Raw genomic sequence first — 144,179 nt, 5'->3', positions numbered from 1 at the left:
TTAATTTAAGATAGTTTTAATGTAAGTTTAAAATGTTATAAATGTAAAATTGAAATTTAATAGTAAATAAAGACTAAATACATAATCATATACAGAAGGAAAAGAGGATTGGTAGAGCACAAAAGGGGAAATACTAGATAAAAAAGAGAGAACAAAAACTTATCTAGAAATCTTTGTATTTTTTACTCAATTGAATGCTCTAGTTAAGATTTCATTTTTCTTTTTAGAACATACCCCATTACGGTTGATAATAAATTTTTAAGAAAATAAAAAATATTTAAACTAAAAAAAACTCACTTTGTGTGAAAATATGATTGGATAACAATGATAATTGATATAGAGTATGATGAAATTACATAAAAAAGATGAGGTAACGGAGGAATAAAATTAGAAAGAAATAAAAATAAATAAAAAATAAAAAAGAGGAAAGAGGGTGAGAGAAAGAGGGGTTTGGGAAAGTTACATAATTATGTAACAAAAATGTATTTAATATATATATATATATATATTTAATAATTATAATTAAAAAATATTTTAATAATAAATAAAATTAAAGATAATAATAATAATAATAATAATAAATTTTTTATTTTTATTTTTTTAATTAAAATTTCACTTTTTTTAAGTCTCTCCTAAAATCAAAGTGTATGAGAAGTAGATTCATTTTGTTATTAGTGGGGAGGGCCCTAAAGGCCCGAAGAGAAGTTGTTTAAATGATTCAACAAACCCTCCAACGCTTAACACAAGATGGTCCTGCCCCTATATACTAGACCTACTCCCCCCTTAGAGTCTAGGACTAGGATAGCATATACGATAGTAACACCACTGTCATCAACAATGCATGTCGTAATCATCACAATGTTTCATAAATGTCTAAATTAAATTAACCAAATTCAAATTCAAATCATTTTATTTTACTTTATTTCTCCCACCACACTTTCGTTAATTTATACATATGCTTAGAAACTAATATACTATAATATCATGACTTATAAATGTTGTCCTTTTCCCTTTTTTAGCTGTCACAATGTACAAAATACTCATTGCAAGGCTTGAGTTAAGGAGACTAAATTCCATATTATTCAGACAATCAATTTACTACTTTTTATTAATTCAATTTTATTAATTCAATTTTTACATATGACTCGGTAAGTTGGGATTTTCTCTATTATATGCTAGAGAGGTTGGGCTTTTGCGCTCAATGGATTCGGTGGATTAAGGGGTGTTTAGAATCTGCTTCAGTCCCGGTGCTTGTGAACGGTAGTCCAACTAGGGAATTTACTCCTGGGAAGGGACTTCGTCAAGGTGATCCGTTAGCACCGTTTCTTTTCCTGATAGTTGTGGAAGGGTTGGCTGGGGTTTCCAGGATGACAGAAGACAAGAGTTTGTTTGACAGTCTGGAGGTTGGAAGGGATAAAGTGAAGATAAATATGTTACAATACGCTAACGACACTTTATTCTTTTGTAAAGCTAATACAAAAAGTGTCTTCAATCTGAAGGCGATCTTACTCTACTTTGAGCTTGCTTCTGGGCTTAAGGTCAATTTTGTGAAGAGTACTATCGGTGGGTTGGGGTTGGATCAGAGCTTGCTTCAGAGTTTTGCGGCTATTCTAAATTGTAAAGTGATGGTAACTCCTTTTGTTTATTTAGGATTGCCGATAGGAGGGTGTCACAAACGGGGTGCGTTTTGGAGCAGGGTGATTGAGAGAGTTCAGGGTAAATTGTCAAGATGGAGAGGCAGGTGTTTGTCGTTGGCTGGGAGGATTTGCTTGTTAAAATCAGTTCTCTCCTCAATCCCGTTATTTTTTATGTCATTGTTTAAGCTACCTTCTGTGGTGGCAGAGAAGTTAGTTCGAATACAAAGGAATTTCCTTTGGGGATGGGGTTCAGATGGTAGGAAGATCGCTTGGGCCTCTTGAAAAAAGGTTTGTGAGCCTCGTGACAATGGGGGTCTAGGTATTATTGACCTAAGGTTGTTTAATTTGGCTCTACTAGGTAAGTGGATCTGGAGGTTGGGTACGGATAAGGGTGGTCTGTGGAAAGAGATCCTCGTTTCTAAGTACGGTGGGTGGAGAAGCTTGAGAGAGGAAGGTAAAGTTGGTAAAGGCTCTCTTTGGTGGAAAGATTTGAAGGAGGTGTGGGCTTCAGAGGGTTGGGGAAGAAGTTTTGAAGATGGGTTTGAGTGGGAAGTTGGTGAGGGGAGGGCTGTCCTTTTTTGGGAGGACAATTGGTTGAGTTGTGGAGCGTTGAAGAGTGTTTTCCCGAGAATTTTCTCTCTTAGTGTGACAAAAGGTGCAAAGGTGGCTGAACTAGGGAATTGGATTGATGGTGTTTGGGTGTGGCACTTTGAATGGCGTAGACCCTTTTTTGAATGGGAGAAACCTCTGGTGGAGCAGTTCTTTCAGTTACTACAAGGGGCGAAGTTGGAATCAGGGAAGGCAGATTGCTGGATTTGGAAGGCAGGGGGGTTTCATACTTTTACGGTTAACTCAGCCTATTTTCAGGTTAGGAAGGATAGAGTTGGGGAGGTTTTTCCAGTTTACAGTAAGTTGTGGAGGTGCAAAGTTTTGCCTTCCGCTTTGGTCACTACTTGGAGGGTGATGGAGAATAAGATTGTTACTAGGGTAAATTTGGAAAGGCGAGGGGTGGTGGTAGAGAATCTGGTGTGTGGTTTGTGTGGGAAGGTGGAAGAGTCGTCCTGTCATCTGTTTTCCGTCTGCGAGTTTACCTGGCGGGTGTGGTGTCTTTGTTTTGAGTGGCTTGGAGTGTCGTTTGTTATTCATAAGGACCCTTTGGTAAACTTTCAACAATTCAGGTTGTGTTTGGCTTCTGATGTGGTTAATGACGTTTGTGGTGCGATTTGGGTTGGTGTTGTGAGTGGAATTTGGAGACATAGGAACTCGGTGACCTTCGACAGGGGCGTGGTAGATTCGCTCGAGGTATTTGCACTGGTACAGGTAAATGTTTGCAAAGTCCTATCGTAATTCTTTTACGTACCCCAACTGGGTTTTGAACCCAGTGGATTGTATGAGGCTGGTTGTTTAATGCTTTCTTGAGTAGCTTTGGTTGTTCCTTATTTAAGTAGGAAGGTGTTCCTTGGTTGGAGGTTGGTAAGGTGCTAGCTATTTATGTATAAGGGTTGGACCACCCCTGAAGTGGTTCCCATTTATTTATTTTTTATTGCTGATAAAAAAAATATGAATTAAATCAATATTTTTTGAGTTATTTTTTTATTTTCTTATTATCCCAATACCTGTATTTTTAAAACACTTTAATTTTTTTCATATTTATTACATGTATTATTTTAGTAGAAAGATAAAGTAAGAAAATAACTTAATAAAATACGTCTCAAGTTTTAATTTATTTTTCGATATTTTAAAATAATTTTTAAATTAAATAAGAATAAATCAGATTTTTTTTTTCAGACCTACTTGATTACTGTACTTTTTTATGGAGTAAAAATGACGAGTTACAAGAAAAAGGTAAACGAAAAGATGGAGAAGAGAAATATGTATATTATTAAAAACTCAATATATAATAAACAAGTTTTTAATGCGAGGAATAATTTTAGTTTGATTATCCAGTGGTTTTTTAAATTAAATTTATAATAAGTAAAAGTTTTTCAGTTGAGCTAGTATTGCCTTTGCCCATTAATATCACAATTCGAGCATACGGATACTACACTCACTGTAAAAGAAAATTTCTCAAAGTCACACATATCAAAACCTATATATATATATATATATATATATATATATATATATATATATATATATTATCTTATATACCTTTGCCTATCATCTTTTAGTACACAAAACAAACAATCATATATCTTCATCTTTTATAAAATCATATCTCATTACTCTTTATATTCTTCAATCCAACCAGTTTTTCTCAATTTTCAAGGCATACACACACATAATCTTCCGAGACAAATTTTTCCCACCTTCAGGAATCAATAATTCAGTAGGAGAAGAAGTGCTAGACCTTAACTCAATGGCAATAGAAGAGGAGTTATTTCTTCCCTTAATGACGAAAGAAGAACAGTTACATCTCATCCCAATAACGATAGAAGAAGAGTTATATCTCACTCCATTGACGATAGAAGAAGAGCAACATCTCACTCTAGTGTCAATAAGAAGAGTTAGATCTTATCATTTTGCTCCGGTGTGGTGGTTCAAAGGAAATTCTTTCCCTTCCCCCACTTAGGCTTTGTTTGGATTGGAGAGTGGAAAGTTGAGGGTGTGGGAGAGTGAGAGTGTGAGAAGAAAGTGTGAAAAAAGTGAGTGCGTTTGGAATAGGGTATGTCAGAATGAATGTGTGAAAAAAGTTTATTCACATACGTGAGTGATGTGATGGTTCTAAGAAAATTATAAATATTTTTTCTTAACCTTAACCTACTTATAGAAAATTGTTGAATAGTGACCAAAAGATGTGGTCACTATAAGTGAGAAAAGTAATGACAAAAAGTTATTTTTTATGATTTAATGATTGAAATAGTGACTAAAATTTTAGTCACAAAAAATTGGTCACTAAATCAATCACAAAATCAATCACAACAAATGAATCACAAAAGTGGTCACCAAATCCATCACAAAAGTGATCATAGAAAATTAGTCACAAAATCGATGATTATACTAAGTTTTTATTCCAAAAAAATTATGTATATTAATATAAAAGTATTAATAATAATAATCATAATATTTAATAATGATATGTTAAAAATATAATAGTAGTAAATAAAAATAATAAATAATTTTAAAAATTTATAATAATAATAAAACCATTTTTTTGTAATGACTAAATTTTTTGTTATTATGGTTTTTCTTGTAGTGACTTTAACCTTAACGTTAAACTTAATCCTTCCTTGGCGTCATTTTTCAACAACAACACCACCAACACCAGTCTTCCAGCCACAACACCCAATGACACTTTAACCTCTTCCTTGGAAAATTCCTCCAACAATTTTTTATTTTCGAGTTGTGTGATAGACTTAAGTTGTATATTCCCTAATTTAATGCCACACGCCACTTTTTCTTTAAATTTGTCCTTAAAATACACCTTCACCCTCTCTTTGATCACCCTCGGATCTTCACATTGTGTATCATGTATTTTCATTCTATTGAGCTCACCTTTCCCTTTTCTCCATTTTTTTTATTAGGTGGAAGCACCTCGTATTCATGTCTCTAGCTACTAACCACTTTATTTTTATATTTTTGTCTTAGTAGTGATTCTTGTCTCATATCTATTTTTTTTAGTTACACAAAAAGTTGAATCCTCTCCCTCCTCTCATATCTCCCATTTCTTTTACCTATCAATCTTATCTATGTCACTTATAATTACTATCATATGCTTTCTTTGTTTATTTATTTCTTCATCTACCTCCATATTTCACATCTGGAGGTCATGTTTCATTCTCTTTAGTTTCTCTTTTACCAAAACTAACGACATTCCTAACATTGTAACTTTCCCACTTTTCCTTAACAAAAACCTCATAATCTAAATGAGACTTCCAAATATCTAAAGTCCTAAAAGTTATATATTTCCATTCTATGGCTTTTGGTTTCAAAATTAACACACAGTGGTATGATATGAATGTATCCAACACCAATAACTTGTTTGTAGGCCAAATATCTAACCATTCTCTAGTTGTTAAGATTTTGTCTAACATGCTCTTTGCTAGACCGTTTGTCCTATACCATTTTTAATTTTTTCCTACCCTTAGAATATATGATTACCTTCATTCACTCTATCTATGAAGTCATTAAAGTCATCAATTTCCTTCCTCCTCCTAGTGTTATATGTATTCATTTCATCCTTTTACTGATCGCATTAAAGTCTCACATTAAACATTAAACACTTATTCCCTCCTATTTTCTACATTTTATTATTTCTTTCCACGTGTTACTTCTTTCACTGAACTCACACGATGAATATACATTAGCAATGTTAACATGAATGCCCTCATGTCGTTAAACCCCTTAACTATTATGAAACCCTTTTTAATTATTAATTTTTAACATTTGAAATAATTTTCTCTCCAACTAGTTAATATATCCCCTACATTGTTTTGTGTTTCACTTGTTATCCATTCTACATCACTATCACCCCAAATTGCATAAATATTCTCCTTATTAATCATTTATTCCTTTCCTTCCTATAGACACACCATGACAGACCTTTATTTTCGAATAATCTCTCTTAAATACCCTCATTTGGTTGGATCCCCCAATCCCCTTATGTTCATACTCATAATATTCATTATTGACCTTTTTCATCCCCTCCTTTCCTACCCTGGTTAGCCTCACAATCCCTTTCCTCCAATTCTTGTATATGGTTTAAAATAGCTCTTTCACTATTGTAAATGTTACACCTATTTGTTTTTCCAAGTCCCACAATTTACTAGCCTTATACTATTTTGAATCCAAAACAATCTATTACAATTTATAATATTAATGTTAGATACAAAATCACACAGATGATGTAGAGCCAACCTTATTTGATGATGTTGTTGAGTTGTTGAAATGCGGATTGCTTCTCTGCCATATTTGGTCATTTGTGTACGGAACCTTCTCGTGCTTCTTAATTGGAAGTATTGAGAAATGTGATAATGACCATGAGTTTCTTATGTTTGGTTTCTTTAATAGAAAAAGGATTGTTCATCAAATTAGTTGTGTGGAAAAACCTCAACAAAAAAGTGTTGTTGAATGTAAACATCAACATATTTTGAATGTCACTTGTGCACTGATTTCCAGTGCCAATTACCTCTTTGTTTTTGGTCATATGCTATCAAGCATCTCGTTCATTTAATCAATAAAACTCCTACTCCTCTTTTACATGATAAATCACCATATCAAACGGTTTATAATGTAATATCATATTTGTTTCATATACAAATGTTTGGCTATCTATCTTTCACTACTACTAATGGTGTTCAAAGAACAAAGCTTAGTTCTAGAACTAGAAAAATTGTTTTTCTCAGTCACAAAGATGGGTTAAAAGGTTTTACTCTTTTTGACATGAATCGCAAGAATATTTTTGTGACACAAGGTATTACTTTTATGAAATTATTGTTTTCTATAAAAATAAAACCAATATCAATTTGGACACATGATCCATTTAAGTTTATGCATTTGTTTCTTTCTATTTTTGATAATGATATTGTTATGCGTACATCTGATATTGATATTTTATAACAACATTCGTATTCACAATTTCCATCTATTTGAGTTTGTACTTGTCTCAAATAGATACAATTATAACCGAAAAACTAAAATATAAAATCAAATTTCTCATAGTTACCAAATTTATTTCTAATAGTTATCATTAGTAGTATTATTGGAGTAGCGTTGAAAAGCTGGCATTTGAAGAGAAAAAGTGTGGACCATTTCGAACTAATGGTTAGTGGAAGAAGTGATCGATTACTGGTATGAGAAGTGTGGGTAAGCAGAATAGGTTTCCAGGTTTCGTACAATACAATAAACGTCTACATATGAAGTGAATGCAGCAAATCTTTTGTTACGCAGACAACGTGCATTCTGAGGCACATTCTGTGATTCAGAATCTCACAAGTGTGTGCATGTCCTTTCACTCAACAACACAACTATGCCCTACCAAGATTTCCTTCCTAGTTTGTAATCTACGCCATAAACATGTTCAAACGTAAGGACAGAATTGAATATTCTCACATGATGTTCATTCTCATTTTATTTCATGCCCTAGACTCTTCAATTATTACCCTTATTTACTCACGTAATTAACTTTTCCTTTGCATGGAATGTTAATGGAACCCATACAAAAATTTAATACTCTGACAAATAAATATATGAACACGAAATTTGGAATGGAGCTAGCTTCACACTCACTCATAGCTTTTCGTCCAATAATAAATGAAGACCAGGCCCCAAAAATATTAGTTGAATGTCTTCATTTTACAGTTGAATTGCTATTCATTAAAAATGCATTAACTTGAAAGCTACATTTTATAAACAATATTACAAAAAGTTTATTTTTTTGTTTTATTTGATATAAAAGCTGAAATAGATTTTTTTTGGGGGGGAGGATTTCGAAGAAGATTTAGTGAAATAAACGTTTACGTTCCCATTGAGTTCTTAAAAAAAATACCATTTACCGTTATCTCATTCATCTTTATTCCAAGTGAATTTAAATTTAACTTAATTTACGGGTAATTTAATAGCAAGTGGTTTGATAAATTCAAAATTTCTTACTATATAAATATTTAAATTAAATAACTAAAAGGTTTTCTATATATACTTACATAATTTCCGTATTCATGGTAATTATGGATAACTTATTGTTTGTACGATGTATAATCATGCAAAACATAAACAATGTTATCATTTTAAACAAATCAGTTACTTAAATTGGATCAAATAGATGAAAAGACTTGTATATGACTTTTTTATAGACCAATTCTAATTGAAAAAAAAAAGTGTTGTTATCAGTAGTGAAAATGATAGTATTAAATTTAAAAATCAAAATAGATGTGCAATCATTTTGTTCAAGAAAGAATTGAAGGAGACAAAATAGTGTATTTATATTATTGTTGATGGTACCATCCTTAATATTAAGATGAAGGCCTTTTTACTGTACACATTCTCCAATTATTTCTTTGTAAGATTTAATTATAAGAAAATCATGAAATAAAAATTAATTTTAAATAAAAATAATAATTAGTTGTTATAATGATTAAATTAGAGACCATTTTAGAGACTAAAAAAAATTTAATTTCTAAATTAGTTTCTATTATTGTTAAATGATTCTAAATTGGTGTCTAATTAGCAACTAAGGTATTTGCTACCAAATTTAGAATCTAAATAATTGGTAACAAAAACCTTAGTTGCTAATTAGACACCAATTTAGAAACCATTTAACAATAATAAAAACTAATTTAAAAACCAAAAAATTTTTAGTCTCTAAAATGGTCTATAATTTAGTCACTATAACAACTAATTATTTTTTGTATCTAAAAATTGGTTTTTATTTCATAATTTTCTTGAAGTGTGTAATGTAAAAAATATTTTATTTATGTGATTTTGTTAGAATTTTTTTATTAAATGATCATAAAATATTTTCATAATATACGATTTAGAAATTAAAAATTTGATTGTTTTAAATTATACAATTTAAAATTATTTATTTTTTTATGTTGTCAAAAAATTAATTTAGATGAAACAATTTAAAATATGTTTTTCGATTATACCATTCAAATTGCATTTTTAAATATAATTATATATAATCTGGACTAAAAAATTTACTTCTAAATTGATTAATGTAAAATTAATTTTTTTTCTCTCTTTTAGAGAATAACCAATCCAAAACTTATATAAAAGTTTTGATCCAAAGTTGATAATCCCGAAGTGAAATGAATGAAATATTGGTTACATCTGGGCAATCCTATATATTATAGTACTCTTTTATGTTACTTCATTTCTTCGACACCTTCTTTTCTTCATTTTATTTTTACAATTTATTTATTTATTTACATATTAAAATTATTAAATGAAAAATAGTAATTAATTTTTAAAAATTAATTATTATTTAATGAATTTTTTTTTAATGATAACCGAAGATGCAGGTTACGATCTCCTTTTTTTTTATGATTGCCTTACTACCTTTCTTTATTAAGTTTGATGGTGAATTTTGCAAGACTATAGTTGTGTATGATTCTCATTTTTTATGTTTGAAACACTGAATTTGTGTTATGACTAAACGGACTCTTTGAAAAAAAACCAGAAGAAAAACTCACACTCTCATTTAAAAAAAAAACTCATTTGATTTATTTGTTTACTTGAAATAGGATGAAGTTGGCTAAACACAATTAACTTAATCTAAAATGTTGAACACACATATCAATATTTAAATATATGCATAACTAAATTTTTTGCAAATACATGAATATATCAATACATAAATAAAAGAGATAACAAATCCGAAATACATGTGAAAAGACATTTCTATATTATACTATGAGACCCTACATTAATAACCCTAGTACATTACAAAGGTAACGATGTCCCTTTTTGCTTTGTCTCATACCAATGAAAATAACCATATTGTTTGATTAAGACAAAATATCCATCCACTAAAGCAAGACCAATGTGTTGCATCAAGTAGTGTACAATTGACAAAGGTGATAGATGAATAAAAATATCATAAAATCATATTTTTCTATAAGTGATTAACTATTATTGACAAAGGTGATAGATGAATAAAAATATCATAAAATCATACTTTTCTCTAAGTGATTAACTATTATAGTAGATAAACATTTAGATCATTTTTGTAAAACGATTACTAGCATTAGCATTAAAAGTATCAACTTATCTAGTATCACAATATCTCAAATTCAAAAGCAAGAACAAATGGGAATAATTAGTATAACTTAAAAGTATAGACAATATTTTCTATCAACTTAAATTTATAATTGAATCTTCTTCTTCAATTGTGTTTTCCTTCTTCTCCTCTATTCGAACTTTTGTTCTCAGTCAAGAGTGCACCAGTAAAAGTTTCTCTGACGTTTAGGTGAGTATTCAATATCTAAGTGTGGTTGATGTAGTAAACAAAATGTAATATTATTTTTTTATAACATGCTTATTTATAGAGTTTGTAATGAACTCTATCATTGATAGATCATATTTAATGTGTATCATAACTTGAATGAAATTACCTTATTTGTCGTGTATCTTCTTAATACAGAGTGTTGTTGGTTTGTCCGACTCTCTGATCAATATAAAACCCATATTAAAGATAAACATGAATTTTAACATCTCAATTAAGTTGGCATTCCAAAACTGGTATGAATCAAATTAAAAAAAAATATAAAAAAAACACGAGTGAATAAAAAAAATACTATGAGCTAAATATGAAATATACGGAGTTGTTAATTATTAAAAAAAAAATATCCAACTAATGTTGTGAGGCAACACAAAATACCATATCAATTTTAATTTATTTTTTACTCAAGATATATAAGTTTTTTATCTAGTTGTTGGATGAAAATTATAAATTTGGAGTGAAAAAAAAATTGTAAACAAGAGAAGCTTAACTGCCCATCTTAAAATGATTGTCTATTTCTACATTAATGACATTTGATAAAAATAAGAGAAAAATATATAAATACTAATAACAACATGCTATTAGTTGAATGTGTACAAAGAATCAAACACTTGATTATATGAGAGGTCTTTGATGAGTTTTTAACTAGATTTTAAAAGATGTTTGAAGGTAAGGGATTTATGTGAAATAAATCAATGGAATGTTATAAAATAAAATTGAGGGGGCAATGTAACTTCAAAACAGGGTGAACACTTTGCAAATTTGTGAAGTGAAAATTCTAATTAATTAAGAAGAAGTAATCTGAATTCAAAAATGGGAAACTATTAAATATTATTTCAGCATTTAAATTTCAACAACGGGATAAACTATTATGTCAATTTAAATATTAGAGTACACTCATAAAACATTTTAATAATTTTTAATTTGAAGATCATTTTTAATAAAGTAATTTCTTCTTTTATGTTAGAATTTTTTTTCCTTACCCAATAGCCTCAATGTTTTTCTTATATAATATATTTTAAATTACATAATTTACTTACACTACAATAAATAATGATGGTAGAAATAGAAACTAATCTTTTGGTGGTTATGCATTAGAGACGGTCTCTAATGGGACACAAATTTATAAGGTAGTGCTAGTTAAGCCTACATAAATAAAAATATATTATTTAACTATTGTTAAATATATTATTTTAAAATGGATATAAAATATAATAGTTATTAAGAAGTGGACTTTAAGCCTAACTCAAATCTCTCTCACGTAGAGGCACTTGTGTGTGGAACTATATATTATAGGTGGTCTGATAACAGACTAATAACAAGTAGCCTGATAAGCCAAATAATCGCTAGGATTGACTCGAAATGACTCTGATATCATATTAAGAAGTGGACTTTGAGTCTAACTCAACCTTATAAATCAGCTTATAAGGTGAGGTTTTGCATCCACCTATATACTATAAAATGTCCAAATCTTTAGTCAATGTAGAATCTCCAAAAATAATTAATCTTAGCGTCGTCGTTGGGAACACTACTTGAGAAATCAAATGTGAGTAAATTGTCGTCATGGGGTACACTACCTGGGAAACAAATATTAGTGTCCCCATTCTCGACAGTATCATTTTGCAATTTAGTTTTTTATTGCATCTACTTTGTGTCCTCATCCTAGATGCTAACTTATTATTAATATTTTAATAATTTTTAACTTACATCCACTTTGTGTCTTCATTCTGGTCTCAATATTATTTTTTCACTTAATTTTTTTTTATTGCATCTACTTTGTGTTCTCATTCTAGACACTAACTTATTATTATTATTTTAATAATTTTTAGTGTGAATTAAAGGTCTCTGTCCTGTCCCGAATCGGGTAGGTATTTGGTCGAGCTCACTAAGGGTCTGACTGAGGGAAGTGACGATGTGAGAACTTGGCATAGGCCACAAACCGAATGAACAGGCCCAAAAACACGGCTTGTTTTGGCCTTGGCCCGGTATCGCGCGACAAGACAGCAAGGAACGAATTCCACTAAAGGAAAGTATAACGTTTTTCCTGCACACACATATTCCCGATAGCGTAATAAATGTAAATGCTCATATACCCGATAACGTAATGAATGTTATCCTCGGTATCCCTGATTATGTTGATTAACTATTCTGATATACATGCTTTATATCCATATTTTATAGAGAGTTACTGAAAAATGACACATTAATTTCTGGAAAGACCCAGGTCTGAAATCCAAGCCCGTAGACGCTTATAAATAAACGACCACCTACAGGGAGTATCTCAACTGGCATCTTTGCAACATATTTTATCATATACCTTATATTTAATGCTCTCACTAACTTGAGCGTCGGAGTGCAATCGTAGGTGGAGCCCTCCTCATCCCTAGGAGATCTGTTTGCTGAAGCCTAGAGGCCATTCACCAAGCACCTCATCCGTTAGGCGACCGAGCAACAAAAGGGAATCCGAAGAGAGCTCATCAATACTCCGATCGACGTCGAGCCTGTCAGAACAATCTTCATTGTGAACACAATATTTGATATTTATTTTTGTGTCCAACTTGAGTAGACTTGATTCTTGTTAGTGACTTTTTTTTTTATAGTCTCTGTTTTTTGTTAATTTTTCTTGTAGTATTACATAATATAAAATATATTTCTAGATGTATAATTCAAAATAAGATTTTGAACTTTATAATTCAGAACATGGTTACATAATCTAGAATATGATTCTAATTAATAATTCTAATACATAATATGAAATATAACTATGTAATTTTAAATTATGTAATTTGAAATATTTTTTTATTAGTTGTAGATTGTTTAATCTATAAAAAAATTAAATTATGTATTTTAAAATATAATTTCAAATTGATTATAAAAATTTATAACAGGGTTGTTGATATTTTTTATATTATGGAGGGTAGGAAAAAAAACCCTCTAACCATTTTTGGCAGTTTCTTCCTGCATCCCTACATTTTTCTTCCTGCATCCCCACAAGGTTGCGTAAAGACAAAACTGTCCCTATATAAACTGTACATTTATTTTTTTTGTATTCCGGATTATGAAATCCAGTAAATTTTTGGATTGATGCTTCTAGTAAATTTTCGGATTGACGCATCTGATAATCTCCTGGATTGATGCTTCCGGTAGTATGAATGATAGTGTTAATCCAAAATAAAAAATGCAAAACATTCCATAATTGAAAAAATCATTCCGGATCCGTCAATCCGTAATTCAAAAAATATGCATTCCGGATTCAAAAATTCATAATTGAAAAAAATCATTCCGAATCCACCAATCCGTAATAGAAATTAGGTTTCTGGATTCAGTAATCCGGAAATCAATAATTTATGCAAACATTGCTTCTGGAACACCCCCTCATCCGGAATGCAACATGATTCACTTCCGGATTGATGAATCCATAGCACACTTCCAGATCCCGAAATAGTGGAGGTCAGTTTCGAAATTTACAAAATTGTGGGGGTGCAGGAAGAAAAATCTAGGGGTGCAGGAAGAAACTGCCACCATTTTTTGCCTTTAAGATTGATAAGCCCATTGTGTTCTTAACAGAAAAATAACAAATGAAAAGGCCCATTTTTCACAAAGTTGGACACGGGATTAGAAATAAGGTCAAAATGATAGTTTTACCTTTAACAATCTATAATATAAATTAATGAATTTAATATATTCTAAATTTTAAAATTCGAAATACAATCCAAAATATATTATATTTCAAATTTTAGAATTCAAAGTACAAATCAGAATTTATATTCTAAATTATAGAATCTGAAATACAATTTTATATTTTAGACTATACACTTAAAGTTATAATTTTTACGTTTTGAATTTTATAATTCAGAATGTAAAATCTTGTATTGTGGATTGTAAAATTTTAAAAATAAAATTTGTATTCTGAATTTTAAAATTTGAAACATACAATTTTGATATTATTAAGAATATGAGATGAGATAAGAAATTATGGATATTTTTTCTTAGAAATGTTTTTCCTGCTCATGTAGGACTATTTGTTTTCTGTTTCTATAAACTATTTTATATTTTTAAAATAGAAAAAAAAATCTCATTATAGAATAAAAATTATTTAGTAAGAATAGATTTTAAAATAAATTTGAAAACTGAAAGTTCATTTACTTTGACTTTTTAAAACCTTAAAATCAAAATGCAAAAAGTTGTTCTGGTTTTCTATTTTCAATTTCCCATCACCCATGATATATCTCATTTTCCCTCACTTCTATTATCTGAAAATCATTTTTTTGAATTTTCATAAAAAACCATTTTAGAATTTTTATGAAAGAGTTTGAAATATCAATAGCAAAAAGTTCCTGAAAAGTATACTGAGCCCATGAAAAGAAATTAAAAATATCTTCAGGGATATTGCATTCTGCATCCACATATTTTCAATATGCACTTACATAAAATTTGAAATTCTAAATTTAGAATTTTCAGTACTATGAGGGTGCAGCTTCAAAATATGGAGATATAAAATGCAACTGACTATTGACAAATTCTCTCCGCACCTCCATGCGATTTCATATTTTTTTTAATTTCAACATTTTTCTTAATTTCAGCAATACTTTTCCGATAATAATGGAAAGTGTGATTTTTTTTGTCATTTTTAAGTGGTAACGATTGTTTGTGATAGTAGACCATGATAAAAGTTGGTGACTTTGGTTTGTTTTTTTTTCATTTTTTAAAGCACAAAACAAAACCTAAAAAATGCAAAAATAGAGTACAAAACTAAAAAAAATACTTTTACATCAGAAAATGCTGAATTTTATTATACCTTTCACATACGCTATGAAATTACTTTGTCAAACGTTATGACGGAAAGAAAAGTAGAAGATCTGAAGTTATTTAAAAAAATTATATATATTTTTTATTTAAAATTATTGAAATTTTTTTTAAAGATTAAAACTGCCTTTTTATTGTACAAGGGAGGTATGGAAAAATATGGATGGGGAGGAGAATTTGCTCACACTATTTAAAGGGATTTAAAAGTGGGCTCATGAGTTGTTGAGCCCATTGGCAATTGGATCCATACTAGTTCAGTGTCCAACTCTAGCGACGAGATATCGTCAAAGAAGTTTAAAGTGCATCTGCTAAATAATTAAAATTAAAATATCTAAAGTGTATTTAATGAAAAATAATAATTCATTGATAACGTGTTTTAGACACTTACTATAATTAGCTTTCACATACTTCTCGGATTCAATTATGTTCAAATCACTCATGAGATTTTGTTCACTAGTTATTTGAGTAGAAAAAACACATGGATGAAAAAATTTATTTATTCTTTACATTTTTTGTATCTTATTTTTTAATTTAAATACTTTCTTTTATTTCTGAATGAGTGAAATTTGTGCTTCTGACATGCAATGTATTTTCTTTTGTTTTTATTATTTTTTTTAGATAAACACTTATTGTACCTCCATATTTTCTGTCAACACCTCCATACATAGCAAGAAATGTCAAACTTACCCCTTATTTGGTTTTATATGATTAAAAATATTTTGGATTATACAATCTCAAAAGTAATAAAATAGTGCAATATAAAAAACATTTTAGATTACCAGAATTATTTTTTTACTTTCAGATTTGTAATTTATAAATACATGTTTAATTTTGAATTCATTTTTTGAATTCCAGAAAATATAATATAATTTTTTTTCTTCCAATTTTATTAATGTTTTTTTTCACTTCCAAATTAAGTTTATTTTCTTCTGGCAATAAAGCAGTGTACAAAAAGAAGTACTTAGACAAAGACATGCAACATGGTGTAATGCATGTGCCATGTTCAAGTATGCATGTTTACAATGGTGCCATAGTCAACGTTGCATCTAAAGAGAAGCACAAAAATGGTAAGAGATATGAATCACAAAGGGTAAAGTAGATACTCAAAAAACAAAATAGGGGTGTAAAAAGAAAATACGGAGACGTAGAAAATAATTCCGTATTTTTAAAGCACAGTTTTTGTATCGGGCTTAGCTAGCCCATTTGAATATTTCTTTTCTTCTCTCTTTGACGTATAAAAACTAAAAACCAATAATTATTAAGAAGATAAAAAGTTGTAAGATCCAATTTACACATAAAGAAAAAGTGTTAGAAAAATGAAATAAAACCCATAATTGTTGAGTCTGTGAAGTTGGTGAAAGTTTGTTGTGATCACGCTCTCAATAATTTATGTTCTATGCATGAATGATGGTGAAAAAGACGTGCTTAGATATCATGAAAAGATTACACTGTAACCCGTGAAGTGCGTGGAGAATGTTTGAGATAATTTAACAAAATTAATTAATGAGTTAATTAATTAATTAATTATGATTTGGTTTTGATTATGTGTCTGTGATGGAATGACAGCGACGGAATCATATTGATCCAGAGAAGAGAGTTTGAGGTTGAAATGTGAACCAACAACTACGAAACCGCGTTGATATTGACTTGTTCATACAACAATTGCAAAGGTTTCACACAAATTATTCCCACTTTCACATTAAAAATCACAAATATCTATCAGTGTTTCCTGTTCTGTAGCAACCCTACAAATCATATTATCTAAACTTATTTTCATCAATTCCAACTAAGTCCTTTACTTCCCCTAACTCTTTATATATATAACATGTTACTGTTAATTCAAGATAACTCTTAATCTCATATATTTATTTTATATTTTATATGCATAATATATATATATAATATCTTAGGTATTGTAGGTAAGTTTTGTCCTTATTAAAATTTCCTCTCTTTATTCCTAATTTTGTAAACATGTTTCATGTTTGTTATTTTGATCCCAAGATTTTTTAGATAATAATGTTAAAGTCAACTATTAGATGCATTGATTGGTTCTAACGTTCTGTTTATAAACTTAAAATTGAAATATTGATATTATAAAAATGAATTTTTATTGATATATTTAATAGTAAATAGTATTACTTTAGTTAAGACTCGAGGTTAAAATGAATACATATTATTTTCTTAACCCACTAAAGTGTTGTTATTAAAAATTACAACTGTGAGAAATTTTCAAAATATAATTCAATACTTTTTCTCCTCAAAATCTACATATTTTCTTACTTTAGTGCAAATTTATTAAAGAATATTAATTATTACATTTATAGACTAAAATACTCTTATTTAATGTAATAGTTTTGTAAAATTTTAATGTAACATCTTAGTAAAATGTGTTAGTATACATAAATGAGTGTATAACTAGAAAAATATTACAACTATTATTTTGTATTTTCTAAATAACTACGTTTTTTAAACAAGTTTATCAAATAATATGACATAATAATTTAATTTTCCTAGACTGAATTATTTTTTATCAGGTGAAAATATTATATAATTTTTATTAAATCAATTAATATGGTAAAGAATTCGAGTGTTCAATAAAATTAACACATTTTTCATTTATAATAAACTCATAAATATTTGATAAATATTTTATATCAATCAATAAACTTCAATTATCCCTATAAATCATAACTGTAAAATAATAAAGATAACATAGATTTTTTTTACACTCTCAACTCAAGGGAAGTTGATATAATTATGCTTCTAAATGATTTCAACATCTAAAGTCTTTATTTTAGAATGAAAGGATTTTTTTATCAACAAGAAATAATAAATAAATATGAGTCACTTAAGGGGTGACCCAACTCTTATCTAGAAAAAAAAAATTAGGACATCACTCTACATTTTATCCCAAACTCTCAACAGAAACTAACAACAAAACCTTACTCTAAAAAACAACCAAAGAGATCTGTCATTGGTGGCAATCAGGGTATATCATGAGAACAAACTCCAAAAACATACAAACAAAAACAGTTCACCAAACATTAGCCTCTAACAGTATGAGACTTTTTTTTTCCTTTTTTTTAATCCCCTATGCAAAAAGCACAACATCTTAACAAACTACGAACACAAAAAAAAAAACATAATATTTGCACGACACAAATACACCTCCAAAGAGTCATATTAATCTAATGTAAGGAGCAAATGCTCTTATTGCAAAAATCCTTTTACTCCATCCAGATAGTTAGACTGCCTACATCCAATTTGCAAAACTCACAACTTCTTCCTTCCAAAAACAAAGGTTTAGCATTACATACCAAAGTAAAGAAAGCAAAATTATTTAACTGATTTCATACATGCCACGGGTTCCAAACACCAGTCAAAATAAGATAACTTTGTATTTTTTTCTTTACTAGTAATCCAAGCCCAAACTTTTCTTTGTGCCACCGCAAACACCTCTATAAGGTCTACTCTCCCTTTTTAAAGATACACCTATTTCCGATGTTTCCAAATTTCACCTACAATTGCAATCCACACTCCTCCCCAAATTTTGGATAATGATCCTTTATCATTTCTAGGTCCAAACATCAAGAAGTGTACCTTAGCATCAAAGTGGTTCACAGAGAAGCATCCCAACCAGGACAAATACAAACCCCAAACTCTCCATGCAACCTTACACTTAAAGAATAAATGGCAAACAATCTTCTCTTCCTCACCACACAATCCACACAAGCTACTTACTAGTAAGACTCCTCGTCTCAGTAGATTATTCTTTGTTGTTATGCTATTAATCAACACCCTCCAAGTTGTAGTTTGTGCAGATGGAAGAACCTTTATCTTCCAGAATTTCTCAAAAAGAGTCATATCCTCACCTTCCTCGTCTTTAAGGAATTATAAGCATATTTCACATAAAAAGACACATGCTTATCATCCCTACAACTCCAATTGTCCACACCACTCTCCCCCTCCTCGACTACCTCCTTATTATCTAATAAGAGAAACAAATGAGGGACCTATTCTCTATCCACACAAATAAATTTCTCCTCCATCCCAACTTCCACTTCCTCCTACCATTGTTCCAACTTCCAACTTGTACCATAGAACAACCACGATCTAGGATGTGTTTATACAAAGAATTAACTTACATTTTCAAACAATAAAATTGTACAAAAGGAGAATGATTGGCAATATTAGAGTGGGGTTACAATATAGAAAATAGCATAGAATGAGGAGAAGAATTGTTGTTGTCACAAAGATAGAAATTAATGGAGACGGAGGAATTGTGACATATTCCTAAAGAAAAGTGAAAAGTGAGAGAAACCACATGTTAGTACTTATTATAAAAGCTTTCTATATTGCTTCAAAGGTTTAAAATAGTATAAAGAGTATATTCTACATCAATTATTTCCACAATCAATATAATATATACTTTTAAACAACATAAAAAATTATTATACTACTTACAAAATTGTTATCCTACTAATTTTTGGATAATCAATATTATGAGTGATGTAGTTTGTTTTTTCCATAGTAATTTCTTGGTATGTATATTAGATATAAATGCTGATAAAATTAATATTACTAGAAGTTACTTACATAGTGAAATACTAACATGACATTAATAAATAAATTAAAATCATACAATTGGAATACCTTATTATTAGAAGTGAAAACAATATTAGAATAATAATAAAATATTTTTTCGTTGGTAAGTTAGAGCATATTCTAAAGAAAATGAACTACCACTACAAGAAATACAAGAAAATCATGAAATAGAAATCAATTTTTGAATTGGTATCTAATTAGCAACCAATGTTTTTGCTACCAAATTTAAAATCTAAATAATTGGTAGTTAAAACCTTGGTAACTAATTACATATCAATTTAAAAATCATTTAACAATAATATAAACTAATTTAGAAACCATTTTTTTAGTTTTTAAAATGTCTCTAATTTAGTTACTATAATAATTAATTATTTTTTGTTTTTAAAATTGGTTTCTATTTCATGTTTTTCTTGTAGTATACGTAATTGGTGACAAACAGAAAATAAGATACAAATAATGATCATAATATCCGGTTGAAAGCAAAATTCAGCAGTAACAAGATACTTAAATGAAAACAACATAAAAAATAATAAATAATTTTTTTACCAAACTTAATTAAAAATATTTAAATTTATAATATAGTTAAAATTTAATTAAAGATATAAGAATTTGAGGAGAAGATGTTTTAGTATAGAAGATGGAGACGTTTGTTATGTGAGGCATAATTTTGATAATAAATTAAGATTAATTTTATTTGACTTGAGTCTAATAAGGAAATTCAAAACACAAGTATGGAATTGATCGTAAATAAACAGTACAGGTTCACTGGTTCATCATTGTACGTACGATGGGTCAGCATGTCCATGCATGACGGCGTAGATCTTCAACTTCAATTTTCAAACCCGCAATCAAATTATGTTGAAAAAAAACATCCATTTACGACCACAGAAGCACACTTCGTGAATCACAAGCTAAATTCAAAACATGCCATTGCTTTTTGCATAAAAAAAAAATCATGTTTAAAATGTCTTATCACATTTCACATATAATTTTTTCTAAATCCTACTATATAAATAAGATATTATGAGTGAGACTATACATTATGGGTGGTCCGAAAATGATCGGATAGCGGAAATTTTAAGCCTAATTCAACTCCATAAAACCAACTCATGAGAATAAGATTTGCACCTACATATATACAATGAAAGGCTCTAATCTGTAGTCGATGTGGGATCTTCAACACTTCATAATCATTTAATTTTTTAAGATTAAGTTAAATTTAAAATTTAATTCTTAAGATAATATAAGAGTCATTTAGAGTTTATTATATTAAGAGATTATTAGTCTTGTCAAGTCATCACTATCGGAACATTCATAAATATTTAGTCTCATACACAATTTTAAGGATCTTGATATGAGGGTGTGTTGAAAATATTTTATAATATATAAGTGGGTGAAGACTCATGATAAAATTGAATTAGGCTTAACTTCTTGATAATTATTTAAAATAATTTTAAATTAAATATAAATGTATAATCGCATTCAAGTATTTAAGAATCTCAAACCTATATTGGAGATATTAGATCGACTATAATTAAAAAAATAATATATAAATAAATCCAACCGTCGATAAGTAAAACTTAAGTTGTTAACAATTATTTAAATTAATCTCAAATTAGAAATACATTATGAATTTATATCAATAATTATGCATAAATCAAGCATGTACTAAATAATAGAGGCATTTAATACAAGTATTTATTTGACGAATATATGAGGTGCAGAGAAAATAAAAAAATTATTTATTTTGACCTGTGAACAGAAAATGGCCGACAGAATTAGGTGTGTGGACAAATAAGAGAGTTAGTGTTGAGGTTTTGTCAAAAGAGGTATTGACAGTGTTGAATAGTGATACTGAAAGTAGGTTAAGTAGGGTTAGAAGGTAGACATAAAACACCAATTCAGCTGTGAATCTTCAATTACTTAACAATTTTTTATTCCCAGCTACAACAACAAAAGATGGTCTCTGTCATTAGTAGCTTCATCAATTAATGTTTTCCTATGTTGGTGTAATAAATAAATCTATTTCAAGCGCCACGTGCATAATAATTTTTGTGTGTGTGCAGATTCTACGTGGTCAAATCTACTCCCAATCATTCAATAAGAAAAATCATAAATACAATCATAAATAAAGTTATAGTTAAGTAACACAAATTTAAATTAATTAGGCATCTTAGATTATATATCCATCTAAAAGAATTAAACTTAATTAATTAAGCTTTAAATTTCTCCTAAGTTTAGGTATTTTTAGGTGGATTTGTATTAAATACTCGAAATTTTGATATCTTTAATTAAATAATTATCATTTAGATTTCTGTTAATTAAATGACATAAATGTTATTTGTTTTATCTTGATTACTTATTTTTTTGTGTTAAAAAATATGAGCAGTTGTAATTAATATAGAACACTATTGTGATTAATATAAAATAATCCAAAAAAAATCAATTTGTAAAAATCAAAATAATTAGTTGCAATAGTAACTAAATTAGAAACTATTTTAGAAACTAAAAAGAAATTTGGTTTCTAAATTAGTTTTTATTATTTTCTATTATTGTTAAATAGTTTTTAAATTGGTATCTAATTAGCAACCAAAGTTTTTGCTACCAAATTTAGAAACCAAATAATTGGTAGTTAAAACCTTAGTTGCTAATTAGATACCAATTTAGAAATTATTTAACAATAATAGAAAATAATATAATTAATTTAGAAACCAATTTTTTTTTTAATTTCTAAAATGGTCTCTATTTTTAGTTCCTATTATAACTAATTATTTTAGTCTCTAAAAATTGGTTTCTATTTCATGTGAATAAATAAATTTAATTTTATTATTTTTATTAAAAATATGTTTAATAAAAAGATTATCATATTTTTCGATAATTTCTAATGTCATCACACTTACAACAAAAACGAGAGACTCTTATCGTCATCACCATTGATGAAGTGATTCCATGATTTCTTATTATTCAACCTATTTTTCATAAAAAATAATAAAATTTATTTATTATTTTATATTAACCATAATATTTATAATGATCACAACATGTCACATTTCTTAACAACATAACAATTACGTTGCTTAATTAGTGAAAATAAATTAAACAACCAACTTGATTAAAAAATTTAAATGATCAATATAAAAAAATCTAATAAAAATCAATTAAAATATCTAAGTTTATAAAAAAAACTTCAAATTTAATTAAACCAAAAACTTATTAAATTGTGATAACAACATTTAAATCAACTTATTTTTATTTTTATAGTATTTTTATTACTTTTTCATTATTCATATTACTTAATATGAAATTTTGATAAATAACATTATAAGAAATTCATTAAATAACAATCAAAATTATATAAAAAAAATAATTAGTCACTATATTAACTAAATTAGATACTATTTTAGAGATTGTTCCTACTGAAAATGAATTCGGAGAGTGCAACTCGACAAGGGCTCTGTGTTCCTCATGGAACGAGCTTTCAGTTGGTCTCCGATGAGGGGAGAAGTCCACCTGCAAAAGACTCTTTGATGCTTAAGTCAGTATGAACACAAAGATGATGATAAATTCTTAATAGAGAGCGAAGAGTAGTATAAAATAAAGTTTAGTGTGCCCCGTTACCGAGAGAGTCATCATCTATTTATAAGTTTTATTGGACTCAGACCATTAAGAAAAACATTGAATGATAGTCATGTGATATAAATGGATTTTATAACAATAACCTATAATCGCCAGTAACTTATAATCAATTTATGGTCTAATTTATGTGTCTTAAATATAATATTAAATGGACAGTTATTGTTTGATTTATGTGCCTTAAATATTATATTAAATGAGTGGTTATTGGCCTGAATGTACCCAGTCGTAATTGGGAATATGTACATAAGTCCCCCAGCTCAGAAACCGAGAAGATGTACAGGTTCAACTTGGACTTGTTTGGATTTGATTTTTAGCTATGCTCGTGGTTGAACATTTTTTGTCGTGCTCTTGGTTCAGTCGATTGACATGCTCTAGGTTGAGTGTTTCTAGTTCTTGATTGAACTTATATTATTTTTACTTTTCTCTTGGTTGAGCGTTTTTAGTTCTTGATTGAACTTGTGCTCTTAGTCAAACATCTTTAGTTCTTGATTGAATTGTAACAAGACTGTGTTGTGAGAAAGAGATTTTATTTTTCCGAGCTTGCCTCATTAAAACCTTGCTTGGTAAAACCTTAGGGAGAAAACCTGAGCTAAAGAAACATAGTACAAGTTCTCAGTTTTCAACTGTAATTTTTAAGTGGGTTATGTTTTGTACCGTCCTGGATTTGATCGGACATATACCAATCTAGTCCAAGTCGGATGTATTCCATTTTGGTCTAAAATCGTGAGAAAGCCCATGATGAAGTAAAATTAACCATGATTTTTTGGACTATTATTATAAACTCCCGCATAATTATGTTAGTGTAATAATATTAATTTAGATAAATATATTATGGAGTCAATCTGATTAATGCAATATTAACGTGAATTTAATGCACAATATCCTGATATCTTTGAATGCTCTAATCTACCTGCACAATGCTCCGATTATATTTCAAAATACTTTATTTACATACATGATATTCAGATTTTATGAAAAGATATTATAACATGTCACATTAAAACCCTGGAGAAACTAGTGTCAAAGATCCAAACCCATGAAAAGTTATAAATAGATTACCACTAATAGGGAGTATATCTCAACTCGAATATTAGCACTATATACACAAGATTTGATTTTGATGCTCTTAAGCGTCGGAGTATTAAATACTGCAGGTGAAGTTTCCCTCATCCCCTGTATGTTGTATCACTAGAACTTGAAGGGAGAATACTCAAAACTAACCCAGATTATAACCAACCTCATCTTGGCAAGAACATTTGGCATCCACCGTGAGACCGGTAAAACTATTTCTACTACCACCACTCACTTAGAATATATTATTTTTATTGATTTTATTTTCAATAAGACATAATTTTATTACAACTTTAACTATAATTTTGGCAAAAAAAATAAAGAATTTATTTTAATTTTCTTAAAAACATTTTCTTATGAATTGATTAGATATGCATCTATGGAAAAAATTGTCAATGAACATTGAATTAAATTTTTATTTAAACCGCATTTTAGTTAAATTTATAATGGATGAAAATAAATTAATGAATTTGTTTTATCCCATCCGTTATAACTTCAAATAAAATTTATTCAATCCATCCTTAGTGGATATTTAGGTTTAAACATATGAACTACTAGGATTTTAATTTTTGTTGTATTAAATTTGAACTTTGGAGCACTTGAATATGTTTGGCAATTATTTAATTGAAAATAAAAACAACTATTTTGTGTTTCGTTGCACTAGCTTTGTCGGCCAATTACAGTTTTACAAAAGGATAAAACCCACTTAAGATGCAAATTTATATCAATGGAAATCGTTTTTTTTAAGCATTAAAAATCTGATTAAAACAATAAAAAAAATTACAAAGAGATGTATGCATTTTTATTATGTCTTAACTTTATTTTATGTATACTATATTCATCCACTACACTCAAATTATTATTTACTTTCGTTTCATTATATATTGTTTTATAAAAATGAAATATTATTTCAATACATGAAAGGGAGAAAATTAGATATTTTGATAAAATAAATCATTACTAATTTTTATGTGGATAAAATAAAAGATACTTCAATTTTATATAATAGTAAAATATAAAGATCATAATGTTTCAGATTCTGTTATAAGATCATAATTGTTAAACACTCATTTTAAAACATTTTATATCTTATACATAAAATTATATGTCATTGTATATTTGATTTCATCTGAAGATGATTAATTTTAGTATGTTCCCAATAAAATGAAAAGAAAAAAAATATGCATATAACAATTACTTCTAACAAGGGCGTTTTCAATAAATTTGCATTTTTCGTTGTGTTTTGTTTTTTTACGAATTTGGTTGTCTCCATTTCAGACCTGAGAACAACTTCGATCGGATCTGGTTGTCTCGGACCCGAGAACAACTCCGATCGGATCTGGTTGTCTCGGACCCGAGAACAACTCCGATCGGATCTGGTTGTCTCGGACCCGAGAACAACTCCGATCGGATCTGGTTGTCTCCATCTCGGACCCGAGAACAACTCAAACGGTATCTGGTTGTCTCCATCTCGGACCCGAGAACAACTCAGACGGTATCTGGTTGTCTCCATCTCGGACCCGAGAACAACTCAGACGATATCTGGTTGTCTTCATCTCGGACCCGAGAACAACTCAGACGGTATCTGGTTGTCTCCATCTCGGACCCGATAACAACTCAGACTATATATGGTTGTCTTCATCTCGGACCCGAGAAGTCCAATAAAAAACAACTCAAACATATTTGATTCTTTCCTCTTGAACCCGAGAAGTCCAATAAAAAAACAACTCAAACGTATTTGGTTGTTTCCTCTCGAACTCGAGAAGTTCAATAAAAACAACTAACACTGTATCTGGTTGTCTACATCTTGGGCCCAAGAAGTCTGATAAAAAAACAACTCTAATTGTATCTGATTGTCTCCATCTTGGACATGATGAGTCTGCGACCAACAACAACTTGTAATAAAAACTAGTTGCCTCTACATCAGACCGATGAATCTGCGATCAACAACAACTTGGAATAAAAATCTAGTTGGCCTTGCATCAGACCAAATTAGTCTATGAACAATAGTAGCTTCAAAGCAACTCAGATTCAGTTCGATTGTCATCCAGAGTTGAGCTGCCCAATTGAACCCACGCCCTTGCCAAAGGTTAGGTCTATTTTCTTGCTTAAAAATATATTATTTTTCAAGGGTAGATCCAACAAGCAGTCGAGCTTAGCCGCAAACAACTTTGATAAATGCTCGCACATGTATCGATCAAAGCTCAGGTTTGATTTTAACTTGACCTTTCTTGCCTAAAAGTTTATATTATTCTTCAAGATAAATGTATTGAATGGTCGGACTTAGCCGCAAATGTTTTTGACAAGTCTTTTCACCTCACTTGCTCGACTCAAGACTAGGGAGTTGTGTACCATCTCTAATTTGATTGAACATATATCCATCAAGTACAAGTACAAGTCGGATGTATTCCATTTTGACCTAAAATCGTGAGAAAGCCCATAACGAAATAAAATTAACTATATTTTATTATTTTTTTTAATTATATGCATTATTTTATGTTTATAATTATATCCTTAACCAAAATTAAATTAATCATGTTTTTTTCTGATAAATAATTGATATTAATATTTTTTTTTAAAACTTAATTATCAGTTAACAAAAGGGGTAAAGAAGATCTTTAAAGTTTTTGTTTTGAATAAATAATAGTAGGTATTGGAATAAGCAAAAAAATCATGTTGGATTGGATTCAGATCTAATACCATGAATCTAGCTTAACTTAAATTTAAATTTTTAAAATTCATATTCTATCATTTGAGGCATTGAATTAATTAGATAAGAATTATTAAAATTGTAAGTTCATAGATTATTCAAATCTGATTCATATTAGATGAAACTATTTTTTAGGAAATTTAATTTAGTTTTATTTTAATTTTTAATAAATAAATTAAATATATTGAATCTTTAGTAAAAAAAAATTGTATGCGATTTCAATAATTATTTTTTTAATGAACTATCATTTTATGCAATTTATGTTAAATACTCTTTTTTATTTTTCTGTTATAATATATTTTTAATTTTATCTTAACTGGTAACATATCATAACATTTAACGGAAAACTTATATTAACTTATTTTTGAAAAAATTAAAATTAAATTAAAAGCATTTAAAATAATAAGATAAAATTGAAAAAAGTATCATAATAAAATAGAAAAAAAAACTTTTTGACCTGCAATTTATCACTAATTTTTACAAAAATTAATCGTATAAAAAATAAAATTAAAACTTTAAACATATCTCAACAAAATTTACTTTGATAATGACATTTCATATGAGTGAATTTCAAAAATAAAATTCAAACATAATTATTTTTACCCTATTTAAGCTAATGGTGGTTTTTACACACTCACAACTATAAAAAGGTGGGCATTAATGTTTTACAAACCTTACTTTTATTCATCAATCCAACATCAAACACCAAAATATGTTACTTTATATAAGATAATATAATTAATTATGATAATTGATTAAATATAACATCTAGCATAATAAATTATGTTATATAATATGCCTTATCTACTATTAAAAAGGAGATATAATTTATTTTAAAAGTTTGTATACATATATCTCTTATTAAAAGGAATATAATTAACTTATATCATCATTTATTTTTAAGTTTTTTTTAGATAAACATTTTCTTCTACCTAATTTGAATCTGAGTATCTCCTATTAAATGAAAATATAATTTATCTAAATAGTTTGTTATACGACCTATTAATATTAACAGATGCTCCAATCAAAGTCTTAAAATCTTAAAAAAAATAAAAGAATTCTTGATTGGTACTTAAAATCAGTTTATAAGAATTTGAAGAACTTGAGATGTAAAAAATAAAAGGTAAGTAATCAGTACTATATTTTGATACTTGAAATCAGTTCAAATTTTGTTAAAAATTTAATAATATTAATTAAAATTTAAAAAATAATTGATAACTAAGCAATAACAAAGTGAACTCAACTTATATGCTTTGAGTGGTGGTTATTTAAACTTTAAATAGAATATAATTAATTATATTATATAAATAATTTTGTTGAGTATATATAATTCATTATATTATATAATAAAAAAGATAATCTATACCTATATACAAAGGGGATTCCCTCTTAACTGCTCTTAATTTTTTTTCCTATTTTATTCTTATATTAATATTTAATTTTATTATTGTATCATGGTCATTGTGTCATTTCTTATTCCCCTCTTAACTACTGGGGCGGTTTTGAATTGAAAGAGAGGTGAAAAAGCGGTTTTAAATTGAAAGAGATGTGAATAAGTGGTTATGAATTGAAAAAGATAATTTATTTTGAAAATTAATTGCATAAGGAGAGGGAGTGTCTGTTTTATGAGAGAGAAATAAATATTAGGAGATGTGAGTAGTGGCCAAACGTGAACAATTTGATTATTACTGAGCGGTTACCACTTTCTTTAATAGTTTCCACCGTCACCATTTACATCCACCTTCCTAGAAAAGAGTAGTTTTTACCAGTTATATTCACTCCCTTATAAGGAGTAGTCGTTGCATAAAAAAAATGCTCATAAATTTTGACACATTTTGGACCCTCTTCCTTCACGCTCCATGTTCTTCTCCTACTCTCACCCATCTTAGTACCTCTTCAATCACCACTGTACAACAACAACCACCAGCGTTCGAAGCAGAGACGTGTCTCATTGTTATAGGATTTGAACATTTTTGCTTCTATTGCTTTCGTAATTTTTTTTTATATTTTTGTATGAATCCTAAACCCAGCGTTGCGGACAAAGTTTTTATGTCTACGGGTGCTTTGATCTATTAGATATTACATAAGTTGTAAGTTTGGTAATTTGTATTTAGTTTATTATTTTATTTTTTTCAACTTCTTTGCCATGGAAGATGTGGATTCAATTGATATGGTGATAGATTCTACAACTTCCAACATACAACCATTTGCATTATGTTTTGACATTGTTTGCTGGTCCATTTTTTTTAAACCTTAATTTTAATCTTGATAACCTTACAAAGTTCAAGATTATACCAAAGTTAAATCAAAATTTAATATTCAAAAACAATAAAATGAAAATATAAAAAAATTAACATAAAATCTTAATAAAACTATTATCAATGGTGCATTTAGATAATTTACATATCTTCACATATAATTTAATATTTATTAAAATTATATAAATATATAAATAGTAAAAATGAAAAATGCGGATACACATGTACGTGAGTGCCTGTGTTCCCACTAGTAATGATAATAATGATAATAAATATTAAAATAATAAAAATAATTTAGTTATATATTAAAATACATTATATTAATTAAATAATCACAATTTATTATATTAATTAAAATATGTATTTGGAAGATTTAAATGTATAAGAAACTTACAAATTGAGACACGATTATATAAAATAATAAATAAAGAAAAACGTTGCAGCGGTGGATTGATAAGAAGGAGAATTTGTAGCCATAAAATGCCAAAAAGGAAAAGTGTAAATTATTATACTCATTAGTGCAGTTGCTCTTCACGTGTTCCCCCTCCAACTTCAACCTCCTTCACGTGACCTTCACGTGCATCCTTAGTCTCAAAGTGGACCTAACTGCACCATATTGCAACACGTGTAACCCAAACGTGAAACGCGTGTGATGTGTAAAAACGTGTTTGTATTCAGACCAAGTCGCATCCATGGAAAGCTACCAAAAACGCGTGACATGACCCGCGCCAATAACAATGTTAACACCTTTCACGCGCCTTTGTTAAGAATGAAAAAAATGTCAAATTATAAATATTAATTTCTAAATATTTTATTTAAGACCCGCATTTTAAATTCACGTCTGACACACTTTCTTGTCTCAGTTTTCATAGAGATATAATTAATTTAAGATTCTATTGGTTATTTTTTAAAGGCTTTAAATTACCACTTACTGAACAAAGTTGATTTCTTAGGATTTAATTTACCCCTTTTGTTACTAATAAAAAACAATGCTGATAAAAATAATATACTCCTTTTGTTCTCAAAATTAATTTTAATCATTTTATTAAAATAATATCAGTGTCATTGGATAGAAAGACTAATTAATTTTGAGTTAAATTAAGAATAAAAAAATATTTTTTTTTCTCAAAAAGTTAAACTATCTTTTACTCTTTTTTTTTAATTCAAATTGTAGTTATTGTGGGACAGGAATCATTTATTTCTTATTTTTATACCTTTTAAAAGTTATTTTATAATTAATGGAAGCTATTGCGATGAATGATACATCATTTAGTAAAAAATAGTGATTTTAACAATATTGTTTTACTGAAAATATATCTTTTGATTTTTTTTATACTAATGTTCATATAAATTCAGTGTAAAGAATTAACTTGTCATATGCAATTAAGGTTGACAGACCAAATGATTTTATAATAAATAATATTTTAATTTTTAGCAAGATATACTTAGTATAAAAGTCTTTTAAAATAGTCAAGTAGTGCTAAATGGACATTGAGGTGAATTAAGTATAATTTATGATGGAAATAAATTTCTCTATATTAAAAAATGTGGTAAAATAACGCGGAATATCATGGATAATTAAAAAAATTAATAAGATAATTTACTAATATCACATGTGTAATTAGTTTTTTTTTTATGATCATCTATCTATTTATATAAGGGAGATGATGTGGTAAATTAATATAATATCTTTAGAGATGTAAGAATTTTATATTTTGAAATTTCAAATAGATTTTCTTTTGAAAATCTAATGTTTTCACTATTAAAAATTCATGTGCTAATAATTCACATTGGAAGCTAAAATTTGGAAGAAGTTGATTGATTAGAGATATTTTCTTCATTGATGATTGAGGAGGAAACTACAAATTGATTTGATAGATGAAGGCTTTCATTCTCCAACCATGACTATGAGTGCAAAATAATAAATGACATTAATACCATTGTTTAAAAAACTTATGATAACTCAATTTTTTATTTAATGCACATAAATGATGATTAGGAAAAGAAGAAGAAAAATATTTTGTAAAACGGAAAATCTTTAATTTTTGTAAACTGGTAGAAATACTCTCTCATCACTAACTTAAAGATAGTCTTAGTTTTTTTTATGGGTATTTTATAAACAAAATTGTGTTGCCAGAACATATATTTATATATCAAGTAAGAAAATTAATTATTATAAATTATAAATTTGAGTTATATAGTTATAAACTATAAATATTAAAAATGGAATTAGTAAAATTGATTTAGGTTATTTGATATTTATTATATGGGTTTATATTTTGAATTTTGTTGTCTTATGTTCCACTCCAAATTAGGTCCACCATAAAGGTGGAAGAGGATAAGGTAGTGGTTTATCTTTAGCAAAGTAATTAAACTTGGAACCTCAAACACAACAAATATGTTTGGTTCCTATGAATCCTTTTCTGGATAGCTTTCAACTTTATGATTCCACAAATTAATTATTAATAATAATGTTTCTTTGCAATTTCTACCCTCTCTTCAACTTTCTTCATCATTATATTAACCTTGTCGTGTTACCGTATCATGATAAAAAAAAAAAGTGAAATAAACATAACCATGCGTGAACCATATATTTTTTTTATGCCATAGTAATTCTCCATCAAATTATATTTAGAAAAATAAATATTTTTTTTCTTAAAATATAAGTTTCACATAAAAAAAATTAGAATAATTCTAAAATTATATAGTATCATATATATTTTGAAAGTAATATCTTTTTTATCAATTTCATATGATATCATTTATTTCCTCTCTCATATCTTATTTTATCTGTATCCCTTTAACGTCTGAACAAATTCAATTAATTTTTTTCAGTGATTTCTATTTTTTTTTTGTCTTCTTATATTTATTTATAACTCTTTCAGAAATTAAATGGAGTTTTTTAATTAAGTGTTTTAAATATTTGTAATAAAAACCTCACTTTTATTTCTGGCACAGTGAAGTCCGTTAACAAAGGTTCACACTGATTACAAGTTAATTTTAATTAGTTGCCAATAAATGACGTTTTCAATGTAACTGGGGTGATTTCTTAGATTTTTTAAATAGTTAAATTTTTAAATATTTATGAAAAAAAAATTAGTAGTGTTTCAAAACACGAATATAGATAAAGAATTAATGTTTAAAACATTTATTTGGAAATTTATTTATTTTAAAATAAAAATTATATATTTCCAAATATTTTTATAACGTGTTTGTGTTTTTAAAAATTGTTTAATTTTATATTTAAAGGAAAATTCACCATTTTAGAATTGAAAAATCATATTTATGAAAAAATAAATAAATTTTGTTGTATTTAATTTTTTTATTGTATAGGTGATTTTTTATTGTGAAGAACTATTTAAATTTTAAAAAGTAGTTATTTAAAGGATAAAATTATAAGAAATTGTTTTTTTTTCTTTTTAAATTCAAATTTCTTTAAAGTTTTTAAAATTCAATTTTTCTGTTTAAAAATATTTGTTAAATTTAGTATAATTTAGTATTATAAAGGATAAAATTTAAAAAACTAAAGAGAGATCTGTTTATATATACTGTTATAGATTATATTATTATTTTTTACTTTTAAGATGAAGAAAATACTAATCCCCTTATCATGTTCATTTGATTTACTTATCACATGAAATTAAATTAAATCAACATTTTTTTTGAGATATTCAAATTTAGTTATGCTCAAATCTATCCTATGAGAGAAAAAAGAAAGTATTCTTTAAGCATTTTAATATTATTCCTTAATTAAAATTTGTAGTTTCTTTGGATCACATGCATGAAAATGTTAATTTTAATAAGATAATAACATACAAATATGAAAAAGATTACATCTAAATTTATACATATTGTTTTATTTTATTTTCCATGGAAGAGAATTATTGATTTTAGAATTTAAATGTTTTTTAGTCTATCAAAACAGGGTAATGCTCACCTTTGGTATCTTATATTTAAAATATATAACTTTTCCAAATTTGAGAAATAAACATTTTAGTCCATGAGACTAACTCAATTGGATAAAAAATTAACATAACCAACATATTTACTTCATATTTCTATTTCATTTATATCACATTCTTACTAAAAGTATTAAATACGTTTATATATATGTTTCTAAAATATCAAATAGATTCTTATTGAATGCAATTTTCCAAAATACTAAAAAATTCAAAATTTCCAAGAAAAACATAAATTAATTAGTTATTAATGATATATTTATTATGCATTGCACATCCAACTTATATTCACACCATACATAATTGTAATTAACAAACTATAGTAATTCACCATAAATAAAGCATTAATAAGGCAGTTATTAATACCTGTATCCACTGCATTATATCTTCTCACAAGTTGTTTTTTATTGATTAGCTCAATGTTTGACAAAGTACACATCAAGTAAATATTCATTTATTTCCCAAAAAATCTGTTTTTTTTTTCTTCATTTTCTTCTATGAACAAGAGATCTAGAGAATAAAGTTTGGCTCTGAATATCCCAAGATTTTAGAAAGACCAATGCAGTGTGAGAGCAGAGAAGGTATTTTCCCTGAATGTGATGACAGATTTGATGAGTTTAGTTTGGAGAGAGTAAATAAAAGACAAAATAATGCAGAAGTGAGATAGAGTGTGGATTTTTGCCAGTATTTAAAAGAGCAGTTGGTAGTGTTTGATGTTTTGATTGAGCAAAAGGAAATAAAGTTGAGCAAAAGGAAATAATGCAGAAGTGAGAAAAGACAGCACCAAACCAACCAATTCCATGTTTTAACATGGACACACAGAAACACGAAATTCAGCCATTCAGATTCATAACTGTGAGTCACATGTGAGAAGCTATTGCTATTGCTTGTCACTGTTGAGCACGAGTATCACGAATTTCATATACTCCCTTAAACTCTAAGGTTAACTTGTCTTTATCTACTTACACACTATTTTGTTTCTTCCATTATCTCTTTCTCTCATTTATTACCACACATGCTAATTTAAATATACATTTTTTATTTATATCAAACATTAATTACTATGAGTTTATTTAATATATTTATTTTAGTGTATTTGCAGGCTTCAGTACAAGACTAGTAGATAGATAGGAGCAAACAACCAAAACCACTACCTCTCAACTTCCAACCAAGTAACCCTGGTTAAACTTTAACCCTGGTTGGTTTGTTTCGCACTTTGCAGTTACAACTTAGGAAGAAAGAAAGAGAGAGTGAGTTCGGAGTTAGAGAACGTAAGCCGCATTGTTATTTGTTCATTGTTCATTCACACACTTCTCTCTTTCTCCCAAACTCTGAAGCCTTTTTTTTTTCCTTGTTCGCTGTTTCGTTTTAGGAATAGTTTCACTGAGAAAACTGAAAAATCCTTTTTATCTCTTCCTTTTTTTTTTATTATTTGGTGAAACTTGGACATAAACATGTTTTTCCTCAGAGACACAGACACCCTTTTGATAACTTAAACACTGGGTGTACTCGTAATGTTGTCCCTTGTTGAGTTGTTACCCCTTTGGGCATTTTTTTAGGTTTTTTTTATTTTCCGGAGCCCCAGGTTGAAATTCTGCGAGATCTGAGGTTTCTGGATTTGGTTTTGAGAAAGTTGAGATTTTGTTGGGTTTCGGGGATGAAGATTGAGGTGGGGTTGGGAGGGGTGTGGAATGAGGAAGAGAAAGCGACGGTGGTGGAGGTTTTGGGTCGCGGTGCGTTTGATTACTTGGTGGCGAATTCGGTTTCTAATGAGAATCTGTTAATGGCGTTTGGGAGCGGCGAGAATCTGCAGAACAAGCTTTCGGATCTCGTGGAGCGTCCTAACGCGTCGAACTTCAGTTGGAACTACGCGATCTTCTGGCAAATTTCGCAGTCCAAGTTTGGGGATTGGGTTTTGGGGTGGGGAGATGGGTGTTGTAGGGAACCTAGGGAGGGAGAAGAGGGTGGAGAAGTGAGAGGGAAAGGTAGAGGGGTTGTTGCTGATGACGAGAAGGTGCAGGGGATGAGGAAGAGGGTGTTGCAGAAGCTGCACATGACTTTTGGGGGTTCTGACGAGGACAATTATGCTTTTGGGTTGGACCGTGTTACTGACACCGAGATGTTCTTTCTTGCTTCCATGTACTTCTCTTTTCCCCGTGGACTAGGGGGTCCAGGTAAGTGCTTTGCTTCTGGGAAGCATTTGTGGCTCTCGGATGTGTTCAAATCTAGTTTTGATTACTGTGTGAGGTCTTTCTTGGCCAAATCTGCTGGAATTCAGACTGTTGTTTTAGTGCCTACTGATATGGGAGTGGTGGAGATGGGGTCTGTGAGGATGGTGGGTGAGAGTTTTGAGCTTTTGCAGGCTTTGAAGTCTGTGTTTTCTTCACAGGCATCATTGGTCCCTCCCAGGGTCAAGCCAATTGCACCATTGGATTTGGTGAGTGAGAAGAGAGAAGAGAATGCAGATGCCCCTTTTTCTAGTGTGCCAATTGGGGATAAGGATAACAATAACAGCAGTAATGGTAATAATAGAGTTGAAGGAATTGGAGTTCCAAAGATTTTTGGGCAGGATTTGAACAGTGTGACTCAATTCAGGGAGAAACTTGCTGTGAGGAAAATGGAGGAGAGGCCCAGGGCGTGGGGAGGTCATCCCAATGGGAATACTATTGGTTTTCCGAATGGTATCCATACTTCTAATTGGGGGACCGGTCAAGTTGTGAGGCAGGTTGCTCCTCCTGAAATGCATGCTCGTAGGTTGGCCAGCTCCGGTACATTGTCTGTGCCTGTGCCTGAGCTGGCCAATGGCACAAGGCATGATTTTGTGCATAACAATTATCAGCAGCAACGGCCGGTTCAGATGCAAATTGATTTCTCAGGAGCCACTTCAAGGGGAGCCACTTCAAGGGCTTCAGGGAGATCAATCATTGCTGAATCTGAGATTTCTGATGTTGAGGCCTCGTGCAAGGAGGAGAGAGTGAGTGTTGCTGATGACAGGAGGCCGAGGAAGCGGGGAAGGAAGCCAGCTAATGGAAGGGAGGAACCCCTCAATCATGTGGAGGCAGAGAGGCAAAGGCGGGAGAAGCTGAACCAGCGGTTCTATGCGCTGCGTGCTGTTGTTCCAAATATCTCCAAGATGGACAAGGCATCACTATTGGGTGATGCTATTGCTTACATCAATGAACTTCAAGCGAAACTCAAGACCATGGAGTCTGAGAGAGAGAGATTTGGAAGCACCTCTATGGATGGATCAGCAGTGGAAGCCAATGCAAGAGCAGAAAATCATAGTAATGGAGCTCCTGATGTGGATGTTCAAGCTGCACAAGATGGGGTGGTAGTAAAGGTGAGCTGCCCTATTGATGTTCATCCAGTTTCAAAAGTCATCCAAACTTTCAAAGAGGCAGAGATTGGTGTTGTTGATTCAAAACTTACTGCTGCAAATGATACTGTTTTCCATACATTTGTAGTTAAATCTCAGGGACCTGATCAGCTGACCAAGGAAAAGTTGATTGCATTGTTTTCCAAAGCATCCAACCCCATACAGACATCGTGATATGGAGAATTGCAATTAACATAGTCCATAGGCATGATACATATAGAAGAGCCAAATATCTACATCGTCTTCAGAAATTTTGTTATACTATAGAGAATCTTAAAGTAAAGCAGTGGGAACTAGGAAAGTAGAATAATAGCTTCTATTAACCCTCTAGGGCAGTCAATTTATGTTTGTCTATAATATACACAGTTTATCATAAGATCTATTATTCCTGCTATGCCAATTATTTTGTTTAGTTTAACAAATCTACCATCTTACTTTGGTCATATCATAGCCTAATATAATTTCTCTCTTTTCTTTTTCTTGGCCTGTTTCTTGTTTTCTACCTAGTTTTCTTTTCTGCATCAAAATATTAGTTAATTGTCTGCTGATTTTGTCATTGTCACATTTCAATGTAGTTTCTTTCATACTCCTAATCCTTTCTCATACAGGATACTTTATTTTTTAATGTCAGCATACTTCATTATTCCTAACTCAATAACTTCTTTGTTTCCTACTATAGAAATGCATGTTTATTGTTAAAATGCATTAGCTGGTGTAAAAGAAGAGTTTCCTTTTATAGGAAGGTGAGTTTATTATTTTTAGCACTCACATGGGCAATTTATTGAAATTGGGCATTCTTTTTTCTTTCTGCTTGCATATGGGAGTGGTCTGTGATTCAGTTCTTTAGCTGGCTTTTCCAGAAGTTAGAAAAAGAGTGAGAAATAAAAGGACCAACAAACTTTTGCACAGTAGATCCATGGTTTTATTTGATCAACCATAGTACTGTAAATGGATTCTACATTCTACACTAGAAGGAAAAGTGACCACTGCCCTTAAATTGTAGTCAGTTCCTTTGTTACTATATCCACCTTTCCATAATAAGTTTGAGTTTGAGGTATCTCATGCAGAAGAAAAGAACCTTCACGGGTTTGAAGGAAAGTAAAAGAAGCTGAAAAAGGAGGCCAAACAAGCATAGTCTAGGTCAGAAACAAAGTAAAAATTAAGGAGATAGAAGCAGCATTTTTGCAAAGTTCACATAAAATAATAATAATAATATAGATTATCTTGCGTGGTCCTGCACAGTGTAGCATCGTGTGACTCGTGTCCCATTTGATATTTTTTTGATGATATTGAATTGTTAAACGTTCACGTGCCAATGAGTTATGCGGTGACAAGGATCATGTGGTGCATGTGTTTGCTTATGGAAGAGAATAAAAGGTGGGACTTTGAGAAAAGCAAAGGAAAGAAAGTGTCGTTGATGGTGAGAGAAACTCCAACGAGGTGGTGTCAATTTTACATGAAACTCTTGCGAATGATTCCTTCCCTATAGATGAATGATAAAGATCGCCCACCAATATTTGTATTTTCCCCTTCCATTCACTGTTACTCTGTGACTTCTAAAATACTGTGAAGCTATAATAATCATGGTAAAACTACCACTAATGCAAGCTCTAACAATGGTATGATTTTTAATGCTCGTTATCCATGTTGAACTTTAATATCAGACAAAATCCAGAAGTTTCTGTACGTGATTTTAACCGACCACATGTTCAAAATGCATTAATATCAGAAGAAATTTAACGAGTTAAACAATATGAAAATATTAGATAATACGTTTTTAATTATGATCCAAATGTTAATTGGCTCTAATAATATTGGATTCATGATTAAAATATAAATAGTTACAACTTTCAAGAGAAAATATGTCATTATCGCACATTAATTGCACTGAGTACCAAATACAAAATATTTACTTTAAACATTAAACATTGAAATATTACTTTTTATATATGTCCTTTTGACCGAGTGAGAATAAAAAAAAAAAGAATGAAACAAGTATAAATCACTAAGTAAAAGTTATCTTAATATCTTTTAAGAGAACAATAATAATCTCCAATTTGGGGACCACAACATTTTTGAAAGGAGATAGAAATAAAAATAAATGAATATGGGTAGGGACATGGTGAAGGGTAAGTGTTTTGCGAGATAATTTTTGTATATAAACTATGATTTGAGATTTTTTTGTAAAGAAAATCCTAGTACACAAAAATCATTGTTTGTACTTTTCTATGTTGGTTTCAGATTCATAACCTGATGAACATCAAAAATGGGAAATGGTTATTTCTTGAACAGGTGCAGCAGATTACAATTTGAAGGTGGTGTTATAGTTGTAGCATTATTGAAGTAATTTGGAAGATTACAGGGGGCAAAAGCCCAAAAAGAAAAAAGAGAAACAGAAATGGTCCAGGGAAGAAGTGAATAGGGACATTCGCCCAAACGTGCTTTTCATTTCAGAGGAACAACGTAAAAACTGACAAAATATGATCCACGATAGGTGACGGAAAAGCAGCACATAGAACATTGTGTTTCAAATAATGTTTTAAAATCTGAATAGTTCATTGCTTTTCTTAAAAATACATGATTAAGCTTATGGGAGAAGAGTACCATCATCGATTTATAAGAAGTTGAAAATTATTTAAGAGAATGCATACTTTCTATATATCTCCTCATTCACATTAATGCTTCACATTGATTTTTCGTTGTAGGTCATGTACTTTTGTTTTAGATGCACAGTGGAAACTGCAAAGGTTGTTCAAAGTGGGAGGACCAAATGATATATTACAGGTGGACGTTGCATTCCCAAATGAGTAATATGTATAATTTTATGTACCTTCATTTTTTATTGGTCAGAAGTTCGTATAAACGAGTTTATGTTTCTCTTACATGTGGATGTGTATTGTACTATTCTTACTTTACATGTGAACAACAATGATATGGAATAATTGTACGTACCTTTCTTAATCATTAACACCCACCACTGACTCATGAAAAAAAAAATTACGGAAGCAATGGGTCTGGCGAAGAGGTTACAACACGTCTTTACAAATTTTCAACCCATAGGCATCCTAATATAAAACATTGGTAGAGCTTCTTGGTCAACAATGACTTTATAAAACTTTATACCTATCATAATGGTGGATATTACCACAAGATCAGTGACAAAGCTTATAAGGAGAAGAGATAACCTTGGCCTTTCCAACCCTGTGTCAAACCTACTACTTTTGAAGGTAAGCAAGGGTCAATGCGATCAATGAACTCTAGTATATTTCATGGACATTATATATATTAAAATTACGTTTAGTTTGAGTATATTATTTATTTTCAAACGAGATTGAAATTAAGTGAACGATAAAACACTATTCGGTTGGTCGGTCTACACCTCATTCTCTATGGTATCTGCAAAAGGTACTTCGACGCTCAAGTCAACTTTGACACTCGACACTCAATATTTAATATTAGATGATTGTGTACATGATCTTTTGGAATTTGTGCTTATTTATATAATTATTGTGAGTCTATTGTCGTTAATGGACCTAATAATAAAAGGAGATTAACAAATGCTGAATCATTAATCAGTCTCGTTGTTAGTCATGTTAGTCGGTCTGAAACGAAATCTAAACCGCGTACTGAATCAGAGTCTTAGTCGTGCGGACCCTATTGGTAAATTATTTGCTCCCTCAAAATTGTTGGTCTAAGATTTACCACTGCACATGATTGTCCTCGTGGAGGGTCATGCCTTCATAATCTTCATTGAATAACTTGATTACACAAAAATTCTTTAGGTGATCCATTGTTATCATAAATGTTTCATAACATTTCCTAAAATTTGTGACAGACACAATCATCTTGCATTGCAATGTGCATTATTGCCTCACATAGTTAACATTTAGGCTCATAAGCTTTTGACATGTTGTATGTGTTCTTGAGTTTCGTCAAAGGAATTCTTTAAAGGAAGGATGAAGTTGTAGGAAATTAGAGTAGTGTGACCTCCTTTGCAGGGTTGAAAGTCTCATGGAGGTTCAACCATGATTTCTCTATCAAATATTTTCATGGTTCTCAGTTCTGAACTAATTTTTTTGTTTTGCCTAACATAACTCAGTTTTGAGCTTGTTGGGCATGCAATTATACCATTACTTCCTCTAAGGTAGGTCTCACCATCTTATGGTTTCGAACACATGAACTAGGCAAGGGTGTTGCTTTTACTACTACTAATGAAAGATGTGTAAATGTTCCTTTTGACCTTTCCTGATTATGCATATATTAAATTTTTTTCTAGGGTTTACTATTGGTTATAAGATTCTTAAATCAATTGGATATATTTAGGTAAAAAATCTTAATTAAAAACATGAATATTGCCCAAACAATATAAAAAATTCACACTTTATATATATATATATATATATATATATAACAAGCTATTTAAAAATAAGAATAATCCAAAGGCTTATAAATAGAAAAAGAAAAGATTATTAGTAAATATGACATCAAGACAATGTTAGTGTGACTTTGACTCTACCTATTCTATTTTGTGATGTAAACATATATACATTCTCATCCTCAATATCCGATCAATATGAACATTTGTGTCTCTTTCTCATCTTCATTGCATAATAAGTATACTTGTACCTAGTAAAAATATTTTTTACAAAAGATAAAAATCATAATAAATAAAATGATATATAATTTAATATTAAAATGGATACTCATTTCTTTAATATAAAAATCTATATATAATTTTTTTATCTGTATACTACTTATAATAATAAAATGAAGTTTCTTAAAACTACCAATGGGGTAAGGTGAGATGAAATGTAAAGGAAGGAGTGAAACCAAAAACTGATTTTGATAGCGACTAAAATAAAATATTTATTTTTAATAACACTCAAAATTATTTAATTAATATAATAAATAAATAAAAGCAATATTTTAAAATACAACAAAATGTGCCATGAAATTCTCCTTTAGTTGTGGTTGGAATCCATAGGACCAACAAGTGTGAATGAGTTTGTAAAACATTGTTTCGAGTTCGTAATCTTTGCATGGTGAGAATCTTTTATTTTCCTTTGTTGAAAATCATGTAGTCACAGTGTAAGAAGAGACCCATATTCTATTCCATGTAGATGATGAAGACACTTAATTTTGATAGATTCCATAAAAAAGGAGAAAATATGAAAGATAGTTGGCCTTGGGAGGTAGTGAAAGTCCATTAGAAAGGTGGATCGTCTGATGCAACAACATAAGGGTCAAGAAAATGAATAATGGGATGTGGTGTGGTGCTGAAGCAAACAACTGTAGATGTGACCCATTTTGTTTTTGGTGTGTGTCTCTATGTGGTTCAAATGCAAATCCACTTTAAGTTTCAATAAATGGCAAATTGTTAGATCCATCACTAAAGCAAACCCATGCTTCAAGGATCACTCATTCTTTTCTTCTTCTTTTTTCAATAAAGAATAAATTAATTAAATTAAAAAGGAACACTTCAAAGGTGTCTCAACCCTTATACAAAAGCTTTCAACCTCTCCGCTTCTCCATCAAACTAACAATCACATAATCACTACAAGCATCCAAAACAAAGAATTGCTCCCTACACTATAATACAACAATCTGTAATGGCCAATAGTGCATAATTATGCATTGTACAACAATGTAAAAACAAGATTAGTTTTCTTCCACCCTTCATTGGTTGCCCGATTGCTTGGTGCTTGTGGACCCTTGTGACATCAACTTTAATACTCCCTGCAAGGTTATGCTTCAATTGCTACATAACTATGCAGTAAATATAATAAGTTTGGTTTGTTAAGCTGCTGCCAAGCTCTTGTAGACCCTTAACAAACCAAATGATTCTGCAACATCAACATAAAACAACCTGGGCATTCCACACCGTCTTAGTCAACATAAGATAAAGCATAATCTAGCGCATAATATTAAAGCAAAACCATAACTATTGACTATAATAGCCGGAAATAAATTCAAAACCACCAATAACAAGTGAATAATCAAACAAATATTGCAGGTGAGGCTTGTATACCAAACAAATTATTTTGTTGCCATGTTAATGCAAATAAGGGGAGATAAAATCCAATCAGAGAAAGAGAATTTAGCTTTCTTTACCTTGTGTTTCATCCATGTCCATGATTAGATTTGTGTCATGATAAGAATTTCCTCTAAATTTATCTTTGCTTGATTGAAAATGACTATGTTTCTATGCTTTCAATACACCATATCACTGAAACACATTGACTTTTCCATAAACTATTACCTTCTTTATTAAAGCAGATGCAAGAAAATTGCTCAAAATGATTAATCAATTCATTGTGATACACCGAGCTAATCCCAAGCCACCTATTGCACATATTCCAAACTGCAAAAATACATTACACGAAATTAGAATGTGTGATGTCAACTCCTCTTCCCTCCCGCATAGGGTGCACAATGTATCCCTCAAGAGAACACCCCTTTTGTACAGGTTTTGTTTAGTTGCTATCCTATTAAAAAAAAACCCTTCATACATAAAACTGAGTTGATGACATAACCTTTAAATTCCAAAGATATATACACTCCTGGTTCCATGATTTGCTAACCTTTTACAAGTGGATGTTACTGAAAATCTATATGATACACTACAAGAAAATTATGAAATAGAAACCAATTTTTAGAGACAAAAAATAATTAGTTACTATAGTGACTAAATTAGAGACCATTTTAGAGACTAAAAAAATTTTGGTTTCTAAATTAGTTTCTATTATTGTTAAATGGTTTCTAAATTGGTGTCTAATTAACAACCAAGGTTTTTGCTATTAATTATTTAGATTCTAAATTTGATAGCAAAAATGATTTAAAATGATTTTTGGGAGTTCAAAAACATTGAATGATGAAATTCGTATATATTCATAGAAAAATATAAGAGTAAGATAGGTGAAGTTCAATTTCAACATCTCCTCTATCTTTAGTTTTTAGTTTTATAGTATTTGCATTTTATTTAACATTATAATTCAATAATAAATTAAAAACATTTCACTTTAACTCTTTTGTAAATCTTTTTTATTGCAAGTTTAATTAGGGTGATAGCATCACTAAAAGAAAATCTAAGAAGTTTTTGGTGTCATTGTCGATTAGGCAAGCAGTTATATAATTGCATTACTGTTTTCTACATGGATATATTTATATATCTCTTTTGTCTTTCTGCACTCACTGCATCTTTATATTCATAAATAATATTTTTTCTATTTTCTTATAATGGCTATGTGTGATTCATGATATGGTATCAAGAGCTATATTTTTTTGTTGTCGATCATGTCTTCTGCCATGTCCACTACGAATGCTTCTTTTGTCACCATGGGAACAACCACCGCTTTCGTACATCAGTTCTCCACTCATATCTTCTTAAAGCTTGCGGAGGACAATTTTCTATTGTGGAAACAACAAGTTCTTGTCACTATTGATGACCTTCTAGTCGAGAATGAGTGAGTAGATCTAGTTGAGGTTTTTACTGTGGTACAAAGGAAGACTTGGTCTTGGGTTACAGTAAAGGAAAGATTGACTGATTTCTCTTATTCAGACTGGTGTTTGGAACCTCAATGTTGTATGAGGTATTTGAGAGACTGATGTTTGGTGTTTCATGTTTAATGTTTTTGTCCAGGTTTGGAAGTTGTGGTGTGTATTGGGCAGGTTTTCTTGGCTTTTTTCTACCTGGCAAGGTCAGGTTGATGATTTTGATCTTGGTTTGGGAAGTTGTTGTGCACTTCGTGCGGGTTTTTTTGGTTTATGTATCCTTCTTGTAAGATCAGTTTGTTGAGTTTGGCACTTGGATATTTGGTGTATTTCTGTGCTGGCAAAGATCTTATTTAGTTGTTGGATTTTGTGTCATGTTTTGAGGGAGTGATCTCTTCGGTGGATTGATGTAATTGTATTTGTTGGACTCTTGTACCTAGATCTCGATTGGATCCTTAGCTGGTTGGGAAATAGGAAACTTGTTTTGAATTTTTTATATAAGGGTTTGGACACCCCTAAAGTATCTCATCTTATTTTGTTTATTCTTTGCTAATAAAAAAATTATTAATAACCTGTCAAAATATCTGGATGATTATTATCAACTTTCTCCACGTTTCCTCCCACCAACTGATCGGAAACTTATATTAAATACTTACTCATTCATTGTCCATAAATTGAAAGATATTTATTTTTTTATTGTCCTTTTTAAAATTTATCTACAATTAATTGTATATGTTTCTATCATTGATATTTAGCTTTTGTGTAGTATATCTAGTTAGTTTCTTATGTGTATGCGAGGTAAAACTCCAACTCCGTATTTTCCTTTTTTGTCCTAAAGTAGAAAGAACAAGTAGGAGAGATAATAGGAGAAAAAGAAAGTAAAAGAAAAGGCATGTGGTGAAGGACCACATAACTCAAATTCACCATCATTCCTCACAAAACTCAAATTTTAAGAAATGCACCTCTTTTGATTGAACACCATTTATAATATATAATATTAACGTTGTTTGTTGTTCTTGAATACGAGACTATAAGGTAAGGAAATGAGAATATATATTTTTTGGTTATTTTGATTGCATGTGTCCTTGTCTTGTTGAGTCCTATGTTCACACTACTTTAGATTATATTATTCAATGTACCTAATAACTTTATTACTTTTCCTCTCAGGATTCTTATTGACCCCACACGTTTACAAATTCTTCTTCAGTACTCTCACTTTCTGTATCTCAAATTTTCAATGAATTTTTTGGAAAAAAAAATACCTTCGACTATATTTATTTATACTTTGAAATGTTAGGATATATTTAGATATTTAGTTATTCGACAGTATAATATTCATATTGATTAAATATGAATACGGGTGATATTCAAATTTATAAATCGTGAATCAAAATCGAAATATTGAAATAAGTATTTTTATATTTATTTTTGTTTTAAATTACCAAGGTATTTTATTTTGATATTTTATTTAAAAATAATTTTTCAAATTAGTAATTTTGAAAACTCTTTTTTTTTTTTTTGCTTTGATGCATCTTTCCACTAAGCCCATGCATAGTGGGATGAAGCTTTTGGCGCCACTGCAGTTGGCGCGTGCTTGCTTTTCCTGAGATGGAAAAAAGTATGTAGCTATTAATAAGTTATAATGTTTCCAAAATTAATCTATTAGTTTAAATTTATAATTATAATCCTATAAACAAAATAATAATAATAATTAATTAATATATAAAATAACAATAAAAATATAACTAAGTTAATACTATTAAAAATAACTCATGTTTAATATTCAAATTATACAAAAAGAAATCGAATCAAATCAAATATATAATAACACTTAAATATAAGTTTTAACTATGTAGAGTTATATTATCTAATAGTGTAAAATTTAAAACTCCAGAATATAAAATGTAACATATTTTAGATTAGTTTTAAAGAAATAATTAAAATAATATCACATTAAAAATATTTTTTCTAAAAGAAATTTCACTGGATGTAGAGATTTTCCGGGTTTTGATTATTCACTTATTTTTATCTTCCGAATTTATATTTATTTTTTAAATATTTGTAATTTGACAAAAAAAAAAATCAATCCTAATTTATAGACACAGACACTATCGATATAGGCTACTTGCCCTTTTTACTTATTTAACAAAACTAATAGTAGAATATTATATATGAAAGCGTTTGTGATTTTAAATTCTAGTGTTAAGTAATATTATATTAGTAAAAAATAAAATTATAATTAATAAAATTACGATAAATTATAAAGATAATAAAAGTAATATTTTATTATATTCAAAATATTCACATTTAAATCTAACCACTTTTGAATGTAATTACTATTTCTCTTTTTAAGAAAAATCAATTGTGGTACCAATTTCACTTTAAGATAACAAATAATTATTTCTATTTTTAAAATTTTATTCATTATTCAGAATAAAAATATTATAATTATTTTGACAGTAATTTTCTAAATTCTAATTTGTTTGTGTCAACTAATTTTATTTTATATGCTTTAAACGTACAATTTTATAAAGTACTTAAAATATGTTTTATTATATATAACGTACAATTTATATATATATATATATATATATATATAAATTATTTGCAAAAAAAATCATATAACACATGAACTATTAGTCAATAAGAAATTTTAAAATAAAAAATGTGTTTCACGTGAATTAGTAACTTAAAATTGAACTATGACAAGTTAGTAAATAATTTTTTATTAAGATTTATACATGACATTCATAGTTTCACCATAAATACACAAATTAAATGTAAATATGATATAATAAAACAAATCAAAACACGTCAATTACAAACAGGTCTTAAAACATCTTATTTGGTATCTATTAAAGTTACTTTCTTTCGATTTAGATCTTTACTTTTTTAATTAGTGTGTAATCTTCTATTAAAAAGAAATAACTTATTTAATAGGTATATATGTTCTATTAATAATTAATAGAGAGATTTAATACAATTATTTAGAATAAAGTTAAAATTACTAAAATATTTATTTGTAGTTCTTAAAATCGGTTGAAAAAAAAATATTAATTAAACTCTAAAAAATAACATAACAACTAACCAGACTTGTAAAATATACCTATCTAAACAAATACACTTTAACTTGATATTTTTGGGAATCATTTCGATAAACTTTTAGCTACAACAAAACCCAATCTAACCTTTCCTTTATTTGTATTATTTTTGTTCAATAAAAAGTAGAAAATTTTCATTCAATGAGAATTCAATAGTCATTTACAAATACATATCACAGATTAAACACTATCATTGATAAGAATCATTGAGAACATTATCAAATACAAATATGTAATTATATATCTGCCAGAGTAACTTTCAAGTTAGTGATAATCGATTCCTATTCTACATCTTCAAAATCTTACAAGCATAAAGAAGATTTAAGGTACTTCGAAAATGTTTGAAGCAAATTTATATAATTCAAGCATCAAGCATGTCATTTTTTCATCACTCACCAATTACTGAAATTGCATTCTCTTAACAAACTTTGAGAGTGCTTCTTCAGCAATGGTAATATTCTCATAAAGAATTCAGAAAATTTATGGTTTTTGGCTTACACAACAAGAAAGTGACTTCACTAAAAAAAACATGATGAGAAAATAAAGGTTTCACTTTAATGAGTAAGTTTTGCATATTGAAAATTTTCTCTTAGGATTCATAAGGGACAAGGATATTAAATTCCAGCATGTGTTCTGCATCATCATCCATATCCTTTTTCTTCACTCCATCATCACTGTAGGAATAACACTTAAATGTTCAAAACATTCACATTGGTACATCTTTTAAGAACAAGAAGATAATCCAATTGGAAGAAGCAAACATGGCCCACTCCATTTACTGCACTCTGCATAAAGAATTGAGTGTTGAAATGAATCAGTTTATTTTAGCTTTTACGTATTATAATGTCTTCATTTCAAAGTTTTGCACAAAGTATTAATAATTACTTGAAATAAACAAATTCACACACACCTTTACAAAGTTCCCCACCACTTTTCAGAAGAACAAGTCAAACTTTCACTAACCAAGCACTAAAACCAAGTTATATACAAGTGATATAATTATTCTTTACAATTTCTCAAACTTTCTTCCTTCTACAGGTAAAAATTATTGATTCCCCACAACAGTGAAATTAACTGAATTTGTAAATGGAATACAAAATGAGAACAGTTCCAAAAAAAATCTTCTTTATATAATTGGCTTCCTTCTCAGAGACTCTTGTCCCATTTTCCTCTCAGGTAACTCTGCAAGAATGAACATGGAAGAGAAAGTAAAGTACCATTTTTTCTCTTCCTTGCTAACCTTCTTCATGTGTTTCTGTGTTTGTGCCGCTTACACTGAACCACTCAAATCCCAAACCCTCATTCTCCGTAACCTCCCCAACCCACCCACACTCTCTTGGCCCGAATCCACCACCTTAGGCTCCGATTCGGAACCCGACCCGGACACCATCTCCGTTAACGTCCACCACATAGACGCGCTCTCTCTCAACAAAACCCCCTCCCAACTCTTCCACTTTAGGCTCCAACGGGACGCCGCTAGAGTCAAAAGCCTCTCCTCCCTCGCCGCATTGAACCAAACCCGACCTACCACTTCCGGGTCGGGTTTCAGCAGCTCTGTCATTTCGGGTCTCGCACAGGGTAGTGGTGAATACTTCACGCGCCTAGGCGTGGGAACTCCTCCGAAGTATGTCTACATGGTCCTTGACACTGGAAGCGACGTCGTTTGGCTCCAATGCAAACCCTGCGCCAAATGCTACTCCCAAACCGACGAAATCTTCGATCCCTCGAAGTCCTCATCTTTCGCCGGAATATCCTGCTCCTCCCCCCTGTGCCGCAGCCTTGACTCGCCGGGATGCAGCAGGAAAAGCAGCAATTGCCAGTATCAGGTTTCCTACGGCGACGGGTCGTTCACGTTCGGCGATTTCTCAATGGAAACCCTCACATTCCGACGAGCCCAAGTCCCGCGTGTTGCCCTCGGCTGCGGCCACGACAACGAGGGCCTCTTTGTGGGCGCCGCAGGTTTGTTGGGCCTAGGTCGCGGTGGGTTGTCGTTCCCAACCCAAGCCGGAACCCGGTTCAACAACAAATTCTCCTACTGTTTAACCGATCGAACCGCTCCCGCCAAACCGTCTTCAATTGTGTTTGGCGACTCGGCCGTTTCGCGAACCGCGCGGTTCACTCCTATAATTAATAACCCTAAACTAGATACCTTTTACTATCTCGAGTTACTCGGTATTAGCGTTGGCGGCGCGCCGGTTCGGGGCATTTCGGCTTCACTCTTTCGGCTTGATTCGACCGGGAATGGTGGAGTGATTATTGACTCGGGGACTTCCGTGACCCGCCTCACGCGACCTGCTTACGTGGCTCTCAGAGACGCGTTTCGGGTTGGAGCTTCTCATTTGAAGCGCGCGCCCGAGTTCTCGCTTTTCGACACGTGTTATGATCTGTCGGGGATATCGGAAGTTAAGGTTCCAACCGTGGTGATGCATTTCCGCGGTGCCGACGTGTCGTTTCCGGCGGCGAATTATCTCATTCCGGTGGATAATAGCGGCAGATTCTGCTTTGCTTTCGCCGGAACGATGAGTGGGCTTTCTATTATTGGGAACATTCAACAGCAAGGGTTTCGGGTCGTGTTCGATTTGGCGGGTTCTCGGGTCGGATTTGCCCCAAGAGGGTGCGCGTGATGGAATGTGATGCGAGTAGGGTTTTGGGAACAACTCTTTCCCTCTACTTTCTTCTGTTTCTCTCTTTTTTTTACTATTTATGGGAAATTAGTAGACCAATGAAGATATTAATTTTCATCGTTTTACCTAATGACATGTTGATTAGTGGTAAAAAAAGAGTGATTAGCTCGTTAAGTGCTTACAAATTACTATGTATTGATGTTGCTTATAGTATTTCTTATATATGCATTATAAAATTAATATGAAGGGAAAAAAATAGGATCCCATTTTACTAAATATTGTTTATTTTCAATTTAAAAAATGACACCAAATTTGTACTAGAAATAGCAACTTCTAGTAATGTAATAATCTAAATTTGATTGTGTAAAAATATTTCACTATAATTATATTTTAATTAAATTGTAATGAAAGTGTTTAATTATGAAAATGTAAAAATATGATATCATCTAAGGAAGGTAGAAAAGAGTGTGTGAGATTGTGAATCGTCAATCACGGAGGTCATCTTCATTATTTTCCGCTGAATCATATGTTGACTATAACGTGAAGAATAATGACAATTATACGTTTTGTTTTTTTTATTAAATTATAATAAAATATATTAATATAAAATGTACATGGCTAATAATTTAGGAGAAATTAAAGGTTATATTATATAACACTTGTATTCACCGATGCATGAGTGATTAAGTCAGCAGAGTTAATCAACAATTAAGGGTTGTTTAACACAATCCTAAACACGAACTAACGTTCTAATCCGGCCCATTAACAAATGTTCATTAATGTAATATAAATAGCACAAACCCCAAGAACCATGTACGTCATTATCTACTATACTCTGACATCCAATGGTCGACACTCTAACTGACTTGAGCGTTGAAGTGTCTATTGTAAGTTCCATTTCCGCCTATGAGACCGTGACTGACCGAAGAGAGTGGAAGAACAACCGTTCTCTAGATCCCACCACCCTTTCGATAACACCACTCATCATCCCTTTAGTTTTAAAATTGATATTTGTCTTTATTATGTTTTAATTAAATCTCCTCTCTTCTCTAATGTTTAAGCATTTATCTTTTCTATAAATTGAATAAATTATATTGATTTTTTTATATTTTTAATAAATTGATATTCCTTTTTATTTTATTTTAGAATATTATATTGATAAAAAATTAAACAAAATTTTAAAATAGAACTTTAAAAGTAAAAAAAAAAAGTATATGAAATATCAATATCATTTTATTTTATTCAAAACAAACATAAAAAATGAATATTTATTTTAAAATTATGAGTGGATTTATTAGCATTTTAAGAAAAAAAAATGTAACTTTTCTATAATTTATTCTTCACAATATTATACCTATGACTATTGTTAATCAAAACTTCTTTTTATTAAATGTTATTTAAGAAGGAAATTTATATATTAAGATGCACTTGATGAACTAGTTATATAATTTACTATGATAGATATCCTATCAGACAAGTTTACTTTAATAATATTAAAATTACTTAAATATAAAATCTAGATAACAATCTAACAAAAAGAATTTAAAAATAGTAAATAAATTATATTAAATCAGGCTTTTTATCTAAATTTTAGTCAAAAACATCTCAGAATTTTTACAGACAAAATTGATCATAAATTAAAGTTTACAACCAAGATTTGCCCTGATGATTTGCATGAAATAGGTTTTCCTTCCTATAGTAAATTTCTAATCAATTTAATTCTTAGATGTTGTACACAGTGATTAAATTCATTCACAGAAACTAAATTAGCACAAAGTGGGAAAAAAATTCATGTTAGAAATATTTTTTATACTAATTAAAAAAATGTTTTGTTATCTTCTTAAACATTTTGTTCTGTAATTATTTGCATGTAATTAGTCTGATGCAAAAAAGTTGAAAAGTAATTGAAACATGGCCTTTCAGAAACTGAGAAAATTAAAATGGCAAATGGTTAATTAGAAGATACGTTAGGAAAGAGCACAGCAATTATTTTTTTCCATGTCTTTTGATTCTAAAACCTGTGAAAGAGACTTTTTATACCGGAGAAAGCACCAAGTCACTGCAGAAGTACAAGTACATTTCATTTTTATTTTTTTTCAAATTCCAACATCAAACACTCACTTCTTCCTTTTCTTTCTTCAATCTCTTGTACAAATTTCTTAAATGTGTTCCCAAAGCAAGTTCAAAAAGGACAAGTTTTCTTAAATAAAGACCAGATTTTGAGTATCTTCTTTCTAATAAAAGTACGGAAATAATTTGAAGTTTAAAGGATTTAAATTGTGTTATTTTTTCTACCGGTTCGGTATCGGACAAAAGATGAAGGTCTCGATGTCTGAAGTGTTAATCGACATGATCAAATTCATTAAGTCTAATTGAAGATTAATATGACCAAACAATGATTAAATATTAGATAATACGTTCTTAATTATGATTCAAAATTTTAATTTGACTCAATGACAAAAAGTTCATGATAATCATAGGTCATGAGTGTCGAGAAAAATGTACGTCATCATCACACATTGATTACACCTAATATCAAGATCTTACTTAATGGTTAGAGTGTCTTTTACAAGTATCATTCGAACTGAGAGTTTTTGAAAAAGAGAAAACAACAAAAAAAAAGAAAGGAAGTCGTTCAATAAAATAAAGACGATCAACCAATCAAGAAAAAATGTTATAGTTCTCTCAGTTCTATTTTCATACTAGAACACTTTTAGAGCTTTATTTAAAAATAAATTATTGAATTTTAGAATTTATAATTTAGAAATGTATCTGTAATAAAGTGCAAAACATGTTGAATAATTGAAGGAGGAAGGATGAACATTCGTAAAAATTCTAAATGTTGTTTGTTTGGAGAAGACGGGCCGACGCAAGTTCATGGTACTTTAATTATAGAGCGTATAAGACAAAAGTGTTGGATTCAATAAAATATTATGCTTTGCATTGAAGAACAGTGCCCAAGACTACCATTATTTCTTTTTGTCCAAAAATATTCTCACTCTTAATTAAATTCTTACGACTCTGAACTAGAGACAAAAAAACAAACAGATAATTTATTCAAAAACAAATCCCTTCTTTGCCGCATTATTAACCTATAGTCACATTTTTTCTATAAACTTATTTTCATACTTGGTGCAAGAATTCAATTTTATTAGGTAGATCAAACTACCTAATAAAGAAAAGGCTACGATTTTAATGGTATTAAAATTTCGTAAGGATTTAATATTATGTTTTATTTGTATTGGAGAATGAATTTGAGAAAGAAAAAAAATTATGAATTGATAAAAAAAAAGTGAAAATTGAGATTATTTAGATTAAAAGGAAGATAGTGAATTTGAATAAAAAATAGTAGATGATTTGATTCACACGGTATAATTATTTTTTTGCATTAATATATTTAAAAAGTAATATGCAAAATAATATTTTAAAAATAACTTAATTGATTTAATGCATTATTTTAATATTTTTACTTTAATTTACTTATTTTATTATAAAAAATATAAATATTAAAATAGTAATCGACTATATAATTTTATATAACCAAATATCTTTTTGTAATGCACAGTGTTTCTCCGCAAATCATTTCGAAGTTTAGGTTATAAAAAATTTGTCATTTTTCCGTATTCTTTTAGCTTTTAAAATTTTGAAATCTGCACTTTCTTTCCATTCCATCCACTCCAACTTTCAACACTTGGAAACAAACAGGCATTTAATAATACAAGAGAAATATTAGTTGTACATGAATTTTTTAAATATTTTTATGCTAAAAGTAGCATATAATAAAGGAAAAATATTATATATGTACTCGGTAGATTGAGAATTCTTCACACACAAAAAGCACACCACTCACTTACATAAAAAAAAAACAATTATTAAAATTAAATGGATAAATATAATTATATGAATAATATATCATTAGAGTTAATGAACATATTAATCCAAACCCATACAAATCAAAATTCATTATCACATTTTACGGATTTAGAAAATATCCCATAACATTAATTATTCATTAATAGAGACACTAACTTAAATATGGAGTGTCTTTATATGTATACTCATTTCACACTAACTCAGTTGAGAACATATTAGTCTTTTTAGATGTAGAATCTTGATTTTTTTTTTTTTTTATATAGAATACTGGAATCCAGAAAGTGAAAAACAAATCATAAATGAGATGACTAAAATAGACAGAAAAGATAAATGAAAAAAATGTGAATACAAAAGAAAAAAAACTTTAAAGATAAGATGAAAGTTGATTAAATGGTCAAATTAGATGAAGAAAAAAGTAACATCACAATCTTAAAAACAAACAGTAAATGACATGAACAAAATGGACCGAAAATATAAAATAAACCTACATGATATAGATGCTAGAAAAATTAAGAAAAACAATAAAAGAGATCTGGAACTCACAGAAGTGATAATAGAAATAGAAAAAAAACGGAGAAAATTGCAGCAAACATCTGAACATAAATAATATAGATGATAAAAAATTAATAAAAATGATAAAAGAGATATGAAAATGAACAGAAGTGATAATAATATTGGAAAAATCCAACAAACAGAGAACATGAAATGTAAAAAAAGGTTGGAGAAAACGTAAAAAAAACAAAAACAAATAATGTATGATATAGAACTAAACAGAAGTGATAATAATATTCGAAAAACCCAACAAACAGAGAATAGAAAATATTAAAAAAACTAGAAAAAAATGCAAAAAAGAGATGCATATTTCACAATAGAAATAGAAAAACTGAGAAAATTGCATCAAACAATCTAAACAGAAATCATATAGATGCTCAAGAAAAGGATAAAAGAGATCTGAAACGGAACAAAGTGATAATAATACTGAAAAAACCCAACAAACAAAGATAGAAAATATTAAAAAAACTAGAGACACCGCTAAAAAAACACAAGCAATATGATATGGATGCTAAAAAAAAGTTAAAAAAAAATGCTAAAAGAGATTTAGAACGGAACAGAAGTGATAATAATACTGGAACAACCCAATAAACAGAGAACATAAAATATAAGAACGCATAAAATATAAGAATACATAAAATAAAATATAAAAACAGGTAAAAAAAAATGACAAAAAATGATAAAAGGATTACCTGTTCTTTGAAAAATGAAAAGGAGAACAAAGAGGATTAGGGTTTCAAAGGTTTAAGGTTTCTGAAATTATTTGCTATAATTGACACGTGTCAAAAAATTTCCTTATTTATAAATTTATAGATAATTATTTGTATTATTTATAGATTTATAGATAGATATACTTAATTGTATACATTTTTCCTAAAATATTTTATCCTGGTAGGCTAACCGATAACTACGTCGAAATAACCGAAAGTTATGCCAATAAATATATAAAAGAATAAAATTAAAATATATATATATATATATTATTATTATAACTAGACTCAAATTAGATAAAAAATCTGCGTTAGTGTTAGGAGTGCGTAAATAATAAAACGGTGTAGAAAAAAGTTCAAAGGTAAAGTGAAAACCTATTAAGAAAACTGTATAAATAGGAGGTCTAAGCAAGAATGATTTTTATCTGATGAATATAAAATCATTTCTGACTTTGGCATCAGAGCGCCTTGTAGGTCCACCCACCCATCTGTGTGGAGGAGAAGCTGAAAACATCCAGCCCCAAGAGAAGCCAAGAGCATCCAATCCCAGGAATAGACGAGAGAGCCCAACCCCAGGAGAAACTGAGAGTATCCAGTCCAAGGAATAGCTGAGAAAATCCAGCTCGAGAAGAAACGAGATAGCCCAACCTGAGGAGTAACTTAGAGAAGCCCAAGATTGAAAGATCCGTGAAAGAAGTTACTATTGTAAACTTATTCGAGTGTTCTCTATTTTGTTGTAAGAACATATTTCAAATAAAAATTTTTGTTTTCAACTTTTTACCTAATATTTTTAAGAATAAAATTTTAACTTTCATAAATATTAGGAACCAAAAGGACTACGTGCCTGCATTTTTTATTCATATAAATTTAATTTTTTTTTAACAGATTTATCTTTTTAAAGTTTATCTTTATGAGACATGAGAAAATCTGTAATACAGAATAGTAAGTAATCTTAGTATGTGATTTTAGAAGTAGTTAAAGGTGGTTTTTAGAGCAATTAAAAGGTAAGATTATTTGATGGAATATGGAGAGAGGAATTTTTTTTTGTACTTACAGATTATTTGCAAAAAATATTATTGAGTTTGATATTCATATTTTAAGAAGTATGTTGATTTAGTTACAGTTAACTTTAAGAAAAAAAATATTGGATTTTTAAAGAAAAAAAAAACTTAATTTACGTTTTTTCAATCAAATTCATCTACATAAAAATATTGGACTAAAACCATATTTTAGAGGTAGTTAATTGTTGATTTAGATTATTAATTAATCTTTAACACTTCATAAATTATGTAATTTATGTGTGACCATTTTAAGATAACAAAAACGACGTAGTGCTTGTTCAGTGCAAGGCGTTATCGTCTTGCTTGGGGTTTATCTGCAATCTCCATACACAGTTAAGCAAAAAGCTTCATTAAACTTAACCATGCTCTCACCATTTCTTTCCTTGTAACCTTGTTTTTCATCCATGGACATTCTCAGAATTTCAAACCCCACCAACTTTTCAGTCCCCTCTTTCTGCCACCCCAAAACCCTAAACCGCAAATTCTCACCAAACTATGACAAACCCACATCCCCATTTCGCAGAACCCCATTCCCACTTTACCTATCACGCTCCACCGCCGTAAAATTTCAAACTTGGGCGCATTCCGGCCGCCCCACCAAGCGCCGCAACTCCCTGAGGAAGAAGATTCTCCGCGATCACAAGGTAATCCCTAATCAGATTCCCAACGACCCTCTTTCTGTTTCTGGTAATGGCGTTGAAGAGAGTGGTGTAGGGGTTCAGGGGGTTTCCGTTGTTGACAGTGTGGTTGAAGCTGAAAAAACAAAGTCCAAGCTTTTGGGTGAATCTGTTTTGTGGAATAAGTTCGAGAGTTGGGTTGACCAGTACAAGAGAGATATTGAGTATTGGGGTGTAGGGTCTGGTCCTGTGTTCACTATTTATGAAGATTCCCTTGGAGGTGTCAAGAGGGTGTTTGTTGACGAAGAAGAAATTTTGAAAAGAAGCAAGGTTAGGAGGGATGTGATTGGGGACTTCCCTGAAGTGAGAAGTAAAATTTTGAATGCTAAGAACATGGCAAGGGAGATGGAGAGTGGGAACAATGTGATTGCAAGGAATAGTTCTGTGGCTAAGTTTGTGGTTCAAGGTAAGGAGGAGGGTGGTTTTGTTAAGGCTGTCCAAGGTTTTGTTGCGAAGCCTCAATTGCTTCCTAGGCTTTCCAGGGTTGGGAGGTATGTGTTATATGGGTTGGTTGTTATGTGGGGGGTGAAGAAGTTATTTGCTTTTGGAGAAGGAGATAAGGAGGTGGAGTATACAGCACGAGAGAAGGAAATGATGAGGAGGAAGATGAAGGCGCGAAAGGAGAAAGAGAAGTTGGTGAAGGGTGCTGTTGAAGTTATTGTTGAACCTTCGGAGACTCTGATGGTGGACATAAAAAGGCCTAAGTTAGATAAGGAACAACTAAGGAGTAATATTTTGAAAGCTAAGGGATCTTCTGATAAACTGGTAGTACGTGATTCGTCTGATAAAATAAAAACTATATCCATGGAGGTAGATTATAAAGTTCAAGAAATAAAAGAAATGGCTAGGCAGGCACGGGAAATTGAGGGAAGAGATAGTGTTGTAGTTAACAAGGATTTGGAAATGGATGACTCGGTGATTAAGAAATCATCTGATGATAATGAATTCATTAAAAAGAAGAGCGAACAAGATGACAGCTTAAGTGATAATCAAAATGAAATTGCAAGGGAAACGATAGATGTCATTATGCAATCAACTTCTGTTGATGTCCCAGAGAACATTGATAATTCAGTCCTGCATGAGGTAGTTCCTGCAGATGAAGGCAATGAATATGCTTCGGATGTCATAGTTTCTGGTGATAAGGAAATCAAGAAAAAGGAAATAGAATTTTCTGAGAATAATGTGCACCTGAAGGATAAAGAAAATGACAATCCCTTAGATACTCTTATTAATGGTTCATCTGTGACAAATGAAAATTCTGTGAAGAAGAAACACAGGATCATACGGTCTGTTAAGGAAGCTAGGGATTATCTTTCGTCAAAACATGACAAGCAAAATCCTGGTGCTGACACAGTATCTAAACTTAAATCTGTGAAAGAGAGTATTGCTGATTTGAAGTCTTCAAGTGTTATTGACTTTACGGACCAGAAAAGCCAGAACTTGAAGATGAACACAACTGGGTCAAGAAGTGGCACATTGAATGGAACATTGGATTCTAAGCCTGTAATAAATGCTCAAGATGATTCTACTCAGAAGGATACGGAACTAATCCCAATAAAGAATGACTGCAAAGATTCTGGGGTTGAACCTGGCACAGGAAACCATCAAAAGTCTGAGACCACTTTAGACTGTGGAGTTAATGGCAATGGTACAAGTGGGACACCCAAAAATTGGCCAGAGAAAAATCTCCTCGAAGTTGAGCATATCATTAGTAATGGTTTAAAGGGATTATCAGATTCTAAGCCTGCCACAAAACCTAGTGAAGATTCTAATCCTAAGGATAAGGAATTTAGCCCAATGAAGGATGACTACTTCAAAGACTCTGGTGTTGAACCTGGTGTAGAAAACCTTCAAAAGTATGACACCACTTTAGACCATGAATTCAACGGCATCAGTACGGACAAGAACCTCCTCAAAGTTGAGCAAATCAGGAGTGATGCTTTAAATGGATTATCAGATTCTAAGCCTGGCATAAATTCTATTGAAGTTTCTGATCAGAAGAATAAGGAATTAGGCAAAACAGAAGTTGCTGGTGTTGAACCTGGAATAAGAAACCATCTTAATTCAGGTACCACTTTAGATGAAGTTAATGACATTAGTACAGAAACAAAGGTGTCTGGAAAGACAGAAAACTGGCTTGAGAAAAACTTCCATGAAGTTGAGCCAATAGTGAAGCAAATTAGAGCGGGATTTAGAAATAACTACATGGCTGCAAAAGATAGAGTCGATCAACCTTTAGATATGCTCACTGAGATGGAGTCACTTAGTGGTGTTGGGGATGGTGGAGAACTTGACTGGATGCAGGATGATCATCTTAGAGATATTGTCTTTCGGGTCCGCGAGAATGAGCTGTCTGAAAGGGATCCATTTCACTTAATGAGTGATGAAGATAAGGACACATTTTTCAGAGGTCTTGAGAAAAAAGTGGAGAAAGAGAATATGAAACTTTCTTACGTACATGAATGGCTACATTCAAATATTGAAAATCTTGATTATGGAGCAGGTAAGTACCTGTTTCTGAAATTATATGATATAGAGTATTTGATCAACTTTTAATTTCTTGAAATGATTTTAACAACTTCTTTTTGTGATTAGTATGTTCCTGGAAATTCCCCAAATATATTAACTAGCATTTTCTTCTGAATAAATTTAAACATGATGCTAATAGCTGTCTTTTAATTCCTCTAGATGGCATTAGCATATATGACCCACCAGAGAAAATCATACCACGCTGGAAAGGGCCTGCAGTAGAGAAAATTCCCGAGTTTCTAAATGAATTCCTTGATGAAAGAAAGATAGGTTCCACCAGAAATATGAATCCAGTGAAGAAGGATGAGAGTGGTTTTGCTATAACATCATCTGATTCCTCTTCACAAGAAAAGTTTGATGGCTCTACAGTGCCTAATAAGAAGTTGAAAAATCCCAAGACTATCATTGAAGGAAGTGATGGTTCTGTTAAAGCTGGCAAAAAATCAGGGAAGGAATATTGGCAGCACACGAAGAAATGGTCCCAAGGTTTTTTGGACTGTTACAATGATGAGACAGACCCAGAAGTAAAGTCCGTAATGAAGGATATGGGGAAGGATTTGGATCGCTGGATCACTGAAAAAGAAATAAAGGAAGCGGCTGATCTAATGGACAAACTCCCTGATAGGAATAAGAGTTTCATGGAAAAGAAACTCAACAAGATTAAAAGAGAGATGGAGTTGTTTGGTCCTCAAGCAGTGGTTAGCAAGTATCGTGAATATGCAGATGACAAAGAGCAAGATTACTTATGGTGGTTAGATCTTTCACACATACTGGTACGTGTATACATTTTGTTCTTGGTTTCCAGTTTCCACTTGTTCACTAGCGCACATCAAATTACAGATGACATATCAGTTGTGTATTTGAATGATAATTCCAGATTTGCTCTATTTTTCTGCCCATTGATGCTGAATTAATTTGATTATTTTCTGTTAGTGCATCGAATTGTACACAGTTGAGGAGGGAGAACAGAAAGTAGGACTTTATTCATTGGAGATGGCTGGAGATCTTGAATTGGAACCTAAGCCATCTCATGTGATTGCTTTCCAAGATCCCAGTGACTGCAAAAATCTTTGTTACATAATTCAGGCTCATATGGAAATGCTGGGAAATGGCAATGCCTTCGTAGTTGCACGACCTCCTAAGGTATTTGTGCGCTCTCACCAATGTTATCTGTATTGTTAAATGGAGGCACCAAATGTGAAATGGCATGGCAGATTCTTGCCAAACGCAGCAGGCAATTTGTGAAGGGAGGTACCATTGGCGTGTTACTGGTTTCATAGATTTTTAGAATGTGATAATGTATTTGTTAGAAAAATTACTGTAGTGGTTTGACAGAGATAGCTTTAGATCTCTTGATGATTTGGGTTAATTGCCCTGTCCCAAGCAGTATTTTATTGTGCAGATAATATGCATTAACACCCTTTAATGTTTTTTCTGGGGAGTGAGGGGGGATTCTGCTAGGAGGTTTTTCTTATTCCAAAAGCTTTGATTTTTAAAAAAATTTAATGTAGTACGATCCATATCATATGGCAGATCTCACCTGGTAGAACAAGGCATTGTTGATGTTGTCTTTAAGGGGGTGTAAATTATATGGATGTTATCTGAACTTCTATTGCATTTTATAGGATGCTTTTCGAGAGGCCAAAGCAAATGGGTTTGGTGTTACCGTCATCAAGAAAGGCGAACTTCACCTTAATATAGACCAACCACTAGAAGAAGTGGAGGAACTGATTACAGAGATTGGCAGCAAAATGTATCACGATATGATGATGAAAGAGCGATCTGTGGACATAAACACATTAATGAAAGGAGTATTTGGTTTTAATGACCGCTCCTTCAAGAGGTAACTATTTGCTTTCTAGTTTCACAATTCTTCAGTGGTATGGAATACACAACATTACAAGTTCAGATCTGTGAAGTTTTTCATCATTGTGTATACAATATTTAGTGGTTTCATTTGTATCTTAAAGGTTAAAGCGGAAGTTGAAGAAATCCAGAAAGGGTGATGGCTCTTAAACTTTCAGCAATGTGACCAGTTCAAGACAGTGAAAAGTCCTCCACCCAAACATTGAACACAGGCACATAAAAACCTTTCACAAAGCAAGGAAATTTTCTTGCTTCCGGAACAAATATTTTTGACCAGATTTTCCTACTCACGAGGAGATGGAGAGAACACATCATCAGTGAGATGTGGTAACCTCCTTCAAACTTCTGGTTTTTGTACTTTGTTTTTCCTACGCAAATCATAGTTGATTTGTATATATTGAGTAAAATGTAGTTATCAACTTAGAGCTCCACGTGTAGAAAAAGCAAGAAGTGGGACTTTTGATTTATTTTGACATGGAAAATAGAAAGCTTCTTTACAATAAAGTTTTATAGCCATGCAAGTGTAGAAAGTTTATTACTCTGTTCACCATTTAAAATCCATAACTTATTATAAAAATCAATAAACCTTTCATATATGTATGTTGGATTTTGATAACATGACCTTATGAATGTCTTTTACATTAATTTTCATGCATGTACTATTTATTGTTTAGAATAAAACTCTTTCAATTTTCAGCTGGCTGCGGATCCTTTTTAAAAGCAAAAATGCTGATTAGCATGAAATAATTTCGTCAAAGTTGAATAACTTTGTCAACTTTGCCAACTATGTTTTCTGTCAAAAGCCAATTTATATTTTTCTAATTGTATGGTTAATATTTAATTTCTAAAATGGTATCTCTTCGTACATTTGTGCAGTTCTGTATTCCTGATATGAAAGCTAGATTGAATGTAGTTTGTGCATATAACTGTGTCCTAATTAATTCAAAATAAATGAAAAAATATTACAAGTTTTTAGACAATTTTACTATAACATTTTAACTATACTTAATATAAGGTTACCTGTTTCCAACCCAAATTTTGATTAAAAACTCTCCATTGTAAGTTTTAAGACAGTTTAATAACTTTGAAGAATTGGTTTCTCCAAAATCTCATCTTTCCTGCGAAGGAAAGTCAATTTTGATGGGAGGACGCAATTTTCTGATATTTTAATCTGTTGCATTGTCACTGCCACGATTCCACCTCCAACGTTATATCACAGCAGCAGTTATCTTCCACTTCAGTACCTTTAAGCACCCCTGCAAAAATTAATGCTTTGAAAAGTATTATTTCTTCACAAAAATGGTATTAATTATTCTGCATGGCTTTTATTTAAGCTTTGTAGAAGCTGGAATACTTGTGCTATGGCTGAAAAACTTCTCTACAAGGAAAATTCGTCAAAAGTTAAAATTAATTTACGAAAGTTCTAATTTTTTAAAATTTTATTTTTGAATTATTCATAAATTAATTTTGGCTTACGAAAAAGTTCAATTTTTTAGTTTTTATTGAAAATTTTGATCGAGCAAATCCTTGTAATGTGCTTTAGAAAGTTAGCATTTCAATGATTTAAGGGTAGAAAATGATTTCATATCTTATGATCCAGACATTAATTTCCACTTATTAATGATAGTTAACACAATGTTAGTATCAGTTTGGATGAGACATTTTTAGAAGATGATTTATGTATATAAAGAATTTGATATACTTTAAAATAATAAATATTGCTCAGATAAAAAATTTGAAATATAAAGAATAAGTGATATTAACTTAATTATTTTTTAAAATTAATTAATTTCTAAATTAACTTAAAAACTAGAATTTTGTCAACATGAATAAGTTTTTTGCTAATACTAAAATATTTTTTTTCTGTTAACAAAAATTATCACTCAACCAACATTTTTCTTAATCTATATGAACTATTTTTCAACAAATATCAATGATGTCCATAAAACTATTTTTCTATTTATCGATTTGTGTAGGTCAGTCCTTTTAGTTGACATTGATATGACAAATCCAACATATTCAAAATTTCTATAAATTATAAAATTGTGTATCCAATCTGAAGCAAGGTGAAGCTATAAAATGAAAAGGAAAAGGATTTATAGAAGTCAAAAGGTAAATATCAATGAAAGAATTTGTGAAATGCTGGAAATACTAAAAGCCAAGATCTAGGAAGGCATACATGAAGTAATGTAAAAACAACCATTTGAGCTATAGATATGTACTGGAAAACAATTATACAAAATATTACTTATATACCAACTTCTATGACAGAATCTCATCAAGGTGTTGGTCCATGATTTCAGAAACAGCATCCAGAAATGTTTCTTCACTTGTGGCAGGAAGAACAGAATCCAGAGCTGCCTTTACAATTCCCTCTATCACAGACTCCTTGTTCAAGGATTCCCTACACATTAGGCTTCCAATGGCAAAGGGTGTCATCCCTCTCTCCACTCCTTTCTTCAGAAGCATGGTTGAGATCTGAAGCGTGCGGGCACATTCAACTGGCAGATTCCATCCATGAAACTTCAAAAGGGCAATATCTTCATCGGCATTCAGTGACCTTATATAGTCAATGATCTCAGGGGAGTATGGTTGGCGAGCTTGGGGCCAATAAAGCCATTCAAAGGTGCAATCTTCAAACTGTTGGAATGGCAAAAACAAAGATTCAGGGGAGAATCCACACAAAATATCACTAAACCCTTTACTCCAACCAAACAAGAAAAAAAAAGAAAAGATAATATAATATAACATTTTTCAAAACTTGTAATTATAAAAACATCAAGGCCTTGGGAGAGGTCAGCTACATGAATCATGCTTCTTTAGAAACAGGAAATTGCACCAAGAGAATAATGTTTCCCACCTCTCAAAATACATGCAGTCTATCCAAAATAACAACTTTTATGAAATGAACATAATAGTGAGAGGAATAGCACCTGAAAAGACATGTCCTTGCTGACATGCAAGGAAAAAGATCTACAGTAGCACAATTCAGTAAAAAAGAAAAGGGAAAAAAACAAATGTATTCTAAAAATAACCCCAGCCAATAAACCTTTTGAAAGTTATATTATAAATAAAACTTGATTGAATATATATTGGGTCAAGAGCAGCAGAATTCTGCAATCGGTAAATAAAACATTTACCACCCAAAACCAGAAAACCAAGTTTAAGCATTTCAGACCAAGAGCACTATAAAGCATATCATAAGATGCACTAAAAGAGAACAATTGATCCATAAAAATAAGAACAACAACTGAACTGAACTGAACAATAAAAATAAGGTGCTTACACTAGTGGGCAAGCAGTATCCATGATCAATTGGAATCAAAACAGCCTGGTCATTTTCATCATCTTTGCCTATCAAAATATTCCCAGCATGTCTATCTGCATTTGCGAGTCTCATGTCCAGAACAGTAATTTTATGCACTTCCTTCACTGGAAATGCCCCAGGACCCATATCCTCGCAACTTCCATTATTCTCCATGAACATTTGCAAGGAGCCAAGCTTAGTAGTCAAGTCCCCAGGATGATTAAATCCTTCATGCAAACACTTAACCAGAACAGTCGGGGGAACCCCAGAAAAGCCCTTCTGATCACCAAATAATGATCGACGACCACTCATTGGATGGTCTAAAATATAAGCTGCAACTTCCCTGAATGCACCCTGACCAACTTTCGTACCCTTCTTTAAGCCTTCACCATCTACTGAGAAAGGTAAACCTCTAGGGTTATTCACAGCCATTGGCTCTTCATCAATGGGCTTAAAAACAGCTACATACTTTTGCCCGGTTGAATCAAGCATAAAGTAAGCTCCCCCTGTACCCTCTGCAGATCTGATTGGATAATTTCCACTGGTTAGTCCTTCATATGTAAAGTTTATCATATTCCAAATCTCTGAAGCTAATTCAATTTTCTTATTAACAATGACAGGCTCCAAAAGAAGATTTCTATCAACAGTCTTCCTTGGGACAATTTGCTCAGCAGCTTCATCCTCTCTTCCCGGATCTTCTTTACTAACATCAAGTTCTCTCCTACAATTATTTTCACTAACATCGTAATCTTTTGTACCATTCAACTCCCTCGCCTTGACGGACAACTCATCTTGTCCTGTACTAACTTCTCCATATTTCTCTCTAACAAAAAGACGAATCACTGCATCATTATATTTACTACAGATATCATCAATAACCCTCTGATCCTCAAGCAGCTCCCCGTTACACACAACCTCCTGCTGTTCAGGATCAGCAAAATGCTTCTCCTTTTTCGCAATTTGCTGCTTAACATACCCAACATCTCTGCATCTCTCCACCTGAAAAGTAAAGTCTTTTCCAGAAGAGGTTCTCACACTGATGGTCTGGAGATCCGACAGCCTAATCACCAAATACAAAACATTTCCTTCAGTCACCCCATAGTCCTTCAGCAGGGAATTGCTCCGCGCTAGCTCCCGCCCATCACAAACCAACTTTTGTTTGTTTGTCAATGAAGGAAGCCCCTTTTGGATTTTGAGTTTCACCGACTCAATGGTATCGTACGGAAGGACTCGCATCGGAGTCAAAGATCCAGAATGGGAGAGATATATGAAAATAAACCCAGGATCCAATGACAAGTGCAGTGGGGACCAATGGTATCCATCTGGGAACAACAATAGTTCCCTTGGAACAGGGCTAAGGATGGTGACACCAGCAGAAGACATTCTTAAGGTTGATTAAGGCGATGAAAAACAAAGAAGCTCGAGGCTTTCACCTAAGCCTGAACCCTAATTTCTACAATTTTTACAATAACACAGCCATGGGATTTATACAATTACAGCTGCCTGGGTTGTGAGATGACACACAAACCACCAACCCATATGACCAAACAAGCTCAAAATGAAACTTTAACAAAGTATGCACACAAGGAACAATTTTCCGTAAGAAATGATGAAAAATTCCAGACCCAAGCCCTAATTTCCCATCATTTCCCCACCCAAACCCAGAATCAAGCCACCCAGCAGAGAAAAGCTCTAGGATTTGGATCCAATCACAAAAGGGCCAGAATCAATTGCTACAAACTCAAGAGAAAGCAGATTCTTACCCTGGGGGAGCAGAAGTAGAAGCAGCAGAGAGTTTGAACCTTTTACCCGAATAATGCGAAATAAAGTAATGGGGTGGTTTTCTTAATGGAGTTGTGGAAGAGTTTTCTATTCAATACTCGGGAAAGTAGGGAAGAGTTGTTATGTTATTGTTGACTCTGACCAAAAACAAGAAACACAAATGGGAGATAGAAAAAGAGAGAGAGAAAAAAATGGATTGCAGAACAAGAAAGACGCGCGTATACGTCTGGTGTACAACTACTAGTATACAGCTTTTGGCGTACAAAAAACATCAAAACATAAGGATTTATACAGCATACCGTACACGTATACCTATACCTAGTAGAGACCTTCTTATTTGTATTTTTCTTTTTTTCTTTTTGTCCATTTCTTTCGCACACGAACAGTGATTATTGGTGGTATTTTCGGAGAAGCCGTTGCATGTAGTTCTCACAGGCACACACTTTAGGAATAAACAATTATTAAAAAAATATTAAAAAAAAGTTCATAACGTTAGCAATGACAGAAGTGATAGTGACAGGGACATTATTCATCATTTTACTACTGTCATGTCACTCACGCCTCTTTCCTTAACGGTCGATAGTACTTGAGTATAGAGTGTTTTTTTTTATAAGTTAATATATTTTTAAAAAATTATGTACAACATTTTTTATAAATTAGTGGTTATTGGAAATGAAATATATGATTTAATTATTGGAATTATTTTTTTTTATTAGTGTGAATTCTTGAATACATAATACACTGTCAGTTTAATTTTTAGCAGAACAAAAATTCAATTTAATTCATGAATATTTAATTTTTTTTAATTATTATAAAATATTGTGATAAAATATCAACTATTGAAAATTATCTATAAAGTACAAGCATTTAACTAATCAGTTTTCTTGAAATTAATTTAGAATGGGTGCATTTTTTTAAAATGGCTATAAATATTACAAAATGAAAAAGAATTACACACTTTTGTAGGTAATATTATAAGTTAAAAGGGAAAAATTGAAGTTAAATACAAAATAAGTATTTTATTATTTAAAAGTTATAAATGTTTTCCTTATGTACAATCTTAAAACAAATGGACAGTGAAAAAACATGATCTATTTTTAAGAAGATTTATCAAGGAGTGTGTAGTGAAAGATCTAGCCTTTAAATGACATTTTATTCCATACATTGAAAAATTTCTAATCAGTTTTAAATGTAATAATTTAATTTGTTAATTTGTTGTTGTTCCATTGTTGAATATTGACTAGTGAAAAAATTCAAAATTATTAAATTATTACATTATTGAATTTTATGGTTATTTTCCATTAAAACTTCTAATATGTACGTATACTTTTTAAATATAATATTTTTATTCAAACAAAATATATCAATATGTAATTTTATGTCCATTTTTGTAGCCAACCAGTATTTGTATTTAAAAAACTATCAATTTTTCTTTAAAGATTTTGCATCAATTATTTTTACCTATTTATTGTTTTATTTAATCGTGTTTTTTAAATTATTATTATTATTATTATTATTATATATTTATGAAATGTATATGAGATTTTATTAAAAATTAAAATGTTTCTTGTGGTGTTAAATGATTATTGTATTTGATGTACATTCAATTTCTCTTGAAGATATCAAGAAATGTGATAAATTGTGGTTCTTTATCATTTTTTTATAGAGTAAGGTAGATTCATAATGGGAATACTCTTTTCTAGATTCTCATATTCTTTTTTCTTTTTTTTTCTTCTATATGCACATTTTTTTTTTCTCTTGAAGGATAAAATGGTTGTTGTTGAAAAGGAGGTTGTCTATTGGATGAACTAGCATTTTTTTTCATTCAAAACCTTGATTCTAATTGTTTCTCCAACCTTGATGCATATTATTTTGATAATTGTTGTTGGAGAAATCACCTTGTCTTCCTTGGTTGCTCATATAATTAATCTTCTCTTGTGATGGATTGTTCTGGTAAGAACAATGACCATTTGGTTGGTCACCTCCATAGAAATCACACCTTATTGGTTGATGTTGACTTTGACAAAACTAAACAACTTGTAATTATTGTGACATTTTAGACACTTTGGCAGTCAATGCTTCAATTTGCTGTGGTAGAAGATTATTTTGAGCCATAATTGCATCTGAAATATTAAAATCATGCATCCCTTTCTTTTGCTAACTTTGTCTATCATTATGGGCTTGATAGTTCGTTGATGCCAATGCATTAATAATCTGTGTTGCTATTCAACATCAACAACCATCATTGTACTACCACCACCAACGTCTAGAAACATTTTTGTATAAGATCTAAGGCCATTATGAAATGTTCAATTGTGCAATATCTTCAAACCCATGATTTGGGCATTTTCTCAGCATCACTTTGAATCTTTTCCATGTTTCACAAAAGACTTCATCAGATCCTTATATGAACATAGAAATATTAGACTTTGCTTTGATGTAGCGGGGTAGTCATCCTCTACATCTTGCCAACCAGTGAGGCTCTGATTTGGATGAGATTTGAGTCATTCCTTTGCTTTTTTTAGCAATGAAAAAGGAAACAAATGTAGATAAACGAACTCTATATCATCTGATTGAAAGCCCATTGTTTCCACCAACTCATAAAATGTAGACAAATGTGTATATGGATCCTCATGGTCCAATGTTGTAAATTGATGGGTACAGATCAAACTGAGGTGCATATTTCTTCTCCAAGGCTTTAATGGTAGCAGGTATTACAATACTAGAAATATGTCTTGGCCCTGTTGCATAGCGTAATCACCAAGTGTTCTTCTGGGGTGTGGTTGTTCTTCAGGCATGTTGTTTTCTTCCTGAAAAATTTCAATGTGAAGGGTAGAAATGGTTGGTGATTCTTCTCTAATTTCTCCTTGCTTTTCTTTTCTCTTTTTAACTATTTTTTTTTAGTTGCCTTTTTAATTTCCAATTCAAATTGCAATTGATCTTTAGAAACATGTCCTCTTAATATTATATAAGATATCTCACTCAAGGATTAACACAAGGAATAACTAGCAATAAAAACAATAAAATTTATAAAATATGAAATTTAAAACAAATCTGAAATAAATACAAAAAAAAAAACAAAAATACAAAAAAAAAAAAAAATTCACAATATTTAGAAATTCGTACTCTAAAATTAAAACGGTTCCCTGACAACGCCATAAAAAACTTGATGGCTTTTAAATTCAACAAGTATGATGAGTCATAAGTAATAAATTATCCTTAAGGACAGATATCGAACTTACAAGAAACAATTATAAAATATCAAGTATAATATTCACTAAATATAAAAAGATATGTCAAAGTTTTTTTGAAAGAAAGGTTGTTGGTATTAGGAATTTATGTAAGAAATTTAAATAAAAACAAAGTAAATGATTTAGATGATACAATTGATAAAATTGAGATTAGGGTTAATCCTTCTTACTCGTTTGTATTTTCAATGAAAAAAAACATATAACATTCCATCTTGATTGAGATTAGGGTTAATCCTTCTTACTCTGTATTTTCAATGAATAAAAACATATAACATTCCATCTTGATTGACATTGATGCACATATAAAAATAATTCATATTGATTCATTGCATACAAAATTATTAAAATTGTCTCCTAAATATTGATTTCTCGCATATTTATAAAATTTTTCTTATTATTACGAACATATGTTATAAAGCAATTAACATTTTCAAATTTATTCCTAGGATTCAAATATGTTAATTAAGCATTATTATTTAGGTAAGATGCTTAATAGTACTTTATAGTCAAATCTAAGGATCAAAATCATGAATAAAGATTCAAACTTTAAGAATAAAATGATAATACCAATCCCAATCAAGAACAAAATATTATAAATAAATATCACCTCAATACATAAGAGTTTGAATAAATTATTCTCAATCCCAAAGGGAAGACTTAGCCACTCATATTAGCCATTACAAGCATGGAAACCAAGAAAAGAAGATTTATGGTGTTTCTTCTTGACCGCTGCCTCCTCTAGGATTTTCTCCTTTGTCATCTAGGGTTCCACCTTACACATTCTATTTAACCTATTTCGATGTAGGTTAAATGACATCTCGCTTAAGTGAGATATTACTTGCTTAAGCAAGTTTTATGAGAAAAAGTTCAACTTCATTGGAGTGAACTCACTTAGTTAGCCTGAGCGAGTCTTGGGTAAGTTTTCTCCTAAGAACAAGTTTGCCTCTAGAATGATCTTGCTTGGGCGAGTTTTCAATACTTCAACTTTGTATTTTCTCGTTGTCTTCAAGTTGTCCATTTTTTATTATTCTTTTTAAATACAAAAAGAGGTGCAACACGATGACTTCCTAGAAGGTCACCGAACCTAGTAAAATTGTATATTTTCCTTTAACCCTTTTATCTCCACGTTCTTTTGAGTTTAGACAAAACAAAAACTAGTAGAATTTTTCAAATGGCGGAATTTAACACACTCGCCAAGAGTCTCTCTTGCACCACCATCAGAAGGAGGCAACGCCCCAACCCTCACAATTCCTCTCTCGATTGATCCTATCCCATCTTCAAATGGGATATTTTTCTTTTTCTTTAATTTGTGGTCACTCTTATGTTGAAAGTGATAGCTCTATTTTTTTTTATCTTTAATATTTAATAAATATATTATTTTCGTGCAGTAATTTTTGTTAATATTCAAAATTCTGTTGTTTTAGTAGTTGTTTAGTTTTATCCATTGAATTAAATAATTTCCTTACTTGCTTTGTCTTTAAAATTAAAAAAAAATGTAATTCAAATCAATTTTGGTTTAAGTTCTAATTTTTAGGCTTTGAAAGAAGTTTGTTTGTTGATCTTAAAATATTTAGTAATTTGTGCAATAAAACAAGATATTTATTTTATATAATATGGGATCTGAATAAACACAATTGAACCAAGTCAGTTTTAATGAGATTTATTTAGTACAAATTATGAGAATGAGAAAAATCTAAAACTTTTTACAAATGATAAAAATAAAAAATGCAGATAATAATATTGTTTATTATAATTTTAATATTAAACATAAATGAAGATTGACATTATTGTTCATGTGCCTATGTGTCCATATTTTTTTTATTTTTATTATTAACATTTCCAAAGTGATAATATAACAATAAGGAAAAAAATATTCAATATTTTATATTTATTAATAATTATCAATTTAATGAAAACAAATAAATAAAAGAAAATGAAAGAATGATCAATCACTCGTATTGGTTAAGTCAATTGACACTTAGGATATAATAATTTTACATAATGATGACGACATTTTTTATTCATAATGTACTATAAATTTATTTATATTGTTAACATAAGGATTGTTAACATAAGTATGCGAACAATAACATTGTTTATTAGAATTTTAATATAAAACATAAATATATACATAAATAAAAAAATGCAGATATAGATGCGATAGCGTCTGTGTTTCCGTTTGTAATAATAATGATAGTAATAATGACTTAATGAAAATATTGAACTTAAACTTGTTAGAAAAAAATATTTATAAAAAATAATAAAATTTAAAAAATAGTTATAATAAATTAATTTTTTGCATGTAACCCTTGGTACCCACCCTCTCGCCCGAGAATTCTACCACGTGATCGTCGTATGACATCATCTCGGACTCGGCTATCCTTATGGCCTTGAAAGTTTCCAGTAAAGGATGTCTACCGAACTTCCCTGGTCCACAAGGGTCTTCCGGATGGGGAATCGGTCTATATTGACCGCTATCACCATCGGGTCGTCTTGCTGGCGATAATCCACGCCCTTAAAGTCGTCATCCGTTAACGTGATGGGTGGAATCCTCGGTCGGAATGCCACCGCGTTTACCTGGTGTACCGTCCGCAGGTGTTTCTTTCGGGCGTTGTTTGTACTTCCTTCCCCGGCGAAGCCGCCGGCTATAGTGTTGATAACCTCTCGGTTACCTTTCCTATCGGCCTCCCTGGGGGGGTTGTTCCTTCGGGGGATCGTCCCTTGTGGGTTGTTGGTCGCCTCTGTTATCTCGGTCATTTCGGTCACGTTGAGGTGACCTCGTCCGCCTAGGTGGGTCCGCCCGGCGGGGTGGGTCTCGGCCACTCCTGACGAATCGGCGGAGATGCCCAGCCTGGATAAGTTCCTCGATCTTATCCTTCAGGGCTTGACACTCCTTGGTCGAGTGTCCGGTGTTTTGGTGGTACCGACACTATTTTCTCTGGTCGGCATTGTTTGGGCTGACCACCTTCCTTGGAGAAGGGATCAGCTCGGCATTGCGGGCCTCGTCCAAAATCCTTCCCCTCTCGGTCGTAAGGGGTGTGTATCTTGAGAACTGGATTGACCGGTCTCGGTTGTCTCAGCGTCAGTCATTTCTTTGGTTCGGCCGCCCTTGGCGGTCCTTCTCCTCTTTGTTTTTCTCCCTGCCGGCCTCAGCGCGGGCCTGGTTGCGGAATTCTCTGAGCTCTTCCAGCTGCATGTACTTAGCGGCCCTCTTCCTCAGCTCGTCCAGGCTGTCGGGCGGTTGCATGCACAGGTTGTCGGCAAAGGGCCCTGGACGTAGGGCTGTCAACATGTGGTGCATGACAACGTCCGGACTCAGATTCCGGATGCTCATTGCCACCTTACTGAACCTATCGACAAAGGTTCTCAGCGACTCTCCCTTCTCTTGGCGGATGCCTACTAGGGCGATGGAGGTTAGGTGGTGCGGCCGGCTAGTCGCAAACTGGGTCTCGAACTTTGCTACGAGCCTGACAAAGTTGTCGATGGAGTTGGGTGAGAGCTTGGTGAACCAACTAAGGGCTGCTCCTTTCAAGGATGTAGGAAACACTCGGCATAAAACGACGTCATCCGAGGTGTAGATACTCATATGGGTGGTAAAGGGACTTCGATGATGGTGTTGATATAGGGATGTCAGCGGGTCGAGTCGGCCGCCAGGGTCGTCTGGGTGGACCTGATTAGGCACGACTTGTCGCCCATCTCGGTCTCTCAGGGAGGGGGTCGGCCTCTCGTCCCCTCGGCCACGTCTGGGTTAGGGGGAGAGGTGTAGGACTTGCCGACAACGTTCGTCGGTATGACAGAAGGTCCTCCCTCTCCCAGCTTCTTTTTCATCTCTTCGTTCTCCCTACAGAGAACTTGCAGCTCCTGCTCATTTTTCTGAGCAGCTTCCTCGGTTTTCCTTCTCATCTCGGCCATCTCTCTCTGAAGAGACAACAACATCATTGTTTGGTCGGCTTTGGTCTTTCTCTCCATGCTTCTGGTTGAGACCATCTACTTTTTTCCTTCAGCTAGTTTCTCTCGGCCCCACGGTGGGCGCCAATTATTCTTACTAGGAAGATGGGACCTAGAGAACTATTGAAGTCTTCTTCTCCTTCCTTCGGTCAGTCAGGTTGTTGGGTGATGAACTGAGATTCTTCTCGTCCTCCTGCTTCTCCTTCGACACTCGATCTTGGGTGAACACTGGATGGTAGGGGTACCTGCGAAGGCACTCCGACGCTCAAGTCAGTAAAGCGGGTGATGGTGTTCTGGTAGGTGAACAATAATAAATGAAGTACCTTACTCCTTGGGATGTGCGCTATTTATATTATTCTAATGAGCCTACTTTGTTGGGCCCGTTTATCGAAGTGGATACCGCTTATGATTGTATTACCTAATTCTTAATGACGAATTAACTTCACTGACCTTGGTTTGAGCATTAACGGTAATATGGGTCGGCTGTCGGCCAGGATTCCATTGGTCTCGATCAGGTAGACCGTCGACCTCGTCCTCTCGGCCAAGTTTCTTAGGTCTCGGCCAAGGTTCCTTGGTCTCGGTCAGATAGATGAGGTCTCGGGCAGCCAGATGGATCTCGGTCAGAGAGATGAGGGGTCGGTCTCGTCCATACCGGTACACCTATCATTTGATATACGTTTAACTAACATTTTATTATTATTATTATTAAAATTTTCTAAAACTATAAAATCAAAATATACAATCATATTTAACCGATAAGAATAAAAAAGTTTAATAGAGTATTTTAATATTGTTAGTATTTCTATTACATTTAAATATTGTTTAAAGTTTTTATTCTTCGATTATTAATAATTTTAAGTCATGAAAAAGAATGAATTTTAATATGTAATTTTTCAGTCAAAGAGTACAAAAGAGTAATTTTCAATTTTTTTCTTATTATTATGGACAGTTTTATGCCAACACTGTATCTTTTTTTATAATTTCAATTCCTACACTTATTTTAATAGCATTGTTTGTTCATTAAACTTGTCTTTTCACAATATAGATTTTTTTTTTTTGCATTTTTTAAATTTAACCTTTTATGACTTTTATATCCTCATTTTTAATAAGAAAATTTATACAATGTAACTTGAGTTTTCCATTTTTATTAGTTTTACAAATATCTTGTAAATTTTCCCAAAAAAAACTGTAAATTTGGTGCTATCATATTAGTTGACACTTGAGTTAGTCAAATTAGACTATTCTAGTGGATAATTTAATTTTGTTATATCATTGTAAGAAAAGTTATAACTATAGTTATGATATAATTTTTTTATTATTTAGAAGGACAATAATTTATGGTTATTGTAATTTGGCACCATTGTATTTATAAACATCATATAATTCATTTGTTACTTTATTCCATAATCACTCCTTAATTAAAATGATAAAAGTTTATTTACATAAAAAGAGTAGTTAAGGGGAGTTCTTTATTAATGTTAAGGACTAATATTATAATATAAGATTATAGATGAAAAGGAAGAGGGGCAAAATGGTTAATAGACACATAACAGAAATCAGTTAAGGAATTTTTCAATACCATCTTTTGGAAAGTTGCTTCAACTTCTCTTCCTCTTTCTGCATTTGGCGCTTCAATAATCTCTCTCATTCAGAAGCTCCGAGTTAACTCACTCTTCTCCTACAATGGAGAATCTGATACAGTTGGTGAACAAAATCCAGAGAGCGTGCACTGCACTCGGTGATCACGGCGAGGAAAGCGCCATGCCTACTCTATGGGACGCCCTTCCGTCCATCGCTGTCGTCGGAGGACAGGTCATTCAAAACACTTAACGATCTGCATCTTATTCATCGCCATTGATTTGTTATTACTATTTTTTCTAATTTAGGAATCGTTCTTCTACTGCAATATTTTTATATAACTTTTTCTGTGTTAAGATTTGAGATTGAAATTCTACCTTTTTAGTTCCTTGCTGTTTCTTTCAACTCCGCATTTGTTCACGCAAATCAATGTTTTCTCTTCAATAAATGTTTTTGTCCATTTATTTCCACTTTTCAGGGTGATTTTGCGTAATTTGTGGAGTTGAGTTTGTATTTGGCGTATTAATATGATAATCTCATTGCTGATTTCTAAATTACTATGGAGATGTATTTTTAAAAGAAAACAGTAGATATATATTTAAGCTGTGATAATTGTCTCGGTAAATTAAGATTTTACATTATAGTAGCAGTTTTCATTGCAATATTTGATGTTATATATGAAAAATTGTAAACAAATGCGGTTGTAATTGTGGTGGTGATGTCATTGCACAAAATCTGAAACCTTAACATTGTAATCAGCATATGATATGATAATCTCATTGGTGAAATTTAGTTTATAATAGATTTTTTTTGAATAAAAACTTATAAATATTCATAGTTATACAGTGATGTTGATCCTTATGTTCTAGTGAACCTAAGGATTTGAACTGTAGTTGCGATGATAGTTTAATCCTCACGATCCTTATGTGGTTATAATTGTGGTTGCATAAAGTTATCTTTTCATTGTACTTATAAAATTGATTTAACAATCTCAGTGGTGATTTCTAATTTGTTGTGTAAATGTCTTTTTGAAACAAAAACTAGTAAGTATTGATAATTATGCAGTGATGTTGATGCCTTAGTTCAAGTGAAACTAAGGTTTTAAATTGAGGCACAATCACATTTTCATCGCAATCTTTGGTGTTGTTGAAAATTGTTAACACGTGATTGATTTTGTTGTAATTATTGTTGTGTTTTGGTTGCTCAAAGTCCAAAAATCTTGACATCGTAGTTGTGTATCAACATAACAATATCATTAGTTATTTCTAGCTTATTATGAAAATATCTTTTAAAGAAAAAATAGTAAATATAAGTATAGATAGTTATAAGATGTGTCTTTGTGAAAGTGAAATTAAGGTTTTAAATTGCATTGTGATTTCCACACGATGATTGTGAGAAAGTGAAACTAAGGTTTTAAATTGCATTGTGTTTCTACATGGTGATTGATATTATGTGAGATTGTAGATAAAGGTGGGTCGATGCAATTCCAATTATGGTTGCAATGCCGTTACAGAAATCCAAAATCCTCTTTTAGAGTGAAACTAAAGTTTTGAATCGTAGTTAGAATTATATTTTGTAAAATATCCTTTCATAATCAACTTTTTTTAAACAACCAGGAAACGACTCTTTTTAATAATAAAATATACTCAGATAATTATAAATAAAATTTTAAAATAGAATAATATATTTGATTATGTAGTTGTTATATAAGATAACAAAATTGTCAAAATATAAAGGCTTTAATTTTATTACGATTGTTTGATGTTGTAATAAATTGTGAAAAAGATAATTGATGTAATTATAATTTGGTCATAATGGAATTGCACAAAATCTAAAAACTTTGTATTTGGTGTATCAATTTGATAATATTTGATTACTTTATTTCATTATGAAAATGTCTTTTGAAACCCTACTACTTTATATAAATAGTTATGTAGTGATGTTGATGTCTTTGTTCAAGTGAAAATAAGGTTTACATTTTGGTCATGGTCATTCTTTCATCATATCCATGATCTTTTGAAAATTTGTGAACATTGATGTAGTTTTAATTGTGGCTGCACAATGTTTGACATTTTTTTTCTTAGTAAAGGAACATATATTTATATAGTAGTACAGTACAGGAGTACTAACTCATTTACAAAGATGTAACAAAAATCCCTTTTATTTTCAACCAAATAGATTTAAAAATGGTAACACGGTATATTTAAGAGCATTAACACTAAATAATGTCCTGCCAAAATATGGCACCTACTTCAACCCTTATAAATGACCCGGACAAAAGGGCCATTGAAAGAAAGATGTACAACCAAAGGAATTAATCCTATTTCATTTTATGTTTTTTTGAATTTCTTCTCCTCCTTCAAAGATTTTACCATAAAACATAATTTGATTTCTTGCACACTCCATAGGTTTCATGCGACAACAAATCAAAGAATTGTCCACTCTTTTTTCTTGAATTTGCTCTTCACCAATTTTGTGTTTCTAGTAATGGTCTCGTGATTTACAAGGTAGGAGCGTTTTCATATTTTCTCATTCCAAAAACTAATAAAACTGGTATAACCTGGTAATAAAACTGGTATCAACCTGCGTTGTTATGCTATGTTGTTGAATAATGTTATATGTCGATTTCAGAATATACTGTTCTCTATATTCCCGAGAAAAAAAAACTCTTCACTAAATTTTTATTTTTAAATCCAAATGTCCTTCATTTGTCTGTTGGCTTAAACCCTTTGTATGTATTAAAGGAAAAGAAAGAATAAGGTAAATCTCTCGTGTATATTGAACACATAGGGTTATGTTTATATAGGAAAAGAAACATATGGGTTAAGTCCATTACATAAATATGAGATATCTAACAATATCTATAATATCTCATAATATCAAATAATATCTAATAATATCTAACACTCCCCTCAAGGTGGTGTATATAGATCATATGTACCCAGTTTGTTACAAATGTAATCAATCCTAGGCCCTCTTAAGGGTTTAGTAAAAGTATCTGCTAATTGATTATTTGAATTAACAAACTCAGTCTTGATATCTCCCGATATAATCTTTTCTCGAATGAAATGACAATCAATCTCAATTTGTTTTGTCCTTTCATGAAAAACTGGATTTGAGCTAATATGAAGAGCAGCTTGATTATCACATATAAGTGTCATTTGATTAACCTCTCCAAATTGCAATTCTTTAAGTAACTGTTTAAGCCAAATAAGCTCACAAATAGCTGAGACCATAGCTCTATATTCTGCTTCTGCACTAGATCTTGCCACAACACTTTGTTTCTTGCTCTTCCAAGAGATCAAGTTATCACCAATGGAGACACAATAACCAGACGTTGATCTTCTATCAGATGGAGATCCTGCCCAATCAGCATCTGAATAACAAACGACTTTAGTATGGTTATTATGACCATATAACAAACCTTTTCCAGGAGAGCCTTTAATGTACTTCACTATACGAATGACTGCGTTCCAATGATCTTCACATGGAGAATTAAGAAATTGACTCACCACATTGACTGCAAAGGAAATATCAGGATGAGTAACAGTGAGATAGTTCAATTTTCCAACTAATCTGCTGTACTTCTCAGGATCTGCAAGAGGCTCCCCCCGATTGGGTAGAAGCTTGACATTGGGATCCATGGGAGTATCAACAGATTTCGAATTCATCAACCCAATTTCCTCCAAAATATCTAATGCGTATTTTCTTTGAGAGATAACAATACCAGTATTGGATTATGCTACCTCAATCCCCAAGAAATATCTGAGTTTGCCAAGATCTTTGGTTTGAAAGTGTTGACAAAGGTGTTGTTTTACTTGTGAGATGCCATGGTGATCACTGCCTGTAAGAACAATGTCATCAACATTTACTACAAGATAGATACAACCAACACTCGAGTGACGATAAAAAAACTGAATGATCTCCTTCACTGCGAGTCATACCAAATTGTTGAACAACATTGCTAAATTTTCCAAACCAAGCCCTAGGAGACTGCTTGAGGCCATATAATGATTTGCGAAGACGACATACCAATCCAGAAGACTCCCCCTGAGCAACAAACCCGGGAGGTTGCTCCATATAAATTTCTTCCTGCAAATCCCCATTAAGAAAAGCATTTTTGACATCCAGTTGATAAAGAGGCCATTGTTGAAGAGCAACCATAGCTATGAATAAGCGAACAGAGGCCATCTTTGCTACTGGAGAAAAAGTATCACCATAGTCTAAACCAAAAATTTGGGTATAACCCTTAGCCACAAGACGAGTTTTGAGACGATCAATAGTACCATCAGGACCAACTTTGATAGCAAAAATTCACCTACAACCAACAACCAACAGATTTCCTAGATGGTAAAGGAGCAAGTTCCCAAGTTCCATTATTCTGAAGCGCATTCATTTCATCAAGCATGGCCTGACGCCAACCAGGATGAGCTAAGGCATCACCTACAGATTTTGGAATGGATACAGAAGAAATATACGAAAGGTAGGTATAAAAGGGTTGAGATAGTCTATGGTAACTCAAAGCAGTATAATGTGGAGAGGGATTACGAGTAGAACGTATACCTTTACGAATAGCAATAGGAATATCAGGTTCAACAGTCGGAGGTTCAACTGTAGGAGCCGGAGGACGATGAGACGTTTGACGACGACTATACACCTGAAGAGTTGGTGGCGGTGGTGAATCGTTAGGTGCACTAGGCACAACAAGAGGAATATTAACGTGATTAAATGAAGAAATTGAAGGAGAAGGACAAGACTTAAAGTAAAGGGAAGATTCACTGAAGGTGGCATCTGCTGAAATAAAATAACGGTTTAAAGACGGTGAGAAACATTTATATCCTTTTTGTGATCTAGTGAACCCTAAAAAGACACATTTGTGTGACTTAGGAGATAATTTATCAAGACCAGGACTAAAATTATGAACTAATTTATCAAGACCAGGACTAAAATTATGAACAAAACATGTGGACCCAAAAACTTTGGGAGGTAAAGAGTGGAGAGGGTCATGTGGAAATAAAATAGAATGAGGAATTTTGTTATCTAAAACTGAAGATGGCATGCGATTAATGAGATAACATGCACTAAGAACAATATCACCCCAAAAACGCTGAGGAACATCACCATGGATTAAAATAGTACGAGTTGTTTTAACAAGATGTTTATTCTTGCGCTCAGCTATACCCCATTTTGTTGAGGTGTATAAGCACATGAAGTTTGATGAAGAATACCATGAGAAGCCATAAAATTTTTAAAAGAATGAGAAAGATACTCACGTCCATTATCACTGCGCAAAATTTGGATGGAAATTCCAAATTGATTTTTAATTTCATTGTAAAATATTTGAAATATAGAAAACAACTCAGAACGATTTTTCATTAAAAATACCAAAGTACATCTTGAATAATCATCAATAAAAGTAACAAAATACTGAAATCCTAAATTAAACTTAATACGACTTGGTCCCCAAATGTTAGAGTGAACTAAGGCAAAAGGAGATGAAGCACGTTGTGAGACACAACTAGGAAAAGAACTACGAATGTGCTTCCCTAACTGACACGACTCACACGATAAAGTAGACACATTAGACAAACTTGGAACAAGTTGCTGCATCTTGGCAAGACTAGGATGACCCAACCGAGCATGAATGAGAGATGGAGAATCCATAATTGCGCCAACATGTGCAGAGATCTGTCGTTGGTAAAGTCTATGAGACTCACATCCGGTGCCAATAATCCGTCCCGAACTCCGGTCCTGTAAAGTAACATAATCTTTGGTAAAAGAAATAACACAATCAAGGGAACGGGTGAGACGACTAATGGATAATAAGTTAAATGGAGACCCAGGGACATACAAAACATTATCAATAGATAAAGAAGAAAAAAGATTAATAGTACCAACACCATGTGATGGTACCCTTTATCCATTGGCCATGGTAACCGAAGGTAAATAACCTGTAGTAGATAGGGAAGAGAAAAATGATTTATTACCAGTAATGTGATCAGTGGCACCTGAATCTAGAACCCAAGGGCCATGGGAAGTGGAGTGAGTGAGGCCAACAAAAGATGTACCTGAATGTGCAACAGAAGCCGTGGAACTAGGGTTCTGACGATCCTCATACCATTTAAGAAATTAATTGAAAATAACAGGCTGGCTTGGGGTATCAATTGAAGTATGGTCCATGGTAGAAGGTTGCACAGGGGCAATTTGAGCAACCGCAACAGATCTAGGAGGACGACCATGTAAGGCATAACATCTGTCAATTTTGTGGCCAAGTTTGCCACAATGGTCACACTTGTGACGCCCTTTGCCCGGCTTGTGAGGGCGAGTACGATCATTATGCTGAGAGACTAAAGCAGAAGAGTCATCAACATGAGACGTTATATCAGTGGTATGTTTACCTGACACGCGCAAAAGGGTAGAACAAGTGGAAGTAAAATTGGGCACAATAGGAGATCCCAAAATTTGATCACGAACGTGAGAATAATCATCAGGAAGGCCATGTAAACCCAATAACATGAAGAACTTGGATCTTTGTTCTAGTTCTTGAGAAGGAGTAGAGGCAGGAGGTAATAACTCATTAAAATCATGAAGAAGAGCATGAAGTTTACCTAGATATTCTGCCATTGTACCATAAAGACGTTTGGGAGCAACAATTGTGAGAAAATTTTGACACACACCATAAAGACGTTGAGTATCATTGCCATTGGTGTATAATAATTTTGCTTGTTCCCAAACTTCTGAACATGTCTCATAGGTACGAAAAATTTGTTTTAAAGATGAGTGAATGGTCGATTTGATAACAATGCATAATTGAGCATCAATTTTCAACCAACGGAAAACCTCATTTTCAGCAACAGTAGGATGAGTAAGATGATCAACATAACCTTGACTCTTAAGCCATAATTTAATATCTGATGCCCAAGTGTCATAATTGGTTCCATCCATTTTGTCAATGGAAAGATGAACATTGACGTAATTAGTATAAATAGATGAATCCGGCATAATGACTGCAGAAGAAGCCACAATGGTAGCGGCAATGAAAGCGAAAGAAGCCATAAAAGATAAGGACAAATCCAGTCACCGGTTAATTGGCGGCAACAACAAAGATGAAGGCTCCGGCAACGTCTCCAGCGGAGGCTCCGACAAGATTCCGGCGAAGGGTTCGGCGATTGCTCCGACGAGGTGGTGGTAGCTCCGGCGAGACAGTGGGGCGGTGGCTGGAAAATTCCCTAAACCCTAAACCCTAACCTTATGCTCTAGATACCATATTAAAGGAAAAGAAAGAATAGGGTAAATCCCTTGTGTATATTGAACACATAAGGTTATGTTTATATAGGAAAAGAAACATATGAGCTAAGCCCATTACATAAATATAAGATATCTAACAATATCTATAATATCTCATAATATCAAATAATATCTAATTATATCTAATAATATCTAATAGTATGTGTTTTGTAATCTTTGCAAATTATCCTCTTTCCTAGAACTATTTGTCTACCCCAATCAAAACTCTATTTCCAGGTGTCTTTTTTGCACTTTCCCATACTTTTTGTGTTATTTTTGTGAGATACAACTTGTTAAAATACTTTGCTGTAATAGAATCGTTTAACCACCTATGTAGCCAATACCCAATCTAAGTGTATTATCATTATTTCATTACCAAATCACTTCTTGATTTTCTTCCCCACCTACCCTTCTTAAATCCTTCCTCTAAGATGAACTAGAAGTCTTCTGCATCCCTATTAGATTTTTCCAGCTTCATACCTTGAAAGTAGTACTCAATCTGATAAGATACTGTCTTCATTTTGTAATGACCACCTTCATTTTTCTAACAAAACTTCATTCAATGATGTAATTTTTTTTATTCCAAGTCCCGTTTATTCTCGGGCTGCCGACTTTTTCCCACTTTACCAAATTTATCTTCTTCTTGTTGTTCCATAATAAACTTGATTGACTTATTCCTTCTCACCCTAGTGGAAATCTTAAAGAACAAAAGTACGCATCTGAACAAGATTTAATGAACACAAACGCTCTTCCCAATACAATATTTTATGTTTCGAGAATTTTTTCAATAACGGGATCCCAAATCTCCTCCCTCTAGAAAAAGGAAACTTCATTAATTTGCAATCCTCTCTGTATTGTTCCACCATTGTCCCTTCCAAGCCAGAACCACCCCAAAAAATACTTTTAAAGAAGTTTACAATTAATCTCGATATTAGTCCAAAAAATCCTATGCTTTTAATAACTATTACATTTTTTTTTAATTCTACATCAACTAGAGATAAAAATATTTCATAATATATAAGTAGGTGCAAATTTCATCTTATAAACCGGTTTTATAAGATTAAGTTAAACTTAAAGTTCACTTCTCAATATGATATCAAAGTTATTTAGAGTCTATCCTAACGAGAGTCTATTAGACTTATCTAATCACCTATCATCAGACTGCTATTGAACCACCCATAATATATACTTCCACGCATACTTTGACTTTGTACTTTATATACTTTATATTAATATCATAGGCGACTTCTAATTTATTATGTATGGAAATATATTCTAATGACAAATTATACTATATATATAGTGATGTAGAAAATAAAAGATAGTTATATAGTGGTGTTTCATGCCTTCGTTAAGATGAAACTAAGGTTTTAAACTGGAGTATCAATTTCATGATGACATTTGATGTAGCGAGGAATTACAAGTAAATGCAGCCTGTTAAGTATTGGCAACAAGTTTTTATATCCATGAGTGAAACTTTTGTCTCTGCTTGTAATATATGTGGATTTTATTAGTAACCGATTTCTCTCTGATCATTTAAGTGTTGTGAAAAAAATATTTTGATTTTTAAGGTATAATTTTAATAGTGTGAATAAAACTGGATTTAATTATTTTCTTAGTTGTTAGGGATGAATGGTTTACAAAACACATTTTTCAATTTGTATTGTTTCGAATTAATGTGTCTCGTTTTGATTTTACAAGTTGTAGTTAATTCTTTAATTATCAATATTCAAGATACCTTCTTCATTTATAATCAACGTCTTGATGTTGGATGCATTATGACATTTGGAGGGTTTGGCACATCTTGTGCTTCTACCATTTCCTTTTTCAATATAATTTTGGCTTTTAAAAGAAAATTCAAACTGATCCAATCGCTTAGGGATTTTTTATTGATATGTTGCTTGTTGTATTTTGTATCCATTTAATCTAACACTGTTAATTTCGAGGTTCAGCTCTCTTTGTCATGTATTGTATTGACCTTGCAAGTTGCAACAAAAGAAGATTAAATTCCACGTTTCTTTACATATTTTGGTTGATTATTATATATTTGTGATCAACTTTAATGTTACCATTTAGTTGTCATAAATATATACAATTTAAAATTTCCTGCTACTTTTAATTTGCAGAGCTCTGGAAAATCTTCAGTGTTAGAGAGTGTTGTCGGAAAGGACTTTCTACCACGTGGATCTGGTAATTGAGCCTGTTATTTCCTGATTGTATTTCTTGCTCTCTCCCTTCGATGAGTTTCTGGATAATTGAACCACTATTTTTATGCAGGAATTGTTACTCGGCGTCCTCTTGTTTTGCAACTTCATAAGATTGACGAAGGGAGAGAATACGCTGAATTTATGCACCTTCCAAGGAAGAAATTTGCTGATTTTGGTATCCTGATACGTAAAACATTTTCACATCTGTGTGGTAGCAATTAGCAAGCAACCTTATTTTAAATTTTAAAAAAATAAATATAATTTGATATTTGGCTCTAAATCATGTGTAGCAGACAATCTTTCAAGAGTTCAGTCAGACGAGATTGTCTGATGGAAGGGAGCAAAATACTACTTATTTGAGATTGTCTAGTAATGATGTGACAAACCATCTAATGTAGACATTTATTAGGCTCAACTATCTTAACCTAGGTTTTATAAATAGAGACACTTATGAATATAGATGATACATTGTATTGCATTAGACTTTGTGTATAGAACCTTCCAGTATTAATGAAAGTCCTTTCTTTCAATTTTGTTCTTGTGTTTTCTTGCTTGTTATTATTGAGAACCCAATAATTGACATTACTGATAGAAGTCACTAAGGAGAAGACTATTATGCCGGTGTGGGTGAAACTTGAGTCGTTTTATATGACTAAGTCTTTGGCACACAGACTTTGTCTGAAGCAACAACTATATATTCGTTCAAGATGACTAAGACAAAGAACGTTGATGGAGCAACTAACAAATTTTAACAAGATTCTGGACGACTTAGAGAACATTGAGGAGAAGCCTGAGAATGAGGATGAGACTTTGCTTTTTCTTAATGCCTTGCCTAATACATATGAACATTTTAAAGATGCTTTGTTCTTCGAGAAGGAACATAACATTACTCTAGAGGAGGTGCAAACCTCAATAAGGACCTTCAAAAGTTTTAAGAGTCAAAGGTAGAGGATAATGGGTTGAGTCTGAATGTGTCTAAGTCAAAGGGAAAGAAAGAAAAAGATTTTAAGGGGAAGAAGTCAAAGCAATACTCGTCAAATAATCTGGCAGACATTGAGTGCTACAACTACAACAAGAAAGGTCACTTCAAGATGATTTGTTCACAGAAGAAGAGAAATGGGAAATGCAAGAAATTTCACTTGGAGAAGGAATTTGTCAATGTTCTTGTAGCGTCTAATAGCTACAAGTTTGCAAGGATGTTGGTGGCATCTGTGTCTGATACGTCTGATACATAGAGGAGTTGAGTCATGGACTTAGGATGAGCTTATCGCATGTGTCTAGTGAAAGAGTTCATTGAGACCTTGGAACTGAAAAAAGGTGGAGTGGTCTTTCTTGGAAACCATAAAGCCTGTAAGGTACAAAACATAGGTTCTGTTAGATTAAAAATAGGCATGTACATCATAGACGGTTCAATAGTGATCGTGCATGTGTTTGTGGCTAATCAACAAGGAATAATCTCAAAGTGCTAAAGAGAAACAACAAATTGGATTTTATTTAAGGGGAGTTCAATGAGTTTTGCAGGGTGAAAGGTATAAAGAGTACACCACAACAATGGGTTGTCCAAGAGGTTGAACAAAACCATTTTGGATAGGGTGAGATTTATGCTGCAAGGAGCTAGATTGCCTAAGTCCTTTTGGAGAGAAGTTGCAAACATTATTGTCTACCTAATAAACATGAGTCCATTATTCGCTCTTAATTGCAAGATTCCTATAAAAGTATGGAGTGTAAGACCAACAAATTATGAGAATTTGAGGATATTTGGCTCCTTGACATTAACACATGTTAAGTTGGACAAACTTGAAGCATGGGTTGAAAGGTGTATATTTGTTGGATACGTAAAAGGTGTGAAGGGGTATGGGGGGATTGACATATACATCGTAGACGGTTCAATAGTGATCGTGCATGTGTTTTGGTTAATCAGACGATGCAAGATAAGATGAAGTTGTAACATATGAGGATGAAACACATTAGTGAAAGGAATTTGATGGAGTTGGAGAAGAAAAACCTGCTAGAAGGTGATCAAATGGAGAGAATGGAGTTTTGTGATCATTGTGTACTCGAAAAGTCTCATAAATTGAAATTTAAGACTAGTAAACATGTGTCCAATAGACCTTTTATGTATGTTCATGTTGTGGGGTCCAATGCTAACATAGAATCATGGTGGATGGTCTTATTTTCTTACCATTATAGACAATTACTCGAAGAAAAGTTTGGATCTATATCTTGAAAAGTAAGACTGAAAATTTTTAGAGGTTTAAGGAGTGGTACATCATGATGAGTAATCAACAAGGAACCAAAAATGTGCTTAAGAGAAACAACAAATTGGATTTTATTTAAGGGGAGTTCAATGAGTTTTGCAGGGTGAAAGGTATAAAGAGTACACCACAACAATGGGTTGTCCAAGAGGTTGAACAAAACCATTTTGGATAGGGTGAGATTTATGCTGCAAGGAGCTAGATTGCCTAAGTCCTTTTGGAGAGAAGTTGCAAACATTATTGTCTACCTAATAAACATGAGTCCATTATTCGCTCTTAATTGCAAGATTCCTATAAAAGTATGGAGTGTAAGATCAACAAATTATGAGAGAATTTGAGGATATTTGGCTCCTTGACATTTACACATGTCAAGAAGGACAAACTTGAAGCATGGGTTGAGAGATGTATCTTTATTGAATACATAGAAGGTGTGAAAGGATATATAAGATGTGGAGGTTGGAGCTTGGAGATGCAAAATTCTTTGTGAATAGGGACATCACATTTGATGATGAGACTCGAATGACTATGATGTGTGGTAAGGAGAAAATTCATGTTGAGGTAGAGCCTTCTAGTGATGGATCAAACCATTTGGAGGTGTTAGACGATGAAGCATCAGAAGATATAGACCAACTTTCTACCTCTTACACGAGAAAGACTAAAATGTACAAAAGTTGACTCTAGCTATTAGCTTACGTGTGGTAGGGAAAGGAGGAGGTCAAACTGTTTGGATATGCTAACCTTATGAACTATGTTGTGACAACAATTGAAGAGATAAGTGGTTCAAAGCCTAAAAACATTCATGAGGCTATAGAAGGCATAAAAGGTCAACAATGACAGGTTCATGGAGTAGGAGATTGAATTTTTAAGGAAGAACTACACATGAATACTTGTTGATCTACTAAGACACCAAAAGATGGTAAGATGAAAGTGGGTGTTCAAGAGAAATGAGGGAATACCAGGTGTGAAGGGACAAAGGTTAAATGCTACACAAGTGGAAGAGGTAGACTATAATGAGATCTATTGTTATAGTTTTGAATCCAACATATTACTTGTTATTCCTAGATGCGTCAGTTAGCTATTGTTCATTGTTCTCTTTCATGGGAAGGGGCTTATCAAATGTTGAATATGATCCTTTCTATTAGTTTGCATTAACTAGTTTTTAATTTTGTTACCATCTTTGTGTTTCTGTTTGTCGCATAGTTACTAATTTTGTCTTGTTCTGTAGCTGCTGTTAGGCAGGAGATCGCTGACGAGACCGATAGAGAAACAGGACGCAATAAGGGTATTTCATCTGTCCCCATCCATCTGAGTATCTACTCCCCTCACGGTGAGATATACATATTAGCAGATACTTTTATCCACAGTAAAGATTTAATGAAAAATAGGTATACCATTTAATTTGTTTACAAAAAAAAACCATAAATTTATAAATTCTTAAATTTTTTTTTTTAACAATATACGTCATCATTTGTTTATAGTAACAATTTTACATTAAGAATAATGAAGAAAATGAAAAGTATTATAGGTTGATTTAAAAAATAAAACAAGAAGACATTGAATTAAATACTTTTTATTCATTTTGTGAATAAGTTTTTTGTTTGTTTGTATTTGATCGATATTTCAGTTCTTTTATTGATTTCTTCTAGTTAATTTTGTTATTTATGAACTGATTCGTTAGTTTTTTTTATCCGATTGGTTGATTCCGTCCGGTTTCTAAAACAAAGAATTTTACCAATGATTTCCTGGAGAATACAAACCATACTAACGGCAATTATGTTCTACTTTAGCTCTTCATGAATATACAGAAATTTTATGTTTACCTTTTTTATATACATAGTATTAGGTAATTTGATTTTCTCATCAAATAACGTAAATAACTACTATTCCTTTTCAAAACGAGATGAATATCAACTACTATCTTCTACTTCACAGTGACCACTTTGTTAAATAAGTTATGTTTCAAATTGTTAATGCTATGAGAGCAGAGACCTTTTTACTTGGCTTGGCTACATACAAATTCTTCTGTTTGTTACTTTTTTTATTTATGTAGATATTATTATTTAGGCACTCATTTCATGCAATGAATTTGTTCACTTGGCAGTTGTGAATCTGACACTGGTTGATCTTCCGGGACTAACAAAAGTCGCTGTTGGTGAGTTTCTAAGATTTACCTGTAAATTCCGAGAACCATTACATTATAAATATGGAGTGTAATGGCAGTAAAGTTTTCTGGGGTAAATTGCAGATGGTCAGCATGAGGGCATTGTGCAAGACATTGAAAATATGGTTCGGGGTTTTATTGAAAAGGTAAATTATTCCTGTATACAATGAAATGATGAATATGTGCATGCATACGAGAAAGGTTTTGATGCATATGGGAACATTAATTTACTATGAGATCAGAAAATTTGAATGCAATCTTTAGAGGTTGTATTGAAACATCAATTTAAATATTTAATACTCATGAACTCTATTCAATTTTAGTGATCCCTCCCGATCCAGCATGTGTATTGAGCTCTCTTACTGTAGTTAAATGCTTCTTCGTAGTTTATTTATTTTGATGTATGAGCTCCACTGGTGTTAGCTAAACTTCCTGACCATGTCATTCAAAGTAATTCTGGAACTAATCACCTGTTACAGCCGAATTGCATCATTTTGGCAATATCTCCTGCTAATCAAGACCTTGCAACCTCAGATGCAATTAAGATTTCCCGTGAAGTAGATCCTAAAGGTAAGATGCTGAACATAATTTTTCGGTGACAAAACAGTGGGAATTTGTTAGTTGATGCTAATCCGTATCAAGTAATTTAATCAAACAGCTGAAGCTGAAAACAAAAAAGATGTTGAAAATAAAAACCCAGAAGGTTCGTAATGTTTGCTGCCAAACACAATATGTAGAAGATTGATTAAGTCATTTGTGTTAGGCTTCTTATATCAATAAATTCTCATATTTGTACATAATGTCAGGTTCAAATTTCCTTGACATGTAATGTTTGTCAATAGAATAGGTAAATTCAATTTTGTTGAAACCAAATTAGCTGTATGGGATTTTATTGTCCAGAAATATCTCTAGTATTAATGTACATGCATGTTTAATTTTTTTCAAGGTTTAGATCTACAACTTATAAGCACACGGTTAGGCTGGTTGTGTGTTTTGAGAGATCCAGTAGCTTGGTTTCTTTAAGTTTCTACGGTTGACTTCTTTACCGAGCATCAAATTTTAACTCGTTCTCACTTTTGTACTTCTTGATTTGTCAATTGCTCAATGTCGCTTGCCCTCTACATGAGTAAAAACTCATTTTTTTACGAGCAACTAATGGCTAGATTACTATGTTTTGAGATCGCTTGCTTATGAAACAAGTTTAAATTTTCAGGGGAAAGGACATTCGGAGTGTTGACAAAGATTGATCTGATGGACAAGGGTACTGATGCGAGTGAGGTAAGCTCTCTCTTGACCTCTCAATACAGAATTTAGCACGGTTTGCCTTAGGCAATATGTTTCCCTCTTGGCGTCCTTTCACCAAGAATGTAGCAATGTGAGAGTTATTTTGTGGTTTCAGAAAATATAACATTGTGAAGTCAAATAAGAATGTAAAATGACAATGAATAAGATGGGTCCATTGCATTGAAAGAAGAATGTTGCTATCCAGCTATAGCAACAACTACAGAGACTAAAAAGAAGAACAGGATGCAACAAACGACCCCCCCTCTTTTCCACTAAAAAGAAGAAAACATGCCCGACTTGAACCAAATACGCGGCCTCATCATGGAATGTCTTACAAAGAAAAATTCCCAAACTAACGATGGACACTCCATACCACCAAGACGGGTTCTAGTGAATAGGGAGAAGATGAGAACGCCACAACATGTTCTTGGTTAAAGAAAGTTGTTCTACCTGCGCCTGAAGGGAGCAACCCTCTGGGGTGGCTCGCTCAGGCAGAATATTTTTTTGAAGTGCACCATGTTAAGCCATCGGAGAGGATGTGATAAGCTTAAAATCACATCTTAATAAGTACCCTCCTTTGTGTTTTTCTTGTTTTCTGAAAATTCAATAAACACGAATAAAGGCCTTATGGTCCTAACAGTTACTTGGACATCTATCCCGCGGAATGAAGGATGGGATTTATATATCGTTCATATTTAGTCTCATTGTTATGTTTTGGCTTATACGTATTCACACATGTCTAAATAACTCTCATAAAACTTAAGAATCATTCAAACAACCGTTTCTCAGGAATTGGGATGTCCCTTTTCTTTCTTATGCTTAAATTACTGGAATCATATTTGGAAAGGTCATAACGTGGCTTCCTCTGTCCCTTTTAATTTTTCTAGATCCTCGAAGGGAAATCATATAAGCTAAACTTCCCGTGGATTGGTGTTGTAAACCGCTCCCAAGCTGATATCAATAAACAAGTTGATATGATTGCTGCTCGGAAAAGAGAAAACGAGTATTTTGCTAATACCCCAGAATACAGACATCTTGCTTCCAGAATGGGCTCTGTACATCTAGGAAAGGTTCTATCCAAGGTACGTTGAGCTGTGGCATATTAAGAGGTATTACTTGAAAATTTAAATTCAATCGATGCATTGGCTTTGGGGTGTAAATGATTCAAACTGTTGAGTTGAATATTGTTTTTATTGTTACGTTAAATACGTGCTTAAATTTTCAGCATTTGGAAACTGTCATCAAGTCTCGGATCCCAGGCCTCCAATCACTCATTAACAAGACTATCATTGAATTGGAGACAGAATTGAACCGTATTGGCAAACCTATTGCTGCTGATACTGGAGTATGCCACTTTCTTCACCTCACCCCTAACAGTAGATTCTATATGTAAAACAATTGTAATCTTCTTATAAGTACTAACTTGTCTTCATGATTAGGTTATTCTTATTTTTTTTCCCCTCCCCTTCTACCATTTGCAGTTTTGAATGCAGGAATAATTAAAGTTCTTTTCCCTATTTGTAGGGGAAGTTGTACACGATAATGGAAATCTGTCGAACTTTTGATCAGATATTTAAAGATCATCTTGATGGCATGTATGTCCCCTTTTTTTCCAATGTTATTTGGTATTTATATTGAATTACATGTAACTCTATGATATTTGACCTTGGAAATGATTGAATGTCCACAGACGGCCTGGTGGAGAGAAAATTTACCAAGTATTTGATAATCAATTTCCAGCATCTTTAAAACGGCTGCAGTTTGACAAACATTTATCAATGGACAATGTGCGGAAACTAATAACTGAAGCAGATGGTTATCAACCTCATCTCATAGCTCCTGAGCAAGGATACCGACGCCTTATCGAATCTTGCTTGGTATCAATTAGGGGGCCTGCTGAAGCAGCTGTTGATGCGGTATAATATATTTTTGTACAAATATAATAAATACTTTGCTTTAAGGTGCGAAACATGTTCTTCTAAAGAAATTATATTAGAAAATTGTGTCTGATTTCTTTCTCCTTGTATATTTTGACACGAACCAAAAGATCAGACTGATACTGGCATTACTTTTTAGGCCTAAACATTTCTTTCCTTGGCATAGTTAAAAAGTCTCTAAATTTTTTTACTCTGGTCACTTTTGGAAAACTCCGAAACATTTATTTTTAAGTTGAACTATGTACTTGACACCTGACTTTTATAATGCATTTCAGGTTCACGGAATTTTGAAGGATTTGATTCAGAAATCTATGAGTGAGACAATGGTAAGTCGCATATAACTTATTTTATGTTGTCTGTGTGTATGCATATAGTTCTCAATGTGTTAAGCCTGAAGATGACTTTATAGTTTAGTATAATATTTTTCAAGTGTTTCGATGGAAGCAGTTTTCATTTGGTTGTAGGAATTAAAGCAGTATCCCACCTTGAAGGTAGAACTCGGAAGTGCAGCTGTTGATTCGTTGGAGAGGATGAGAGAAGAAAGTAAGAAAGCAACTCTGCTTTTAGTGGACATGGAGTATGGCTATTTGACTGTTGAATTTTTCCGCAAACTTCCCCAAGACGCAGAAAAGGGTGGAAATCCAACCCATTCACTTTTCGACAGATATAATGATGCTTATCTTCGTCGAATTGGTAAGGACAAGTGATTTTCGATTTTCTTTTGATGATTTTATTCCTAGGTAGTAATTCAATTAATAAAAGAACTGAAGGAGCCGTTAGTCACGTACTATTGTTGTATTACTTCTATTTTACATGATGAACACATAACCCAACATATATACGTTCATGAAATTAGAGGCATTGTTTTCCTTTAACCTTTACTGAGATTCCAAGTTTCCTTGAATATGAACAGCTACCACGGTCCTGTCCTATGTGAACATGGTATGTGGGACCCTGAGAAATACCATTCCAAAGTCCGTAGTTTATTGTCAAGTGCGTGAGGCTAAGCGGAGCTTACTGGATCATTTCTTCACAGAATTGGGGAAAAAGGAGGTGAGTTTCGGTTATTGTCTTCCTTGAAGAATTCATGCATATTCCAGTTGAAGTTGATGAATTTAATTTTAGATTAGTTTTTTTTTTACAATCTGAGTTTGTTTGGTATACTTTTATGGAAACATATTTGTATCATAAAATTGAGTTTATCCTTGAAATTGAATTTGGAGTAGCTGAAATGGTGTGATATGAAAATGTAGGGAAAACAACTAGCTGCACTTCTAAATGAGGACCCAGCAATCATGCAGCGGCGTACCTCCCTGGCAAGGAGGCTAGAGCTATACAGAAGTGCACAAACAGAGATTGAGGCAGTTGCATGGGAGAGGTAGAAACCACCCCTCACTTTTCACACTTTTCATTTTAACCTTTTCCATTTTTATTTTATACGTTCTTCAGGAACACTGTAGTTTTCACACGGATCTCCTGGTCTTGCTTATTTTTCCTCATCTAATTCTATTCTATTAATTTATTTCTACCTCTCATTAATGAATTCATGATACTCCTTTCCTGGATCAAATTTGTTGTGATTAAAATCCAAAATATTTTGTTTACAACTTTTAATCTGAATGGATTAAAGAAAGCAAACGAAATATGTTTTAATAATAAATACATACACAAAACTCTTGTATTGAAAATAGAAATTCTCAATATGAAAAGAAAATTAATGTAAAGAAAGTAAATAGTAGAATTGAAATTCTTACAAGTAATTTGAAACAAGATGAAAGAGATTGAATAGAAGTTTATGTTAAAGATAATATGAATTACAAGATTAACTTGAATCTTTAAGACCCAATAATAAAATATACTATGTCAAAATTAAAATGAGGTAAGAGATATAAATTTATTTATATTCAATCTCTTCCTTGTAATGTTTTTATCAACATCTTTCTTTTAACGTGGTTGATAAAAAAATTACTTCTAAAGATATTGAATACAAAGTTTATCAACATCTTTATTTTAACTTCTGCAATTTGTATTTCTCTTTCTTATTTTCTTGAGCAAATAATACATTAAGTGTTATTCTTATTTCCTTGAGCAAATCATACATTAAGTGTGACATATGATTATACTTTACACAATTTGAAAATATTAACAAATCAACTTTTTATTTAAGTAAAAAACGGTCATCGTCCACTAATAATTTCCCATTTTCGCTAAATTTAAGCATTTATATCCATTTAATCAAGTCTCCGTCTTTTTCGTCATGTTTATCATATTTACCCCTAATTAGTAATTTAACTCTCTTTGTAGCTCAAAATTTCTTTTAATTTTTTTCTTCCTTATTCTCCTTCCACCACTAAAAGACTTCAACAAAAAACCAAAAAATCATGTCTCAAATAAGAAACCAATTTTTTTTTTAACTCAAAGTAACCATTCCCTACTCTCTGGCAAACATTTTGCTTTTGTAGATTCTTTCCTTCTACTAAAGAAGGCTTGGCCTTGGTTCATAGTTCAGAGGAAAGAATATAATTTATAAATATAATCTCAAGTTTATCACACAAATATACAACAAAAAGAAACAATTATTATTTGAAATGAGTCCAAAAGTTCTATGGTTTTCATTGAAAAAAAAATCAATATATTCAATCTCATCTAGCTTAAAAAAAATTACATATTATGGTCGTAGTGCATCTATGGAATCAAGATCTCTATGCTCTCAAACTATCTTATGAATCCGTTACCCACTATTCTTGATGCAGTTGTTATCATTGACTTAAGGCTAACTAGAGAATGCTACACTGTGGGAGGAGCTTTTAAATTGAAAAATAATGTTAATGTAGAGATAGATTGGTACCAAAACGCTTACGATTATTTTTTTATTGAATCATTATAATGAAGATCGAGAAGTTATTATTGCTGAGGTTAAACACATAAATTTTCTTGTATAGGTTGTTTACCCAAGTTTTTACTTGAGGTTAATTTAAATTTCCTAGAATTTATTCAATCTAGCTTTCTAATATATAGGGGCACGTCTATTTATCTTCAAAACTTCTACTTGTTGGTGTTTACTTCACAATTCATAAACCTTCAAACATACTATATTCATTGAAGCTTGGTGATAATTTATTAGGTTATGTCTAGTTTATTCCATTTTGCTTATCTTTATTTTTTAGAATATATATTTTCTCGAATAAAAAAATTCTTAATCATCCTTCACAAGGATCTCAACTAAATCTAAAGTCTAATTTAAACTATTTGAAATTTAAAGTAACATTTTAACTTTAACATCCTTCACATTGACTTTCAAATGAAGGATGTAAAATTATTTCTTTATTAATCTCAAATCTTCTTGAATTAATTTAGTTTAAGTCAACTCATACCTTATCAATAATTATTCAATGTCATCAACTATTGATATTTGGTAATCACTAAAAAGACCCTCCAATCAAGCTAGACAACATTAAAAGAATTCAATGATTGGTGGAAGAAATGGTATTTGACAAATATGATGATTTATATACAATGTTATTGAAGGCTATATTAATGTCATCTTCTATGAAACATTGACGTATAATCTCTTTCTCGATTTATCTGACCAATTACTTTCTTCTTGATATACAACTCCTCTTCAAATGAACAACCACCTCTTCAATCTTCTAAATAATAAAGTTTTTCTTCATCATATATGCATTTCTTTTCAACGTAATCTTAATATTTAGAACTTACTTCGATATGCTCATAGAAAAATTGAATTTCAATCTCATTCAAAATAACATTAATCAACTTATATTCTTTACTTTTTTTTATTTATATATTAGTATTTATTTTACAAAATTTGTTAATGAAATAAATATATATAATTAGTTTGTTCTCACTTTCTTTTATTTGGAACAAAATATTAGACATCACATATCGACTAGAAATAAAACTAATTTACAATATGTAAGCGGGGATAATTCTCATTTTACAAGTGGATTTTAATGAAGATAAGTTAGACTTAAACTTATTTTTTACTAATGAATTGGAGTTTATCTTAACAAAATTTGTTGAACTTATTGTGTCATTTATTATCGGACCGTTATCAAATTATCCACAATATCAAATCTCATACATTATGAGATGATATATTGGACATCTCGTATCGACTAAAGATAAGATCATTAAAACAAAATACTTGTAAAAAATTAAAAATAATTTATTTAATAAATGTTTTGTCTAAAAGATTTTGATTTTGTTTTTCTAAATCATTTTTTCCTATTCACTTCATTTTAGTTATGGATTTAACACTAATATATGTTTTTTTTTATCAAGTAACAGAACCAGAAAGCTTTACAAAATCATTTGATTAATCAAACCGTTTTATAAAGTAGTTTTCTTTTTTTGGAAAACACTATAATTTAATTTGATCCATTTAATAGGAGAGTTTGGACCATTTCAGGTTAGTGTGATTATATAAACAGAAGCACCATCTTGTCATTGATACCCCCCATACATGAACTCCACGCACAAAGTTAAAAATAAAAAAGCACAACAAAATTAAAGGATAAAACGAAAATGGAGGTGCGGGGAATCGAACCCCGTGCCTCTCGCATGCGAAGCGAGCACTCTACCATATGAGCTACACCCCCATTGTTGATACTTAAGTAGACTTAAAATATATTATATTATTAATAATAAAATAAATCTAAAATATTTTTCTTTAATTCTAATTATAAGAAAAAAATCATGAATTATTATTACTTTTTGTACGCTTAATTTATCGTAAAGTCTATTTATTAGGTATTAGTCGCTGTTCTATATAAAAAAAATAGGTTAAACGAATGATTTATTTCTTGCATATACAATGACTTATTTCTACACATGAAAAATAATAAATTGCACTTTATATGTATAAACGTTATTGATTTGATCTCAGCTACCTATTATCTCATGCATTTTGAATTTGATTCTTGAATATGTAAGGAACCGAATTAAAAATACAAGAGTACTAGTAATAAAATGAGTAATGTACATTATATATAGGGTTTTTGACCAAGAAGGAGTTATTTATTTATTTTTTTATGAAAATGGGGTTCGTTTAAAAAATTTTACAAATTTAGGTAAGTCGTGCCAATTCGGCACAACTTCATATGCACAAATCATCCCAATTAAACACGACTCTTTCATGTCATACTGAAGTCGTGTCAACTTGACACGACTTCTACCGCGTCTTTTTTTTTTTAATTTTATTGTTTATATATTGGGTAGTAAGTTATGTAATGTTAAAAATTAATTTGATACATAATTTTTTAAGAGTGTTAGTTTTAAGGAGCAAAAAATTGGATAATCGTGTATAGATCATGTTTGGATAATCAACTTATTCAAACTTTGAGCCATTAACTCATAAGGACATTGCATGGTTTCCCACTATTCAAAAAGTATATTTTGATATTTATTGTCTCATGTATGCAATTTTTTTTATATTTTGATATTTAATGGCGTCGGACATGATCCATACACGATTATCCAATTTTTTGTTCCTTAAAACTAACACTCTTAGAAAGTTATGTATCAAATTATTTTTTAACATTACATAACTTACTAACCAATATATAAACAATAAAATTTTTAAAAAAAAAATATGACGTGGCAGAAGGCATGACTTCAATATGACAAGGCAGAAGTCGTGCCAAGTTGACACGACTTCAGTATGACAGGGCAGAAGTCGTGCCAAGTTGGCACGACTTCAGTAAGACATGACAGAGTCGTGTCAAATTGGAACGATTTGTGCATATGAAGTCGTGCCGAATTGGCATGACTTGCCTAAATTTGTAATTTTTTTTAAACATACCACATTTTGATAAAAAGCAAAAAAAATAACCACATCATGGTTAAAAACCCTTATATATATAAATTAATTTAATAGTACAAGATATTTGTCATATCAACAAAGTGGCAAGGGCAAAGTTGGAATTTAAAAAAATAAGAGAATTTTGTTATGGGTCAAGGGTGTCAAATGTTGTGAATGTTAGCGGTTAGAATTTCAGTTTCTGTTCAAAATTTAATTAAATAAGTAGATTGTGTTTTCTATTTCAAATTAGGTCGTCAATTGTTGATATAGTTTTTTAGGAAATCACACACTATCTTGTACATGAAATTAGTTAGTGAAGACGATGTTTTCTTTATTTTTATTTTGTTTTATGTTAGCATGACTATAAACCTTAAAATGCACTTTGAATTCAATACACTTAAGTACAAAAAAACATAGACAAATCTTACAATTGTGTTCAACAATAAGTATTAAAGCTCCTTCACAAGAGGTATGATCTAGAATCTGAGTGTGAGAGAAACAATTGAGTCTGGGATAACAATCACATGAGTGTGAGAGAAATAATGGTGAGCGTGTGTCGTGAGTGATATAATTTTGAGAAGAAAGAAAATAGAAAATTCTAGTGCCAACAAATTTGTGCAACTTGTAATTTCATGTTTGATGGACATTATGATCATTGGGCAAAACTAATAGAAAATTTTCTACGCTCTAAGGTGTACTAAAATTTGGTAGAACATGGGATTTCAGTCATAGCAGATAAAGTCACCACATCAGAAGTTGAACTCAAAGTAATAGAAAAACAACACCTGAAAGATCTTAAGATAAAGAAGATATAATTACCTTATTGGTCCCTACATTTAGGGTCAGTATTCAATTTACTATAGTGATTTTAAAAAAAAATCAATTTTACACGCCTTAGCAAACTAGAGTTGCTAAGAGAAAAAATAAAACAATCATGAATATAGTGCATTCTATGTTGATTGGAAGACAAGACCCTAAGATATTTTGGCCTGAAACTATAAGATGGTGTGTTTATATTATCAATAGGTCCTACAATAGTTGTGTAGAACAATTTTTGAAGAAGCATGGAGTGGAGTGAAACCAACAATTGATTACTTTTAAGTGTGTTGGATGCATAACACATGTTCACATACAAAATCAACAATGAGTCAAATTGGATGATAAAAGCAAGTAATATGTTCTCTTGGAAGTAAGTGATGAATTCAAATCTATCGTTTTTTGATCCTATCAACAAGAAATTACTGATAATCAAGGATGTGATATTTGAAGAACAAAATGATGGAATTGGGAGCAAAATGAAGAATACCAACATGATATTATTGATTAGGGAGAAGATGAAGAATGTGTGAGTGACACTGAAGATAGTATAAGGAGAATGTTGTGGATAAAATGATGATTTGAAAATTGAGGAACAAAATGAAGAGAATAGTGTGGACAGTTTCGTAGACACTAGTACTCCTCCTAATAATTATGAAACTCCAGTTAAAAGGGAAGGTTAGAAGGAATAAGAGAGAGTCGATTTGGATAATTGATTACGAAAGAAAAGAAGGTCTATCAGATGATGATGTTGACCTAATGTTGACCTTCATTCAAGGAAGCCATCAATAACAAGAAGTAGAGAGATACAATAATGAAAGAGTGAATCTATAGAGAAAAACAATACTTGAGAGTTGATTGATTTGCCAAGAGGAATGAAGTGGGTTGGAGTAAAATGAATCTTCAAAATCAAATTTAAAGAAAATGGAGAAATAGACAAATTTAAAACAAGTCTAGAGGTAAAAGGTATACTCAACTATAAAGAAGTACTTGCTCCGGTTGTCAGGTTTAATACCATTCACATAATACTTGCTAGAATGTTTTTCACTTAGATGTGTGAAAAGTGTCTTTTTTTCATGGTGAAGTTAAACAGAACATTTATGTGCAGCAACCCCTTGATTTTGTGAAAAAGGTGAAGAAGAGAGAGTGTACAGATTAAAGAAGGCATTATGTGGCCTTAAATAATCTCCTCAGAGTTTGGTACAACAAGATAAGAGCCTATTTTGTTCGTAATGGCTTCCATAGTAGTAAAATTTTAATTGTGAGTCTTTGTGTAGATGATAAAAAAAGTCTGAAAAGCCTTTCAAAGCCAACACTGCAAACACTTGAGCAGAAAGTGTGGTTACATAGATTGCTTGGTTATGATTTCATTATAGAATATAAACTTGGAAAAGAAAATATTCCAGCAGATGCTTTATCTGGAGTATTTTTCATGCCTGGTTCCAGCCTAAACTACAAATCTTAGCTACCTTAAAAGTTGCAGTAGCAGAAGATGAACAATTAAAGGTCATTTGGGATTTATGCAGCAAGGGCACTCCTCCACGATGAATTATTGTATTGGAATGGGAAGTTGGTTATTCCACACCAACATGTTTTGGTTAAGCAGATTCATGCATGGCGCCTTTTAAGGCTGTGTATGGAAGGGACCCTCGTAGAATTGATAAGTATGTCTTGGATACTAATGACCCTACAGATCCACACCAAATGTTGCAACAGAGGGACACTATCTTGACTCAATTGAAGGCAAATCTTCTTAAAGCTCAACAGAAGATGAAAGAAATGCACACAAAAAAAGGCGACAGATTGAATTCAAGGAAGGAGACATGGTGTTTGTTAACTTGCAACCATATAGACAAAACTCATTAGCACTAAGAAAAAATATCAGAATGAGATACTTTGGGACTTTTCCAAGGTTACTTTTCCAATCATTTCAACAAACATATCCACATTACAACCTTAAGGACAAGGTTATTTTTAATGGAGGAGGTAATGTCATATCAGCAACTGAGACAAGGCAAAGTTTGAAGTCACAGAAAAATCAGAGAATTCTGTTATGGGTCAAAGACAGGTATCAAATGTTGCGGATAGTGTGGGAAATAGGAGGAGCACAAGGGAAAAAAAAAAAAAAACTCACACCTGAAGGAGGAAAAATTTGTTGTCTCTCTCTTCCAACTTTTCTCTTCTATATTCTCTTAAAACTTGCTATTGTTGAGTAGAAATGCTTCAATCCATTGTTGATAGCCATTAAACTAGAATAATACACTATTCTGTCTTCTTAATTTTCCTATTTTTGTCATTCATTACAATACTAAGTTATATATTAACTAATCTTGAGTGTCTTTTTATCTTTCTTTTTGGAATTAACATGGTATTGGTGTAAATATATGTACCGGTATGGGCGAGACCAATCCCTGGTCTCCTTGACCGAGACCCACCTGACTGCTCGAGACCTGGTCTACCTGACTGAGACCAGAGAAACCTGACCGAGGCCTAAGAGACTTGGACGAGAGGACGAGGCCGACGGCCTGCCCGATCGAGACCAGAGAAATCTGGCCGAGGCCTTAGAGACTTGGCCGAGACGATCGGGACCATGGAGTCCTGGCCGACGGCCGACCCATATTACCCTTAATGCTCAAACCAAGGTCAGTGAAGTTAATCCGTCATTAAGAATTAGGTAATACAACCCTAAGCAAGATCCACTCCGATAAACAGGCCCAACAAGGTAGGCCCATTAGAATAATATAAATAGCACGTACCCAAGGAGAAAGGTACGCCATTTATTACTGTTCACCTACCAGAACACCTTCATCCCCTTTACTGACTTGAACGTTGGAGTGCCTTCGCAGGTACCCCACCATTCGGTGTTCACCCGAGACCGAGTGCCGAAGGAGAAGCAGGAGGACGAGGAGAATCTCAGTTCATCACCCAGCAACCTGACCGATCGAAGGAAGGAGAAGAAGACTTCAATAATTCTCTAGGTCGCATCTCCCTAATAGGAACAATATATGTCAACTTTACTACATTTTAACAAAAAAATAGTATCCACTTTTAATAGTTTTTTTCGTAAATGTTTAAGGATTAGTTTGATTAAAGGAGTTATAATAGTAATCTTTTTTTTATGTCTCTGCCTTAATTTTTTATATTTATATTTTGAGTACAAAAATTACATGATATACAAAAATAGATGAAAACTACAAAGTGTACGGAAAGTGTGTTTAAACAAAATATATATATGTGTGTGTTGGTTTGACTTAATTTATAATGAAAAAAATTATATATATACATGTTGGTTTGACTTAGAATGATGCATGTTTGTAGGAGCACATGCACATGACACAACCATGAACGAAGTCGTGCAGTGAGTCAAAGGTGAATTTTGACATAGCGTAACAGTGCAAATATGTTGGTTAGGAGGAAAACATTAATATTCACAAATTTAGCTAAATTCATGGAAGTTGCAACAGAAACTCCCTTCCCTACGTTGTATGGTTCCACGCTTTGACCACTTTTTCTTCGTACAACACACACATCACATCACATTTTCTCTTCTATTTCCATATAAATAACTTCCACAACCAGAAAATAACATTAACGTTTGAGAACAGAACCACATCAAGCAAACGAGCTAGCTAGCTTCTCGTCCTCGTTTGCATTCACTTTCTTATATCTTTACCTGAATTTACTATTCATAAGTTGGACTTGTGAATAGTTTCTGCACACAGTTTTATGTAAATAATCTTGGTTGGTTTTCATGATGGAATGGTCTTCAAAATCTGCTTCAAGGGCATACCTTGATACCCTTCAACTGGTATATATTCACCTGTCTTTTTTTCATTATTTTATGAATCAATTCAATCAAGGTGGTCTTATCTTCTGTTGTATCCAATGTGCTTGACAATTCTTTTCCTTGTCTTTTTTTATCACGAAATTGTGTAGAACAGGGGAATTATTGATCTCGATCAACTACACATAAAGGATTATTGAATATCACTAACACATTTTCGTTAAATAAGAATCTTAGTTACATATATCGTGTAAAGATTAGTGGAGACATAGTGATCTAGAATTATATATAACATTTTTTTAGTTCTTTAGCAGTATGCTGTTCTACAGCTTTTTATTGTTCATTTTCTGTATCAGCTAGTGCTTGAATCAAATATCTATAAGGGATTATGAATTACTTGCTTCTATTTGTCAATGTTTATATAAATTATAAATTATGTTGCTCTCAGATGGATGTAGATCAATCTTAAGAAGTCATAAAGGATCAACCAAATAATTTATTTTGTGTAACGGATTCTTCTTCACTTTTGTTAGTTGGTTTGATCATCTAATTTTCAAGCACAGAGTCATTTCAAATAAAGTTTAGTTTAATGAATGTGTTCAAATAACATGAGGGCTATGTGAAATTTTATAAAATGTCTGTAGCATATTGAGATTTGTAGCATGCATCCAAAAGATTTTATAAAGTATTATGTTTGAGTATTTTACAGTACGAGAGTCAAAAGAGAGAATGTGGCATTTGGAGAGTTCAAAATCCTGGAAGCAATGAACTTATATCAGCATTAGCAGCAGGAATGAAAGCCAAACTTATAGTGGAAGTGACTTCTTGTGTGTCCCTATATACAATAGCTCTAGCAGTTGCTGCAAGACACACTGGTGGAAGATTGGTGTGTATTATCCCAAAGTCAGTGCTTGATGAATCGAAAGAAACCATCATCAACTCGGGTCTTGAAGATCGAGTAGAATTCAGAACAGAAGACCCCTCCAAGCTACTATCTCATTATGAGAACATTGATTTCTTTCTAGTTGATTGCAAGGATGAGAACTACACAAGGTTGCTCCACTTGGTAGATATCAATATCAAAAGATCGATAGTAGTGGCAAAAAATGTGCTTTCTGATAAAAAAGGGCTAAGATGGCATCTGAGAGGAAAGGATGAAAAATTAGAAGTAAGATCTCTAAACCATCGTTTAGGGAATGACATGGAAGTTTCAAGGATTTGCATGAATGATGAGAGTGATAAGACAAATGGGGTTAGAGGAGATAATGGGAAGAAAAGGAGAAAGAGTTCATGGATTGCCAAATTTGATGAGGAGAGTGGTGAGGAACATATTTACAGGGTACCTCAGGTTGATTGGTTCTGGAGTTGAATGTCATAGCAGATATGAGTATTCTGCTGCTAGGAAATAATATACAGAGTCTCAAAACTGCATTAGCATTAGTCAGGAACTAAATAAAGCATGTCCTGTTTAGCTGCAAAGCATAGATTTGCAAATTATTGTGTATCTAAATTCTAAATCAATATTAATTTCCTAACATTTAACTTTATATTTCCTATGCCTGTGATATCTATAATTTGAATTTTTTTAATATCTTTACTGGTTAAAAAACAACTCTAAATACTAAAGTCTTTGATAACGACAAATAAAAAAAAATCATATTTTTTATTGCAAATATATAAAGTTAAATATTTTATAAAATATCTTATGGAAAAAATACCAATATCTTGTTAAAAATTCGAAATGAGTATTTTTTTTTTATTTTAACAAGTATCTGAAGATTTTGTAAATGAGAAAAAATAAAAAAATCTTGGAATGTTAAAGTGGGTCAGATCGGTGACACCCACTCTCAATTAAGCGGGACGAATCAACTTTTTTAACATGTTAGTCTATATTGGTATTTTTCAGTATTTTAAAAGAGGGTTGACCCGCCTAATCCACCAACTCACCGAGTCAACTCTCCTTATTTTTTATAATTTTAAAATATTTTTGAAATCAAAATTTTTAATTGTCAATATTTTATATAAAACTTTATTTACATTAATTTCTTTATACATCATTTTATTCATTTTATTCATTGGATTATTATTGATATTTACTTTGTTTTGTTAGACATGAAACATTATTTGACTAGAATGTTAAGGTTTGATTCAATTTTATTGCTCTTTCTATTTTTATTGTCCAAAGAATGATATCAATAACTACAACCAAAAAAATAGGTTCAAAACAAAAAACATACAAAAAAAAATTTGAAAAGTGATGAAAGAGTTTGCTAGCCCACTAGCTCATCTTATGACGAGACGAGTTATCAATTTCAACCTCTAATTTAGATAGGTCAACTCAACCTGCTCCATTTTTGGCAGATCAGCAGCGAGTCGAGTCAAAACAGGTTGGATCGGGCTAACCTATTTTACCATCCCTAACAAAGTGAGAAAAAATAACAATAGAGAAAGAGAAGCATTTGACATTTTCTATTTTTGTGCTCTCCTTATTAAAAAATAATAAAGAAATCTTAAAAAAACATGTTGGATTAGTTAAAACATTTTTATGACAAGCATCTTGATTATTTTGTATCAACCATACACCGTTAATACATTTTTATGACAAGCATGATGAGTTGTAACAAGAAGTTAGACAGCTAGGTATTATATTATTTTAACTAACACGAGACAAATAATTCATTTTGTTTTACTCATATAAATATGCTAACAAGATATTTAAAAACTAAAACGCATGAAATGAATTACCAACAGCACATGAGTTTCTCTTATTTAAGTTTAGGTCGTTGTTCAATCACACACATATCATAATTCGTGGTTTACAAAAAAACCCAAACGACAAAAAATAATTGAAGAATATTGACGGGTAACATTATTGAGCACTCGTTTTGTCCATAAACAAATAAATCATTATATGCTACAGAATTTATTTTGCAAAGGAAAGTCAGAAACATAACCATAGACTTAGGAGGGGTAATCATAATAAATTTGTTAATATGATCTTTGGAAAAAAAATTATTATAATGGGTGTGTTTCTCTTGTGTAGATAACATTTTTTGACTGTAAAAAAACCTTTTTTTTATTGGTGGGGTTAGAGGGTAGACTGTTAGTTAAGCATAAGGAAGCAGATAGAGTTTCTTTAGAAGGAAAATTATTGTGGTTTTATGTATTCCATTACTTCCATTGTTGTGGTTGGATTGAAAGTAGTAACAGTTGAAGGTGTAAGATTGGAGAATGAATGAATAAATATGGAAATGAGGTATTAACTGGAAAAAGTTTTGACGTAGAGAAATTATGCTGATATTGAGTTCTCAAGAATATGAGGGAGTGATGATTAGCTATCAGTACCAACCACTAAACCCCACAACAACCACCACACATTAATCTTCAAATGCAAGAGACTCATATCTCTCTCTCGTCTCACTCTCACCTTTCTTGCTTAGCCTTCCTGTTCACACTTCCTCTCCTTCTGCTGAATTTTCCAACCACTATTGCTCCAACCCTTGGATCTCACTTAACCAAGTCTATGAATGGCAAATAGTAGATCTTGGACACTGATATGGCCATCTTTTGTCAGGCTGTGTGTTCTGAATCTTGTAGTGAATTTCAAAATCACAGCATTGGCTGATGACAGTGGAAATGGTGGTGTTGCAACAGAAGACACCTGCAAGAACACAAATTATCAAACTTTCCTCCCTCCACCGTACCAGAATATATCCCACTTGATATGCACACCTGTATGGCATACCTTTGAATTGAGGGTAAGTTCAATTTGTTGCTGTCTTGTGGGTTCTAGTTCTACCCATTCAAGTATTCTTTTTTTCTCATGATTTGTTGAAACTAATTCACTTTGATTTAGTTCAGATTGGTCTCATTTGTTATGCAAGCACAGATTTTTTGTACATAATGAGCTGCTGTTTATCAGACAACCATTCCAAATCTAAAATCTAGCTTGAAATTTTGTTTTGTTAATTTGTGGATAACTGGGTTGTTCCTTTACAATCTAATAAGTTTAGAATGATGTTTTATTTCAGTACATCCAGAATGGTGATACCACAACTGTCATACTATCTGCTCCCTACACTATAGGGTGGGTTGGAATTGGATTTTCTAGAGATGGTATGATGGTTGGTTCCAGTGCAATGGTGGGATGGATTAGTAAACATGGTCATGCAAAAATCAACCAATTTTACCTACGGGGAAAGAGGACATCAGAAGTCATAATAGACAAAGGGGAACTTCCCCTAAATAATGTCCCTGCGGCTGTGGCAACTAATGGGGCTGAAATTCATTTGGCATTTCAGTTGCAGACGACAACCCCATTTCAGAAACAGCCAATTTTGTTGGCTTTTGGCAGTAAATATCCACAGAACCACCACCTCTCCACCCATGAAGACAAAACAGCAATTGTATTTGATTTCTCTGCAGGTCTGAAGTCTTTTATCTATGACTCTTAACAGCAGTTTAAGCAATTTTTATAATTTGCTGCACATAGTGACTGTTGTTTCCAATTCCAAATAGAATTATTCTCAGCTCCTTTTAGTTAACTTTCATTTCAGTGAACAACATGCTACTATATCAAACAAGCACATCTCAACTCAAAATTACCAACTTCAGCAATTGAAGTAGAAAATTATTTTATCTTAAGTATCTAAGCTAGAATTAGTCCATATTTTAATGCAACAAAATGTATACTCGTGTCTTTTTCATATATATAACTGCATGATGAAGCCTGGCATTTTGTGATGCATAACCTTTTGAGCGCATGAAACTTGATCAACTATACTTTGACAGGTTCTACGAGTCCTGTATCCCAAGAATTGACTCAGATGAGGACGAACCATGGAATTTTGGGCATAATAGGGTGGGGTCTAATCCTGCCTTTAGGGGCAATTATTGCTAGATATTTCAGGCACAAGGATCCCGTGTGGCTCTATCTCCATGCAGTCTTTCAGTTTGTGGGATTCACATTTGGGCTTAGTACAGTCATTCTTGGATTACAACTCTATTCCAAAATGCATGCCCATATTCAAGTTCACAGAGGGATAGGCATCTTTGTCCTGGTACTAAGTATTCTTCAGGTTTGTCACTGACCCATATCTAACCTTTTGTAGATAACTTTTCAATTAACGTTTGGAGAATTAAAATGAAAAAGCTTATAGGGGAGCTTTAATTCATTTCTTATTCTCCTTTAATAAAGTTTATCCAACTGAACTCTAATATATTCAGTCTTTTATATAGCACTCTGAGAAGTACAATTTGAACTAACTTTAAACATAAATTCAGATATTTGCATTGATCTTGAGACCAAACAAGGATTCCAAGATCCGAAAAATTTGGAATTGGTACCACGGTTGGTTTGGAAGGATTACACTCATATTTGCAACCATCAACATAGTGTTGGGGATACAAGCTGCTGGGGCAGGAAGTGATTGGAAGATAGGCTATGGATTCCTTTTTGGTATTATGGTTGCTGCAGCTACTGTTCTTGAAGTATTGGCTTATTTGAAAAGATTAGAGATGCGTTCTCTGCCTCCTAACTTCCATACAGACCCTGTTGGAGGAGCTACATTTCCAAGTAATCAAGCCCTTTCTTGCCTTTTTCTTCCCTCGTTTTATATAATCTGTCGAGTGAAAAATGGTGCTGAAAAAATAGAATGTTTTAGTTCTATCTATTAACAACGTTATACCACTTTAATGAAGCAGGGGGAATGTGATTACTACAAGTTGTACACTTTCACAGACGCTGTCAATTGTTCCATTAAACCAGCCATACATTTGAATTCTTTTTGGCATGTTCTTGATGCCATTTCTGGGTGTGCTTTTCCTGGTGTACATATTGGTGGAAATGCATACATATTGATGCCAAGTTGGACAATCCCTGTTTGGTATTCTCACTCAATTTCAGGAGATTGAAGTCTTTTTGTTTTCATCGGGTTTCTTTTTAAGTTTGCCAAGATTGTAAATGACGATTCATAAGAGCTTTCTATTTACAGCTAGATTTTATAATTCGTAGCCTTTTTTTCTTCTGGAGATACATGTACTGGAATTTAAGAATCATACTTTGTTCTTTGTTGAGTGACAAAAGATTGCAATCATTAGTACCTACCTTCTTCAAGAAATATGTTAATAATTGAGCACCTTTTTCAAGAGATATGTTCCTAAAAATGAGTTAACGGTAGCCCATAGTCCTCTCTTTAACTTGACAGAAAGGTACAGAGTTCGTCGCATTACCAGCTGTATTACAATATGCTAATGATTTTAAATGTGATTCAGTGATTATTTTACCCTTTAAATTTATTTAAACTCTGAATGCCCGGTTTAAAGATTGACAGTTGCTATTTATTCCATGGCAACTGCACCAATTACATCCTATAAAATGACAAAAATATTTTAAACGAAAAGAAAAGTGTGGATAAAAAATATTTCTAGAATTCTTTTTTCCATAATACATTTGTAAATTGGAATTTTCAAAACACATTTCTGAATTTTAAATTTTTTTTCAGAATATATTTTTGAATTTTGAAAATTCTTTTTTAGAATACAACTTTAGATTTTGTATTTCGAAATTTATTTTCTAAATTTATTTTTTCATTTCGAATTTACTTTTTTAAAATGGGATTTTGATTTTCAAATTATATTTATTAAATTCTGGATTTGAAAATCCAAAATAGAGGATAATCTTGAAATTTTTGGAAAAAATAATAAGATGGAGTTTGAAGACCAAATTTTCTTTTTATTTCCTTTTATTTTTAAGACCCCTTTCATTCTTGAAACAAACCATAACAATTCATAATTGCTAATTTTATCGTACGTAAAAGGAGTATAAAGCAATACGACGTATACATACTACAAACCCACGTGCACACGTAAATAACACTTCCGTTACGAAACTAAAGATGTTTTAGTCTTGTTTTTATTGACGTTTGACAAATCTCAAGTCTCTTTAATAATCTGCTTCCACACATACCCTTATTTAAAATAATTATATTCAGTCTTTACAAGGAAAACCCCACTTATAGTATATAAAAAGCACTTCAGCAAACAATAAACCACATTTACTTTTTATATTAAATAAGGGTTATTGTAGACAAAATACATTACTATTCCACACTAATTAAATGAATCTTAATCTGTGAACTACCCTTAACATTATGTTTTGGAACACTGAGGGTATTAGGAAGTTAGTGGTTAACTTGAGAACTAAGGTACTGACACGCACACTAATTCCAAAAATAGAGCTAAAGTTTTCACTTACGTATTTAAATAATGATCCTCATCAGTATGATGTATTAGTGTGTTACCTAACAAGATATTAAGAAATTAAGAAAGAATATACAATTGAACAAAATTAATTATCAAAACCAAAGGTAATGTTCTAACAAAAAAGTAGTAATTAGAACGTTCCACCATCCCGTAATTCATTATATCAAAATTGTCTAAGTACAAAATACCAAAATTTTCACCTTGAAGGTGCCTCACCCTGAAACTGACTCCGACGAACCTGAGCAACATTATTAGCACGAATGGTGCTCCACGGGTAACTTCATATTTAAGCAAAAATAGTGGGTTTCAGTGCATTGTGGAAATATAAAACTGTGATTTCTGGGGAAAAGGAACGAATAAAATAGTTCATTTTGTTGGCAGTGAGATAGTACCGTTTATTGATGAAGAAATGCCTTCAACCTCCATCCTAAAGAGAGACCTTCAACCTCCATCCTAAAGAGAGACAGGTATCTGCAATATTTCATGAATTTGAATGATTTAGCTAGTTAAATCTGATTTCCAAGGTCAAAAGGACTCAGTTTCTTCAAATTTCAAATATATGAAGTTAACTTCAGCAGATAGAAAGATATGGAAGTGACCTACCCAGAAACCTTGCAAATGATAGTGCAGCTATAAATTTGAAGCTGATACTGCAGGGCATTTTGTAACTGAATTCCAGAAATCATAGAAATAGCAAACACCTCTTACGCAAAATTATGAGGTCTTCTTTATCCATGATAGTTCTGATAAATTTCATCAGTAACAACATAGAACTGTGCATCAAGCAGTAGCAGTACAATCTTTACTAGACGAGAGATTGATAGACTTGGAAGCATGACTTCCTCTAACTACGCGGTTATAAATAACCTTAAATGACTGTGAGCCATTAGGTCGAGTAAGCAAACTTATTGGCATTCTTAGAGTCTGCTTTCGATTTCTTCTCCCCCGAATCAAAATGCTGAAGGTTTTCTCACCATCCATGTTTGTTTCACCACTGCTAGAGTTTCCATTAGAACCAATGTTTTGATTTTGCTCGTTCCCAGAATTTTCAGTCCCATGTAAATTCATATCACCATTTTCTTTTACACTTTCTGAACCAGCTCTCACTGCTTCATCTTCACTAGTGTCTGATACTAAAGTTTTCACCAATTGATTAGAATCACCAATATTATCAATGTCCTCAGGAAGAACTGAAGCTGAACTTGGACTTTCAGAACCATTACACGGAACTTGTGACTCTGAAATGGGATCAGGGATTGGTTCAACAATAGGTAACGGAAGAGGAAATTCCACAGGATGACAACCAGGCCAAACAGCACCGGGACCAAACTTAGATACTGTGGGGTTCAAATTACATTGCCATGTAAAATGATTCGCATGAAAGGCACTGCTAGTGACCGGAAAGCTGCCAGGTGGCATTGATTGAGGTTGAGTATAAGGAGGATACATATATGGCAGTGGTTGCATCATGTTTGGTGTAGTTGGAGGCGATGGATATGCATGGTGAGGAGAGGAGCACATGGGGGTAACTGCAGGTAGCACAGTGGTAGGTCCAGGATGAACATTCATGTTTACTGGCCAGGGGCCAATTCCAGGCACTACACTGGGACCAGAAGGAAGAGTCATATTCATGGCAATTGATGGAGCACGTGCAATGGTAGGCGATGGGTTGAATGGAGCTGCAGATGCAGACAATTTCTTATACGGGATGCCCCCAGTGTGACTCTGATTTGATGATGACACATCGACCCTTAAATCCTTGCCACCTTGGGAAATGGGATTTGTATTATCACTAGGTTCCAAACTGCCAGCTAAATTACTTGCATCGAGTTCTTTTTTGGAAGAATCCACATGATCATCTACTTCCTGAATCGAACTGCTATTATCGATTGCTCCTTGAGCTTCAACATCTCCTAATTTCCCCTCAGCATTCATACATTTATCTTGCACAGCAACAATCAACTGAGTTTCCTCTTTCCCCTCAGTAGTAACTCCAGTATCATCCTGTGAACCATCAACAGAACTAGAAACAGAATTATTACTCTTGCCTTTATCCATATCATTTGCCTCTGCCGGGGTTGGATTAACATTTCTATTAGCTTCAATATCTTCCTCTTCAGGTTTGCCACCATCATGTTCACAGCTAACAGAAATCTCACTTGGAGGATTATAGACCTGAAACTTGGAGATTGTCCCTGGAGGTGCTAAGGCCACTTCCTTGTATGAAGGAGACTTTCCAAGACTAACTATAGAATTCTTAACTGGATTAACATCAATTGGATCAGGTTCTGAAACAGAACTAAACAGCTTGTCACCTGTTTCTAACGTCTCATTTGCACTAGCCTTGGAAGTTGAGGGTATGGATTTGACCCTGTATGTAAGAGCTTTAACTACTTTCCTTCCAAATTTAGGGCCTTGGGTGATGTTTACTGTATGATCACCAGTATAACCCCCATGGGAAATTGGCCGCTTCTTCAAGAAATAATACCTACTATTTGGACTAGCATTCCTTACAAAAGGAGATTCTGTGCCAACTTCCACATTCTTTTGATAACTATAAACTTTGCCAAGTGTTGCCCGTCTCTGCTTCAGTCTCCGGCCATATGAACCAGTTGATCTTGGTCTTTGAACTGGTTGCCATCCATCTTCTCCTTCAGCATGTGCTTCAGACAATATTTCATCATAAATTTGCGGCTTTTCATCTGGTATTTGTTTTAAAATAGTATGTTCTGAGTCAGGTCCAGAGTTGCTTTCCTGCTCAGAATCTGCACTACCTTCAGCTACAGGTATTTGTACCTCTTCATCTGAAGCCTCTTTGGGAATTTCTTTTGAAGACTCATCAGAACTTGACATGCCAAGGTTAAGGTAGGATGTCGCTCTCACCTGCCAAATATTAAAATATTAATAACTAGGAAAAGGAGAAATTGTCACCCAGCACAGTCCCAACACCCCTATTTACAAGTGACTATAAATAGGAACAAACAAAACAACCTAAAATAATAAATAAAGCCACATAGGTGGGTGTTTCAAAAAATGAGTGGTCTGTGTATCACCACTCTAAGTATATACCCACGTGTGTGTGTCCATGTATATTTATATCACATAAGATGTGGATGTATGAAAAAGGAAGCAGAAGTAGCCAGTTCTCACAATAATTTAAAGACCAACAGTTCCAAGGCAAGAAACTTGCCTCATCTAGGTACTATCGCCCAATTACTTCTTTTCCATCTTATAACAGATTGGATTCATCTTGAAGATCATTCCATATTAGGTTGATTCTACATTTTATAACAGTATGGAGAAAATATGAAAATAGAGAAGATGATTTAATTGGACCTTACTTTGTCACAATTTATAGGCTATATGTTAGGTAAAACAGCTGCCTAGTTTTAACGGGGGTTAGCCTTCTTAACAACAGAAGTAAGCTAGATTTCTACCATACATTAGAAATTACTATATGTATTGCACATTATTAAAGGCCTGTTTAGATGAGTTTCTCCATAAATATTTATAGGAGAGAAAAATATAAAGAAAAAAATAAAATTGATTTTTTCATAAGTTAAAATTAGCTTATGCTCAAGTTAAAAATAATAAATTAGACAAGTTACATGAGAGAACTTCTACAAATTAGAAGTGCATAAGCTAAATTTAACTTATGGAAAAGTCAATTTCCTTATTTTCTTCTTATTTTTCTCTATTAAAAGTTCTTATGGAGAAGTTTGTCCAAACAGACCCTAACTCTTTGACTGCCAAATTGGGCTTTGCCAACAGAAAAACATGTCACTTTTTGTTCATTAGTTTTCAAAAAAACTGTGCAGCTGACCAGATTTATGATTAAAGATTGTTGGCATGGCTGCCTGCTTTTCACAAATTAAAGCCAAAGTAATGCTTAAAGAATAGGAAAGAGATCTAATGACCCAGATGACAAATACTTTTTATTTACTTGATCATAGAGTTTAAGAATATGTCAAGCTATAATAGAATACCCTTGAGAGGCTTAACTCCAACAAAGGCAACCAACAGTTCTATAAATCCTGAAAATTTCCTAGTCAAATATTTGTAGCTATATGAAAGGAGATATATAAGACGACTGTTGGTGGCAGTGGTAATTAATAATCAGACAACTCTTAGTAACTGTTTCCCCTAGATCTCAAGACTCAAACTGATGAGTTCAACTCATCAAAACCAGTAAACGTAACAAAACAGCATACCTTTGTTATCTGGCTTCTTCTCTTTGTTGCTGCATCTCTCCCTTTAGTATCATGATTAGGATTAATATAGTCAAGCAAATCTGACACACTGACAAATTCAATAAAAATAAAAGGAAATCATTAAAAAAAATTGCAAAATGTATATGATATGAATACCTGAATATGTACAACATATCAATATTTTTCTTATACAAAGTAAACATAAGAATATTGACAAGTCAATAGGATAATATATCACTCTATAAACCATAGACATTTAGACAAATAAAATAGTTGTGTCTGTCTGCTGAAAGGTTCGAAACTCTATTCTTCTGCCACATACAGATTAAATTTTTTCCTGTTGCAATTTCCATGTCTGTAGTGTTCATGTATATTTTCTTATGCTTCTTAGCATTGTCACTTTAAAATATGCAAAGACCAAGATTGTAGGCAAAGTACAGAAAACAGTTCTTTATAAGTCAACCAAATTGAGCAGTTCTTAGAAGCTATAACCCAGAGACAACTGTATCAAAGGCAGTCATGAACAGAAACCTCAAAGGATGTAACAACTACGACTTTTCATACTTAAATTACATTTGAATATGATAACATAGCAGAGTTAACCACATCGCTAAGATTAATTTTACCATACCTCAAATGGCCTTTGCTAGCTATTGATGCATCAGGTTTTCGAGTACCATTTCGAGCAGCTTCTTGCTGTTCAAAAGCCTTGGACTCAAAATACTCCAGCCAAGCCGCAGCATCCTGTCAAATTTATCACGAAACTATAGATTATGGGAAGAGTTAAATTCCTCATTCCTTTTTTAAGAAAAAGAGAAATCATCAAATTTTTAAACACAGAGCACCATTATATATAACCATGATTATGTTGCAAACCATTTAAACAGTGTTCTACAACACCCTGCGAAACTTTCGACCAACTATAATTACAAAGTTGTGTTCTAGTATGTTTATCATTGCCTTATATTCAAAGCCAAAGACTATTTTCAGGACAAAGAATATACTAAGTGTGACGGTATACCTGTGTTCGCAAGTCATCAGGACCAAGTTTTGACCTCAGAATTTGCAAAGTTGTTTGCTCATGCTGCACGCTCAATGGATATGCTTCCATCAATGAGAGTGCTATTGCTATTGCATGATAACTTGCAGCTGTCTGCAGAGGATTAACATCCAAGAAAAGATGCAAGTGTTAGAATGACGAGAAGTTATTTCACTAAACAAATAATACAATCCAATTGGTTCTTATTATTTTAGTACCTTTATAAGATATGATTCTGAGCTTCATATGAATCCAATCATTACAATAATTATAACAAATACTGAAAATATCATCCTTTAAAATTAAAGCAAATCATCAAATTTTATCTAACTAACTTACTGACAAATTTTAAAATAATCTTCGAAGTAATCTCTATTTATTATGCTAAAGCTGTGGCACATTAATTCATATGGATCCCACTGTTGATCATTTCTTGATATGAAACAAGAAGAGAATTTTCATACAACATTTTACATAAAAAAATATAAAATATAAAATAACCTAACTTCATAATTTCGCAAAAACAGGAATAAGATGAATAAAATAACCTGAATATGATCTGCGCCAAGTAATCTTTGGTTGCACTTTAAAGCTTTGTGAAGATATCTGAGAGCAACATGCACATTTCCCAGACCTTCTTCCATCATAGCCACATTAATGTAAGTAGCAGCAGTGTTTGGATGAGATGGGCCACATGTTAGATGCAGAAGATATAAAGCACGCTTCACATACCTGAATGTAACAAAAGGCTAAATCAGAAGAAAAATTAAAATTAACTAATTAGTATTTCAAAACTTCAAAATCTATCTTTCCCTATTTATGGTCATCAATACATAAATTTCTGTTAAGGATGAAAAGAAAACCTAGATTATCCCATAACATATAACACAAATTTGTAAATTTTATTTCTCTCTCGATAAATTCTTTGCTTTCAAATTGAAAGTGAGTAAGTATTATATTAATTCAAAACCGAATTAAACTCACGAAAATTCATATATCACTATATTGCACAAGAGCAAAACATACTTCAGAGCCAGCTCTGTGTGTTGTAGTCTGTAATAGAAAACAGCAAGATCCCCATAGCTCTTCATGGTATCAGGATGATCCAGACCTAACTCTCTCTCGTTGATATCCAAAGCTTTTTGTTGATATATTGTAGCCTGTGATTTAGGTAAACAACTTGATTAATAGAAATCAAATGGAGATTTGAGACAGGTGCAAATAAACAGTGGCTGAAATATTTAGTTAAAATTCCTATTGCATAAAGCAATAAAAACAAGCATTGTCCCTACAGATGGTGTCGATTACATGGACCAAACAATGGCATTGACCATTAGGCACTATTAAAAACCAAATTTTACATGAAACCATTTTTAGTCAGGTCCTTTTAAGATTTCATCAGATGTTTGCTTTGAACTTTACTAGTCCTCTACTTTAATTGGACTATTTCCATTTGATAAAATGTCAACAGAATATCAAACTTTTTTAGATGAATACAAGACGAACAAGACCTGATTGAAGTCTCCAGTATGATATAAAACTACAGCAAGCAGGCTGTATGCTCCTGCTGTCATTCGATGGTAGGGACCGCAAACTGCTACTAGCTTAGCAAGAGCCTGTCACCAATGAATAATAGCATATGTGATAACAATTCAGAAATTAAAGCCTTTTTATTGACTGTGGAAAACCTTGTCAACAGTTTGAAGATTTCCAAACAAAGGGTTCTGGATGCAGATACCTTTGTGCCATAGGTAACAGCGTCCTCAAGCTTTCCCTTGTCCAAAGCAGTTTTGGATGACTCCAAGAGCTGCCTTCCATCTGCAGATGAGCATGCAGCTTGCTGCAAATACTCAGCATGAGCATTACGCATTAAGTTTGGATCTATTCAATCAACTTCAAAGAAATAATCTAGAAAATCTGTAATTGGCATGCCTTATTTATTACCTTGTGAACAGGGACCAAGCTGACAATATCAGATTTGTGGAAGGGAATAGGAGAATCCATATCAAAATCCCTTGGAACAAGCTCAATTCCCACCTAACATAGAAAGTGATAATAAGAAACAAATCATGATCAACTACTCTGTCAAAGTATCATTATAATAAACCCAATACTGACTTAAGTAGATCCGTCTTGTGTATCTATATGTACCTATTTGAAAGTTTATTGGAAATAATGCATAGTCATATACAACTTGTACAAGAAAATATAATCTTTTCCTACGAAGAAAAGAAGGACAGAACATATAAGCAGTTCACAAAAATTTCAATTTGACATACATAGCAGTTGAAGTGAGAGGGAAGGAAAGGAGTTAACTTTTAAGATAAGTCAAATGAACCACATCGTATGAGTAAATGAATGCGATTATGTTGACAAGGTCACCTACACAGAATATAAGTATGTAAAAAATTTTACCACGATACTTGAGGATACTTCAACTTCACTGAGAAGGTTAAACTGAGACACGCTCTTCCATAAAAGTGAAAATTGGCAATATTCAAGCAGGGAATTCAGTTCATAAAATTTAGTGAAGTAAATTCCTAGAAAATAGGAAATATACAAACGCGTGACTCTAACAACAAAATTTATAATGCAAGAGCAAGCAGGACTTTGGATTCTATTGATTAATTATAGATTTCATTACCTTGTGACACAAGCCACGGAGAATTGCAAATTTCCTCACATCTTTGTAATTCAACCTGTGAAGATCCCAATCAAATCGCTTTTTCAAAAACATCTCTAGCCATTTCCACACCAAGGGATGAACTTCATGTGATTTATCTGAATCTCTATTTCCAGGAACACCGAGCAGCAAATTCAAAGCACCAGCAATTGATGAAGCCATTTTCTCCTTGTTAACAGAAGAAATTACTGCCCGCAGGATGTGCTTAAAAGCTCGAACTATCATCTCATGAATACAAAGTGACTGCACATGTGAAAGCTTTTCTGAAAGCTTGACCTATAAACAAAAGTAAAACGCAAATATCAGACATAAAGATATAACAAATGATTCTAAACCTAAGACACAAAATCACTCTCTAAGCCTTCTAAAAAGATGTGTGGCAGAGTTGAAAAGTAAAAGAAAAAACTTCCATACAAATAGAAAGAGAAAGCGATCTAATCTGTTAAAAAATGACAGACCAACACACATTGTCTCTAAAGTCATATTTTCAGAAGTAACACTAGGATAGACATATTGATGAAACTCTAAAATTGAATTTCACAAATTCAGAGGGCAGAAGAAGTTAAGGAAAATAACCAAAATTCAGAACAAAGAGGATTGCTAGGAGAGAAAAGGGGATTCCCATTGAAGATGTTTACAGATGAATAACATAAATAAGTTTAGAGCACTCACAACATGTCCAAGAGAACGCATTCTTAGACCCCTAGTATGCATAAAATCAGTTAGAGTGCGTCCATCAACTGGCGAGAGTTCTAATGAGCCAAAATCTGCTACCTGTATTCCACAATTAAGATGAAAATAAAATCACCAGAGTCGTCTTAACCAAAATCCTTGTAAACAGGCAACCAAATAAAATTCCATACTTACCAATTTTGGGAGTGCAACGTCTGTGTAATATTTTTGAGATAAGTCAATCAAATCATGCATAGACTGTTAATGACAAGAGATGATTTGGTTCAGACACTTTCACTTGTAATAAAACTTAAAAATACTTCATTATACCCATAAGGCTTACCTTGCAGTGAAGTCCTGTTCCTGATTCTTTAAATCGAGTAAAAGCTTCCTCAGATAACATCCTTTTCAGAACAAGCTCATTCTCAGCTTCTGTAGTTTCATGTTGCGATTCAATTGAGGGCAATGAAGGGCTTTGGGACTCCCGACTAAATTTTGAATATTCAGATGCAGAAGTAGTATTGCTTGAATCAGATTTCTTTTTAAAATTCTTAAGGGATTTAAGGGGTTTCCCAAGACCCTCGACCTTCATCTCATTCTTAGCCTTCTCCAAGGATGGTTTCTTATCTTTTTCTGTATTATTACTTTGGTCTTGCAAATGTTGCATCCAGCAAGCTCCAAGTTCCCATCTTACAAAATAGTCCATACCAAGTTCTTCCTCCTCAAGCTTAGCAAGACTTTCATTAATCAGCTTCTCCACAAAAGAATGGGAAGCACCAGTCTCTTCACTCTCAAACGTCTGTATCTGAATCATTGGTTTATTGTTTTCTGGTGGAGCTGTGTTGTGAAGAAGTAATCTCAGACTGCAAGGCACAATGACAATGTCAGATGATGAAAAAGAATTCAATCGACCAAATGAAGTTGAACAACAGCTATAAAGTAAATAAGAACCTCTGGTAAATGATTCAAAGTTTAAAAAAAAAATAACTTCGAAGCTAGAAGCAAAACTTAAATGATCAAAATCTTCTAGGATTACGGCCCACTAACAAAATGAAAAACAATTAATACATATCCAAAAGTAATGCAAGATCAAAACATCATCAGAAGAAACAGAGAAAATCTCGACAAAGATTCTTGTTAAGAAACAATGCCAAACCATGGCGAGATTTTATTCAAAAACATTATTCCCATACACGTTGCAGATCAAGCTAATAAAATTTGCCGCACTATACAAAGATAGAGAAAAATTTATCTAGCCTTTCAGTAGATTCTCCTGGAAAATGGAACAATCACATTTGTAGAGAGAGTGGAAGGGGATGGAAGAGTGCACAACAGGCTGATATGAATATTATGCAAAGTTGTAAACTGGTGAAAGTGTATAATGTGGAAGGGTTCGGCAACCTGTTAATATTGAGTGCGTTGGCACCACCCTCTGGCTGATCAAACAATTCAATAATTTGTTGCGATGGAGAGACAACATTTTCCCTGACTCCACCCTCAACTTTCACAACGACCACATAACCACAGTATCTTACATTAATGACACCTAAAGTGGTAATATCCTGCACATAAAAAATGCGAAGCATTAGTCACTTCCGTGACAAGCAGCAGCCCTAAATGCCATCAATCTTAACTATATAAAAGTAGCATACATGGGCAGCAGTATTTTCATCAGCAGTGATGCCTTTCAGTAGATTTCGCTCTATTAGATCCTTTTGATTTACTCCAGTAGCTTCAACTCCATCAATTTTAGTATCAATCTTACAGCTTGCAATAGAACCATTTTTCAAGACCTTGATACTCAAGTCACCTACTCTCTCAGTGTAAACAACATTATTTTCTACAACGGAGCAACTAACATTGGGTTCTTCCATAACATGTTTAACAGCCCCTATTGCTCTGAAAATAGAAACATCAACAAACAGGCTGTGCAGAAGAAATGCTTTTCTATCACGAACTTGTCTTTCTTCTGCTGTCTTGCAAGGCATAGATGCAATTAATGAAAACTCTTTGGCCCAAGGAATCAAATCATACGTTCCGTCTTTTCCGAGACTACCACCATTTCCTCCCCATGTTTCATCCTCCACAGGAAGAGGAGGAAAAGATGAGGGTGACTGTGCAGCAACAGGAGGAACAAGCCACGTGTTGGCTCTGAAGCCATATGGGAGATTCCCAAACTGAAGACACGAAAATGGGGCAGAGAGCACAAATAAATACAATGGTCATGACAATGAATCAATCACATATACCAACAGAAGTCAAACATTTCTATGGCTCTTTTCGTTAGTTATCAATTTTTTTTGTAATTTAAAAACTGAAAACAAACAAAAAAGTTTTCCAATACCTTGTTACGCTCTGAAAATGCCTTCAAGAGGTCATCGAAAGCCTGAAATTAAGAGTAAAATTGCAAACTTGAGCAAGTTATGACTTACGACCACCGTAAATCACATTAAACATATAGTACCATCAATAAGAATGTTGAAACTGGGAACTTAAAACTTCGTCTTATTGCACACCTATACGTTTGTCTCCCCATACTTCATTGAATATCAAATTCAAAACATACATTAAGCTACGAGAAACATTCATTAAAGATACTACTGTCAACATTGGCTGGAATCAGAAAATTGTGTGGGTGTCATTCTTTGTTTAATGATTTCACTCGCGATTTTGTATTTTTTAATAAATTTAACTAATTACAAAAATGTGTTTATACAGAATTTGTTGCTATCATTCATCTTAACTAATACCAAGTTTCCTATACTAACCTAAATTTTCCTCAAAATTGGTGATGTAAGAGGTGCCATATTATGCTCGTGTTCCAGGGTAACAAAATAAATTTAGCTAAGAAACACCATACCGAAATTGTAAACTATTTAAAATCAATATGAAATCATTTACCATTTAATTAGATAAACATAATATTAAGAAGCTAGTGGTGATATTATATATAGCAACTGCAAAATAACCTAGCAAGGTTCATTCAAAGGCTGCGCACGTTAAAGAATTATTATTAAAGAAATGGTAACGACGAACTCTTTTGGACACATTCTCTTGTATTGATTGAAAATTATAGAAAATCACAAATAATTTGCAAGTCTCACTTCTTATTCAATGAGCTTCTCTCATGATTATGTAATTTTAATTAGCAATAGAGAATGTGTCAAAAAGAATGTATTATTATTAGCATTTCTCTTATTATCATATATAATTTTTCTATTTCATCTCATTTGTTTCTTTCTAATCTGTCTTCACTTCTCATCACATCATTTATCACATGTTTTACTTTCTCTTTTCCTTTATTATTTTTCATTTTATCTCTATTTTCTCCATTCATTCACCAAAATAAATAAGGTGTACACTCACCATTCTTTTCGTTCACAAGAATGAAACTTGGGTAACACAAAGTTTGCAACAGCTCATACATGTTAATCTAAATACATTCACCATTTTACTATGTTTAACCCCTTTCCTCAATCTTAAAACAAAAAACAAATCTAAAAGATGTACAAACATGAATTTTAAACATAATTTTTTTTTAAATTCATGAAGCAGCGTGCTTGCATGTTTGGTTTTTAATTCTTTTTTAGAAAAAAAAATATTTTTTTTATTAAAATTTGTCCAATTTGATTCATATAAATGTTACTGGTGTAGCTTAAGGCATGATTGGAGTTTTAAGAAAAATAATTGTTTATCTTTTAAAAAATCAATAAAAAAAAAAAAAATCTTCAAAATAAATTTAACAAACAATGATTATAAAAGTTTAAAAAATATTTATAACATACTATCCCTTTAGTAACTAAAGTTTTATACTCTTATAGAATTTATTTTGTTTATCCTTTTATTTAACGTTTTTCTTATTTTCATTTCAGAAAATTTAAACTAGGAAAAATGGATCATACATGTTTGATATCATGCTTTAAAGAGACTATGCCTACTAACAACTTCCTTTTGTACAAATGAAAAATTTGAGAGATAAAGAACACAATAATATTTTAAAGTTAATAATTCTTTTATTTCTCTTAAATTTGACAAGGTATGAATTTGGTGTCTTTATTTTACAAAGTCGATTAAATATCTTTATTTTAAAAAATAAGTAAAAATGATCTTTCAGTACGTTTCTTTTACGTAAAATCTTTAAAAAAAGTTGAATAAATGGCTAATTTGATTCCTAAATTTATAAAAAAAAAATAAAATTAATGATATCATATATTTAAGGACCAAAAGAAACAAATGAGTTAATTCAGGGACTTATATGAAAGTCTTAAAAAAATTCTAAGACTTTTTCAATTTTTTCCTAGTTTCAAGAACTAATATGACTGCTACATACAATTTTAAAGACTAAATTGAGCATTTACTCTATTTATTTTCTACTCAATTTCAATAAACTAAATTATTTTAAAAAATTCTGCTCAATATATTAACTTCACCCAAAAACAAATTCTCAACTTTTATCTACCTCAATCTGAATTTCATATTCTATAAACTCTTTCAAATTTCAATAAATTTGTATTTTTAAAACTATTTCATGTCATAGTTATAAACTCTCAAGAATTTAGATAGAAAATTAAAATTTCATAATTTAGATAGAAAAAATAAAAATTTAAAACTAATAAAAAAATAATTGATTAAAAACTTAATGATAAAACCACATGTTGTCCAAACTAAAATAAATAAATGTGTACTTAAATATACTTTTTAAACATTAAATTATACATTTACTTCAATATTAAGCACAAAATAATTAGGCTCAATTATTATAATTTTGAGAATTTTACCACTTAAGTTTTCTTGCCAAATTTTAACATCCTAATTGTTATTTTCCATGCTTTTTACTGGTATGTTATCAACAGCACGCGTATATGTTTGTAAAAGAAGTTTGATAAAAACATCGTTTTGTTATTTTATTTTATTTTTACAAAAAAAAAACATCATTTCATTTTTTTTACGATATGAGAGCTCATAGTTACATATTTAATGTGGGTTAATAAACTATGATGATAAAATGTACCTTAAAACTTGAGTGATAAAGTTAATGAAAATGATAATAGCTTGATAGTAAAATATAAATAAAATCTAAATCCTAAAATACAGGAAAGAAAAATGTAATTGTACATTTTATGCTTTAGTTATTATTGTTTTATAAATATGTAACATGCACAAAAATAATGCTTAAAAATGAAACGACATTATTTTATTATATATATATATATGTTTGTATATGTGTGTGTATGTACATATTGAGAGAGAGAAGAGGGCTTACATTATCAAAAGCTCTGCTAATCTGTCTCAACAAATCAACCAGATTATGGCACAGAATCCGCTGCTTCCCAACGCTGTAGAATCCCTTCCTGCAAGCCTCAACGTGCACCACTTTCCCGTTGCACACCTTAACCTGCAACACAACAAACAAAAGCTCCTCAACTACCGTTCGCCTCACACGCCACACAGCAAAAATCAAACAAAATGCTCACATCCAGCGAGAACAGATAATCCGCCTCCGATATCTCCTCCACGCGCCGTCTCGAACCTTTCTTCACATCTGCGTACATCGATCGGTTCATAAATTCCATCATCCACACACACTAATGCAATTAATTACACGGAGAAGTGTGCGAAAGAAAGAGAGCGAGTTAAGAGTAGCACATTGTATAGGTGCGGTGAGGTGCGAGAGAGAGAAAAACTCGTAGAAGTTCTCCAGCTTAGGGCACGAGTGGCTTATCTCGCCGTCCACGTCCGCAACCGTCACCGCCGCATCTTTCGCTGGCGGGACCTCGGACTTGCCGGACTTCGTAACTGTGCCGGCGGCGACCTTCGGTGGCGGAGGCGGCGACGGACCGAAGCTCGTGGTGCAGGCGACGATGTCAAGGAGTCTTCGCACGTGCTCCACTGCTCGTTCTTCATTGTATTCCTCTACGCATGAAAATTTTTGAAACCGAAAATGAGGATCAAGATGAATGCAACAACTTCGTGGTTAATATTTGAAATAAAAGAAAACGATGATGATAATAATAATAATAATAATAATAATAATAATAATAATAAAAGAAAATAAATTAATAGTAATTAACGATTATATACCTTCAACTAAAGTGAGGAGGCAGGGCTTCAGTGCGGACACGTCCACCGTGTCCTTCAGACGTGACCCTCTTACCTGCATTTGTACGTAAAAATAGTTTGGTAAGTAAACATAATATAAAAAACAAATTTAAAAAGTAATACGTGTCACAATTCTTCGTAGTGACTAAATTTAATTTTCACTTATAAAACAATTATTATAAAATTAAGCATTTTTAATTGTGTAACAACTCATTATCAAATCTCAGTATACTTTATAAAGTATCTATAATCAATTTTTAAAATTATCTATAATTTGATATTTATTTGTTTTATGCTTTAAAAAATGTTGCCATTCACAATCTTATAAGGTGGATATTATTCATTTTTTTTATTTCTGAATTGAATTTGTCACCTAATATAACTTTGTTGGTTTCTAATGTTGAATTTTTCAACCGGTTTGTATGTTATAGAGACGATGATGGTTGTTTTTTATTGGTACCTATGTCTAACGTTTGTGCAAGAAAAATCAAACATGTTGACATTCATAGGGTATTATTACCAAAAACTGGAGTTCACGTAACTATAGTTCCAAATGGGTACAAAACAATAGTTGAAAACTTGAAATTAAATAATTTAAATTATTAATTCTGAACTCTTAATTTTGATTACCTCATGAGACAGGGAAAAATTTGTGACATAACACGTGTCCGTATTCACTGATAAAAGCCGACGAACGTCTATTATTCTGTCTGTTGAAATTCCCTGCTTCAAAATTTAAAAAAAAAAAAACAAGCTATTTAAATTTGTGTTTCATCATTTATATGGACAAGAAAAACAATAAAAGAAGCTACTTATGATAACAGAGAAATGGAAATATATATTATCAAATACAATAAAATTTAAATAAAGTACGTGGAATTTCTCTTAAATTCACTTAAAAAAAGGGCATTTCAAAGTCATGTGATACAAAAAATAAACCAGAGAATTGATGTGAAGCACATGTTGAGAAACAGGACTTTTGGTTAATGCCAAGCCACACATCAGAGTGCAAAGGAAAAAGGTAAATGATAAGAATTTTCAAATGTAAAAGTGAGATAATGGCAGGCACCTATAGTTAAATCTTATACATATAACAATATTTATGCTTATAATAATAATAATAATCTATAAGGGATAAAGTGCAGCACTAAAAAGAACAATCTAGTGAAAATGAGAAACATAACAAAACAGACACACAAGTTGTTGAAAAATAACTAGTGAATGCACAAAAACATAACCAGATTAAACCTTTTTTTCTGTTTTTTCTCCAAGAAACAAAACAAACCTTGAGAACATGAGTTTCATCAAGAAGCTTCACTGTGATGTCTATGACAACTGGAAGAACTGCAAAATCATCAGAAAGGAAAAAAAGACTCTCAAATTAAGCCATTCCTGCATGAACTAGCTCTTAAATATGTCTTATCTCTGTTTGCATGAACTTCTTTTTATGAAAGCTTATAACCTTACAGAGAAAAAGAAAAGAAGCTAAAATAAATTACACTTATCTGCTAAGTTAAAACCAGTTAACAGAATAAGAAGATAAAAAGATAAGAAAGTAAAATGAAGTGAGTTTTTTCCTTGAAAACTAACTAAACTTATCCATTTCAGTTTTTAGAACATAAAGCTATGGATTTTAGATGGTTTCTCTGTTTGAAAGAATTACAATTTCATTGAGACACAAAATTGGATTACCCTTTTCTTCCTTCTTTTTCTTCTCACCCTTGGCCTTTCCGCGACTGTTTCTTGGTGCCATTTTGCAGTTCTTTGAAATCGAAAACAATATAAATTCTGGCACCAAGGAGACACAGAAGCACAGGTTAGGCTATTCACAGAATAGATTATTAAAATCAGAAGGCACCAATAAATATATATCTGTCATCTGCAAAGAAAGTTCTTGCTGCATAGGTGTGAAAGGAATACTGATATGAGAGCAGCAAAAGAATTACCAAAGCAAAAGAGATGTTTTTATTGTAGGATTGGATAAGAGGGAAAGAGAGAGAGACCCTTAATGCATTGTGGGGTTCATGTTTATAAATAACTCAAAGTATGAAGTAGATGGTAGAAACATTAAAGTACAAACTGAAAACAAATAGGGTATTATGCAGAGAAAGAGGGTTCAGAGTTGAGAGGGAAGTGTGCATAAAAAAAGAGGGTTTGGATTGGAGGTCTCATCCAGTAGAAGGAAGAAAATTGTTAGAGGAAGAGAAATGGCAGAGGGAAGCAGAGATATAGATGAGAGGTTTGTATGATAAGAAAGGAAGGGCTGAGATTCAACGGTCAGAATGTTAGATAATTTGGCATTTTATGACACCCTTTTTATGCAGATTACAGATTAATTATAAATTTTATTTTTTTATTATTAAAGTTATCATTTTGCTTTGTGGGTATTTTTTAAAATTTAAGAAAATTAATTGGGTGAATAATGCAGAGAAGGGTTTTTATTTTGGAATCAGTAGCTGGTGCAGTGCAGCATTTGGTGGAGGCGAAGAGGGACCACAGCAGGGATTGGGTCGACAGGTAAACCTAATTTGCATTGTGAATTTCAATTGAGAACTTAGCCAGCAAAAGATTTTTTGTAAGTGTTAGAAGAGTACAATAAAAAAATATCTACATGCATCAATAAATCATTTGTGTGAAAAAAAAATTGATCAATTTTTTTTATTGTTTTTCTATGTTTAAAATGTTATGATCAAAATATTATTTAAGAAATTTGAAAGTCGGTTTCACTCATGCTATGTTTGATTCTAGTTTTTATCAGATTATCCACATTCAATTTAAACATATTCTTATAGCTTCTGGATAAAATGGAATAGAGGGGGGAAATTCAAATCATTTTCCTACTATAATAAATAAAGACTTATAATGTGTATAAATTTTAATTTTAACATATGTGAACTTTTTAAATATTAAAATTCATTTTTAAATTTTTAAATAATAAATTAGAACTCTTATTAGAATAACGAATACCTATAAGAAAAATGATATTTTAACGATGCGAGTTGTATACCATTTTTATGTAATTGATTTAGATATAAATATATATAATAAAAAATAAATTTTTAATTAAATAATATAAAAAATATTAAAATAATAATATCGAGAGAATTGTAACGTGGTTGTATAAAAAAAATAGAGTTGTTAATATGTTATTATCTCATTCATAGTACATGTTTAACGGGTTTAGGATTTAGGGTTTAGGGTTTACCAGAAAGTTTTATTTACCACAAATCATTATTGAATTAATAAAATATTATTAGGGATATTAATTAGTATCACCAATTTCATATAAATTAAAGATAAAGATAAAAATATTTTTATAATATATAACTAGATACCAACCTTATCTTATAAACTGATTTTATAATATTGAATTAGATTTAAAATTCAGAGTTTGTTGTACTTATTAATTTATCAATTATCGATATGTTATTAGATTATCCATAAATATTGTTTCATGCACGAGTTTAAAGATATCAAAGTGAGAACAATATGTTTCAGACATCAATTAAAAATAAAAATAAAAATATTTAGTATATATTTAAGTACATACTTATTTTATATAAAAAAAATTATAATATAAAAAATTAAACTTAAAATTCACTTAATATAAAATCTATTTAATATATGATTTTTTTTTCTTTCTGTGCATTAAAAATGTATGCAAATTTTAACTTTAACATAATAATAGTATTTTTCTTATAAAATAAAATAAACTAAAAATGTCAAATAACCTCTCTTTTTTTAATTCACGGGTTTCTTCCACTCACAAATTGGTTGAAAAATTGCATTAGTAAACAATTTTATTAATTTTCAAAATAAACTATAATGTTAGATGGCAAAAACTTTGGTCTTAGTACACATGCTTACCCTGAAAATATGCCACATTTATTATCCAACACCACTCTATTTATAGAAGATAGTACTTGCATACATATATAAGAATATATTTTCTATTCACCACCAAATTTAAAAAATTTAATACTTAAGTATTCAAATTTTAAAGAGTTTAATTAAGTTTGTAAGTATTTCATAAATTTATTAAATTTTTATTAAAAAATATTTTATTGAGTAGTCAAAATATTTTATATTTTTGTTTTAAATATTATATTTATTATTGAGATTACTTGATTGATACTTTTGTTTTCTTAAAAAAATCAATTCATTCTTAAAAAAAGAAAGAAAAAATAGTTAATTGCATGAGTTTGGAAAATTAAAGAGAAAAGATATAAATTAGTCAACAAATTAGATATAAAGAATGTAAAGAAACCAAAGCAATCTGCATGTCATCTCCTATATAACAAACAAAATTAAATGACAGGATAAAAAAATAAAAATACATTGTAATCACTCAATAAAATCAACATTTCAATAAAAAAAATAGTAAAAAAATATCTAAATTTATAAAGTATTTACTTAAGCTAATTTTAAATATGTTAAAAAAATATAATTATACTAAATATCTAAATTAATCTATCAAAAATGACTTAACTAAATTAATTCTTGAGAAAGAAAACCTCAAAATAAGCTTCAACGTTGTAAATATTGGTCATTTAGTCTTCTGATTCACTTAATGGTGAAGAATTAAAGTGTTTAACATTTATAATTATAAGTAAACCATTCATAACCTTTTTTATGCCAAATTTAGATTAATTTCTGGAAAATTAATAATGACATACCAAATTCTTAATTAACTGACCAACATATTTTCCCAAACTACATAATTTCTCATCAGCTTTAAAAGGTTAAATAATGTGATTTAACTAAAGTTCTTACAAGTTTATTCTTAAATTAAAAAAATAAAAAATTTAAATTAATTTACATATGAATTAATTTGTAAAATTTGTTTCATATAGTTTTCCTATTTTTTATTATTAATCTATAACGTAATCTAATTTGTCAATTTGTAGAAGTTATTTTTTCTCTCCTAAAAAAAATAATAAAAGAATCCATCCAAATATATACCCTAATATTAATTACACCCTAGTTAGAGTCTGAAGTAAAAAAATTAAAAAATAAATATACTAAAAATACAAAGGATGGATTTCAAAAACATTTTAAGAGATGGATTTTTTCAATGTATCTAATACTTGAAAAACATCTGTCATAAAAAAACACAAACTAAAGAATTTATTTTCACATTGGGATCAAAAGTGTAGAAAATGAAGAAAATAAAATATTGATTGTTACATATAATTTTTATTGCATGTGAACATGATATTATGATGAAATTTTTAATCATAATTAATGGCTAATTGTATTTTCTTTTAAGCTGTTCAACAAAGCTTAATCAAGATTAAGCATACACTATATTTTATTATTATCACTACAAAAAAATATGTTTATTAGCATGGGTCAAAAATAGACACTAGTTATAATAAATGGACGCAAAAGTGTAGTTATCATTAAAATTTGGAAGTTAATATGTTGAACCTAAAAATAGTGGCGGGTGTGTGGGACACAAATGGTGTGTTTTTTTTGCGTAGGCCTAGCTTATATGCTCCCCACACAAAATTATATTTTATATGGTTTATTTAAAGAAGTTGGCCACATAATTTTTAAACTTAGCCTACATGTTGCCCACACAAAATTATATTTTTTATTTTTTATTTAAAGAAGCGTGGGCTTAATCAACGGACACAATTTTTAAACAAGCGTGGGTTTAACCTACAAAATTTTAAATTTTTATTATTATTATTATTATTTATAGTTTCAGTTGTGACCCATTTGACTTACACAAATTTTTTTATTTTTTTTAGTTTATGTCCATATAACTTACGTTTACCCACATTTTAATTTTTTAATAATGAAGACTTAGTTGACACTATTTAGGGTTTCTAGCATCACCTTCCTTAGTTGACACTAATTTTATTTTTGGTGTAGTGTATTATTATTATAATCTTTCACACAATCTCAATTTATTGTAATTGTTTTTTCCTCGTCCGTATTCAATAGTTGATGAGCCAAAACAAATAGATTACTATACTTTTTATTAATATTTATCATTTTTAGAAAAGTTAATTAAGACATTAATAAAAAAATATTAATATGACTCCAATATCATAACATACTAATAAATAAAAAAATTATATTAAGAAATAGATTAATTACTTTTATGTGGAGTATCATATTTATAATATTTATATTATTATTTAAATTTTTTTATATTTAGATTTAATATTCAATTTACTACAATAAATTTAAATTATTTTCTTTTCTTTTTCTTTTTAAGAAAATATAATTTACTCTCTTCTATTAAATTTCTAACAACAACATTTAACTATGACTTATCACACAGTGTCACTATTATTCAAACGTGGATTGTGCACAACACATGGTATGTCTACATATATACCAATATTTAACTATGAATTGTTTCAATCACATTAATTAGATTGATTTTTATTTATAAGATAATGTATTAAAAAAATTTGTAAAAGATTATTAGCAACCACCCGTGTAACGATTTATTCATATTAAATATTAAAAGTATTGAATTGATATAAAATTAAAAGTAGTTACTGTAGGTTAGAAGAATTGTATAATAATTGCATCTTACTTAATTATAGTTTTAATTTTTAGTTTATCAAGTTTAACATAATAATAGAATAGAAAGATAGTTAAATATTGCACTAATTGTATAATACAAATATCAATATCAATTAGGTGAGATTGTTATATATTATATTAATTCACTAATAGCTAATATCAAGTAAGTCAAATCATTAAATCTTAATATTCTTTCATTCTTAAAATAAATAAATAAAACTACATGATTTGTTTATTTAGTTATAATGGTTGAGTTACTCGTAAACTCTTAATCTAATAATATTAAACGATGTTAAAACTTATAATAGGAATTTTAACACTCGCTTGCCTATTATAGAATATATTTTTATCAAGAAAAAATATTTTTATTATTTTGTAAATGTAGGATACTATTATTGTGTAACATTCATCGAGTTTAGTAACAAATTAATAATAATATAAGGGATAACAATCCACTTTAAACTTGTTAAAAGCTAATGTCAAACACACAAAATACAAAATTGGTAATTACTTAAAATAGATCATTAGATCATTAGCATAGTTGATAAGCCTAAAATTTCAGTAATATTTTATATTAAAATATAAATACTTATGAATATTAATTAATAAAATAATTATAAAATAATTCTTAATTTATGAATTTATATTTTTTTTATGTTTTTTTTATTTTAATTTAAATAAGAATGATTTAAATGTTAGGAATAGATTTGAAATGTTAATTGTTATTAACGTCTAACCGTAATTATAAATTTTTTTTATAAATATGCGAGGAATCAATATTTAGGAGACTCACTTAATAATTTTATAGGTGAGAAATCAATATAAATAATTTTTATACGGACATCCATATCAATCAAGGAATATAATATTACCATGTTAATCAAACTACAAAAGAGTAAGAATGATAAATCTTGATCCTAATTTTTTCCAATTGAACCAATAAACTCAAGAAGGATGAATCTCAATCCCAATTTTCCCAATTGAACCAACAAACTTTTTTACTTTTTTTTAATTATTACAATCATAACAAACTCCCAACAAACTTTCACATATTATTATACATTTTTAATGACAAGATAAAAATAAAATTATTGATCCAAAACATGAAAATTTATGTTGAGTTATAACATACTATTACTGTGGATGTTTAGTAATCAATGAAATACTTGTCTTAATTACGGTGGGAAAATCAAGAAGTTTAGGGTTATTCATATTTATCGGGAAGGAAATGCATGTGCTAATAAGTTGGCTAATTTAGGATTTATTCATATAAAATCATTTCATTGGTATAATAGACTTCTATCTAATTTGTTCTTAGAATTCTTTATGAATAGGTATAGTCTACATATGTATCGTTTTTGTTAACATATGAGTTTTAGTCTAGTTCCCCCGTATTTTTGTATTTTTTTTCTTTTTTTAATAATACTTTTTTCGTGTGATAACAAATTATTATTGTTGTTTGAAGTGTCAACCTAATTGAGATGTCAAGTTGAATAATAATACTTAACATGAAAGTTTTTATAAAAAAAAATACTATTAGGGCAAATTAATTTCATATATCAATTTCAATATGACTAACTCAAACACAACTTGGACTTATAACAAACATTATATCTATGAATCTAGATATGAGTCTTCCAACATTATCATAACTCATTTCACACCACACTTACTTGGAGATGACAAAAGAATATATGTCCACAAATATTTTTTGGGTGAAATCTGCAATAAATATTGTACTAAATAAGTATCTTTAATAGATATTACATATACAAGTATTCTAATTACCCATTTGTTACCGATGTACGAGTATAAGTATAGTGGTATCCAACTCATAAATAACTAGTCATTATTAATGTTTTTTGTTTGGATATTATTCTAAAATTAAGTAAAAATAAATAAAATTACAGGTGAAAGAAATATTAACAATTGAAAATGTGTTGTGAACTTAATTTTTATCTAGACTAATTAATGAAATTATGGTTATTTTTGAAAGATTATTTTCTTTAAAATTATACTTTATAGAATAACTTGTTTAAAATTATTTATTTAATAGACTAAAATTATTTATTTAATAGACTAAAATTATTTATACTAATATTTTATTGTATGACTATATTTTGAATTATAATTTAAGTATTTTTACTTAAATTTATATTTAAAGAATTACTTTTAAATAATCTTAGTTAATTTCTTTAAAAAAAATATGTGAGATCCATCAATACCCATACATATAAAAAAAAAACTCACATATTTTTGTGTAGGTAACAAAATAATAGAACAATTTTTTTAGGCATAAAAGATAGAGGTAGAGATATATGTGGATACTTGTCACTAAACTATAAATTTGCATTTGTCTCTTTCAAACACAATGTTGCAAAGCATATTTCCATAATCAATATATACAATATAAAGGATCTTAATAATGAGATTGATACTTTTTTTAAATGAGATATTATTTATAAGGTCCCCAAAAGCAATAATATGGATATATAAAGATTAAGATAGTGATTAAAACCTCCATGTCTCATGCCTAACATGCAAATAAAAAGAATAATATAAATACATAACACAACATATGCACATGGGTTAAAGCAACAATGGAAAATAATGATTAGACAATGAAATCCTTTAATTACCACTTTGAATTATTTCATTTAAAACTAATTTCCATTAAGTATCACTGAGTTAGGAAAATAAATAAAACTCAATTTCTATGTGGGTGACCATTTTCATCTTAAACTCTAGTTGTTTTGATGAAGCTCAATTAATAAATAAAAGCATTAAGATTAACATCAATAACTCAAACTTAGAGTCTCATATCATGTTCCTACCTAACTTTAAGAAACCCTAGGACGTAATTTATGTGGTCCTTTAAAAAAGTATATGGTGGTTTCACGTTATTCTTTTAATGCTAATAACTTATAAAAAATATTTCAAGTATGTTTATCTTTTATGTCATTCATTTCAAGTAAAGCTTTATATGTTATCATTAAAATACAATTTAGTTTTTGCATATATAAACTAAATTGCATTTTTTTATAACACGTGCAAAAAATGGTATTTTAATAATAATACGCATAATAAAATGAAATACCTTTTAAAAAAATTTATATTTAGAATTTTTTATTAATAGGTATAGTCTACCTATGTATATTTTTGTTAATATATGGGTTTTGGTCTAGTCCCCTCACATTTTTGTATTTTTTTTTAATAATATTTTTTTCATGTGATGACAAATGATTGTTGTTATTTGAGGTATCCGTTTAACTGAGATGTTATAGTGATGCCGTAAGCTTTTTATATAAAAAAATTGATTTTATATTTAGACTTTTATGTTTGTACAAACTTTTTCTCAAGCATCTTTAATAAAAAAAATATTTCATGAGTATAATATTCTAGAAAATATAACTCCTAACAAATGCAAAATTAGAAAGATATGTACATTTAAATTATGTATATTAATTATGTATTTATTTAATTATATAAAACAACTACCTATCAAAACATACCATACTCATATATATATAAAGGAAATTATAATGAAATAATATCATTCAATCTCCTTTTGTTTGTTTGTAATTGTAACATTATTTACTTTTACATTAAATATTAAATATGATAATAATTTCAAAATACATAACACAAATGTAATTGCAATAATCATATTAAAATGATATACAATTTTTTTTTCTATCAGCAATAAAATAAATAAATAAAAGGGACCACTTCAGGGGTGGTCCAACCCTTATACATAAATACCTGACAATAACTCCTAATAGAACGCCTGTCTACCAGTTTGTCAAATGGGCTACCAGACCAACTCTACCCAACATTACATAATCAACCTCATACAGTCCAAATGATTTAAAACCCAACTAGAATACGGGAAATAAGAAAAACGAGATTTCGCAAGAATCCAAGACCATACCTTAACTTGCACTGAAGCGAACACCTCAGACACATCTGCCACTCCACTATTAAAAATGATATACAATATTATATATATATATACAATATTATATATATATATATATATATATCATTCATGTAATTTCATGTTCTCAATCCAAAGAACCACAAAAATAAATTATACTTGATTTACTATCTAAGATTATAGGAATTCTCAATTGTATTTCTAATGACATCAAGATAATATGTCACACTCTAAATCTTTTGAAAGACTTATAATAAGTATGTCTCACTAAAGACTTATATCTTGATCCATTAGAAGTAATATTGGAATCCATCTTAACTTCCGTATGTTAGAGTGATTCATTGCACTTACTTTATAAAAATTGATGCATGAACCTCCTTCAACGTCTCATTATCATATATATCTTAATTTATGTGATTTATATTATTAGTGAAGTCAAAATATTTTATTTTCTTAATCGGTTTCTATATAACTATTACAGGTCACAATACCATTATAGGCACCCATACCGTCATGTCATTTTATTTAGTTCAAAACATTCACAGACACACATATTCATCTCATGAATATAATAAATGAAAACCACTAAAGGTATGTCATATGAGTGAGCTTACATCTTCAATAAATAGGAGAAAGTTCATAGCTTGAGTGACCTTCCTTACTCTATTTTTTCTCAGCAAAGAATGAAATAAATTAAAATGAAGCATTTCAGGGATAATCCAACCCTTATATAATATCCAAACAACCAGTAAAAGTTATCCAAACAGCTAACTTGGAAACAATACCACAACTTAACAAGACATTATTCTGACAAAAAGATAAAGTAATGACTTATTAATTTCTAGCATCCTTTTGTTTTACTATGCTTCCAATTGGGTTCCGCATAGTCCACCAACTACGTTTTCTCTCATTGCCATTTACAATTGGTTTTAGTATTACTTCCATTCCAACTATCCTACACTACAAGAAAAACACAAAATAAAAACAAATTTTAGAAATAAAAAATAATTAGTTGTTATAATGACTAAATTAGATATCATTTTAGGAACTAAAAAAACTTTTGGTTTCTAAAGTAGTTTCTATTACTGTTAAATGATTTCTAAATTGTTATCTAATTAGCTACCAAGATTTTTGCTACCAAATTTAGAATCTAAATAATTTTTTAAATGAAAGTGGCTTATTGTATAACATCATCACTCCCCTTTAAACATCACTTTTTAGGTTTGTTCCTCGTAAAACCACTCAATCCCTTCGTTATAATTTTGAATTGGAAATGTCCATAAATCCCCTTGTAAACATTTTTTACTTCTAAAACTCATTTGTGAAACTTCTATTTATCAAAGCAAATACACAACCTCAACTTATACATCCTATTATAGAATCCATGCTGACTTATCATAAAACCCTATAACCTCCTTAACATATAAGAAATGGTAAGAGATCAAACCATAAGCTTCCTCATCATCCACTTTGAAAATAATTACTGAAACTCTTTTTTTTCATAGTCTTTTTTATATCATTGTTAATAACTAACAGTACTAGAAAATCATTAACTAGAAACTAATCTTAAATATAAAAAATAATTAGTTGTTATATTAACTAAATTAAATATTATTCTATAAATTAAAAAATTATTGATATAAATTAGTTTTTATTATTGATAAATAGTTTCTAAATTGGTATCTAGTTAGTTACCAAGGTTTTAGCTACTAATTATTTAGATTATAAAGTTAGTAGTTAATTAAATACTAATTTAGAAACTATTTATCATAAAAACTAATTTATATACCAATAATTTTGTAGTCTCTAAAATATTTATAATTTAATCAATATAGTAATTAATTATTTTTTTATCTCTAAAATTATTTTTATTTAATGATTTTTTTTATCAAAATTAATATATCTTTCTCAAAAAAATTTCATTTGGTCAAAGGGGTTTGCTATGGAGAGCTTGTCCCATTAATTTGCTTATCCAACATTGAAAGAAAACCACTTTGTGATTGTGATTATCCAAACATTCAGTGATGTATTACCTAAACATTAACACTGCGTGATACTTCTTTCTCTTAGTAGTGTTACACATATTTTTTTTTATTGTGGATAATAAAATTATTCTCCAAATATTTATTTCAGTTATATATCCAAAGTTCATATTTTGAAACTATTAAGTTAGAATAATTTTCTTCTAGCAGACTCATTCGTTCAATAGTATGAAACATTTTTTTATTATGTTACTTCTATTTTCATTATAAGAATATATAGTATTTTAAACACACTTCATTATTGATTAAATTTTACTATAAATCACACAAAAATAGCTTCAATTTTTTTTTTATCAGAATTAGATTCTAGTTAACAAGCTTCATTCATAATTTTATAATTTTTAATAAATTTTAAATAATGGCCTAAAAAGTTGAAGTCTCGTGTCTTTCTCTTTGGTTATATTGGGTAATAATAAGAAATCTATGGCAAAAGATATAAAATATTTAAAAATCAAATTTGAATTTTGAAGTCAATAGACAATTTAGGGTTTCAATCTTATACGTCTGAGCAAAATTGTCCTATAGCATGTGAGTTGATAACCCACACATTCTCTTGAGAACGACGTGTGAACAATTTGAAACAGATTATTAAATATTTATATTTTGGATCCTAATTAAGGTATAGGTTCACATGAAATTTATAATAATTTGTGTTTTTAAATTAACTTTTTGTATTGAAAATTTTAAGGTATTTTTGTTTTCTCCAAATAGTTTTGATCTTCCACTTTTTTTTAATATGAAATTCATTTTTCGGTATTTCTAATTAAAGTTAATTTCTTTTTACATACGGTGAATATCTCATCTCGATTAAAGATAAGAATATATATAAAAAAAGTAGGTGCAAATCTCATCTTATAAGTTGTTGATTTTACAAGATTAAGTTGGACTTAAAGTTCACTTTTTAATATGGTATCAGAGCAATCTAGAATTTATCCTAACGAGAGTTTGTTGAACTTATCCGATCATCCGATGTCGACCACTCATAAGAGGATGGGTTAGAGATCTCACATCAATTAAAGATAAACACATTTCATAATATAGAAATAAGTGTAAAATATATTTTTATAACTGATTTAAATTAGACTTAAACTTCATTTTCTTAATAATATATGACATTTATGACTAAAACTTTTATTCTCTTATTTACAAAGGTATCTAGTATCATTGCATTTAACTTTAAGTTCTAAGGTAACATTTTAATTATTTCCTTTTACTAAAAACTAAATTAACTAATATAAATAGTTTTTGTATGTATAACTTGTTAGGAATTTGTCAGCTTACCAATAAACTGCTCGAAATTTCTCGTTAACAATATAATAAATACATTGTTTTGGAAAACTAATTGGTATATAAAAAAATTAAAATTTAACTAACACATTTGAAATCTTTTAAAAAGGTAACTTATATATCCAAATTATATTAATTAAATATATTTAAATTTCATTTAAATAGCTAGATTATTTAACACACAAGTTTTTTTCTGATTTTTGTGAAGTAAAACTGTTAACACCCAATTTCAATATTGCATTTCACGTTTTTATTAAATGTCAACTTTAACAAAATTTATTGGTTGCAATCTGATTAACTAATTTACATTTTTATCACTATTTTTATAGGTCTTGTTTGTAAGGTTTATATTGTTCTTAGTAGTCAATGAAATAAATAGTCTCAAACTTTTTGTATAAGAACTTCAACATATCTAAAATGCTCCAATTTATTTGTGCACATTTAATTAAGAGTCTTTCATACATATAATTATTTAGTTAACTTTATATGATTATTGATCGACTCATCACATTATCTTATGATTTAAAATAATCTATAATTACTACTTAAAAATATGATAACTACGGTCGTGTTTTCACAAAATTATCTATAAGTTTTTTTAAATAAAATCAATAAAATTTAAATTAATCGATTTTTTTAAAAAAAAATATGTTGGAGATCTCATGTCGATTAGAGATTAGAACATTTCATAGTATATAAATGGGTGTAAACCTCATCTTATGAGTCGGTTTTATGAGACTGAGTTAGGCTTAAAATTCACTTCTTAATATGGTATCAGAACTCCTCGAATAGTTGTGTGGTTATCTAATATCTTCTTTGTTGTTGTTTCTTTTATTGGTTCTTGTTTTTTTTATTCATCCCATCTTATTATTTGTTACCCGTAAGATCTTTTTTTTTCTCAACAGATATGACGTAAGTGGTAAAAGAAACATCTGATCAAACTTATCTGTCTTTGCACCTTAATGAGAATCCTGCAACCTGTTCCGAAGAATTATCATTTTTGGAGTAGATCAGTCATGAAGGCTCTGAATGCGAAAAAACAAAATATAATTTTAATTTATATTTTTTCTTCCTTTAAAAGACTTATGAAAAATTTTATTAGTTAATATATATATTAAGAAATTACATTATAACTAACATTAGGTAATTAATTACATGATACTGAGAGAGATAGGGGTGGCAAAGCAGGTCGGCCCGTCCGCATAGGCTCGCAAAAATACGGGCTGGTTTTCATGACCTGCCCTGCGGGCTTGCAAGCCGACACGCCTTTTTTTATAACGTAGAGGAGGAGTGGAGGCAGTAGCGGAGCGACAGTAGTGTGCAACAATTGCAGGCGAAGCCACTCGGAGTCGCAAGCGGTGGCACTGCAAAGAAGAGTGTGTCGTGTGTTGTGTGCGTTTTTTTGGAACAACGTAACTACGTTGTGATTTGAGTGAAAACTTAATTTTCTTTCACTCAAAGTTGTCACTCCTCCATTGGACCATTGCTGCTGTCAAGTCAATTAATTTTTTATTTTTATTTTATTTTATTTTTATTTTTTGGCGGGCTAGCGAGTCCGCCCAGCCCGCCCCGCTGCTGGCCCGCGCGGGCCGCGAGTTATGCGGGCTAATGCGGGTCAGCGGGTTGAACATGTCAATCCACCCCACGTTTTTTTACCGCGGGTCGCGGATCGGCCTGCACGGCCCGCCCCACTTTGTCAACCCTAGAGAGAGGTAAGTTCACACAGATAATTAATTGTAATATTTCCTTTGTGGCAAAAAAAAAAATATAACAAAAACATTATTATATTTAACAAAGTTTATAAAGCCATAGAATCAACATCATTCAATTATATCTATTATAAATTTCTTAAATTTTATAGTCATTATGCATAATTTTTTTTAATTATATATAATATATATTCTTTTGATCTCAAGTATGCTAGATTATACATAAAATTAAAAGAGAAAAATGTATTAAAATTATTTTAAGCTTCAACTTTTAAGCAATAGAAAAATATTAGGCCTACCATAATATATAAGTTAAATTCATTCTTTTATATCAATTTTATACCAATTTCACGAGTAAGAATATTAATGAACACTTATTTTTTTAAACACGATAAACTTATTATCATGACTTGTGCTTGAATATACGTATAATGTTAATATATAGATTACGTTTTTAGTCTTAATTAATAAAAGGGACCAACTTGGTGAATTCCAACTTGTTTAGATGTAATTGAGTACGAAAAACAAACTAATTAATATTAAAAAATATAGAATTTGGTGAGTGAAGAAATGTAATGACAAGCTTTCGCTGTCTTTGTTTATTATTCTATTTTAGAGAAAAATTTAGTTTTCATAATTTACTTGGTGCATAGTTTTCCAGCAATAATCGTGAAATATTGATCATAAAATGAAAAAAAAATTGCAGCCACTTCGTTTAAACTTTTCAGTCTGATCCTTTTGTTTGTATTTGAAGAATTGTAAACACAGTTGATAACTCCCATGGTGTTTTCGGATACGTCATTCACCATTTGTTTCATGCAATTATTATATATTTCCAATGCTAACACAACTTCATTTAATTCCAAACTATTTAATTAGTGGACAAATTTCACTTTACAAAATTCATCCTCTTGAATTATATTACACAATTAATTTTTAAATTTAAAAACATAATTTAACTAAATTTTAAATGCTTCTCTTTGGATCAAGAAGATATATTTCTCTTATATACTTGTTATTAATATTGAGGTCTTGATCTTTAACCGAAATTATCAAACAGATATTTAGAAAAGATTATTAAGTTATTTTTCGATTTTAGATGAAATACTATAATTAATTCTTAATAAATGTGTATCCTGCTATAATTAATCCTTAATAAATGTGTATAATTAAGTTTTCTTGTTTTTAGATATGTATTATTATCGTTTTTTTCAATTAATTGTCTAACATAATTTATAATTTTACCTTTAATCCTTTTTTAATTTTTTATTTAATTAAGATTTATGGGTGGTCGAGGAATCTCTACTAGATGATACATTAATATATATATATATATATGTATATATATTATTTTGAATTTCTAATAAATATATGGAAATGCAATTGATATGTCATACGTGTGTATAGACAATTAGACACACTGGATCTATGCTTTCTTACACGACAACGCTACGTGGGAATGTGTTTTTTTTTTGTCTCTTTTAGTGTTATTTTTTTCCAATATAGTTACCAAACAGAAATATGTGTTTTTCTTTGGTTTACACATTTTCTGAGTTTCTATTTGTCTTCTTCTTCATTTTTTCTTTTCAATCGGGTCTAATTTTTATTTGTTTCTTTTTGTTGAAAGAAAAGAAAATGATTCACATGATTCAACTAATTAAGCTTAACTAATGAAATGCATAGAAAGCCACTATCTTTGAACCCAAAAGAATAATGGGTTAAATTAAGATGAATACTCCAAGTTCTTGGGACAATATGAAAAGTTGAACAGTTGAAGAGCAAAGGTTGAAGGTTTTGGGAATTATTTTAATGGGGTTTTAGGAAGAGATAGGTAAAGGTTATATATAGGAGAGTGGCCACATATAAACTCCACTACCCTATGCTAAAATGTGTGGGGCGGTGTTACATTATGGGATAACATTTTTCTTTCATTGCACCAAAAATCATGTTCTACATTTGTAAGTCCTTTTCCTTTATTATTTAAAAAAAGAAAAGAAAATCCCTCTTTTTTTATGTTTTTTTTTCTTTATTTTGTTCTCAAACTATGACATCTTTTCAACAATCTTGACTAATTGGACTATAGAAAGCGGATTAAATATAGATTGTTTTTAATTTATAAGTTATTTTTTATTTTAAAATCTCTTTGTTTCATCTTCTTATGACTCTTCTAGTAAATGTTTTAAAGTTTGTAGATTTAATTGGTTGATAAAGCTATTGTTTTAACTTTTTATAAGTGTTTTAATTGATTACGTGATTTTTTTTAATATTTTTTTAGGTTTTTAAGTTTAGTTTTAACTTTTTTTCTAACTTTGGATTTATATTTCTTAGTCAATCATGATAAGTTGAAATGTATTATGATCGGTCCTTACTCAAATTAGTTTGAGATTTGAATAAGAAGAAATGTTGTATAAATTTTTTTAACAACTATTATCGGTAAAACGATGTGAGACTTCTCAAACAATAATAAAACACTCTTTCTTTTATTGGCACTTAATGTTGTAAAACCGTAAGCAGATATTGCAAAAAAAACATAAAAGCAGTTTGTAAACTCATGTTGCTTGGTCCTGGTCTTACGAAAATATGGAGAACATTGTCAAAGAAATATCAAATTCGATTTTGAAAGTGCAACAACAAAGTGAATTTTGTTGTGAAGATGCAAAATATCTTTGATTTCTCTCCCTATATAAAGAGGGGTTCTATTCTCACTTTCACACACAAATTTTCGCTTCCTTTCTTCCTCACTTTCTCCCTTCCCCTTCACTTTTTATTCATTTCTTTTAATATAAATATTTTTCTGGGTTTTACTAGGTTCTTACTCTTTTAAGAGTAACTTGCTAGTTTTGATCCTCAAAAATTTTCATGGAGTTCCGGTTGTATCCTGGGGGGGCTTGCACAATACACCACGGATAAGTTCTCACGGACAGTAATCACTCACGTATCAGGAAATCAATGTTGTTCGTGTTTTAAAGCCTGAGTTACTACACTTAAATGGTTGTTAGTCACGTCAATTCTCTCCTCCTTTATTATATTATTGAAATAATTATATAACTCTTAAGTAATAAATATGGTTCTCAAGATAATTGTCACTTAACACTACAAGAAAATCATGAAATAAAAATTAATTTTAGAGACAAAAAATAATTAGTTGTTATAGTGATTAAATTAGAGACCATTCTAGAAACTAAAAAAAAATTGCTTGTGATTTCTAAATTAGTTTATATTATTGTTAAATAGATTCTAAATTGGTAGCTAATTAGATACCAATTTAGAATCTATTTAAAAATAATAGAAACTAATTTAGAAACCAAAAAAAAAAATTTAGTCTCTAAAATGGTCTCTAATTTAGTCTCTATAGCAACTAATTATTTTTTTCTCTAAAATTGATTTTTATTTCATGATTTTCCTATAATGTAAACTATGTAAGTGTTATTTAAGCAAGTACTCACAACTCAAGCATCATGTCCTTGATTCTTTTATCATTAATTATTGATGTATATAAATTACCTAATTTTTAGTTGAATATTGATTATCTCATTGTTTATATTTGTTATGTAGGACGATGTGGATTCATTAAGATGTTGAGAGTATGATTGGTAGATATTAATTATATGAAACTCATTTTGTATAGAATAAAAGAGATTCATATGTTTATAAGTAATAATCACAATGATACTATTATGATAAATATGTGTTATGTAGTATATGATGATGTATTGTTAAATTGGTAAAGAATCACTTAGATAAAATGAGTAAGAATTTTATTTTATTTTTGTATATATATTTTTAT

At 31.1% G+C, this 144,179-nt stretch overlaps 9 protein-coding genes, 1 non-coding gene and 1 pseudogene across 12 annotated transcripts; 7 read left to right on the top strand and 4 right to left on the bottom strand.

Moving 5' to 3' along the window:
• The first annotated feature begins 34,463 nt into the window (after positions 1 to 34,463).
• Positions 34,464 to 37,442, top strand: LOC137818384 (transcription factor MTB1-like). Its single transcript, XM_068621783.1, has 2 exons — positions 34,464 to 34,565; positions 34,726 to 37,442. The coding sequence occupies exon 2, from the start codon at positions 35,281 to 35,283 to the stop codon at positions 37,171 to 37,173; it is 1,893 nt and encodes a 630-aa protein (XP_068477884.1). The 5' UTR covers positions 34,464 to 34,565; positions 34,726 to 35,280; the 3' UTR covers positions 37,174 to 37,442.
• An 11,066-nt stretch (positions 37,443 to 48,508) lies between these two features.
• Positions 48,509 to 50,491, top strand: LOC137818251 (aspartyl protease family protein 2-like). Its single transcript, XM_068621551.1, has one exon. It carries the CDS (start codon positions 48,782 to 48,784, stop codon positions 50,213 to 50,215), a length of 1,434 nt encoding a protein of 477 aa, XP_068477652.1. The 5' UTR covers positions 48,509 to 48,781; the 3' UTR covers positions 50,216 to 50,491.
• A 6,156-nt stretch (positions 50,492 to 56,647) lies between these two features.
• On the top strand, positions 56,648 to 61,987 carry LOC137818365 (uncharacterized). Its single transcript, XM_068621740.1, has 5 exons — positions 56,648 to 59,591; positions 59,777 to 60,390; positions 60,551 to 60,760; positions 61,243 to 61,460; positions 61,588 to 61,987. The coding sequence occupies exons 1-5, from the start codon at positions 56,816 to 56,818 to the stop codon at positions 61,631 to 61,633; spliced, it is 3,864 nt and encodes a 1,287-aa protein (XP_068477841.1). The 5' UTR covers positions 56,648 to 56,815; the 3' UTR covers positions 61,634 to 61,987.
• Positions 61,988 to 63,563: 1,576 nt separating this feature from the next.
• On the bottom strand, positions 63,564 to 66,833 carry LOC137818346 (phosphatidylinositol 4-kinase gamma 4-like). Its single transcript, XM_068621703.1, has 2 exons — positions 64,770 to 66,833; positions 63,564 to 64,123 (listed from the first exon to the last, which is right to left on the bottom strand). Exons 1-2 carry the CDS (start codon positions 66,171 to 66,173, stop codon positions 63,746 to 63,748), a joined length of 1,782 nt encoding a protein of 593 aa, XP_068477804.1. The 5' UTR covers positions 66,174 to 66,833; the 3' UTR covers positions 63,564 to 63,745.
• A 2,068-nt stretch (positions 66,834 to 68,901) lies between these two features.
• On the top strand, positions 68,902 to 69,007 carry LOC137819923 (small nucleolar RNA R71; annotated as a pseudogene).
• A 3,898-nt stretch (positions 69,008 to 72,905) lies between these two features.
• LOC137818039 (uncharacterized) lies at positions 72,906 to 73,409 on the bottom strand. Its single transcript, XM_068621260.1, has one exon. The coding sequence runs from the start codon at positions 73,407 to 73,409 to the stop codon at positions 72,906 to 72,908; it is 504 nt and encodes a 167-aa protein (XP_068477361.1).
• A 1,934-nt stretch (positions 73,410 to 75,343) lies between these two features.
• Positions 75,344 to 94,073, top strand: LOC137819634 (phragmoplastin DRP1B). Its single transcript, XM_068623536.1, has 16 exons — positions 75,344 to 75,583; positions 84,763 to 84,826; positions 84,914 to 85,018; positions 88,324 to 88,425; positions 89,200 to 89,250; positions 89,344 to 89,405; positions 89,739 to 89,829; positions 90,473 to 90,537; positions 91,431 to 91,625; positions 91,769 to 91,888; positions 92,068 to 92,138; positions 92,234 to 92,459; positions 92,756 to 92,806; positions 92,945 to 93,173; positions 93,394 to 93,533; positions 93,734 to 94,073. The coding sequence occupies exons 1-16, from the start codon at positions 75,455 to 75,457 to the stop codon at positions 93,860 to 93,862; spliced, it is 1,830 nt and encodes a 609-aa protein (XP_068479637.1). The 5' UTR covers positions 75,344 to 75,454; the 3' UTR covers positions 93,863 to 94,073.
• A 2,956-nt stretch (positions 94,074 to 97,029) lies between these two features.
• On the bottom strand, positions 97,030 to 97,102 carry TRNAA-CGC (transfer RNA alanine (anticodon CGC)). Its single transcript has one exon. It is a non-coding gene; the product is annotated as a tRNA-Ala (tRNA).
• A 5,626-nt stretch (positions 97,103 to 102,728) lies between these two features.
• On the top strand, positions 102,729 to 104,273 carry LOC137818038 (uncharacterized). The gene is made up of 2 exons (XM_068621258.1): positions 102,729 to 102,928; positions 103,614 to 104,273. The coding sequence occupies exons 1-2, from the start codon at positions 102,872 to 102,874 to the stop codon at positions 104,271 to 104,273; spliced, it is 717 nt and encodes a 238-aa protein (XP_068477359.1). The 5' UTR covers positions 102,729 to 102,871.
• A 1,556-nt stretch (positions 104,274 to 105,829) lies between these two features.
• Positions 105,830 to 109,002, top strand: LOC137818921 (cytochrome b561 and DOMON domain-containing protein At3g61750-like). 2 transcript variants are annotated; one of them, XM_068622579.1, is made up of 5 exons: positions 105,830 to 106,662; positions 106,936 to 107,329; positions 107,696 to 107,982; positions 108,188 to 108,479; positions 108,608 to 109,002. In XM_068622579.1, exons 1-5 carry the CDS (start codon positions 106,432 to 106,434, stop codon positions 108,616 to 108,618), a joined length of 1,215 nt encoding a protein of 404 aa, XP_068478680.1. In that variant the 5' UTR covers positions 105,830 to 106,431; the 3' UTR covers positions 108,619 to 109,002. The 2 variants fall into 2 exon arrangements, with proteins under 2 accessions (XP_068478680.1, XP_068478679.1); XM_068622578.1 differs by having other exon boundaries at positions 105,980 to 106,662; positions 108,605 to 109,002.
• Positions 109,003 to 110,237: 1,235 nt separating this feature from the next.
• LOC137819774 (protein REDUCED CHLOROPLAST COVERAGE 1-like) lies at positions 110,238 to 127,146 on the bottom strand. 2 transcript variants are annotated; one of them, XM_068623757.1, is made up of 26 exons: positions 126,818 to 127,146; positions 126,564 to 126,659; positions 126,157 to 126,215; positions 125,502 to 125,594; positions 124,854 to 124,926; positions 124,419 to 124,685; positions 124,247 to 124,314; positions 124,036 to 124,167; positions 121,117 to 121,158; positions 120,425 to 120,949; positions 120,174 to 120,334; positions 119,116 to 119,635; positions 118,968 to 119,030; positions 118,773 to 118,874; positions 118,062 to 118,376; positions 117,362 to 117,454; positions 117,156 to 117,257; positions 116,929 to 117,033; positions 116,444 to 116,577; positions 115,966 to 116,149; positions 115,400 to 115,531; positions 115,010 to 115,122; positions 114,379 to 114,466; positions 110,771 to 113,050; positions 110,560 to 110,638; positions 110,238 to 110,445 (listed from the first exon to the last, which is right to left on the bottom strand). In XM_068623757.1, exons 2-24 carry the CDS (start codon positions 126,622 to 126,624, stop codon positions 110,948 to 110,950), a joined length of 5,535 nt encoding a protein of 1,844 aa, XP_068479858.1. In that variant the 5' UTR covers positions 126,625 to 126,659; positions 126,818 to 127,146; the 3' UTR covers positions 110,238 to 110,445; positions 110,560 to 110,638; positions 110,771 to 110,947. The 2 variants fall into 2 exon arrangements, with proteins under 2 accessions (XP_068479858.1, XP_068479857.1); XM_068623756.1 differs by having other exon boundaries at positions 125,502 to 125,597; positions 126,818 to 127,066.
• Between the last annotated feature and the right edge of the window lie 17,033 nt (positions 127,147 to 144,179).

The sequence above is a fragment of the Phaseolus vulgaris genome, chromosome 10, assembly GCF_000499845.2.
Source record: "Phaseolus vulgaris cultivar G19833 chromosome 10, P. vulgaris v2.0, whole genome shotgun sequence".
Classification (NCBI taxonomy): domain Eukaryota; kingdom Viridiplantae; phylum Streptophyta; class Magnoliopsida; order Fabales; family Fabaceae; genus Phaseolus; species Phaseolus vulgaris.
The sequence above is the reverse complement of the archived record's forward strand: the minus strand, read 5'-3'. Positions and strand labels throughout refer to the sequence as shown.

Bases quoted from the DNA above. Each gene is read 5' to 3' on its own strand.
- LOC137819774 (XM_068623756.1), bottom strand. From the start codon at position 126,624: ATGGCACCAAGAAACAGTCGCGGAAAGGCCAAGGGTGAGAAGAAAAAG. The intron at 115,123-115,399 runs GTATACCGTCAC...TAAATTTGACAG, and splicing joins CTGATGACTTGCGAACACAG to GATGCTGCGGCTTGGCTGGA. The intron at 114,467-115,009 runs GTATGGTAAAAT...TGAATTTGTCAG, and splicing joins GCTAGCAAAGGCCATTTGAG to TGTGTCAGATTTGCTTGACT.
- LOC137818921 (XM_068622578.1), top strand. From the start codon at position 106,432: ATGGCAAATAGTAGATCTTGGACACTGATATGGCCATCTTTTGTCAGG. The intron at 106,663-106,935 runs GTAAGTTCAATT...GTTTTATTTCAG, and splicing joins GGCATACCTTTGAATTGAGG to TACATCCAGAATGGTGATAC. The intron at 107,983-108,187 runs GTTTGTCACTGA...ACATAAATTCAG, and splicing joins TGGTACTAAGTATTCTTCAG to ATATTTGCATTGATCTTGAG.
- LOC137818251 (XM_068621551.1), top strand. From the start codon at position 48,782: ATGAACATGGAAGAGAAAGTAAAGTACCATTTTTTCTCTTCCTTGCTA.
- LOC137818346 (XM_068621703.1), bottom strand. From the start codon at position 66,173: ATGTCTTCTGCTGGTGTCACCATCCTTAGCCCTGTTCCAAGGGAACTA. The intron at 64,124-64,769 runs GTAAGCACCTTA...CCATTCCAACAG, and splicing joins GATACTGCTTGCCCACTAGT to TTTGAAGATTGCACCTTTGA.
- LOC137819634 (XM_068623536.1), top strand. From the start codon at position 75,455: ATGGAGAATCTGATACAGTTGGTGAACAAAATCCAGAGAGCGTGCACT. The intron at 85,019-88,323 runs GTATCCTGATAC...CTTGTTCTGTAG, and splicing joins GAAGAAATTTGCTGATTTTG to CTGCTGTTAGGCAGGAGATC. The intron at 92,139-92,233 runs GTATGTCCCCTT...GAATGTCCACAG, and splicing joins AAAGATCATCTTGATGGCAT to ACGGCCTGGTGGAGAGAAAA.
- LOC137818039 (XM_068621260.1), bottom strand. From the start codon at position 73,409: ATGAGTATCTACACCTCGGATGACGTCGTTTTATGCCGAGTGTTTCCT.
- LOC137818365 (XM_068621740.1), top strand. From the start codon at position 56,816: ATGGACATTCTCAGAATTTCAAACCCCACCAACTTTTCAGTCCCCTCT. The intron at 59,592-59,776 runs GTAAGTACCTGT...TAATTCCTCTAG, and splicing joins AAATCTTGATTATGGAGCAG to ATGGCATTAGCATATATGAC. The intron at 60,761-61,242 runs GTATTTGTGCGC...TGCATTTTATAG, and splicing joins TAGTTGCACGACCTCCTAAG to GATGCTTTTCGAGAGGCCAA.
- LOC137818038 (XM_068621258.1), top strand. From the start codon at position 102,872: ATGATGGAATGGTCTTCAAAATCTGCTTCAAGGGCATACCTTGATACC. The intron at 102,929-103,613 runs GTATATATTCAC...AGTATTTTACAG, and splicing joins ACCTTGATACCCTTCAACTG to TACGAGAGTCAAAAGAGAGA.
- LOC137818384 (XM_068621783.1), top strand. From the start codon at position 35,281: ATGAAGATTGAGGTGGGGTTGGGAGGGGTGTGGAATGAGGAAGAGAAA.